At 42.5% G+C, this 124,084-nt stretch overlaps 2 pseudogenes; one reads left to right on the top strand and one right to left on the bottom strand.

The window, feature by feature from the left end:
• Positions 1–19,653: 19,653 nt before the first annotated feature.
• LOC118258696 (fatty acyl-CoA reductase 1-like) lies at positions 19,654–39,824 on the bottom strand (annotated as a pseudogene).
• A 6,540-nt stretch (positions 39,825–46,364) lies between these two features.
• On the top strand, positions 46,365–123,603 carry LOC118258695 (protein scribble homolog; annotated as a pseudogene).
• Positions 123,604–124,084: the final 481 nt, after the last annotated feature.

The following is a 124,084-nucleotide window of genomic DNA, read 5'->3' as shown; positions in this document are numbered from 1 at the left end:
TCTGGGAACTAAAAAGTTCTTTAACTAAAAAGTTCTTTTTCTTAGAGCGTGAAGATTCCTGAAAGGACAAAGCATCCTAATAAATTTTTAGCAGCGTAACAAAAGTTAAAGGGCACGGTCACCCCGTATCTCCATAGCTCCAACAGGATAGTTGCTACCACCCCTGCACAGCTTACACTCACTCCTCATCCTCCCAAGTATTAGTCAGCCCAGTATATCAAATTCCCTTAGGTACAGACGACTTTCTAAGACTTTGTGCTTTCATCATTTCCTCCCCCACTACCACTGTGCTCCCATTACAGCCTTAAGCACAACTGAAAGGGCCAGCGTTCTTGCCTCACAGAGACATTTACTTATGTTTTATTGCTTCTAATTAACTAAGGCAAGGACTCGGAGGGAGCAGTAAAACAAGAAAGGCTGGCTTTTGATAGTGTTTTTACTTTAACTTGCTACATCCTTCTAAATTCTTAAGTTGACCTGTCAAGGCACAAAACAAAGCACACAATAGCAAGAATGTTCAAATGAGTGCTTGGTGGAATAAAAACCCACAGAAGTGCCCCAAAACTTTCTTTCCTCGGAACACTTTAGTCTTTATTTCAAACTTCTGGATATGCATCAAAATCTATTTGAGTTTCCTGTGCAAAGGAAAAGTGCAACTTCAAAAGAAAACGCATTAAGCTCTTTTTCATTATGCAAAGCAAAGCAGAATAGTTGCTATACTAGCCAAAAGTGACTGGAAACCAAAAGAAACAACACCTGCTAGCATTTTCCCACTTTTCACAGTAGCTCTGTTATTCCTGCTCTCAGAACTCAGCAGTATATGAGCATCCTAGATGCACGCTCAGTTACTTGTATCTGTAATGGATAATGCCGTGAAATACATTTTCCCTCTGTAGCTAAGCCTTCTAACTGATGATGATTTTACCCTTCAGAGTAAACAAGATCAAAACCAATCAAGATGAACGACGTCAACAAATGCAAAAACACTGCAGACTATAAAAAGCATGACATGTTAAGAAAGAGGCCAAAGCTTTCCTTGGATAAAGTCCAGCCTTAGACCTAGAGCATAACTGATTAATTGGTAAAGGACAAATGAAGAAAGAGAAAGGGAACAAAATTGGGCTTAGCTTAAGTATTTGGCCAGAGTATCTCAAAACGTTTCATAAGAGAAGATGAATGCTGCCCTTTTTTAGCTGAGGAAAGACTGCCATATCTACTAAGGAAATCAGTGCTGGTCAGAAGTACCCTAGTTGCTTAGCTCCCAGACATATAGTATCTCCTCAGGAATGCATTGTTACTAATGAAATACGTAGTCCAAGAACAAGCGTAGGAACAGTAAAGCATTACTTTCATGCAACTGTACTACCGTATGCTGAGCTAACATAGTAGTTTTTACTGTTTTTTTTGGTTGGTTGGTTGGTTGGTTTCTTCCTCCTCTGCAGGCATCTAGAACTTATACTTAGCACCCTCTCACATCCAGAAGAACAAAGCCTGAAACGCAATGAACCTGAGCTCACGAGGCCTTGTACCACAGTTATTATGAGCACAAAGGGCACGGGGCATCTCCCCACTCAGCAGGCATCTCAACTACGAAAGATAAATGGTTGACACTGAAGAAACAGGCCCTCCGTTCCCACCAGCTGTCTCAGTCTGCGGTTTTGCACACATACAACAGAGCGAGGCCTAAAAGGAGAACACCTCTCATTAAATTGCACACCTCTGATTAAATTGATGCATGACAGACACATCATCCAAAATAAAGCCAACAAATAACTTGATTTTCAGAGACCATAGTGAACACACATTCTAATGTCTGATTTTAACACTTGGGAAAAGCAGTTACAGCATTACAGTGCTAAGAAATATGCTCAAAATACATGACTGTTCCATCTCAGTCAAACAGCAATTAGATAAATTCTTGCATATTTTTTCAGAAACATACTAAAGATAACTGTGTAGCACATTAGCGTGGACATGCTGCCAGTGTGATGTCTGTACTTCACATCACGTCAACATGAGGACACAAAAGGACCACACTCCATGTTCCCGTTAAGTCCAACATACTAAGTCTAAAACTCAGTATCACTGTGCAGCTGATTTCAGTGAGGGTATCACTGCTTTACCAGTGCAGAGGCGAAACCAAGTCCAAATGATATGGTATTAGAGATGAAAGATTTGTCAAAGTAGATTAAAATTCCAGGAGCAAGAAATCCTAAGGTAATCCATGTATTTGCTCTTGAGCAGTTGATGAGACAGCTTCCACTATCACAGAAAAGTGGCACATAACCATGGTCTACGTGCTCTTGACCACACTTGGTCTCTGTGGCTTAATAGCTTATTTTCAGGACCCAGTATGCAATGCAGTCAGCCCAGGAAGAAGCAGGAAGCAGGGTAACAGCCTGCAGCTACTGGTTTAGACCAAGAGGTCCAGCAAGAAAAGAAGAGAAAGGCGAAAGAAGCATGCCCAGAAAACTTTTTGTGCCAGAACTGTAGAAAGGCAGATTTTAAAATTTTAGGGGTAATTCTCAGACTGAAATCAGAGGAGGATGGTTGTTTTGTTTGTTGTTATTGGTGTTTTTTTTTTTTTTTTGGGGGGGGGGCAGTAGATTTTGTTTGTTTGTTTGTTTGGTGAAAGATGACAGAAATTACAGTCTCTACATTTAAACAGGGAAACGGAGACAGAAAAGCCAGAGAAGAAATCTGTAATGGAGCCAGCAGACAGTTCTGTTTTTATCTCACACTATCGTAGTAACACAGGAATACAGGAAGTACAAGGAAGGTCAGCCCAAGCCCACAGAGCAGGCCATTTAGTAGAGATGGGAAAAGTTAGTAAGAACACTGATAAGACAAAATATAAAATTGTTTATTTATAATTAAAACACAGCCCCTTTCAGAAGCATCTGCATTCATATTTATTGCTCTAGTTTCCACACATTAATACACACACAGTAATCTCCATTGAAACTGAAGTGGGAAGTGGTGCGTTCTGGCTTCAGCTCTGCCATAAGGTGGCAGAGCAACACCATTTCTGTCATAGGTGTAGTTGAGCTACATCTGACAGTCTGACAGTTGCTGCAAACACGCAGCTATGAAAGCATCTGTAGAAAAAAGTTGTCTCCCTCCTGTACTGCTATTGGTTGTGCAAGACCAACCTCATTTAAATCCAGTGAAATATCTAAAGTCATGTCAGACTGATCAGAAGTCTCGTTCATAATCCTCTTAACAGACTTTCAAAGAGTCAGTTCTAAACTGTTTCCATGACAGCAGAGAGAGCTTGAAGAAAACCAAGAAGCCTAAAATGCTATCTAATCAAAAGGAAAATTACTACAAATAACAGTGACACAATCAACACAGCTCTTCCTCCATGATTTTTGCATGGCTTTGCCAGTTTTGTATCTTACCCATGCTGACTGCAAGTGACAGTCATTCCTGAATCGTTTCTCCCCTTGACAAATCTTAGCAGGATTCATCCTAGCACGTGGATAATCCTGGCATGTGGATATGCACTGAAACAGCATTGTCCAAGTTTTCTGGAATTGTTTAAATTTTAGCTAGCTTAAAATTTCCTAACTGGATTAACATGCTTACTTTCCCACTTCCGTAACTAGCCCTCTGCCTCCAAGAAGCAAAGACGTGGCAAGCTGCTTCTACCACTACAACCACCTGCAGTATTTTCTGCCACAGGGCACTCACTGCTTAGGTATTATCAACCAGCAGTGGAACTACTAGTTCTCCCTTTTAGTGAAATGTGCTGCGCATGCTCTGCTGCGGTACATACCACACAGGAGGATTAAAGAGGGGAAGTACAAAACCCTTCTAACGAAGCCAAGGAGACAGATTCCCTGTCTCTGCAGTAGTAGATGTAGCTATGAGTACAAAGAAGGAAATTAGAAGTCTGTCTTACAAGGTATCAAGCGTTTTAAGTCTTTTGGATATGTAAACACAACAACTGAGGTCTTTGCAAAAAGAATTGTGGAGAGACGAGGCAAGAACAACCAGCAGCAAGAACTGGTATCTGGGATGAAGTCCAGGTCCCTGCTTTTAAAACACGCAGAGCTGAGACTTCGGGTCTGTTACACACTGGGTAAGTGTCTTAATGAATGTCTTAATGAATATCTTAATGAATTCAAGACAAACAGTGGTCTTTCTTTGGAAAGAGGAGCTTAGGGAACACTAGAAAAAGCATTTGAGTACGCCGAGGCTGCTGAACAGACAGTAAATACAGAGAGCTTCCATCAAATACTCTGGGTGCAATATGAAAGAGCTAAATACTGCAGCTACTAAAATGTTTTGTACACCACAAGTGTGATCGTGCATGCTGTGAAGAGATGACATGGATGTACAGCCATTCCATCTCAACCCTGCTTTGAAGGGGGTGAATTTCAGCTGTCTCAGCAAGATTTGGCAGATGACAGAGTTTGAGGGTGTAAATTACTGCCGTCATAACTGCAATGACAGGCCAGAACAAGCTCCAAGCAGCACATGGCAACAAAATGATCATAGGAGATTCTTAATAGCTTAAGAAAATCAACTTTAAAGGAGTTCCAGTGCTGATATGAGACCTCAGTATGATAAAAATTGAACCACATCACCGGTCAATTCTGTTAAAGCACTAGAGTCAGAAACTGAAGGCCTTTAATGAACATCACAACGCTACAAAAACCACATTATGTTCAAAGTGGCATTTGCCTTTAATCAGCAGATGTGTGATATTCCACACAATCAGCAATAGTTTACGCGGCAAAATTCTTTCTACACAGAACAACCGAAATATAGGCCACCTAAGGTTTAATGTCAACCCTGTCTTCAACTTACAATATTTCTGGAATAATGCTATGTGGCAGTAGGAGACCAGTTTGTACATTTATTACGAGCCCAAAACGATGTGAATTCAACCAATACAGAAGCAGTTTTCAATTAGAATAAGCAACTTTTATTCTTAAGTTGATCTTAAGGAAATAAAAACTAGAAGAGGAGATAGAACAAAAACACCCACAAATTCTGTACATGCTTGACTTACACTTCATTGCCACAGGGGTCTGCCACACATTTGTGAGCAGCACCATGCTGATCATGCAAGATCTCTGGCCAATTCTACAAAAAAAAAAACTAGACAGCAAATACTAACTCCTTACAGATAAACAGCTGAAAAACACTGAGTGGCAGTGTTTCTTTTACAACTTTGTGCACAATGCAACCCTTCTCACGTAAGAAAGTGCCATGTCAAGGCCCTAGAACACTGCAGCTCACAAATACTGTGGAATACTGTAGTTTTGTGCCACTACATGCTAGGTTACATTGAATTACAGTACATCACTTGCTGCACTGTTCCTTGCCCTAATGCAATATGCATAGGATTAGATCACTAATTCATGAGTCATGAACTTTCTGCCTTGTTCAGAACAGAGGTAAGCTATAGCTTTTATTTTCTCATTCAACAAAGAGTGTGTATATACATATATATATATATATATATATGTATATATATCACTCAAACTGCGTGTGTACATGTGGGAATGGATGAACGGAAATGGGATAGGCTAGATAAACCTGTAACCTGAGTAAAGCAAATTTCAGTTAAGGCACATCTTAAGCTCCAGAGTAAGCAAAACCGAAAAAGTTTCCTGACACTGAAATCATATGGAGTTGAAAACAGCTGGAGATGTACCAGGGCTGTGGGATAAACATCAGAAGACAGCCAATGGAAGCACTGCCATTGACATTCAAGTAGATATTACAAACAGACAACCCCATCAGGTTAGCAGATTTTGCATGCTTTTCTCCACCAAAACAAACAGAGCCATTTTCTTCCCACACTGTTTTGACTATTTGAGAGTTCTTCCACGCACCTAATACATTCTTTGGAGTCCTGAACTGTTGCCACGTGCAAGAAAGCAAACCAAAAGGTTTCTGTAGTTTCAGCCCCTCATCTCACCTTGCCAGAAGGATTCCAGGTTTAAGACCATGAAGAGTTAATAATTCAACTAGTGTCCAGCATTTTCATTGTTACAGGCAGTAAAGAATCATGCAAGAAACTACTGGTTACTTAACAGATGTGTTCACTGTGAGTCATTTCTAAACCCAAGATAAATCAGTGTGTTTGACACTGCTGGGCCACAGAGCCTATCCTATGCACTGGATGCAACGCTGAGAACAAGAAGCTTCCAGTTACATTCCAGTTTTCTGTGCTTTCACAGACCTTCACTTGTGAGCTGTGTTTAGCCTAGATTCTTCTACTTCCTAGAAAAAAAAAATAAGCTTGAAATGCACAAAGCAACTGTTTAAACTTCACAAATGTGCAAAAACATTGAGAACAGGATCTAGAAACACTTCAGCTTAAAGACTTCTTAAAATTGAGATTTTTATTTTTTTTTTAAGTTACCCTCCTTCATTCCTCACATACTCATGTTGAAATATCCAAGGTTTCCTGTACAAAACCCGATTATTAAAGGATACAATTAAACACAGCCAGAATTTCATCTCTCAGAATTAACTTTGCGTGAGTGGCCACTGCAAAGGTTAGAATAGCACAAATGGCTAAATTAACTTAGAATCAGAGAGAAGAAAAACCCATCAATTCAGAAACACTGTAACATCACTCTTATGTTGCACGTCATTTTACACACATTGACCATTTGATCACCCAGAAGTGTCAATATCCCAAACTCTCCAAGCTCAGAGGCTAATTATCTTGACTTCTTATCAGAACAATCAAGCCCACAGAAAGCTCCATTTTGTCACAGCTGGAATACTTTGTGTACACAAACTCCCAGCAAGCACTGCAGTCTTCACTAACATGAAGTTCTCTATAGTAGCTTATGATTCCTCGAGTCACGGAAGATACTTGCAGACTCACTGTTTGCTAGGCAAAGTCATCTGCTGCACTGTGGCTTTATTCAGCCATCAGCCTCAAACAGCATTTGAGTTGCGCTGTTTGCCTGCTTGGTCATTTTTCCTCCCCCCTCTATTGGGAAAGTTACCTTTAATCAGAACAATCCTCTTCCCCAAAAAGATGTTTAGTGTGCGCATGTGCATGCACACAAAATCTTGGAAAGGGCTGGCTTTGCCATATAAAGTATCCGTGATGCAGAATCTGTGTCAAACCTCTCAGAAGACCCTACTCCCTCTTTTGGTTCATGATCCTGCAGTTGATATCAGTGGCAGCAAAATCAGGCCTGCCCAAGTTCCACCCTGAAGGCAGGCAGCAGACCTGGAGTTTACTATAGAAACAGTTTTGTAACAACAGGGGGCTTGGAGCGACGTCGCAAAAACATAAGCAACTTGAAGCCAGACATCCGAATTTCTCATCTCTGCGGAGCAGGACATTCACAGTCATGCCAGCTGTTAACAGTGTAAGTATTACCATGTAACAAGAGATGAACAGGTATGAAGCAAAAAATTAAATACCTGTCTCAAGGTATCCAACACCAGGGAATTCTGTTACACCAGGGAAGTCAGACAACAGTCTTAATACAGCGTTCCTACTGCAGTGGCTGACTGAACCGGGCTGATTTTAACACACATTTTCAAAACAGCACGCAGTAATTGCCGTTGACATGCACTCAGTCTATTTATCACTGCTTACCTAACAGTTTGCAGTGCAACAACAGTCCACTGTATGATCCCTGTTTTAAAACCTCCTCCTCTGGCATGCTGTCTCAATTCGAATGAATTGCCAGTCCACAAACTCACTGAAGCAACAGCATCTGCAATATCATTATTGGTGTATCAGCACTTTCACTCAGCTTCTGCTTAGATGTACACTTAAATTGCTCTAAAAATTAATCATAGAATACAGCTTCTACAGAGCTGTAGGAAAAAGTAAAACTAAAATGATACACACAGACAAGGTGTGCATGTGCAGTTAGTTACAAGCTCCCAGGTTGTTTTCATTAACTGGCAGCAGGAAAAGTGCCTTTCATGGATTGCAGCTGAACTTGCTACTCTTCTCTCACCTTTCCATTTGTTGCTACCTGCTTAAGCACGTAGCAAATGTTTTTAAAATTCTGATAGCCTCCATGCAGGTTTACTTACTAGTCATCAAACATTCAAACCCAATGGTAAATAAACTAGGGCCTACATATCTTACTGCAGTCCAAAAAAAAAAGTAGTTCTTATCACTTGCAGCTTTTAATATTTCCAGGCTCTATTGATACTTTGTTATTCAAAATTCAATTGTTTTGGAGCAGAACTTACCAACATTATATGCATCACTGTCTCTATATGCAATAGCTAATAATATATCATAAAAATACAACGATATGGTCTAAACTGCATACTACATTTAATATACCTATAATGATAAACCTCTTAGTTCTGTAAAGCAGTGAAAATCCTCTCATACACCTTGCACTGCAAACATTTAAGACTTTGCTAGAGATCAACACTGAAAAGCCGTTCCTATTTGTATACACATGCTTAGAGTTCAGACAAAAATAAGGAAGTCATGTATTTTAGAGGATGATTTTTATTTGGAAATACTTAAGTTTGGGCTACTATTTTAGTCACTAATGACGTGGAAATTGTTTAATTGAATTAAAGTTAGAGCTTTCTGCCAAAACCACAGTACAGCAGGTATTGTCCATACAGTGCTAAACTTCAATTTATTTGAAAAAATACTGACTGTATAGGTGACTTATTGCAGTACTTTTAAAAACCTTGTAAGTGATGCATGTCTGCCCTTACAGTCTTCTGAAGCAAGAGTCTTTCCTAAAGAGGTTAACTGCCAGGTAAGAGAGATCTGGGATCTGTTTCTTACAGTTTCCAACAACTAATCTTCACAGTCATTCTTTTATTCTAACGGAAAAAAAGGTGAAAGAACAGGGATGTCAGAAAATCTACTGTGATAATCTTACAGTCCGAGTTCATGAAGACAATTATTGTGTGTTGCCTCCTTAGAACACTGAACATTGCTCTTCTGGTATGCTTATTAATGCACGCAGTTCAAACTGATACAGCAGTTAAATCTAAGCAGAGTGTACCAATTAACACCACACGTATGCGAGTTACTTTAGCTCCAAGCAATCCCAGCCTGTGCCCAGAAGTCTGTTGATCAAAACCGACCGTACAATCCAAATTTCAATTACAGCCTTTTAAAGTTTTATCTTCCAACAAATACCTTATTTTGGCAGAACAGAACTAAAAAGCCCAAGAAAAATCATCCAACAGCAATTTTAGTAATGAACTACGATTGAGCAAAATCAGTGTTTGAAATAACTTAGTAAGAGTATTTACTTTCAAAACAAATCTCATATTGTCCACCCTAAAAGAACAACAGTAGAAATATTTTAAGAGCTGATTCATCATCCAGCTTCCATTTTAACTCGCATTTTCCACTTCTCCTTTGGACAAGTGAAGATATTACCATGAGCTATACAAGTTGTATTAATCCAGTTGTATAAAATAACACTTTTTCTAACCACTTCCCAATTTTTTCTTTTAAGCTCCCGCGCTTCTTACTTTCAAAAGGTGGCAGGGCAGAAGGCTTTACAGGAGTCTTGGGAAGTAATTTCTGCAGTAAAGGTAAAAGGCTTCTTTCCCTTCCTTCGCTTTACATCAACATACTGGAGATACCAGGTGACAATCTGTGCTTCCCTCACACTTCAGTTCTGATGCCCCCAGTAAACTAACAGTTAAACAAACCTATTAACATTTTAACATCTATTAATTGTGTATGCTTCAAAGGCCTTCTTTAGAAGATTACTGGCAGGCACATGCTTAAGAGTATTTAATTCTACATCACAACATCAAGTCAGTAGCCCAGAAGTTTCAAGTAATGCCGTGCCCAGGCCAACTTCGTGTTTTCTCCTCAGACCAGAGGGTGCTCTTTCATACAACACAGAGAAAGCACACCAGACTACTGCAGTTTTGACACAAGCCGGGTAATCCAACGGTTCACACGAGTTACCATAGGCATTGTATAAGTAGCCTTCTAGTAAAGCAACTAGGTTTTGAAAACAATGTTTGTTTCCTCCCTTATTTCCAAAAATAGTCCCTGATAGAATAGCAAAACAGAAGCCCTGAATAAAAACAGAGCAGAGAAGAAACTGGCCATATATATGTTGTTCTTCATATGCACAGTGCATGAATATTGAGATGAGACATGCACCCATTTCACATTTTGGAAATTTAAGAAATTTCCACTCTATCACCAGTGACAGGACCCGTGGGAACGGTGTGAAGCTGACGCAGGGGAAGTTTAGGCTGGACATCAGGAAGAGGTTCTTCACTGAAAGGGTGGTTGCACACTGGAACAGGCTCCCCAGTGAAGCAGTCACTGCACCAAGCCTGTCTGAATTTAAGAAGAGATTGGACTGTGCACTTAGTCACATGGTCTAAACTTTTGGGTAGACCTGTGCAGGTGCCAGGAGTTGGACTTGATGATCCTTATGGGTCCCTTCCAACTTGGGATATTCTATGATTCTATAAATTACTATACTATGTGTGCAAATTAGTATTAGTTTCTGCATTGTAATTAACGCAGGTGAGTAATACTTCAAAGAAACAAGACAACTCAAATCTGCTCTGGATATATCTGTTCTAAATCAAGGTCTGCCAAAGACTATTTTCTGCCAAAGACTATTTCCAAGGAGTGTAAATAGAAGAGCAATAATCCAGAAGGCTGGACAACAGAAACTATATGTACTGCATGTCACATAAAACCTAACAATTAAGAAGTAGCACACTTCTTTCTGGAAGAAAGAAGTCAAAGAGTCATTTTTCAGTACACAACATTGCACGTTAAAAAAAATCTGTTTTACCTTACAGATGGCTGACTGTGCACAAGAAATCACATCAGGGTTTTTCTGGTGAACTACATCTCCACGGCCAGTCAAGCTAAGGACGCTGAAGCACTGAACTGATAAAGGACTACATAAAGGAAGTCATTTGCAGTCTATTTATTAGGACAGTTGAGAAGCTCTACAAAACCCAAAATCCATTAAATAAATTTGTATGCCAGCTAACACAATATATATTCCAACAGAAAAAAAATGCTGTCATCTCAAAAGAGCTATGCTTGCCAAAAGGCCTGCATTTGAGAACAAATGCTCTAATTATATGCAGTGAAGTAGAGGAAGCAAACAGTCATTCTGGAAGCAACTGTCTACAAGCCAGCAAGGAGGGGCGTGTCCATTATGTGGAAAAGATAGAGAGGCAGATCAGCAAGGAGTTCACCGTGGGTCAGTTCAACCAAGCTGCTATTCAGAAGAACATCTCAGCCTTTCTCTGTTCTCTCCTTGTGGAGAGACAACACTCATTTGTGCTTCTGCCTTACCTGAAAGCCTGTGTCCATCTCCAGACCAACTTCCTATGGAACCTTATGAAACTGCTGAAGAAGACAGTAAGCGAAAGCTTCCAAAAGAGCGATTGAGAAGATGCAGCAGCAAGCAACCTTGAAGATCAAGGAATGAAAGGAATGGGAAGCAAACTGTGCAGAAAGACTAACAACAGATACTTTCAGTTGAAAGCAGTGGCAGCCCATTCTGTCACCAGGACTCGAGGCCCAGGTGGGCTTCTTGTTCCATATCAGAGCCCCAGGCAGTTAATTATGTGCAATGCCTGTGCCTTGTTACAAAAACAGATGCTAAATACCTGTTCTAAACTCTCCCACCCGGGTTTCTAAGGCAGTCTGTCCTAACATAGGAGTCATCCAATGCTTTCATTGGTGGGAAGAAGAATTAAGAAAGAGATGTCCTGAAAGAGATTTCATGTTTTAAATATTATAATCGAGATGCAAGTCATCATCCTCACTTACGCTTTAACAGGTCTCAGAGCAAAACATTCAAATACAAAAACATTCATGGGTGGTAACACCACCTCAGGAGTTAGAAAGGGTATTACTTTAAGTATACGGTGACACTGCATTGACACTGGCTTTCCACTTTGCATGGCTATTCTAGGTGTTTTGTTTTTTTCTGCTCTCCCCACCACAGGTGACTGAAAGAGATGGCCTTTTCAGGCAAGCTATCTTACCATGACATCCAGCTTCATATCCAGTATACTCTACGAGATGTAAGACATAAAAAGGTTAATTACTAAACCTGCATGCCAAGCACCTGTGAAGCTACCATGAGTGAAGGGAGCACCTGTTTCAGATTCCCCATTCAGCTTAATATGCCAGCTAAAGTGATCACCGCTGGCACACAGGGTTATAACTTCTGACATTTCCACAAAAGAAAAACAAGAAGCACAAAATCTGAGTCTACAACAGAATGATTAAAATGAGAAGATTACACTTAATTCTAGAAGAAAAAAGAACAAAAAGTGTCAAGGACTGATTTCTACCCCACCCTCCAATACTTACTTTCTGGTGTTGGGTTTGTAAGGAAAAAAACTAACAAAGTAACAGTAAAGCTCTAGTTGAAAAGAAAGTTATTTGATAGGTATTGGCACCGTGTTTAAAGAGAAAAGCACCAACTGCTTACACGTTTTGCAGCTCTGAATTTTTCCAGTATTTCTCTTCTATGAAGTTGGGTTAATGAGCTAAAAATAGTTTAATTTAGACATAGCTAGTTAGTATTTCCTACTAGTGGTTTAACTCTCTCTCCATTCTAATAGTGGAGACTGATCTAAAAGTGGTATCACTTAGCATTTGTAAAAGTCAAGTGTTCTTTGCCTCTCTCTAACCCAAGGTTTTTACAAAGAAAGCCTTCATGGAATACCGTTGGAAAGACTATAAAATATTTTCAGCAGCCTACTATTCTAATTTCACGTTATTTCATACTCTTTGAATGTGTATATATAGATGCTAAGCACCTATTGGTTCTGAAATGCAGAAACTACATGGCACACAAAACAGCACTGAAGTAACTAATTCATCCAGAAACTGACTTACTAGCCTAAAAGCAGCACATTCCTATTAAAAATAAATAGGCTTGGTTTTAAATTGGAGTCAAAGAGTGGAAGTTACATTGCATGTTTTTCTTTCCAAATCAAATATTTAACAGAGGAAAAACACAGGTGTCACTGATAAGGAAAGATTAGTTGTAGCTTAAAACCACACACATGGATTGAAAAGTAGAGGGATCTGCTCTGTGACCATACAAGTGTATAATTTAGACTGATATTTGTTATCACAGAGTAACTAGAAGTCTTTCATTTGTTTCCAAGAGTCAGAATTTAATATTCTTTCTTAAAGAAACAAACTGGCCAATTTCCCAATGTGTTCAGTGCCTGGAATTAATGAAGCGTTTACAATCAAAAGCATACAATATTTTAATCTCAATAGCCCTAGCACTATGGCTAGGATCAGTCAACTGAGTGGGTGGCAAGAGCATAGGAACCAATGGTAGAACTTGAGTGGGGGAAGAAACCAAAGAAGACAATAAAAAGCACCCCCTCGGAAATGGGAGAGTAAAAATCCAAACACAGAAGCAACCTACGGGCTTGTTGTTTGTACAGTATGATACAGAGACGAGTGATAATTGTGAGTCCTAAGCTATCTACTGTTAAATAGTTGATTACAGACAAGTGCTCTGACAAACAAACAAACAATGTAGTGGGAAATGATTTTATGAGTCCTTCAACACAGCATTAGAAGAGAGGTCTTTTACTTGCAGTTTTGGAAAACATCCCATTAACAGTCAGAATAGCATATGTTGTTGATTCACAGTTTACTCTGTGAAGGCTCATCAGATTCAGAAGGATTGTGCTGTTCTGGCCTATATTAGACTTGAATCCTTTTCCTAGTTACTATGCACAAAACTCTGAAAGTATGTGCTGTGTGCTTTATGCAACAAAAAGCATCTCTCTGATGAAAATTGGGAGGGCCTGTGTGAAATTGAAAAGGTAAGATGGATTTGAAAGATACAGGCAAAGAAAAAGCTAGACTAACAACTGAATAATTATACTTACCTATTAATTTACAATTTAAAAACTGTGCGTTGAACAAGATGTCCTTGAAAGGACATGAAGCAAGAAAGCGTACAGTACAGCAAATGGATCTGGAAGTGTCCATTCTTCCTGCTAAGGACTTACAGTAGATACCAAGATGTCTTGTTCTAGCCTACACAATTTGTTCAAGATTAGTTAGCTCCTTTAAGTACATGACATTTTTTAAAGCCCATTTGAAAAGCTATTGCATAGCAGTGGTTAATGTGTGTTTGAGGAACACGCTGCTGCCTTTTATGTCATGTAAATAAACTTGCAAGAAAGTTTCTATGCCATAAATTGCAAAGATGATCTCAGCTTCCACAGACTCTGCAGGCTTCCATGCACTGTAAGCAATATTGTAAACAGGCATCTCCTTAGCTGCTGTCCCTTAACTTGGAATGACTACTGTCCTAGGAGAGTATATTAAGTGAGAACCTACTGGATGACAGACTTACTCAGACTAAGAGTTAACTTCTGCTCTCTGATTTATCTTCTTGGACAAGAAGCTTTATATACAATGCAGATTACGATCTACGTAACAACAGTGTCAATACAGCCACAACACCACATACCTATTAAAATGAGAACAAATACTGACAGTTTAATGATGGGAACAGTCTTAATACTATTTCCTTCCACTTCCAAAGGATATATTTCTCTCCACCCTGCAGTATGACTGCTTTTGAGAAGACCCTGTTTATTTTAAGCATTTGCCTTATGATTCTGAATCTTACTAAGAAAACACCTATAATAGAGGAAATCATGCCTCCTAACTTCAGATTCTTGAATTCCACCTTAGTTATGTGTCTAAAACAGTAACTATTTGTGCCTCTAGATATCTCAAAATGCTTCGTAAGAGAAGATCAATACTACCCTTTTTTAGCTAAGGAAAGACTGCCGTATCTACTAAGGAAATCAGTGCTGGTCAGAAGTACCCTAGTTGCTTAGCTCCCAGACATATAGCATCCCTTCAGGAAAGTATTGTTACTAATGAAATACGTTGTCCAAAACAGTGGAAGCTCCTCAGTGTAAACATAAAACAAATGTAGGAACACTAAAGCATTAGTTTCATGCAACTGTACTACCATATGCTGAGCTAACATACTAGTTTTACTGTTTTTTTTGGTTGGTTGGTTGGTTGGTTTTTTCCTCCTCTGCAGGCATCTAGAATTTATACTTAGCACCCTCTCACATCCAGAAGAACAAAGCCTGAAACGCAATGAACCTGTGCTCACGAGGCCTTGTACCACAGTTATTATGAGCACAAAGGGCACGGGGCATCTCCCCACTCAGCAGGCATCTCAACTACAAAAGATAAACGGTTGACACTGGAGAAACAGGCCCTCCATTCCCACCAGCTGTCTCAGTCTGCAGTTTTGCACACATACAACAGAACAAGGCCTAAAAGGAGAACATATCTCATCAAATTGCACACATCTGATTAAATTGATGCATGACAGACACATTGTCCAAAATAAAGCCAACAAATAACTTGATTTTCAGAGAACGTAATGAACACACATTCTAATGTCTGATTTTAACACTTGGGAAAAGGAGTTACAGCACTACAGTGCTAAGAAATATGCTCAAAATATATGACTGTTCTATCTCAGTCAAACAGCAATTACAGTTCTGAGATAATTTCATCAGAAATGAAGGAACAGATCAATATCCTTCATAAGGATAAAAATTTTCAGGTACGTGACACTGTCTTGAATCTGGACTAAGGGTAACATGCTACTTAAAGTTAATCGTGGCTAAGCATTAAATAATTTGCACTGAAGTGCAACTAGTAAATCAGACTTTTGTCAACAAAAAACAAGAGTACAACTACTTTCTGACCCTTCTCGTAGGAGACTGAACTGCTGTTTCTACAGTACAGATAGAACTGTCCCATATGGCCTTTGTATGCCATACCTTCTGAGCCAAGAGTAATTGAAGATTTAATCCTTTTCCTACATCCAGAAAAGGTTAATCAAGCAGTGGTTTTTAACTTTTCAGTTCCTCAAAGAACCTTATGGAAAGTTGATAATGATTCAGGATAAAAGTTCATGCTTTAATTTTCCTTGTGTCCATAAAAAAACAATTAATAGGTCTTGCTTCTACACCAGGATATTATTATTATTTTTTTTTTTGGAAGTGATTGTAACTACAGAATTATCATCCTGAAAAAATAAAAATCAATTACAATGAAATTAAAGGCTTCTGGTAATAATCGCTACACTTGTGATTAATGAATATAGCTGAATTAAGAGCGCACACATACAGAAAAGCCATTCAAAGCTGTCACTGTTCAATATTCCAGAAAAGACAATTGTATAATTACTATCACCAATTGTATAATTACTATCAGTGAGTCATAGTGGTTGCAAAGCAAAGAAAGCCAAAGTATGTATCAACTATGCACTGAAGCTCCAGGATAGCATTAGAGAAGACAACAAATACCTAAAAAGCAGCACAGGGTTAAGTTTAGGTCAAGATGACAGAAGTAGCTCAGTTTGGTTAAGTCAGTTTGGTTAAGTAGCCTTTAACTTGCAGTCATCTCCAGACAGAAAGGAAGACAAAGGTGTCTGAAGAAGCTCTTAAGAATGCTCTAGAAAAAGAAAGTAAGAAAACCTAGAATTTAAAGTAATGAGTGAGACCTGCCAACTTCAGTGTTTAAGTTTACAGTTACAGTATATATTAAAAATTGGGGTAGACAATTCACATTAGCTCCTTTGGAGCTGTTTTAAAATTTCTATGGATTTACTCAAATATACAATGAATGCCTCCAAACAAATCTCACATATGTCAGCACGGAGTTGGACAAACAGCAAAACACATTTTAATGCAACCCACATTTTTCCCGAGTAGCCCTTCTCCGGTTACTGTTTCACTTCTCTTTTTGTCTGCTCAGCAGATTGTGAAATATGTTAAAAAAAAAAAAAAAAGGTATTATGAAGAGTTATGCTTCCCAACACTGTACAGAATACTTCTCAGATTCAAGTTACCACTATCAGCCTGTACATCATTTTTGAAAATACATTATGTAATACTGTACTACACAGAAAGGGCAAAATGTTTAACAGCACAAAACATGAGGGATAGCACTTAAAGTTGTTATCCGTTAAGTTTGAGAATTCTGAGAAATTAACATTTTAAACAGAAGCCAAACAGACTGAGCCACAGCATTTAGGTAATAACAATAGTACTTTCCTCTGCCTCACCACAAAATGAAGATGCTACAACAGCCGTGGTTGCTTGCAGTTGTTGAAATGGTAATCCACAAGCTACTGCTGAACTACAGTTCTCTTTTAACTTATGTGAAAAAGCACCTACCTATTTAAGCAAAATTGAAATTGATATTACAAGTGAGATGACAGTAACAGTAAGGAGAAAACTACCTGAAGTTCAAAAAGTTTCCATGACCATGCACCACGTGTTTCGTTATCACCTCATGAAGATTTAATTTTTTACCTTTTGATTATTTTTGGGTTGATTTGGGGGGATGCTGGGAGAGAAAGGAGGTGTTGTTGGATTGCTTTTTTTTATTTTTAAATGCAATTTTAGCCATTAACTTAATTTTTCCAAGTCTCTTGTAAGGGAAAGAACATGTTCATATATATGTATATTAAGACAGAATTTATACATTTCAGTTATTTTCCACAAATTACACTAAAACCATGCAAAAATACAATAAACACTAACAACACTTTTATGGGATTTGTTTATTTTTGGTTTACAAACAAAGGCACCCAATATTTCTGTTTGTCTTATAAAAGCTCACAGATTTAGCATTTGTTTCCAAACCTGGGTTCCTATAGCAGAAAAACATTACAGGAAAAAGCAGTTTTTCCCTGGTCCCAAATTTAAATACCAGTAACTGTTAAGTGACCATGTTGTGTCTTGTTTCAACTGCTTCTCTTATTTAACCAATTAGAATACCTTCTGTAACTTGCTAGTCAGTACAGTGAATCAAACTTTCTCTGTCAAAATAAAGTTCGAGTCTGTTTCTGACCAACATCCATTACGTGCAAACACTTACGAAGAAATGCAATAAAACAGGGTCCTGATATGGAAATAAAACATTATCTTCAGATAGAAATTTCACAGACTGACCACAAAAAACAACAGATGTAATAAGTGTGACACTGAATCTACTGTCAATTAAATAGAATGACTGATGAGTTTAAGATAGCAATAGTCAACGGATAACCACAGCCTCCAAAGAGAAAGGTGGTTTTCTAAACTGCCAAGCGTTTAAAGAGTAGAGGTTAAGTATCCTTACATTTGAAGCAATCCTTTTCTTCTGTTACACGTTCAACAGAATAGATTCCTAAGTAGCATGGATCAGAAATAATCAATTAATTGGCTTCATAGTTCCGAGCATTAACAAATCAACATTTAAAGTATCACGTGTAACGGTGATAAAGAACAAAAATTCTAAGTGAACTGCTTCACAGAAATAATTTTCAGAATACGATGCATGTCTTATTGCAAACTTCAGTCACATGCCAACACGGGCAGAGGGACATCATTGGATTGTAGGCACCTCTGAAAAAAAGTCTGCAGTGCAGGAATGCTTAAGCATACTTTCAGATCTAGTAAGATGCTTGCGGAGGTAACTGAAAATGCAACATACCTAATGTATTTGTTAAAGTATAACATCTTCAGTCACAGAAGCCATAATTTATTTTCAGCCACAGTCAGGTCTCTCACATAAGGTGTGGTCCTGGACCATTTAGGCTTTCCATCGCTAGCTTCATACATATATATATATATATATATGTATATATATACACACACACACACACACACACACAGGTCATTTTAAAAAGGAATTACAGTTTAACTACTTACTACAGAATACTTAGCTTCAACAAGGAAGCCATTATCTTTTCAAAATGATATACACCTGCATGAAAGGTGTTCTCTTTAAAATAAGTTTCCACAAGAATGGCAAAGTAAGTTCTTTACATGCTTAATTCAAGTCGGACAAAAAACTACCAAGGGCAAGTATAATGTAGCTCCTGTGTAATTAAGTCATTATTTGCCTTTCCAAGCAGATTCAAGAACGTATTCACATACAGTATAAATTGATTTTAACGAACAAACACTGGACAAGGGTGCTGGTCAGTGCATCAGTAAGAGGAACATCACAGTGTTCTCAAATAGAATTCTGTGCAACCAGAGCTTCAAGGAATCTTTATGTATTGCCTTAAACTGGGACTCAGGCTTTTCTTACAACTTGTTGTTTGTCTGAGTTTTACCTACCAAAACAAATTACACAGAAAGAAAACAGTTTAAATCAGTAGGTTTAAATCTGAAGAAATCTAAGGAATAGATGAAAAACTGTTAACATGTTTCAAATTTTGAAGCAAGATGCCTCTTGCTCTGCTTGCCCAGCGAAACAAAAGGGTTTTATTGGGGCAGAGAGGAGAGAGTGTTAATGCCTTGGTCTATCCATGCATCAAATTTCATAGCTCAGAGTTTTTGAAAAGCTATTAATTCATGAAGTATTTGCTAACATTACTTAGAATTTAAGAACAGGTTTCTCTCTTAATGAAAGCCTACACTTCATCCAACTACAGTTACCAGTAATGTAAGTATCAACTAGGCATAATAAATTTTTTTAAAATACATTTAGCTTTTGAAGTCAGAAATGTAACTATCAAGTGCTGGCTCTGTATTCCCAACAAAAATCATTAAAAACGAGGACGGTCAATGACTATTTTCCCCCCTCATGGTAATGTTCCCTTTTATCTTTTCAGTGATTTTCAGTTCCCTTTTATCTTTTCAGTTCTCCTTTTGGAAAAGCAAATTGCTCATGCTGACAAACGCAAATAGAACGGGGCCAATTTTGAGCACAGAACTGAATCACTGAGTGCATTCCGAAAACCAGACAGGACAAAAGGCTTTTCCATAATGAAGAAGGGAGATTTTTTTTTCCTTTTAAAAGCAAAGTAGTCACCATTATGACCCTACTTTGAGAAGTGAAGAATCGGCAGAAGTAAAGACAAATTATAGAAGTCCTCCAGTAGTTTTTCCAGGAGATCCACCAGCATTTATATACTTCTGAAACTCAAAATCCTTTGCAGTTCTAGGATTTCAAATAAATAGGTCAATAAACTAGCAATTACTATGACAATATTTACCTTCCTCAATGTGGTGTAAAAATTAAAAGAAAAAAAATAAGGATGTTAAGGCAGATTTCAATCAAAATGTTCCAAATTGCACAGTTATGTTGGTCAGTGGTCTAAAACATTCTCTCCCCAGGTCAGTGAATTAAAGTTATTTAAATGCTTGGCTAACGCCAATTCAGACCCGCACTTGACCGTTTTATTTTCTATGTCTTCTGGAAAATATACAACTAACATTACATCTACCATACCATATATTTTGCACTCCAATTTAAGATGAAATTATGCTTTTACAAAATGTGAGATGACTATGTTACAGGCTTTGTGTAGTTAGACCACCGTATGCATCGATGCCCTAGTGCTCAATTCTCTTCTTCAGTATCTCGTAGTACTGGAGGCTCTGAAGTACGAGAGGAACTTGTAACACAGACTAACCACAAAGTACCAGATATTTCTTGCCATTTGTGATCTTGCAATAAAGATAAGCCAGATCAGGATCACAAGAACTGTATTGAATCCATAGCAGTATATTCCTTAACTTAAGTGGGGAAAGGAAAAAAAATTTAAAAGCCAAGGTACCAAGAACTACAGGGAAAAGAACATTAAAATAACTTCTAATGTAGAATTTAACTTGTTCATCTATTCATCTCAAGATACTTTATTAAAGTGGTATTAAGTTAGTGCATTAAGTAAGCTAGTAAGTTGAAGAACAAGCAGAGAAGGCCTTTTTGATTGTTCGCTGCTCAAAGAGAAACATGAAAATTCAGGAATAGAACCAGCCTTGTAGCTAACTACATATACAACTGCTTCATAGTTGCTTGGTAAAACCTTTGAATGCCAAGGTCACACACATTGGCTCACCTCAAGACAGCCACTCACCCGAAACCGGGCTAATTTCACCCTAGCTCCCTTCCAAGCATTTAAAATTATGTATTTGTAGAAACATCTATTACTGCTGACAAAAAAGTTTAAGATTTTTCCAGCCACAAAGTTCATAGTCTCCATGGAAATTATAAAATCCCTCCTTCTCAGAGAACTTCCTCCTTAATCCTTTAAGGATTAGGAAAAAGGAAGTGGGGAAAAAGGAAGTGCTGTTTTAGGGTATCTGTGATTTTTAGCAATCTTCTCATGTAAAAATGGAAGCTCCAAGATTACTTGAAACCAGAATTTGCTCAGATTTATTAAAAAGAACATGACATCTTTGGTTCAGTAAACCATAACAATTTGTATTTGAAAGGCAGCTCTTTTAAAGAAAATACTCACTGGCCTTATGTTGCTGTACAGGCATACTGGGTGTTATTACAGCCAGGCCTTCCGTTACATAGGATGACCAGATGCCATTCCAATATAAGACTATTTCTCATATTATTTTGGCATGATTCTTTGTACAAAGAATGTCACTTGTGTTCAGCGCATTTCTGAACTGCATCTAAGTCCAAAACTAGAAGGGGACACCTCTTCAGCTATGCCCACCATTATCAAAGATTACCATCTTTAAAGAGTATATTTGAGATTTTAAATTTATTCATCTTTTTTTCTTTTTTGACAAGAGCCACATCATAAGAGAATTCAGGAAAAATGTAGTCAAAGTAAACATACAAGGATATTCACTTAGTCCTCTAGATCCGTCACTTTTTTCAGTCTTTTTTTCTATCAGCATTAATTCTGTCACTGAAGTCCTAGTCAAGATTCAGAATTATTCTCTGAAAATCCAGAAAACCTTCATTCCCATTAAAAATTGCCTGCAAACGTGTAATTCAGGCTCACAACACATCTAGCTGAAACCCATAATTTCTCACAAATTCAGATTACTTTGTTGCTATACCATGTGTATATTACAAGCACGTATTACAGCTGTCTCTCTGAATATGCTATTGTAAGGTTAACACTGGCAAATCTGGCCAAAATTCTCACTGAGATTGTGCCATGCCAATCTCTTTTGAAGATGACTTAGACCACTTTCCCTCAGGTTGTCAGCATAACAGATAAGCAATATTGCAGAACAAGATAAATTGTTCTTTTTTCTTTCTTTAAAGAGAAAAATCAAAAAGACTATCAACTGTCTTTATGAATCGCCCAAGAATAACTTTACTGGAACTATGCCAGTAAAGTTCTGAATAATTACAACGCATTCAAATTGGAGGAGTTAAGCCACAGATAAGAGGCTAAGAGACTTCATCTTATAGCACCAACATCAAAGTTTCCTGCGCTGAGGTGGAAAGTCCATGCCTGTTTACTTGCCTGTTTCCAGCAGTCATGTTCTCAAAAGAAACAATTATTGTTGTACTAAACCACCGTAGTTGAACAAACCATTCTGACCCTGTATTACTGCGTACCTTTTTGATGTTCCAAAAAGGATACACAAGTAACATCAGAAACCTGGATTCCAGTATACACTAGCGATCAGAGCTATAGCCATAAACCCAGACATACTAGGATTACTAATACAGAGAATGAAGCAAGATCTACAAATGAAAGAAGATGGCATCTGACTAAAGCATTAGAAAACGCTTTAGACAACATGCCTGGAATAGAAGAACTCTGGTGGAACTAAACAAGTGCTATAAAGAACAGTAAATTATAAAACGGAAAAGCAAAACTTGACAAGGACAGAGAAACAAAAATAAGATGTACACTTACTTATTCAAGTGTTTCCAAGCTGCAGGGAGGCCAGACATTTCTTCATTCAGCACATATTTCTTTGTTCCCATGCAGTAGTTTTCCATGTATTCTGCCCAATGTAGTTGTCGAACGTCAAAATTAAAAGCCTGCATAAGATAAAAGCTTTCACTATTAACTGCCAAGAAAGTCAATAATTTCTGATAAGGATGTAAAGAAAATAACTACCTTTCTATCAGATTAATTTCATTGCAATGACTATTTTTTTTGTCCTTAATCATAAGAATGATTCACATTTAGATCCATCTGTGACCCAACCACCAGCTTCTCATACAATCAATCTCCTGCAAATTTCAACCATTCCATGCCTTATTTTTCCTCTTCAGTAATATTCTTCCCTCAGCTTCCAAGTGCACTAGTTTCACATTTCATCTGTCTGTAAAGAACTCTACTCTAGAAGTAATTATTTTCTGTTGTTTCCTTTCCAGCCAGGAAATAATTCTCACATGCTATAGAATAAGCACACTGCTCTGTACCAAGTTCACTGATAGAGATGTGGTTCGTTTAACTGTGCTTATACTTGTACCGCTATGTTTTAAAAAGAGTCATAAGAATATCTACTGCAGAAGTTACTACAGTACATTCACAACTTCAGTTTCTCACTGATGTCCGTTACTTCATCTCAAACGATACTACAGCAGCCAGTTAAGTCCCAATAAGGACAATAAAACCTCTAGGTCACAGCTTCTGAACAAAATACTTAAATGTTGCTCTGTAAGAACCTGCCTAATATGACCGTTCTATGAAATCGCAAGCTAATACAACAGCTTGTTTATTGTTTCTGCAAGTTTCACTCCTCTGTTGTTCCCAATCCCTCCTAGGTTGCATGTTCCCACTAAATGTCTTGCAGTGCTCAGAGTGATCAGCTTTGACTACGTTAAAAGAGCAGAAAAAAAATAATCCATTGAGCAGAGATGGGAAATCTGATGCTTAACTACTAAAAATACTGTATTTAATGACATTTGAACAAGCTGATAGTGAAATTTCACCAAACAGGGCAAGTCAGAAATCGATTACAGCTTATGCTATAAAATGTAGTTAGTAACAACGAATACACAGTTCCACTGTGTTTCAGAAAATAACATACCTAATTCTGGAAAAACTATCAAAATCTGGGAGGGATGGGGATAGAACAGGAGGAAGAGTAAGATATTTCCTATGAGACATTTCGTTCACTCTTACTCAGGTCCTCTGTTCAACAACAGTTTTTGTTCTTCCTCAACCACCTTCAGGACTTTTGTCATCCTGCTTCTAGGTACACTTCCCCACTGCATGGGGCAGTTTTAGTTCACAGTGAGTGAGAGAATTTGAGGAAGTGTAGCTGTATTGTCAGAGCATGAAAAGCACACACAGAAGCTGTCACTAGTTTGAAACACAAAAAGCAAACAAAAAAGCCCCTCAAAACCTACCTCCTGTTCCTCAGAAAAAGGAGATAGTGGTCAAGAAATAAAGCCTTGTTTTACTCATGATGCAGGTAAAACCACTAACAGCTTGGCTACTTGGCTGACATATAGGGCAACACCTGATCATGTACGATCAAGCCACCCTAACAACCATCTTTTGTATACAGCCTCCTTCAAGGGGTCCTGTCTTTCTTCATCTCTGATCAGATCACTGATCCGGCTTACAACACAGCCCTGTACAGACACCTTGGTACATTCAAATGGCTGTGGCAGGACTATCCAGAACTGAGTTAGTACACACTTAGTTCTGCATTGCGGTAAGCAGCATTACTGAGTCATGTCATCTTAGAACAGTAAGTTTGTATTTCACTTTCAGTCTCCATATCGCACAGCTACTTACCTTTTTGTCTTCAGGGGTTAGCTGATTCATTAGCATAGTCATATTTTCAGTATTCCAGACCCAAGAATTGCTCGTAAAATATTCTAATAACATCATGGCCTTATGAAGACATGATATTGTTTTCATCATCCTACAGTCCAAGGAATAGAATGTACACGTTACAGTGGTAAGTATTAGTTCAAACAAGTAAAACAGTAAGTTTTATAACCCCACACCTCTACTTCAACATAACCCATCCTACTCTGTATCCAAACCATGAAAAAAGTTATTAATATACAGAACTATCCTATCAGTCTAAAGCAAGATGTTACTGGACTTTAGCTGTCCAATCCTGATATGAAAACAGAGCTTACTGGACAGCCTTTTTTTTTTTTTTTTTAATTCTACTTCCCCATGGAACAGTAAGTTTCCTCTCTAAAAAGAGCGGCCAACAGAAGACAGCATTTTACCATCCTTTCTTTGTAATTTAGGACAGTGATACTTAACACTTTTCACTTCAGCATAACTGAAGCATCTAGCTGTACTGAACAATTTAACTTGATGAACGTGTTTAAAATAGAGTTTTACAGTGCAGAACACAGCAAGGAAGTAAGTTTCCCTAACCTTCTGGCACACTGTGCAAGGCCACATCTCTAAGAAAAGAAAACCCATTTATTATGGTCTGTAAGAGACCAAGGCTTAGAACCACCAGAAATATAGCTTTGCCCCATTGTCCCTACTGTTACTGCAGCAAAGAGCAGGATCTATTCAATGGGGCAGATAAACCATAGATCCTGCTAGTTGGGTGATCAGTGCCAGGCTGCTTCAAAATATGCAGAAATACCTTCCGTTATCCTTCATTACACAGGGGTGACAACTCTGTAAAAATATCACTTGGAGTACAGAGAAATTATGTTAGAAGGATCAATTTGGGCAAGTTTCCCTTTGATCAGAATACCTGAAGTAGACCCGAAAAACATGAGTTATTCACTCTTAGATGAAAGAATTTCCCTGTTGTGAAGGTGGGAACTTTGCAAGTGTTACAGAGCTACAGACGATCACTCAGCTTTAGTAAGTACTAGCTAGTACTCACATGAAATGCTATTACATTTCTGCTTATGGGGCTTGAGCTATTTCCATCTCACAGAATTGCTTCCAATTTGATCCTCACAGCAGGGCACAATGGTCATTTTAAGCAGAGCAGAGGGGCACACAGGAAAAGCAAAGAAAGCAGAACAACCCAGCAGTAACAGGAAATGGCTTTCTGAAGCTAAGTTTTGTTCAATAAAATACATAGCAACAATATAACTCCCCAATTTTTCTCTGAAAGTTGCCTTGGTACATTCATACTTGTAGGGGAGACAGCACAATCCCAGAAACTCTTCCATTACAACATATTGACTAACATTAATGACTGCTATCTCACTATCTAAGGGAATAGTGAAATTGCCTCTAAGTCTCGTGAAACGGAGTATTACAAATGGCCATGACCACTGAAAAAGCAAACTGTATTTGAAGTACAAAAAATATGAACACTTCCTTAAAACCTTCCACAGGAGCATACTTAAAGAACTGTATTCCAATTTTAGACCATCAGTTAATTTCATTTGAAAGCATCTAGGAATGTCTACTAACACCCATTTACAGTTTCTCCAGCTGGGCAAGTTGGCTATATGGGAGCTGAGTTGGAGTTCCTCTGATTCAAAAAATAATTAAGAATATAGACTGTGTCCAATACATATCCTGTGCTAACAAGGCTGAACTAAACATCCAGAAAAAAAAAGGAATGATCCTCCAGCAACTGTCTTAACAGATATAAGTCAAAAAAAGTCAGAAAAAGATAAACTCAGAAAGCAAAGAGCTCACTGGTCAGAAGAGCCAGAAAGACCACTTAGCAAAATGCCCTGGATAACTATGATGCAAAATAGGACAAGGCAGCTACATGCTTAGACTCTTCTGTGGATGCCTATCCACTGACAGTCGTAAGTTTATTTAATGTAGTTGAACTTATTGTGCCTCTCCGGTTTGTTAAGCTAAACTGGAAGAATAGCTGGATTCTAGTTAGAGTGCCTAGACTGCTTCAGTACAAGAAAACTTGCGTCCCTGCAAAAAACTAAATGGTGTAAATGAAAATCTGAGTAAATGTAGATTTGGAGCTTGCTACCGGCCCCTGACATTATTTTTAGCTCTTCTTTTTCTAAGAAGAGTCTCTAACATTTGCAGGGAATCCTGCTGTCTCTACTTATGGGTATGGTTTTAGAACACAGATAAGCTGATTTAAAAAGTAAAACAAACATATGCAAACCAAGTGGCTAAAGACAATTCTTTTACCTCAGCTGCAGATTCTGTCTCACATTGGATTTAGTGACTGGCAACAGAACCAGCTAATTGAGTTCATCATCAGAAAACAGTGTTGTTTGTTTTTCTTTTCTTTTTTTTTTTTTAGGATTAGCTTCTCATTATATCAACCAAAACAATCAAATGTCTCTACATTCTCTTAACTGCTAGATCTGACACAAAGGAAGTGAACATGTGGCTAAGGGATAGCGGATGGCAGCTTCCTCAGTGACAACTTGGTAGCCTGCACTAAATCAACATGAAACGATGTTTCCCTCTCCCACCCCCTTGGCAAAAGAAAAGGAATTATGGTGACAACCTCTTATATTCAGAGATGTCAGCAATAAGTGTCATTTACTGGACACTTATTCCGGCAGACGAAGTTTTGTTAGAGAGATTTTTCTGACTTCAATAGCACCACGTTCCTCCTGCAAATGGGAATACAGATGACAAAGGAGAATGTGAAAAGTATGTAATGAAGCTTTCTCTCTCAGCCTGAAATTGATATCTACACTTGATAGCAGTTAGCTACAATTCTTTACTACCAAAACTATATATAACCAGTCAGTGTAATATCAAACACTGCATCACACCTTCATAACCTTAGGACAGAAAAATCAGACCTGCTGATCGTAAGGAGCTGAACACTAGCTGCAGTCAGCCAGTCAGTGTGACAATATGCTAGGCTTTCACCTACACTAGGTATAATTTTGCCTCTACTAGCCAGCCCTTATTGTCATTAGCACAAAATACACACAAAACACAACCGATCAAGAAGCACATCACAGAAATTAAGTTTTAAGCAACACACTTAGACAAATCAAGTATCCATAAATCAGGTGGGCATGTTTCTGTAGCAGACAAAAAGTAACCTGGCTTAAGGTTATCACCACATTTTCAAGTCTTACACCATCTGTTTTCTCTAGGCTAAAGAGGTCTGAAGCCAATACAAGATATCCTTCAGAGGATCTGTCTCGTTAATACACAAGTCTCTGCATAAGCACTAGAGACAGTTGGAAAAAAAAAATTAAAGATTCCTCCTAAGGTGTATGATACAAGTATTCACATTTGTAAAATGGTAAGTTTTTATTTAGCTGTAAGTTTTGAAGTGTAAGACAAGAGGAATTCTTTGTTTCTAGCAGCTCTGTTGTTCCTGTAAGTGCAGAACTTTTTTTCAAAGTATTTGCAAGGGGAAAAACCACAGTCATCTACTCAATGAAAGCACACTGTTCACTCATTTCTGGTTCGTACGACAGAGACTATGTCAAGGGTGCTTCGTGTTAAGCTTTAAGAAGCTTTAACTGAAGCAATCTCTTCATGCCTCCCTGCACTCATCAGCTCTACCTCCTCTTTAGCTTTCTAAGAAGCAGTAACAGAAAATGAATTGCTGGAGAAACACGTGAATTACAGCTTCGATATTTCATGCTACTTTCTGTTACAGAATCACAGAATGGTTGAGGTTGGAAGGGACTTCTGAAGATCATCTGGTCCAACCCCCCTGCCAAGCAGGATCACCTAGAGCACATCGTGCAGGATGGCACCCAGGTAGGTTTTGAATATCTCCAGAGAAGGAGACTCCGCAACCTCTCTGGGCAACCTGTTCCAGTGCTCTGTCACCCTCACAGTAAAGAAGGGCCCTGTCATATTCAGGTAGTACTCCCTGTGCTTGTTCTTCCAGAGTAATTGGAAAGACCTGCTGGGTGTGTATTTTCAATGGCTTTAAGATTTCAAACGTACTGAGCTGCTTTTGAGAAGAGATGGTTCTGCTGTGATAAGTCCTGTGCAAAGTTACAGGCAAGAACTATGCCTTATGTTAGACAATTAATAAGCTTTGCTATGCAACTAAGTACATACAACAAGCTACTGACAACACTGTCAAACTTGTACAGTGAGAATTATCACCACTATTTATATAGAGGCACGACACTACAAAAGTCTACTTAAGTAGTTTAAAATATTAAATCCTCATTATGACGTTCGATCCTTATTGTACTTGTTCCATCTACAAAGTTCAGAAGAGTTACATGCATTATTTCTTCCTTCATTTTCCTTAACTCTTACTCAGAGAACTTGTTAATTTCAAGAATGTTTCACTAGATGCAAAAGCAGTGAAAAACAAGTTCTCCATCTCACTAAAAGTTTTATCTACTTCCACGAGTACAGTGTACCAGAACAATTTCATATTGCATAAAGATTTCAGTAGGTTACGTTTTCAAAAAATCCATACCCTTCAATAGAAGGGACTTTTTTTTGTTTGGTTGGTTTTTATAATTGTGAGCATATTCATTTAGTTCTAAAGGGTTATAAAAACCAATTAGTTCTATTTGCTAAGAATTTCTCATATAGCGACGGTACAATATCCTGACGGTATGACAATAGTGCAGTTCAACCTACGCGGCAATTTCACTGATTAGTTTTTCCTACGTTATATGCAATAAAGAGCCTAGAAATGTATTCAGATTCTTCACAGAGGGCAGGCTGTAGACCAGGTGAAGTCAAGTTAGCACAATATTTGGATTTGCCTGTGCTGATTTCATCATTTTTTACTACACTGGTCAAGTTTTTCTTGCTAAATTGTGGTGCAGAGAGGTCACATTTTAGATTAAGCTAGCCCTTCACTCAGAAGAGCATAATAACAAGCTTAAAAATCTGCAATTGTTTCCAAGGTTTTAGAAGTTTCCTAGTGCATGCTACCTGGTAATTAAAACCAGAGGTCAACCAGACAGAATGACAACAGCAACAGTAGCACACCCCTGTACTAGTGCCATCTCCAGCCCCTCAGTTAAAGTAGGTTTCAAAGTATTTTGAGCCAGACAATTAGAAAAAAGCAGAAGAATAAAGATCTGGCTCAATTTTCTGCTATTATTAAATAATGCATGAAACCCATTAGGATTTAAAACTGCATGTCTCCTTTGCATCTCTATCAGAGTTCCCTTCTACTACGCTTTAAAGAAAAAAATGCCCTCTTTTTAAAAAGGCTTAAAATTAAAGAAAAGAATCCCTACATAATGAAAGCTATATTCCTGTAAGCGTGCTGGGCATCAAACTTAAAACGTTTTAATTCCAAGCAACTGAATAAAGTGTGCTACAGTTTGCTACCTTAGCAACCGAAGAATCACTTTTTGATTTAGTTGAACCTCCCGTCTTTCCTCCAAACTTGAAATCTTGTGCATGATAGGAAACCTATCCAGTCACTACTACATAAAACTAATTAGGAATACTCATATAATTTATACTTCACAGGCCAGAAGATACACGTTTAATGTCACCTCTTGTACCAGTACTGATTAAGATTTCAATTCTGTGTTTGAACACTAAACAGGAACTCCAGAGAAAGCAAAAAACAAGACTCAATGTTTCCAATGTTATACACCTGTAAGAGTGTTCTAAACAATGTGTTTATTCTAAACAATGTGTTTATTTATAGCCTTGTGTTACTCCCATAGGTCAAATACTTAGAAGACTGGACTTCCAAAGACTGACACGACTCTGGCAGCATCATTTCCCGTCTGGAAGACAGCAGGTTGATATTTGTAGTATAATTATTTTTAGCAAGTGATGGAATCTTGACATATATCAGGGAATTTCTATCAATTTTTATTAAGAACATTTTACATTGCAAAAGAACCTAAAAAGCTAGGAATTCATGCTTAATACCTTCCTTCGATACACAGAGCTTAAATCTTTTCAATGTGGGGAGATGACTGCTCAGGCACAGATCTCTGTCCCTACTGTTGCTGTGACTGCTACGCTATTGAGTAGGCTTGGAACAATGGAACCCAAGGCAGTTTAGAAGTTTTTGCCCACGAACTACCTACGTTGCTTCCTTTTATTGATCCAGTGCCAAGCATTAAATAATTTTTCCCCTCCTTGTAAGACAGACCTAGACTACAGGACAATGAATGAATGCTCACTTGTATTAATACACTGTCACCATAGTGGAGATTTTAGAGTTTGATGATGAATACTTTTGAAAACATAATATACGCAATGAGTTAAGATCATACGGCTTGGCAAATCTGAAACAAATTGCAGTGACATCTTATATTCCTTCTATGTAATCTAGTTTGGCCTAGTTAGCAGAATTATGCAATTTTTAACACTTCAGAAGTTAGCCAGCTAGTAGCGTAATTATCATAAACTGAATGGAATGTTGAGATGATACAAAGCATACCAGATGGAGCTGTATCATCTACAGGAATAACCCACAGTTATTTACTCTGCCTCCCTTCCACTTTCAGTTTATAATAGCAACAACAATCTTAATGCCAACCACTTCCCTGAGCTTACTGACTGACTAGGATTCTGACCCGAGACACATCTTGGACAACGTTGGTGAGTCAGACATTAACCTCTTAGAAATGCAGTCAATGGATTGTTGTTGCTTATAGTTAGTAAATCTAAACAGTACCCTTGCCATGTCGTCTTCATCTCCACCACCTTATCAAAATATTTTTAGCCCTGTCCTTCTCACCATGGCTTATGACCTGTCAATCTGAGCAAAACATCGTGAAAAAATGCAGGTGATACATGGGAGACTGTGGTCCGACAGTGATGCAGAAGGGGGTTTCAACAAAGACTCATGCTACGGTGCCTTACTGCACCGCTTAACGGATTTGCTGTGTAGTTCAAATATAGGTGCTTTGCTGTAGGACAAAAATAAGGATCAACATATTTTAATTATTTATCATTCAAGAACGAACATAATTTGCTAGATCTTGTATTCTGTTTACCTTGAATACTCAACCCCCCAAACAAAATATCCAACAAAAAACGTCCTCAGTTTTGCTAGAAAGTTTAAACTCGCTTCAAATTCAATGACCTATTCTCAGAGAAAAAAAATAGAAAAGGTGAGTTTTAGTCACACAGCGTTCAGGGGAAGAAGAAATCAATATACATCACGGTGTAAGCATAGCTTTGTTGTTTAAAAGGAAGAGGAACAGAAGAGACAAAGCTAGTCACCATTACCGTGGGCTTCTTCCAGCAATCCTGAGGTAGATATCATACAGGAATGCTGGGGCCTGATGGCTTACAGCAATCCAGTAATGATACAAAAGGTGATTGGAAGTTAGATTAACATTGGGCCGTCTGAAGGCCTGTTCAAGAGGATTCCTCTTGAAAGTAGAAATTACATGGTACTCTGAGAAAGAAAAGTTGCGTAACAGCTTTGATATGTAAAGTTCATGTAAAGTTCAATAGTTTTCAAAGTACATTGCAGCGTACAATATTTACTTTAGTATGCTATTTAAGTAACCATCCTAGCTCTTCTAATAACCACAAAAACTAAAACAGCAATAAGCTTTAAACCTAAGATACTGTTAAACTGGTTCTTATCATATCGAAGCTTTTTATACCTTTATCTTCAGAATATTTTACTGTAGCTTTACTGTAGCTTCTCCTTCTGGTCCTCTTCCCTACCTTCAGTTGATTTTGAGAATTCACAGCAATTTCAGTTTATATAGCATGTAAAGCTATTTAAATATCCATCTGTATTTCATAAAGAAGGCTATTCTAATCTTTTAAATGAAGAACACTTTAAAAAAAGTAGGCTGAGGACTTTGCAAGCATCTGAAGTGCGTTTCAAATTACCCATGTTCAAGCTTTTTTAAAAAACATTGTTAGGATTGGACTCCAGGTCAAACTCTCGTTGACAACTGAAAATTCTTCACATGGCAGACATATACATCTTAAAAAACTGTATCAGAATTCACTTTATCTTTGTAGTCATCTCTTGTAACTTCATTCCATTGCTTACAGGAAGCCTTTAAATACCTCAATTAGAATCGTAATATAAATGAAGCCAGCAACTTTCCAACTTCAGCTGAAATGATAAGGCTTATAAATATAGATACATCAAACAGCAAAAGCAAGTAAAAAGTGTGAAGAAAGTAGTCAAGAGAAATAATATGGATTTAAGTATTTAAGATAAAGAAGAAAAGTAATAATCTTAACTGAGAAATTATTTCTAAAAAAACATAGAGCTAATTAACAGCTTTACCATACCAGCCAGCTTGCATTGCTATTTATTACAGAGCTCTTAAGTCTATTACAGAGCTCTTAAGATGCGGGTTACATTTTAGTCGGGATATCTAAGATGAAAAGAAGTGGCCATACTTAGAGATTACTTTTCCCTCAGCGGGAATAGAGGAAGTCTCATGTAACCATCTGAAGACTAAGAGCCACCTCAATCAACAATTAACTGAAGCTAGACACGACAAAAAAGCCTCAAGCGCAAAACTTGTCATACACCCTCAATTATGCAGCTGTATAAAGTAATCCCAATTTTGAGCTCTTTACTCATATATTTACAGGAAGGTTGGCATTAAACCCAACATTAGTACTGCTCCTCTCGGCAATGCTTTTCTCTGCACACTACCCACGCTCTACAGATTAAGTCGTTGAAGCATCAAGCAGAAAAATCAGTTCTGCCATACTTTAAAAAAATTGAATTAAAGAAACAGGAACAAAATGGAAGCGATAACTCTACAAGGAGAGAAACTTAACGGAAGAGAACAAAAAAACAAGAGGCACTGCAAAATTGAGTTATGTTATACTAATTCCAACTATAAGAATAAAATTTGACCTACAGACTATAGCCTGTGCTTTTATTACTGATCTTATTTTTCTATTAAAGCTCATAAAAAAGGAAATATGACATACCAACTTCACTCCGGCGGAAAGCGTTGGTACCACATGTTGTACAGTTGTATACCACGATATTTCTTGGTCTGGAGGGGAAAAAGACCAAAGAGCACATCAGAAGACAAAAAAACACACAAAACACATCAAAAGCCATATCTAAAGTTATCTTTGCCCTCACCATCATTTACATAAAGCAAAAGTTGTCAGCCTCACGTTAGGTTTTTTGCTTCCTGAATCCTTCCAGCATTTTAATCCCTCTTTAACTACCGTATATATGATAGTTTATAATTATAACTATGTATATATATAAAACTGTGTGTATATATACATACGTAAATGACAAAAAAACGTATGTATTTTTCCCCAGAGAAGGCTTTGCCTACATTATTCTAAGTCATACTGATTGCACTGAGGCCCAGGAAAAAAAATCAGCTATAGCTTATACAATAGTATCATAGGTGATGTCTTCCTCCTCATCGTCAAACGTTGGCCATTATCCGAAGTTACACTCTGGTGGACTAAAGCTGTTAAAACCTTAGAACCCTTTTGTCCTAGATGAATAGCAGGACACTGATTAGAAGTTCAATAGAAGACTGATTTATCAAAATGCACAGTACCATCACTTCAAAGTACTCAGTACTTTCAATTGTCACCTGCTGTACCTATTAACTCCAGAATACTAGGCTGCAGCCAGCGTCATACTGACAACAACCTCTACTGGAACAAGACCTGCTACTGCACCATTGGTAGCTCTCATTGTTCAAAGAATTCCTTTTCCTGCCTTAAAAGAGAAAAAAGACAAGACCCACCAAAAGTGTAAAACACAAGAAGCTTTGCTGTCTCCAAAAGGAAGAAACGTTTTTTTCATTACTTACAGCAATGAAGAGGCCACTAGGTCCACTGAAGTTATCAATCCATCCCTATCACAAACAGGTAGGAAGGAAAGGTTTTCGTATAGTGAAGTCAACAGTTTAAAGTGAAAATTTGACAAGTTAACCCCGCAGAGCAATACTAATTTCCATGTGTCTAAATGAAGTTCTTCCATAGTAACTTGTTATATCATCAGATTTTGCTACAGCTCAGACATGAGATCCACCTGTAGTTTCATTGGCCCCTCCAAATGAGTAGCTAGCTTGCTTATTTCTTAGTTAATAAACCGCAAAGTATTTCCTACATAAATACATCATGTTGAAAATATTTCACTAGCTTATATCAACTCACTTTAACAGTCAATAGCAAAACTGCTAATCTGTCTTTTGTGTTGTTTTGGTTTTTGTTTTTTTTTTTTTGAATTTTCACATAGACATTTTCACTCAACTTCAATGCCAGTGTTTAAACATTATATACTTAATTGAAATTTATATACTTACTGTCTGACATGTATGTACATTGTACCTACTCAAAAAGGCATGTGATGTTGATGTATTTTTAAGTGCTTAAGAAATATTCAGCGTTGAACTGGAAAAGCTGTTCCAGCACTATCTCCCATATTGGAAGAAGCATATAGCATATATACTATACGTCAATGTAACGTCAATGTAACAGAGTTCATAAAGCTTCCTGCCATCTCCTGCCTTGGCTAAAACAAGTGGAGCCCAAACATTTTTACGTCCTGCAGACCCCAGTTTCATTAATGATACTATTCAGCTATTGACACACCAAAGCACCTCGAAGAGGGAAAATAGATGAAATTACCTTTCTTACTTCAAGATTCTGTACAACTATTTTGTGTGTAAAATAGTATCTCCCATTGTGACAGATGTGTATTGTTCTATGCTTAGAAGTAATTTATCCCCTAAGCTTCCCACATACGAATGCTGTATTTGATATCTTTTGTATGAGAGTTGTTATTCAGAAGCAGTCAAGCCACAGCTTTAAGCTTAAAAGATTTTCCTCTATGAAGGTCACTACATACACAAGCTGTCAATACGTGCTGCGGTTTACAGGCATGAGTCATGTGAAAACTCAACTTACAGGAAAAGGCTCCCTCCAGCTAGCACCAACAATAGATGGCCTTATAATGGCTATGTTTATTTTTGCACCTTCTTGCTGTACTACATATTTGGCTAAGGCTTTTGCATAAGTGTAAGTGTTAGGCCTATCGCCAATCAGTTTAGGTGTAAGATCGTTCACCAGGCCATCATCCATCCACCTACAAAAACAAAATAAGAGGCAAGTGTAAGTTACCACATACTGTTCTACTGGGGAAGCGAAGAAAAAAGGATAACCAGATAAATCATATAAATCAGACAAATAGATAAATTCTGCAAGTAAAATACAATCTTTTCTTCAAAATACCACCCAGGAAAACAAACACGGAAGTATTATCATTACCTCAGTTCATTTTTAATGCTAGTGCTACTATATCTATAATAAGTAGTAAAATGTCTTCCTTACCTTGATAATTATGAAACTAAAAATGCTTACCTTACTAAAGGTAAGATTTTGTATGACATGGAGGAAGGGATAGACTGATTTAGAGATATGATTATTATTATTATTAATTACATTATATATGACTCATCTCATACTTGTCCCATGTCACTTAGGGCTTGACGGCTACTAAATAAGACAACTAGATAAGACCTCACGACAGCAAATGTACACAGACAATACAGAACAAGTAACTTTCCCCTAGTAATATCCAATTTAAGAGTAAAAATCTATAGAACACGGGTATTCAGAAAGCACCAACATTAAAGACCTAACAGAACTGCTTGTACATTTTTGTTTCTGAGCAGTTAAAAGTATTTCAGTATATCAGACTGATCTTGCAATGGCCTTAGGTGGAAGTAGTGAAGGTTGCTGCTAAAGGTGAGCTGCTGTCTTAGTTCTCTCCGTCCTTCACAGTACCAGCACCAGTACATCTGGAACAGTGCAGCTTTCTTCTGTTTGTTTTTAATAGCTCCTGATCTAGCTCCTCATACAGCCAAAGAGCCACCAGTCTCAGCACACAGGAGGCTTCAGGAATAGCCTGGAGCATCTCCCTCTTTCAGCACTGTTCCACACCTAGCTCAGCTTAAAAACGACCACGAAACCTTAGCCTACTTCCCTTACAGGAAAGGGTAGCATCAGCCATATATTAGACTAACAGAACACCATCAGCCAGTTTCTTCATCTTTGTTTCTTAATCATTGGTTGGTACTTCATTACTAGGAAGCAAGTGGTTACAGATTACTGAAGTAACTTGATAAAATAACACATACTCAAGAGAATCCATCAGTTTCTTGGGATCAACAGGAGGTGGACAAACAATTTCCTCAATGTGTTTTCGATTGCAATATGCATACGCAGTCGAAACACGTATGAATACTTCTAGACTCGTCATTTGGTGTGCCAATGAGAGGAGCTGTTTTCGTGGAAAGCACATTTAACTGAACAGCATCTCTGTTGATTAAACAGAAACTTGATTAGTAGAAAGCAAAACAAAAACAGCAAGCAAAGAGAAATAACCAGTCAATCCCCTAATTCTTTCCTAATTGCTTCAGTGGTGGCTGTTTATACAGTAATTCTAACATTCTGGACCCCTTCCTCCACCCCCCAAAAACACTATGGACATTAGTATCCTAACCTTCTACTCAGAACAACATGACACATTCCATCTAGAAATTTCTCTCTGTCTTCAGGATAATTTTCCTAAGTTTCACCTTGTTCTTATTGGCATCCTCACGCTCTGTTAGTAAACAGGCAAAGTCAGCATACCTTTGATCTGCTCAAGCTAAATTCTAATCCGGTAAGTTTTTCCTAAAATGTGATGGAACAACTGCAATAGGACACCTAGCTGCCCAGTGATATACATGCCAGTCAATTTTAACAGCAGCTTTGAGCTTCCTAGGTCAAGACCTCAGGATGAAGGTTTAGGGGGGCTAGTAAGTTGGAAGTGATTATCATCTTCATGTAAGACAGCACAAGACTCAATAGTGCAACAGGATTACAGGAAGGAAGAAAAAGTGACAGGAGGAAAAAATAAATAAATCAAGATCCACACTTTCATCCCTCCAACCTGCCTGCTTCTCATTAAAATAGAGTCCTTAAGTACACTGTAGGAGGCAAGGTATATCTCTACATTTTGCACTGTATCAGAACACAGCTTATGGCCCAACTGCTACGATGATTTTTATGTATTTCAGACCTTCTCTCCAGCCTCTAAAAACTTATTACAAGCACTAGCCTTGTTTACAATGTACAGATCAACTACGTTTTAAGAATACTGCTAAAAAAAACTTCATCAAAATCTTTGCACTGGTGTTACAGTTTAAGGCTTCTTTATCACACATCATTACTAAAACATTAGGTGGGCAATGGACAAGGAACCCCTGTCCCAAAGCAATTGAGTCTAGAAAGTGTTACCTCGGAAAAAGTTACTTTATCTAAAATAATGGTTTTTAAGTCTTCAGTGCTTCTTTCAAAGAGGTCAAAGGAAAGAGGTTCATAATCATAGCTGTAAGCATTGCTTTAAGATATAGAAACACACAGCCGATACAAATCAGGAAGGGTTCCAAAATAAGCCAAATTTTTTTGCTTTCTTGGCTTTATTCCTACCACTGACCCTGAGCTAAATACTTTGAACTTTACATCAACTAATCCCATTAATAAATATGTGAAGGCTGCTGTAAGTGATACTCAGATTTGTCAGGTTCCTCCAAAAAAAAAAAAAAAAAAAAAAAAAAAGCGCCATTCTAGCACATCTGCTATGTGCTCTGGCCTCAAATCCTTCCTAAGGAACTAATTTTCTATTTCGCTAAGCAACGTGCTAGGCCCTCCAGGAAAGTGTAAACTGCCAGAAGCTTGCCAGTATCAAGACCTTTCCACCAGTTTTTCCAATCACATTGAAGTCCCTCTAGACTTTTCACAGGTTGGCAGTTCCCTAGCATTGAAGGTCCATGAAATAGCGATAAATATGGGCTACCTTATGTCATTTCAGTATACAGTACAGCACTCTCAGAGAAGTAGTGCCAACATTTTAACAACTCAAAATATTTCTCAACTCAGATTTTCTTTACCTAGGAGTTGCTTTACATTCATAAAAATTGGAGTTATTTTTCACAAAGTCATTTCTCCAAATCGTTTATTTATTCCAGTGTTTCAACACTGAATCAGGTCATTTTTTCTAGAAAGCAAATATCTTTTCTTGCTTTTGGGAACCCTTTTTTTTATCATTTCCTTAATAAACTCTGTACAAGATGGAAGTTATTCAATTTTGAGTTTTAAGCTTTCTCCCTCCGCACCTAATTCTCCCTACACCCTCCAACTGCAAACTTGCATTCTTCTTACTGGAGGACTTTCTGAAGGCTGGGCAACATTTAATTCGCTGTTGGTTCATCAAGTAAAGAAAGCAAGTACTAGAGCTTCCGCCCCATCCCAGTTTTGGGGAAAAGTTATCCTCTGAAAAGATACACTTGCTTTCTAACAAGGGGAGCTAAAGGAATAGTTTGTGTTCTCTTACACAAAAAAAGCTCCGATATGAGTAGTGAGCACAGTACATACTGCTTCAGATTATTTATACACTCTTCAGCCATCCCGGAAATCAGAGCAACACGTGATGTTAGGAAGACTTGGAAAAGCAATATGTTCTCAAGTCTCTCTCAACAGCTTCCCTTCAAAAAGGCCTTTGAAATTCGGGTACGGGAATTCAGTAAAAACACCAAGGGGCCTATAACACAGTACAAAAATCATGTTTTGCTTCTAAGCACCAAAAATGGATGTCTTTTTGCCTAAAGCTTTAAAAAGATGTGATTTCTTTCATGTCAAATCGTGTATTCTAACTGCTGGCAAAGCAGGTTTAAATAATGTATCTTCTGTCTGTCTATGAAAAGACAATGAACACCCAATAGCGAGTTTTAGGTAGGGAGAAAAGGTTAACACCCAAGGGGGAATCCTTAAATTGACCAGACACACAAAAAACAAATGAGATTAGTAGTCAGACAGCCTGAATATTCGCAAGATTTTGCAGACACCTGATTCACCCCTTCCCTCTGAATACTATCAGCTTACCAAACTAGAGAATACAGTATTTTAAACTCACCTTAGCATTTCATTGAATCTGACTGTAGCAGTACAATGAAATATAATATTAATGCAGTCTATAAGTTTTTGTTGGATTCGGCTACTATGGTCCAGTTCAGGCTGTGTAAGTTCACTTGTAATTACTATTATTTTTTCTTTGAAGTCAGGCTGCTCCTCTCTCAACCTGTCAAAGAGCTGTCAAAAAAAAAAAACAGGACTAAAAATTCAAACTAATAGCCAGTGAAGATAAAAGACGCATGTTTTATAAGTGAAGATAAAACACATTTTCTGCCCATATATAACTATATTGCCTTATTTCTCAAAATTAGTAGTGTTAAGATAGTGTTTTAGGAGTCCTACAACACGTTACTGACTTACCATGAACATATTCAGTGATGAAGTTGTTCGTATACGTTTTAACCCAAGTGGTGAACACAGAAGTATTGCATGCATTGCACAGAAAGCAGTGAGATTTTGATGTATACTTTTAAAAAGGAGGAAGAAAACAAAGGAAAAGGGCACAAGCGGGACACAAGCAGCAAGAGGGGACCTGGGTGGACGGACAGCCAGCGGGGCAGAGGGACAGAAGAACCACCCAGGGGCACGGAGCAGGACAGGGGTGATTGACAGGGTTGGACAGAGAGCCCAACAGAGGCACAACTGTGACAGCCAGGATGACCAAGAGTAATAGCAATTTTACTCTTACTGACATCAGAGAGTGTTGGTTTGGGATGAAATCAGAGTTTTGGTTTTTGGATCAGAGATGACTCTGTTGAACAGTCTCTGCCTTTCCAGTGTGCGAAAGGAAAAGCCACAAGGATAAGCACAGAAGTATGAAGCTATTATTACCGACAGAGATACTGGAAGTAGGCTTCTCAATATCGCTTTTGGTAGTTGTGGAATAATTGCCTGAAGTAACTAGGCAAATTAAACTAATATTCACATTTTAAAGAAAATGTACAGCATTGAAGAAGCTTTCAGGGTGGAGGGTAGCTGCGCTACCTAAGCATTCCCTAGGCCTCCAACTTTACATGCTATCGCACTAGGGGAGCTTGGTGTGCCGACTCTAAGGAACAGTACAGAGCATAGAGCGGAGTGGAGACATCACGGATAGGCCCTGTGACGAGATGGGGACTCGATGCTCTTGTGCACACCGAGACCGATAAGCTGCACGTTTGCTACCCTGAGCCAACGACCTGTCATGGTTTTGACAAAACGCTGTACTCTACTGAACTTTTGCTCATTATATCACCATTATAATACCAAAACACACCTCCATCCCAAAAGCTCCATGCCTCCAAGGTGCGACCACCCCTCACTGAGCACGCGCTCTGAATTTCTCCTTTAAACAAAAGCGAGATAACTTTTTACCAATCATAACCAAGATATGCCTGACTAGAGTCACTCAAGCTCCACCTAAAAGGACAGAAAATAGTCATAGAATATCCTGAGCTGGAAGGGACCCATAAGGGTCATCAAGTCCAACTCCTGGAACCGCACAGGTCAACCCAAAAATTCAGACCTTGTGACTAAGTGCACAGTCCAAACGCTTCTTGAACTCCGACAGGCTTGGTGCAGCGACTACCGCCCTGGGGAGACTGTTCCAGTGCACGACAACCCTCTCAGTGAAGAGCCTCTTCCTGATGTCTAGCCTGAACCTCTCCTGCCGCAGCTTGACACCATTCCTGCAGGTCCTATCACTGGTCACTAAAGAGAACAGATCAGCGGACAATGTAAATTGGCTTAAGTGAGAGGGGATGTTAGGGAAGATGCCATCACGAAGGATACCTTTCTGACTTCCGGGATCAGTCGACGGGCTGAGCCTCTCTTCCCCCCGCATTGGGATGTCGTGGGGTAAGATTTGAACACTTGGTTGTAGCAGGTGTCTCCATGGAAACTTAGAAATCTCTAGAGCCTTTGTGCCTTTTAACGCATTAATAGCCAGGACGAGTACCTGTGTATTTCATGCGTGCTCGCTTGCTTTTGCAGACAGTGAATTTATCTCCAGCAGCCCAAAGAACCTGTGTCCCTGTTGCTGTAATAAACTGCCCCTGTCCCATTTTCCTAGCCCTTGTCAGTGTGCTGCTACAGAAGTTTCCTTCCTGCAGGGTACCACACACTAACATTCCGATTCTGGAAAATGGGGGTGTACTGCCAAGCACTTCCCCATGCAAGGGCTACCGCACACCTATGAGTTTACCAGATTCCCTGGTGTACTGCCAAGCACTTCCCCGTGCAAGAGCTTACCGTACACCAAATTTCCCGAGACTCTTCCTTTCTCTCCCTTATCTCCCACTTCGTCCATCTCCGGCCGTGCCCCTCGTGGAGCTACGGAACCGCAGATCAGGACTCCACACTCGTTTCGTACAAAAGTATATCTCAATCACACGTCACACAGAGTCTCACCTGACCCCCAAGGCAATACTTAATATTTCTTACCTTGGTCTGTGCACAGAGTTACCGGATCAGTTCTTAAACCCGGAGTGCCTACCTTCTTCCCTCCCCCACTACTTCATGGATCCTGCCTCTTTAATCAGCCTCGGGCCCTCTGTCAGCTCTCCGCAGAACTGCCACCGTTGATGCACAGGACCGCTGAAATCAGTGGGGCATGCCTTCCTGCTGCTGCAGCGGTGGGGCTCCCCAGTAGGTGACTGGATCCCGGACGAGCCCCCAAATCGTGAGAAACACTCCGTAGCCAATAACTTAGGCTCAGGTGAGGATCTCAGTGAAGTAGTAATTTATTCACGATTGCAATGGCGGGCGTCCCACAAGCAGGAGAGCGCACCTCCTGGTTCCAAAACACAGCTTATATACTTTTTGATGACAGGACCCTCCCGTTTCCCCACTGAGTGGGTAATCCAGGTTCACAATCTATCTGATGCTTCACAGACAATGCATGGCCTTCAGTTGCCCGCCTGTTAAATTTCAAATTTCTTTTGACTTTTTTACTGTTTGAAGTGGTAATGTTTCTTCACTTATCTGATTTGACTGAACACCATGATTTTCACCTAATTGTCCTAAGGAGTCTGGTTGTCTGCATTTTACAAGGTCACCTGCTAAGTTTTCTTACCACTGCAAGCATATCTCGATACCCCATTCCTTATCTTTAAACAATGTAACTCTGTAAAAAAAACATTTTTATTCCCACACCTACAACCCCAAGACCTCCCCCCCCAAAATAGCCCCACGATGTCCCCCCAACTCCCTACAACCATGGGAACCCCCCCCACAACCACAAGACCCCCCCCCCAGCACACCACAACCACAGGACCAATCCCAAGAACCCTCCCATAACCCCAGTATCGCCCCCCTCAATAGCCCTGGTACCTACCCCAACCTTGACACCCCCCCACGTGACTCCCCCCCTTTTTGGGGTGTCTCACGAGGCTCTGTAGGACACCCCCCCATGGGGTCGGGATTTGGTGTGATCCCCCCTTCCCCCCCCAGGACAGGCACTCCTCATCTTCCTCTTCCTCGTCCTCCTCCTCCTCTAGCTCCAGCAATGATGGGCAAGGTGAGGGGGGGGTCCTCGGGGGACCCGTGGGCACACTGCTGTCCCCCCCCCCAGCCCTGGCCCTGATGCTGCTGCTGCCGCTGCTGCTCCTCGGGGGGGTTGCCGCCGCCACCTGCCGCTGCTGCACAGGATGCAGCCCCCCGCCCGCATAAGATGTGGCACCCCCCCACCTAGGAAGCACCACCCCCACCCCCGACAAGGAGTCGCTGGTGGGCGCTGCGGCGCCCATGTGACCCGAGCCGGGATTGCTCCAAAAAGGAGGGTTTTTTCCCAAAAGGATGCTTTTTCCCCAAAAGGAGGCTTTTTCCCCAATATTGAGGCTCTTTCCCCCTAAAAGGAGGCTCTTTCCCCCCAAAATGAGGCTCCTTCCCCCCAGAAATGAGGCTCTTTCCCCCCAAAATGAGGCCCTTTGCCCCCCAAAATTAGGCTTTTTACTAAAAAAAGGCACCAGCATGCTCCCCACCAGCTGTACCCCCCTGCTGATGTTCCAGGGAAACAGGCTCCTGCTGTGGAACAGGGTGCACTCACTGACTTTGGTCCTGTCCAGCCTGCTGGGGACTCTCACTCGCTTTGTTTCCTCAGTTGTGGCAGTGGCATGGCAGTGCCACGCTGCAGCATTCATCCTTGGCGGAGCCCCGACTCCAGCCTGCTGGGGAGCCTGGCACCTGGGGCTGGGCTGGACGGGCCCAGTGGTGCCTGCGTACTTACCCAGAATCCTACTGTTATCAGAATCCTTCTGTTATTACTGGTATCAGAATCCTACTCACTGCACTTTAGAAAACAGTCTTCCTGGCAGGGGAGAAGGAACAGAGGTCTATGAAGTAGGACATGGCTAATGATGTAATTAGCAGTTTACCAAGCTAGCATTTCCCTGGGGACCAAGGCACCTCCATGGCAAACCAAGCATCTTCTGGGAGAAAGTGTGGCTCTCCAAGGAATAGGAAATTATGTCCTCACAGCACTCCAACTTGTCCTAGAGGAACCAGGGTCAGTAGAGTTATGGTCAGGGTTAGAGATAAGTTTGGAAAGAGAGGAAATGCAGATTCCCTTTTTGAGTGGATGTGGTGGTTTTACCGTGCTAGGCAGCTGAACACCACAACCGCTGTCTCACTCCCCCTCCTTAGATGAGGAGGGGAAGAAGTAAAGGAAAGAACAACTCACAGGTTGAGATAAGGATGATTTAATTAGAGGAAAAAAAGAAATAATTATTAAGGAAAGATTATTATTAATTAAACAATTTAACTAAACAATTAACAATTTAACTAAAGGGGAAGAAAAAGGAAAGGGGAAAAGGGAGGGGGAAAGGGAAAACTAAACAAAACAAGTAGAGGCTATGTGGAAGTGCAGAGGAAAGAAATTACTCTCTACTTCCCACAAATGAGTGATGCTTGACCACGTCCTTGAAGCAGGGCCTCAACGCATGTAGCCGGTGTTCGGGAGGAGGACAGACGTTTTCACAACTAGAGCCCACCCCTCCCCTCTTCCTCCTTTTTCCACCTTTTATTGCTGAGTGTGACATCATATGGTATGCAATATCCCTTTGGTTGGTTTAGGTCAGCTGCCCTGGTGATGTTTCTTTTCTCACATCTTTGCCCACCCCTAGGGGTGTTAGAGAGAGTCCTGATGCTGTGCCAGCACTGCTCAGCAGCAGACACAACACTGGTGTGATACCATTGCTGTTTTAGCTACGAGTGCAGAGCACAGCACTGTATGGGCTGCTGCAGGGAAAGTTAACATCCCAGCCCGACCCAGTACAGTGGAGTTGTGAAAATGCTGCCAAAGAAGGTTGAGGGCTATCAAAAGGTTTCTGTTGTGAGCACTATTTTATAGGAGCCCTAGGTGGGGTTGATGTTGGAAAAGGGTGCTGTCTAGGGTTAGGGTTAAGGTTTTGAGAGAGAGAAAGGTCAAACTCTCTTTGGGACGCAGGCTGTGAAAGGGCTGCCAAAGGAAGTTGAGGGCTACCAAAAGGCTTCAGATGTGAACACTTTTTCATGGGAGCACTTGCTAGGGTGAGTGTTGGACCTGGGAGCTGTCTTAGCCCTGTCTAGGGCTTATGTTTGGAAAGAAAGGAAGCACAGACTTCCCTTATGAGTGAAGTTGTGAGAGTGCTGCCAAAGCAAGTGGAGTGCTACCGAAAGATTCTGTTGCGAGCAGTTTTTCTTGGGAGCACTAGGTGAAGTGTTTCTTGGACCTAGGCAATGACTAGGGCTAGGATTAGGGTTTAGAGAGAGAGAAAGTCCAGACTCCCATTGTGAGCGGTTTCATTAAAGGGCTGCCAAAGGAAATTGAGGGCTGCTAAATAAATGGCTTCCGTTGTGAGCAGCATTTGATGGAAGTGCTGGGTGTGGTGTGTGTTGGACCTGGGCACTGTCTAGAGTTAGGCTTAGGGTTTGGAGAGAGAGAAAACACAGACTCCTGTTGTTAGTGTGACTGTGAAGGGGCTTTCAAAGGATGTGCCTTTGGGGTTGGGGACACAGCTGCACACAGCTTGTGGTTGTGAGCTGAGTGCAGACCAGAGCCAGTCCCACTATGATATGCTGGCAGGGCTCTTGGAGCCTCAGGGCGTGTGGGGCCCTGCTGTATGGGCACTGCTTTGGAATCAGTCCAAGTCCACGAATTATTTTGTTTCACAGAAAGTTCAGAGTTAGGGTTAGGGTTTGGAGACAGAGAGAGTACAGACTTCCTTTGTGAGTGAGTGTGTGAAAAGGATGCCAAAGGAAGTTGAGATATACCAAATGGCTTCTGTTGTAAATAATTTTTTGTGGGAGACCTAGGCAGAGTGGGAGTAGGACCTGTGTCACGTTGAAAGGTACCTATCAGAGTCAAACACTTGCCTGTTTAAGAGTGAAAGAGGACTTTCACTGAGACAGTTTCACAAAGTTGAAAACTGTTAATAAAGTGACAGATAGGACTGGACTAGATGATCTTAGAGGTGTTTTCCAACCTGGATGGTTCTATGAGTCTGTTCTCTATAAGAGGTTTGGAATTGCTGTTGATAAATACCCTTTCTGCAATAGCACTCATATCTGATAATAGTACTAGCAAAATGCTATTGCAGGTATTCCTCTCCAAAAGATGAAGGCGCAGAGCTTACCAAGAAGGCATCCCTGTCTTGGTGGAGAAGAAGGAGCACAGCCTTTTGACTGCCTCTTCCAGCTTTCCAATCTCTTCTTTCTCCCCCCAGCTCTTTTATGACACTCCTCTCACTTTATCTAACTAATGCTAACACCAACTCTTTTTCCTAACACTAAAACCTTTTCCTTTATATCCTAATATTATCTGTTCCCTTCCCTGGGGTGACGTTTAGCATGATTTGTGTGGAGAGTCAAATAGTAAAGACATGTATGTTTAGCATGTATTTCATTAAGATTCATTTTACAAATAATCAAATGAAAGGTTTCACTCCAGGCACCATGGCTTTCAAGATTCTCTTCTGCTGCCAGGTAAGGACCATCCTCGTACGGCAAGACACCTTCCCTCAGCAACCTCTCATACCAAGCTGATGGACATCCATCCACAACATCTGTATAAGAGAGAAGTGGAAGCAGGCTGCTCAACTGCCCCCTTGCCCAAGGCCAGTGCTTATCAGAGACACTAGCAAGTCTGACTATTCTCCGCACCTGCCTTCCATGATTCCTCTCTCCCACTCCTTTACTCAAACCATTCACCTGCCCCAAGGATAATTCTCCCACCTGCCACACTGAGGACTGGGCACCACCTGTAATACCCAAACAGGAAATACTTAAAACTGTACCACCACCACCACCTCAAATAAATAACCTGTTTCAACACGGTGGTCATCACTTAACTTGCTCAGGTGGACTTTGGTGCTGACATTCCACTTCATGCCCTGCTTTGCATCTTCCGAACAAGCAAAAACTATTATCATGTAGTCACCAACTGTAGTGCCTTCCCTCCAACACCATGCAATAGATCACCTTCACACAGCACTCCACTGCCTCCATTGCCCTGTAGCACATGCCTCATCCCTCCACATCTGCAAAAACAATATAAAAAAAGTCACCTGGATGCTGATCAACAGCTCAAGTATTCTAGAGCTATCCTTGAATGCATCGCTCACTGGAAAAAGAGATGCAAACTTCCTTGGGCTGAACAGTTATCCACATACCACTCATGAGTTTCAGCCTCATCAAAATTATGACTTTCTCAGGCTTTCTGAAAAACAAAACAAAACAAAACAAAAAACAAAAAACAAGCAAAACCAAACCAAACCAACCAACAAACCATCCAACCAAAACCAAAAGCCAAAATACATAATTAAGCAGACAACTAGATTTATAAACATTTATAAAATTCAGAATCCTTTGGGTCTGGTGCTAGCTTGGTAAACTGCTAATTACGTCATTAGCTATATTCTATTTCATAGACCTCTGTTCCTTCTCCCCTGCCGGGAAGACTGTTTTCAAAAGTGCAGTGAGTAGGATTCTGATATATAAAAAATGAATATGTTATAATTGAAGTGCAAAGGGATGATGAAAGCTAAGTAAAGTGAAAAGCAGACCGATTAGCCTGAAAAGAATTTGAAATCACTAGCAGTGAAAATCAGGGCAACAATTTTAACATAGGTGGCTGCATACTCTTTGCTTTTAACCTAGAGAAATGCTCCAATTTCTAATTAACTGGAGAAAAGCAATCCTGTAGTCATGCAGCTTCATGAACATCATATCGAGTATGGAATTGAAACTGAGTTGAATATTAAAGTTGTAAAAGTTCACATGAAATATGTTCCTTAGTCCATAAATCAGCCACCTTGACAAATTTAGAAGAAGCATGACATGTAATTTGATATTTTCTTAGGTCTCAAGAGAAATAAGTTATATAACTACTGAGTGACGTATTAACTGTTAACACGAAATACGAAATGAAGGGACCATCATTTGATGGCCTGTTATATTCACAGAGAGGTAGATATTAGTGCTATGGACTTCAGGGTGGTTGTAATATCATATGCAAACCCACAATGACTAATGTGTGACGTTTTTAGAGGGTAAGAGCCATGCTGCCAGGCTGCTGGACATCGGGCCCTGAGGCTGCTTGCCGAGGGCAGAGGCAGCCTTGCTGCTCCGCCTGCTCCTGCCTCCTTGGAAGGGCTGTGGAGCTCACTGTGGCCTGGGGGGACAGTGGGAGCCGTGGGGCTCCCATGGCGGGGTGGGAGCACAGCAGGTCTCTTCTGCTGCCCACTGTGACCAGGGAGGCCCCAGTGGCCTGGAGGCTGGCAGACGTGCCTCCAGGCAACAGGAAGGGCTGGAAGGACTTTCCAGGGAATTACAGGCCTGTCAGTCTGACGTCGGTATAAGGGCAGGTTACGGAGCAGGTAATCCTGAGTGCTGTGCCACGGCACGTGCGCGTGCCTCCAATGGAGGGATCAGGAGCAGCCGGCATGGGGTTTTGAAGGCTCGGTCCCTCCTGACTACCCTGATCAACTATGACAAGGTGACCCGCTTAGTAGAGGAGGGAGAGGCTCTGGACGTTGTCTGCCTGGCTTTTTATAAAGCGTTTCATACCGCTGCCCACAGTATTCTCCTGGAGAAACTGGCTGCTCAGGGCTTGGGCAGACATACTGTTTGCTGAGTAAAGAAGTGGCTGGATGGCTGGGCTCAAAGAGTCCTAGCAAGTGGCATTCAATCCAGGTTCAATCCAGCTGGTGGCTGGACACCAGTGGCATTCTCCAGAGCTCTGTACCAGGGCCTTTTTTGTTTAACATTTTCATCAGTGACCTGGAGGAGGGGATTGAATGCACCCTCCATCAGTAAATTTGCAGACAGATTACAAGTTAGGTAGGACAGGTTGATCGGCTTGAGGGTGGGAAAGGCTTTGCTGAGGGATCTGGATAGGTGGGTGTCCTGGTTTTGGCTAGGATAAAGTTAATTTTCCTCCTACTAGCTAGTATGGTGCTGTGTTTGGGATTTAGGATGAGAATAATGTTGATTAGTAGTACTATTATCATTATTTTCCTTTCCTTTCCTTTCCTTTCCTTTCCTTTCCTTTCCTTTCCTTTCCTTTCCTTTCCTTTCCTTTCCTTTCCTTTCCTTTCCTTTCCTTTCCTTTCCTTTCCTTTCCTTTCCTTTCCTTTCCTTTCCTTTCCTTTCCTTTCCTTTCCTTTCCTTTCCTTTCCTTTCCTTTCCTTTCCTTTCCTTTCCTTTCCTTCCCTTCCCTTCCCTTCCCTTCCCTTCCCTTCCCTTCCCTTCCCTTCCCTTCCCTTCCCTTCCCTTCCCTTCCCTTCCCTTCCCTTCCCTTCCCTTCCCTTCCCTTCCCTTCCCTTCCCTTCCCTTCCCTTCCCTTCCCTCTCCCTCCCCCCCCTCCCCCTCCCCTTCCCCTTCCCCTTCCCCTTCCCCTTCCCCTTCCCCAATACACTGTCTTTATCTCCACCCACAGGCTTTCATTTCTTTCTAATTCTCTCCTCCATCCCAGAGAGGGAGGGGGGAGGGTGAGCGAACGGCTGTGTGGTGCTTAGCTGCTGGCCAGGTTAAACCACAACAATCCTTTTGGTGCCCAACTTTTGGTGCCAACCATGCATGAAGTGTTGAGATAACGACAGATCTGAGCAAAGTGTGTTAAACCAAAACTGGTATTAGTTCTGCTTAATTGTTGCTAGTCACAATGTTGATTGCTTTGATCTCAGGTCTGCTGTGCCTGTTTTCTAAACTGAGTTATATAGCACATTACTTACTGTATGTGTTCCCTGTTGTGCTGTTTGTGCTTTCCAGGGGCTGGTTTAAGATTATGATTTTACTGTACAGTGTAACACTGGCTGATGTTAAAATGTCACGATAAAATTGCTGGTCATAAGACTAACCTGGTATTTGTACTCAGCACCGCCGTCACCTCTATACTTTGGAAAGCATATCTCATAAACTATTAACAATTACACCTATTACCTTTTTTCTTCAGGGAGTCAATCTATGGAGGGGAGAGGGGGAGATTTTTTTTTCCTTCTTGTTCACTCTCCCTTTCTCCTTCACCCCCCTTTTCTCCTCTGGGCTAGTTACAATAGCTCTTCAAGATTTTGAATATCCTTGGGATGTTCAGACCAGCACGTTGTTATTGTTAGGTCTCCCGAATGTGCTTCAGATTTTGTTTAAGGTTAAACAACTACTTAGGAATCTCATCCAGAGATCTGTCCTGAGGCAGGATAGTTATGAGTGGCAGGGAGCGTGGGAGGATATGGGCAGGCATCTAGAGCAGTGGGTACCTCCAGTGCTTTGGAAATTCACCCCTGAACAACTGCAAAATCCTAAAAAACTGGTAAAATGCTTGAAAAAGGTGTGTCATCACCCTGGTAATTCCAAAGAGACACAAATCACTTTAACATGCTGGGGCCTGGCCTATGCCTATTGAACTGCAATTGATGCTGCTATAACTCTAGTGACAGTTCTCTAGTTCCCTGTGGCCACTCCAAGTTCTGTGACAGGCCCAACGGCCACTCCAACCCCTGCAGCCACTCCAACACCTACGACGGACCGTGTGGCTGTTTGTGTTGGAAAAAACCAAATGGATGTTTTAATGTTTCTTAGGTGACGGGTCATAAAATATAGACAAGCGTTATCAAATGTATTTACATTATTAAATTTATCTATACTAAGATATTTAGGGAGTATACCAAACAGTCAAATGAATCCTTGAAAGGGACCCCTGTGAGAGAACAGGTACAACCTGACCTTTGATAAGAACCTGAAAATGCTGAAATGAGTTGAACCAGAACCAAGGAGCGGAGAGAGCACGCGTCGAGTGAGAAAGGTGAAAAATTTAACAGAGAGGAAGACTCCCTACTTCATCTGGACAACCACCTGGACGACCACCAGAGAGCACCACGCATGTGCAAATGGGAGGAGAGCTAATTGGAATGGAATGCAAGGCTGATGTTGCAAGCTGTAATGAATATGTATACCTTACGTAATATTGAATGTATAAATAACGATCGGGATGTAACGGGACTGGAAGCCAGATTTGGGCACCTGCCCCGGCTTCCAGCGCTGAATAAAGCATCTTCATATAATCACTTGGTGGTTATGTGGTTGCTATGCTAACATGGCCACTTCAACCCCTGTGGCCACTCCATCCTCTGCAGCCATTCCAGCTCCTGCGGCCACTCCAGCCCAGTACAGGCACCTGTGTGGTGCTTAGCTGCCGGCTGGGTTAAAGGATTGATGGGCCGAGTCTAATCACGTGCCACTGAACAAGGCTAAGTGCTGGGTCCTGCACTTGGTTCACAGCAACCTAATGCAGCCACATAGGCCTGGGGAAGGGTGGCTGGAAATGTGCCCTGCAGAAAATGATGTGGGGATGCTGGTTGACAGCTGGCTGAACGTGAGCCAGCAGCATGCCCAGGTGTCTAGAAAGGCCGATAGCATCCCAGCCTGCATGAGAACTAGTGTGGCCAGCAGGATTAGGGGGTGAGATCAGAGCACATGATGACACTAGTCACCCCAGGACGCTGAAAATGTGCCATTTCCAATTCCAAAGCCAAAGTCACAGGTGTTTTCTAATGTCACAGGTGTTTTCATAATTTTCTATGGGCAGGATTTTTGGATGTGCTCTAAATAGTGCTCGCTCTCTCTGTCTATTGGGTGTGTGACCAGTTTTTCAGAAGGATGGAAAATCCAATGTAGAGCCCTTCTGGAAAGCACTTCCTGGCACTGAAAGGAAACTGGCACTGAAAGGACTTTCAGAGTGAGGGAAAGGATGTAAATGTGATACGCCAAAAACTGTAGAAAGTGGGAGAGAGCATCTGTGAAAAACTCAGCGGTGTGGCCAGGGTAGTATTATCACAGAAAGGATTAATGTTAAGCAAGAGATCACCAAAGAATTGGTAAGTTTTGATACCAACAAAATAAGTTAGCTGTGATGGAAACACTTGGCAGGATACTAGGGTGCCATTTCCATATCTGCCTCCAAGCTGAAGTCTGACAGTGTTATTTACGCCTATGTGGAACTAGAGAACTTTCCAGATTCCGAAATAGCAACCAGAAGGCACCCTTGTGTGGAGATCACGTTCCTCACAGGTCAAACAACTCAAATTATAGAAGTTTCTCTGCAGTCCCTGCAGACAGGGGCTTCTCCCTGTTATAAAAGCTGTGGGGTCAGGGTAGAACAGGCAGGGAAAGTGGCCCAGAAGGTGTCCATGGAGGGCTGGAGATGGTGGTCAGCCAGCACCAGCAAAATGATTAGAGGGTTCTCCATCATGGCCATAAATCAGACCAAGAAGAAAGCCAGTAAGACAATATAATCTCCGTTTCTGGGAGGTTCCTAGTTCCTGAAACTGTGGCAGATGTTTCATTTTCTTTTCTTCTCTTTTCTGTGTGAGCTTGGAAGGAGGAAAGAAGAGATGAAGTGATTCACATATGATTTCTGTTAACCTTGAGTAAATCTTAGACAGCAACCTTTGCCAAGCATCACAGCCTAAAGGGTTACCTGGCCTGCATGTGTGCTCTCCAAACTTGTGGTTTTGATATTATATCACTCTAGTTGGAAGGATCTAAATCATGCAGCTTTGGTGAGTTTTCTGTATGTGTGTGTATGTGTGTGTTTTGGTGCTCAGAAAATCTTGAAGTTGTATGTGTTTCATCTCAATAGAGACATACAGTATGGTGCTAAATTTGTGATTTTTTTTGCCGGCTGTGTGAAACATGATTAACAGTGAGTAGAAAAAGGGATAATTACTGGTATCCAAAGAGACATTTGCTTTGGCTTTCACTCTTAGTTCCAGTAACAATCTTAAATTTAATTTGTTCTTCCAGTGTCACAAGTGATTCTGTTGTGCGGTCATGTTTTGTAAATCTGGCTGTTGGAGTTACAAGTTGAAGCATTCAGTTTCTAAAATAACGAATTGAAAATTGCATGCATCATGCTAGATCTAGCATTTGCAGTCTTCTCAGTTCTTAATTACATCATGTTGTCATGCATTACATCATACTAAATTTACAGTCTTAGTAGAGATAAGAGCAAACTTGACTGCTTGATAGTTTTCCTAAAAGCTTTGCTACTGTAAATGGGAAGTGCACTTCTGTTTCCTCCTGCAGAAAGACTCATCTCTGAACAGCAGCTGAACAACCAGCATATGTCTATTTGTTTCAGCAGTGCTCATCTCTCTACTTACGCATTTTTACTGTAATGACACGTAAGTCTGTACTACGCCAGTTATGGAATCACCAATAAGCTGTCCTGGCAAAACTCTTTGTGCTGTTAGTGAAAACAGTATTGAACAAAGCAGTCTGTAAAGGGAAAATACAGACTTGGTGCATCTGTGCTTCAGCTGCCAGCATTTCACTGACACAGTCCTGTTGGTAAGGGGTTAACAGTGAGGACTAAGTAGCTGTTACCTAACAGAATTAAAAACACGTTCTTTCTAGTCAGACTGGACATGGCAGGTCACTTGGGTCCTGTTTAACTTTCTTCTCTTGCAAATAAAAAATCTTAATTCTTGCACAAGAACACTAATTCTACACCTGTCTTTTGTGATTTCCCCTGATGACTTCTAACTAATTTGAATTTTTGTCACATCTATCTATATATATATATATATATTTTAAGTCCAGCTTAACTGACTTTTAAGGAGTGGGATGTACTACTCTGATGTTTTGGTGTTTGCTGAATGGAAATTTCTGCACATATCTGATAATAGCCTGTCAGTACTGTGACGTTTTGAGTTTATTTGGTCACCAAAAAAACAACAAAAAAAGGCTGTGTCAGGAAAAAAACACGTTGTTTAATAGGTGTAAAACAATATACAAAACAAGGTATCTTGCAATGTTGTGTTTAGTAGATGACTCTCAGAAGTGAACTTAATTGAGTGTGAAGAATTGAGATTGTCACAGCAGCCTAATTCTGAGGCTTGGTCTGCACTTAGCCTCAAAAGCATGTCTGTGTGCATGTAGGTTCTGATTATTTTCAGTAACATAGCTATGCTAGTAAAATGCCTGTTAAGCAGTTTGTTTTGTTAGATTGCGATAAACTGCACGGATACAACTGCTGTGCCAAAGAAGTGTGTTTTGTGTTTTTTTTTTTAATAAGTGCTTTTTTTTTTGATGGCCTAGCTATCAGCTCTAAAGAGAAGTCATTCACAGATAGCAGTTCCCTCCACAGACGACTATTTTTAAATCCCTACTGTGTCAGTAAATACTTCCCATATATCTTGCAGTGCAACGTATAGCATGATTTTATTTAGTAAATTCTATATTTTTTTGAAGTCTGCACATCTAATTTGAGACTGTTTAAAATCTGTAGCCAGAAACACTAGAAGTTTGGACTCTAGATGTTCCGTTCCCTTTGTTATTTTCTGACTTGCAGACTCTAGCAGGTCAACACGATGTCTTGCCCGGAATTTCCTTACATTCTAAAATTAGAGAAGGATCTAAGAAACAATAGCAAATCAAGTCTCTAAATGTCCTGCTCTGGCTTGAGGCTTTGCTGTCATTTAGACTTTCACCTACTTCCTTTTTTCTTAAACTGATTTTACATTAGATAAACTGAATTAAAAAGAGCTCATGCTGCTCAAAATCAAACTGAATTTACTCTTCTCCTGACAAAGCTTTTCATACTCACAATGTCCTAAAGCAGTACAGTATTCAGTATTGGTGCTGTTCAGCCTGAGCATTTCTTGCTCTCTGTGTGGGGAGTGATGTGGAAGCATGACAACCTCAGTGTAGCTACGGCCGTGTTGTGCAGTCCCTCAGACATGCACACGCGCCCAGCAGTCCTTCCTGGCTGAGACACCTCTATGGGAAACAGCAGAGGTTTGGGTTTACAGCACAGAAGCTTCTCAAACCAGGTGCATAGAACTCGTTAGCCCGTCTGGTGGGGTGAGTAGCTCTCTTCATTGTCTGTGTATCTTTTCACAGTCACATTTTGCATCACCTTTACTTCCTTCCCCGTCCCTTGTCTGGCTTGTGTTATTGTGTTTTGCGGTGTTATGAGTGATAGCTGTGGGTGCCCTCCCACCCCAAACTGAATGAATTTCAATACCCCCTTAGCTGTTCCTGGGGCAAGTCTGTTTCAGCAGCCTTTTATACAGATGGATTACTGGAAAGGTAACTGAGAAAGAAGTTTCAGACCTCAAATTCATGTTTGGTCCTTCTCAGTGAGGCTGTGTAGGCAGCCCTGACTCTCTGAATCTGTTTTCTGATCTGTAAATAAGTTTGGGACTGCATTTTCTCTTGCTTAGTGTAACTCCATTTCTGCCTCTGTTTTAGCACAGACAAGGTGATTACGTGGATTAGAAGTGGCTTGTCCTTGTCACTTCATAGACGTGAGTTTTTACCAAGCTTCTTTTCAATTTTCTTTTTTCATCGTGGGTTGAGTTATTACCTTTTAAGGTTTGGTCATCTAAAACTCAGAAGCTGTTAGAGATCATCTGTGATGTGGCAGAACCCAAACACATAATCAGAGTCTTGCTTCAGTGTTATTACACGTGTAACAGTCTCTGTCTTGATCTATTTGTAGGTTATGGGTAAACTGTCTCTTTCTGCATCAGGTTAATGATGTTTGTTTGTTATTCCCAGCCATTCTAAAACAATCCAGGAAACACAGCAAATGCCACAGCCTTGGTTTCCATCCTGTCCTATATCCTATGTCCAACAATAGCTAGAAGCAGCTGCAAGATTTGTCAAGTTAATAATTATAGTATGTTATGTTTAGTAAACATACTGAGAGGCTGTTTATGTCTAAAAGAGGATGATGGATGAATGTTCTAATTTACTTCTTCTAGGTAATGTAATTCACTTCTGAGAACAAGAGCAGGTGTGAAGAAGTTGGATGTTATTGGACCAGCGCACCTCTAGAGGTCCCTTTGAACCAACATTTCTATGACTGATGTTACTAGGAAGGAATTTGCTTTCGTTCTCTAATTCTTGGTTACTTGGCCCCTACAGATAGTTTGCTCACTCCTTTTCTAGTACAAGTGGCACAGATGTTTTCCCTGTTGTTGTAGGAACCTGAGACTGATGTCTTGACAAGATGTACTGTACAGCAGGAATGTTTATGACAGCAGGGACAGGACTTCAGTCTGAAAGTCCTCTTATGTTTCCCCTTTGTTGGCTTCTCTGAACCATACTCATAAGCATCGTCAGGTCTGTTCGTGAGCTACTTGATTGTGACTTCCTCATGATGGGAGTATGTGAATGCCTAGGATGGATGTTCTGTGTTTCGTGAGGTACCTGTTCATTCTGCATCCTACACAGGAAGGAGAAGTGCAGCGGGATAATAGAGATATTAAATAAATCATTAAACTAAACTCATTAAATTCAGGGTTTCACCTTTGTCTCTTGTAGACCTTAATTGGGGTTCTCATCTGTGCAGTGACTGCACTTTGGGGCCATCAGCAGGACAGAGATTGAGAGGAGATGGCATTTGTCTCCAAGGATGGATGTTCAGTTTTGCCCTGAGGTGAGATGACACATTTTCCACAGAACTGCTGCTGACCCAGTTTTGTTCTCTTCCTGTCCTAGCCTTTCTTTAGGCTTCTGAACCTGCGCAAACTGGGCCTGAGTGACAATGAAATACAAAGACTTCCCCCTGAGGTTGCCAGCGTCATGCAGCTGGTGGAACTGGACATCTCCCGTAACAGTAAGGTCAGAGCTCAGTGAGGGAATAGATGCCCCACAGTCTTGCTTCTTTGCATACTGCACTGCCCTGTGCATTTCTGTTCTGAGAGTCAGAAGTTCACAGTCCTGCAGAGTGATCTGTCATGAATCCGGAGCTATGAAAATTTGCTTGTCTTACTGTGTCTCAGGCTGCCACCAGTACCTGGTGTCCCATTTTCCACATGATAGATTCTTCTCAAGCCTCTTTTTCTTTCATGTCTTTTTTTCCAGACATTCCAGAAATTCCTGAAAGCATCAAATTCTGCAAATCCTTGGAGATTGCAGACTTCAGCGGGAATCCCCTCTCCAGGTAGGAAGGTGTATGCAACCTTTTTGTACAGCTGAGAATGAGAGTTGAAGTTCCTCGTCCTCCCTAGCTTTCTCTGGTCTTCATCTTGTAATCGTCTTCCCTTGAAGTTAAGGCCTAGGATCACCCTGCTTTTGCCAAGACCTGCAGCTGTCTGCTCTCCTGACATGTGGAACACTCAGCATAGGGGAAAGTTGGCATGGCCTCTCTCTTCTGCAGGGCCTTTGGTTTGGACTTAGGAGGCTTTATTCATACTGATGACACTGGTGTGAGAGACTTCTGTCCTCTTGGAATAAGTTTGTTACTCTTTCCCTACTCCTTCACCATGCTGCACAAAACAGAACGGATGGAGACTGGTTGTGTTATGGAGGAGTACAGAAAGCCTTGCACGCTATCCTTTGCTCTCTCAGTCCATTTTGCTCTCTGTCTTCTCACTTATAACCTAGGGTGGCCATTCTTTGAACCTGTTTGGTCAGTTTCCCTAGTAACACAATGCCCAGAACTGTGTCCAGGAACAGGGATCTGCTGTCTCTAGTATTCTCTTTCTAAAGCTCTTAATGCGTAATGATCTGGGAATTTAAGTGTGGCTTCTCTGCCTCAACGAGCTATACTTTAAGGCACTGATGTCTTATGTATTGTCTGCAAGGGTCCCTGGAGATGCCAGCCTGATGCCAGATGCCTGTTGCTCTTGTGCTCCTGGGAAAGTGCTGCCTGTCACCCTTTGAATAGATTTAACTCTCTGCTTCACTCTTGTGGTGCCAAACACTGTCAGAATGGGAGAAGCTTTTCAATCTTTCAGAATCCCCATGCCACAGGAATGAGAACCATTTCTTACCCTACAAGTTATTTGTTAGTCTTTTTGTGGCCCAGAATTCATCTCATCTCTGCTTGGACAGAAGGCAGCTTTTTTTTTTTTTTTTTTTCCATCCAATAGAGGATTTTATGCCCATTCTGCTGTCCTTATCTTTAGCAGCTGCTGAATGATGTCCTTCCTAGGCCTTACCAAAGTCCCTTGGGAAGCTGACCAAGCTGACAAACCTGAATGTGGATCGGAACTGACTAACATCCCTTCCAGCTGAGATTGGAGGCTGTGCCAATCTGAATGTGCTGTCCTTGCGAGACAATCGCCTGTCCCTCCTGCCAGCAGAGCTTGCCAACACCACCGAGCTTCACGTCCTTGATGTGGCTGGGAACAGGTTAGCAGCAAGAGGGGTAAACAGGCTTGTAGGTGTATTCCTAAGGAGGCTGCTGGGAAGAAGCACTGTGGGCTGGGCAATGGTGTGTTTTGGGAGACTCTAGATCTGTGCTGATCATGGAATCAGCAGTTCAGAGAGGTTGCTTAAAGCTCTGGAAACAGGCTGTGTCTGTCAAGCTTTTTGCCTGCAAAGCATAGGGTAGAATTGATACAGATACGTGGGGATGTTTTTCCATGTGTGAAACAAAGATCCAGGGAAATCCCTGGTCCACTGTATTCATGCCTCCAAATTTCGTAGTTGTATGTCATCAATCCTCACGTAATTGGTGTCTGAGTCTTTTGCTTTTCCCAGTTCAGTAGAAGAACACCTTCTCCTCCTCCTGCTCTCATTGACACCCCCAACTCAACATGCACAGTCTTCATCATAACACATAAGCTTTAGGGTGGCTTTTGGCTCTATCAGTTTCCTGTGCCAAGAGTGTTCTGCCTTCAGCCCCTGGCAGTGGTCTGAAGTGAGTGCTGGGCTCACTGTCAGTTCTGTGCAAATGCAAACATAATTTTATTTGCTTGATTCCATGTATCTGGGAGTGACATTGGGCACACCTGGCTCTTTTTCTTCAGGTTTTCTCTCCAGCCAGTGACAGCTCAATTTCTCCATTGTTTTGCCAATGTGGTTATGGTTTTTCCAGTGTTTTCTACGCTGTTTAGGTGTCTCAATGGGACTGTCAGCATCTACAGAGTACAATTCAGTCTGATCAGTGGACCTGTACAAAGCACAGCCTGAGCTGTGCTTTGAACCACTCAGCAATCAACTGTTTGTAGCCTACTACAGGTCTGCAGTTCATGTAGGGATGGAGACATTTTCTTTCCTGATTTGCATGTGATTCAGTGGGTGTTTCCATAATCTGACTGTGGGAAGATGAAACTTCTACCAGGTGCCATGTCACATACAGCAGTGTGATTTGGGGCTTTGCTATTTACAAAATAGAGTCTGCAGGTGGACTAGTTCAAAAACTTCCATTTAAAACAAACAAACAGGAAAAAATAACCACAGTGTGCAAACATTTGTGATCTGGTCTGACAGCTTCTGCAGATTTTAACTGCAGTTCTGTTAGCTGAGGCTGGTATTTTTGTAGCAGTTGGAAGCTGACCAGAGCTTCTGTTTGGAACATTGTCTGTACAGGAGTGCATTAAAGCAGCATCTTTTTGGTTTTCAAATCCCTCTTCAGAGTTCACCATTTTCCACATGCGAAATGATAGAGTTGTCACCTGCTAAAAACTGATCCGGGTTCCTTGTGGTCTGCGGAGACCAGTCCCTGGCTGTGGCAGAGCCGCATACAGCTTGAGCCAGCTGCTTCTGTGTGTACAGAAGAGAGGGATTCCCATAGTGGCTAGACTCTGTCCTTCTCTAATGCAGATGAGGCAGTCTGGAGCTAAGTGGAATTGCCTTCATTACTAAATAAGTTTAACCAACAGTTCTTTTCTCTTGCAGACTACAAAACTTGCTGTTTGCTTTGACAAATCTTAACCTGAAAGCCCTGTGGCTGGCAGAAAATCAGTCCCAGCCCATGCTGAAATTCCAAACAGAGAATGATGAAAAGACAAGAGAAAAAGTTCTCACTTGTTACCTGCTTCCCCAGCAGCCTTCTCCTAGCCTAGGTAAGAGACTACATTATGAATGCTGTCTGCAGTACTGTGTACTGCAGAGAGTGATGTAGGGAAGAGAATGTGAACCTTCTCTGCTTAGCTGGACTGTTCTTGGTTACTGTGGTAGCTGTAGTGCACCTAAGCTCCTGACTGACTGCTGTTGATTTCCAAGGCAGATTGCTAAAACTGACAAATTGCTTCTCTACCATGTGGTGAAAAAGCTGCAGCCTAGTCTTCAAATCTTCTGCTTATATTTACTGACCGAGGAGTTCATAGTCTGTAAGATTTGCTTCCTGTCCTGTTGATGTTTTTGTGTTAGTACTTCTGATTTGTGCCTTAATCCTACCTTTTTTGTTAGTTCTTCGGTAAGATACACTAGAGCTGAAACCTTCAGTACATTTTGTAGAGGCTGCCATGGATCTGGTAGGAGACATACAAGAGGTGACAACACCTGGAGGCTAGATCCTATGTCTTCAAAGCCTCTGCAGCTTGATGCCATGAGCAGATGAGACAAAAGTGCCCTAATGAGTTGAGAACTGTCTTTCATCCAAGACCATATCCCTGAATGTTCAGAAAGTATCTCCCAGTCTGTTATTTTTCTTCCTAGAGAATCTTTTGCAGAACAGTGTGGATGAGAGCTGGACAGACACCAATTTAAACAGAGTCAGTGTAATTCAGTTTCTGGATGAACCCAAAGTGGATGATGAAGAGGAGTCTGGAGCTGAGAGATGGGTAAGGAGTTTTCTGGTGGCTTGCTATCTTCCTATGGAAGCACAGGCACAATCTACAGTTTTTTCCTAGGACGAGGAGCAATTATGGTGTTCCCATCTCACAGCTCCTATGATATTGCTGTAGGTTTGTACTAAATTTTTGCAGTAATGAGGGCATTAGGTGTCCTGAGAAGACAAAAAGGTATAAAAGAGATTTATTTCCTTGAGAGCATTTATGCAGACTTACAGTTTGGTGGCTGTCCCATGGGAACTGAGTTATGACTGCTAAACTGCCCGCAGATCAATCAGGTAGTCTAGAGATCCTAATGGTCACAGCAGCATCAGGACTGGATTTTAGTTGGTGCCCTCCACAGGGAAAAGCTGTACAACCAAAGTTGTGCTAGGCAATCTTCTAGCCTGGAGCCAGAAGTAAGCCTGTGCTGTGGAGTGTAGTGCTACTAAGGTAGCTAAACATTATAATTGTAGACAGGCAGCCTCAAAAAATATGGCAAATCATTTTGCTTTAATTGCAGATGCAAAGGGGAGGATAGAAGTTTCACTTTTCAGCAGGTATTCTATTGGTTTAAATCTCTTGCTGAACTTCTTCCTTTTTATCTTGTAGAGAGACATTATCTAGAGATCTGAATCCTTCTAATAAAATGTAAAAAATTTATCTGTCCCTCCAGCATGGAGATAATTTTCCTGCTGGTGTTTGGAGGTTTACTGGTTAGGGTTTGGGTGTTTTTATTTTTTTTCTTCTTTCTTTTAACTCTCTTATTAATTTTATAATACTGCTTTTCTTGACTTTTAGCTTGGATGGACCTAGCTAAGCATCACAAGTTCTACTGACACACAAGCTTGTCAAGTATAGTAAGAAGCACCAGACGGATTAAGAAGAAAGTCTACCCGTGTGTTCCTTTAGGGGGATTCTGTGTCGACTGATTGGCATTTACTAAGACAAACACAATTAAAAACTTCCCATCTTTATAATTTCTTCCAGACCCTGTGTCAGATGGAGAGGAGGTTAATGTCTGTGAGATGGATCTGGTAAGTGTCATCTTCCATTTCTCTCCTCTTCCCAGCTGCACGCTGTAATAACAGAGAAGTCCAGATCAGATTCTATGACATTTAGTTCATGTCCAGCTGGGGCTCTTGTGGTCTGATAAAACGTGTCATTTGAACTGATTCAATCCTGAGGCATGACACATATTCCTCTGACTGTTAAATCTCATGTTCTGCATGCGTGCTTCTTCTCTGGTAGGGTCTACAGCGCAGAGCAACCCCTCATCCCAGTGAGATGAAGGTTATGAAGAAAGTGATAGAAGTTCGGCGCAATGAGGTACATGCTGCAAAACCTGGCACAGACCTAATTCACCTAAGTCAGAAGGGAGCGCTGTTCGCTAAGAAATGGATAACCATACAGAACATGTAGCAGATGTGGGGAATGGAGAGGCAGTGTTTGTAAGCTGGGCAGAAAGAGCTTAACTTTTGGGAAACGTGGGAATGGACTGAGCATGGATTGTCTGCATTTCATGAATTAGAACCTACCTTGTGGTGTCTGCTGGGGCCACTGAGACAGCACAAGATGCAGCAAGGATACAGAAAAGGCCATAACGGGGATTGTGTGCCTCAGTGCCACTTCTGTCACTGTTGTGGTTTAACACGGCCGGCAGCTAAACACCACACAGCCGTTTGCTCACCCTCCCCACTCCCTCTCCGGGATGGGGGAGAGAAATGGGAAAGTGAAGCCTGTGAGTTGAGATAAAGACAGTTTATTAAGACAGGGAAAATAATAATAACAATAATAATAATAATAATGATAATAGTATTACTAATAATAATGTGTACGAAACAAGTGATGCACAATGCAATTGCTCACCACCCACTGACCGATGCCCAGCCTATCCCTGAGCAGCCGGCCCCCCCACCCCGGCTAGCCACCCCTATATATTGTTTAGCATGACGTCAGATGGTATGGAATACCCCTTTGGCCAGTTTGGGTCAGCTGTCCTGGGTCTGTCCCCTCCCAGCTCCTGCTGCACCCCCAGCCTGCCCGCTGGCAGGACAGAGCGAGAAGCTGAAAAGTCCTTGGCTTGGTGAAAGCACTGCTCTGCAACAATTAAAACATCAGCATGTTATCAGCGCTCTTCTCATCCTAATCCAAAACATAGCACCCTACCAGCTACTAGGAGGAAAATTAACTCTGTCCTAACTGAAACCAGGACAGTCACAAAACAGGGAGAGGAAAAGAAGGCTCTGATATACTGAATAAAGACTGATGGGAATAGAGTACTAGGGGATGTTGCCTTGCTGCCCAGGTGTGATACTGTCAATAAATGCCCACACAGATGGTGAAACAGGGGTAGAGCTAGGAAGGTAGCGGGCAACTTGAAAAAGCTGGTTCTGTTGGCAGTGGACCATACCCCACCCTGCACCAATCAGACTATACTGATCCATTTCCTACTTTGGTTTCCATCTTGATTTTTGTAACCTATCATCTTCCCAAGAGAAAAGACTGAGTGCCACATCAAATCGCAGTGAGGACTCCCACCTTTCTAACAGCACCGGCTCTTGCTGACTTTAGGGGAGAAGAGCAGGGAGAGGAGGGACAAAGGAGCTGGCCAAATGGGCAGCTGTCTGAGATGCAGGAGCTGGAGAAGGTGGTAAAGCCAAAAGCTGAAGAGGACCATAAAAAAGCAGCTGTCCAAGAGGAGGAAGATGTAGAAGTGGAATACAATGAAGTAGGAATCTAGGAACTGCATCAGGGTCATGTTAAAAAGTGGAAGGATTTGAAAGTTTTGGAGAAATCATAAATGGATTTACAGAGTGTGATTTGGGCATTGCTGGAGGCAAGTAAAGGCCCTGGAAGCTAACTGCAAGTAGAGATTCAGGGAGCTTGGGGGAGCAGGGTCCATCAAAGACTAGGAAAGATAGCGTGGGAATGGGGCAGGGACTGTGCAAAAATCAGGGTTACAGGTCTGAGTGCCCTCAGTCCATGAAGCTGACAGATGTGTCTAGGTGAAGGAGTTGATACGGGGGATGGGGCGAAAACAAGTATGGGGAAATTTGAGTATGTATTCCTGCATCTTCTTTAATATTAAAACAGAAAAGCTGGCTTTGCGTGTGTTGGTAGTAGAGGGACAGCAGATTTATGTGCTGCCTGCAGCTATGGCTGTTATCTGAGGCTCACAGCCTTTCTGGGGCTTTTCCATTGCAGCCCACTGTACACTTTGCTGAGGACACACTAATAAGGAGTGAAGATGAGGCTGAAGACAAAGAGCGACCATTCTCAGTGGAGAAACAGAGGCTTATCTGCAAGGACACACCCCATTATAAGAAACACTTTTAGATAACTAAACTGCCCAAGCCAGAGGCAGTGGTGGCACTCCTACAGGGGCTGAACAGTGATGGAGTCCCAAAAGAGGAAGAGGAGCTGGGAAGTCGCAATAACAATATGGAGCCTGAGGATCAAGAAGAAGCATGGGATGAGGATGACAGAAAAAATGGAGCTTTATCTGCTCAGCCTCGGTGAAGGTAAGGTCTTGAGGGGAGGGGGAAAGGTCAGAGGGGTGCCAGACCACCCTTCTGCTGCTTTGAACTACCAGCCAGGTTGATGCAGTACCAGTGAAAATGTTCTCAAGAGGCTCCAGCACTTCAGGAGAAACATGCTGAGGGCAGGAGAACTGAAGTTCTTTCTGGGGCTTGTCCAAGAACAGTGCCATGTTGCTTATGTCTGACTTCTCATTCTATGTCCAAATGCTTGCATGCTTCCCTTATGTGCAATGTTGTGATCTGTGCTGCAAAAACAGTTATTTTGTCCCATCACTGATGGGTTTTTTCATTCCTTTCAAAAAATTACCTCCTTGCTTGCTGGTTGTTGCACCTCGTTTGCTACAGGTTGAGCCATGTCCCTGGATGGATCTAATCTCCTCAGGCTTATGTTCAGACCGCTTACAGTTGTTTTTCTGCCACAGTTCAGGTCCTGAAGAGGAGTAGTAGTGAGAGCAGCTAGGAGCATGCCATTCTCATTGGTTCTACCCAGTGTCTGCCCCAGCACAGGTGCAGCCTGATGAAATGTGTATAGGGACTAGAGGGAGCCTGTGTTATGGAGTTCTGCCATTGCCATGGGGCCACAATGAGCCTTTCCAGTCATGGTTAGGGCTGATGAGTTAAAAGGTCCTTGGCTCTACTCAGGTGAATCACCATGTTTCATCAGGGACATCCAAATTCTTGCTTGAGGAAGATGCTCACAATAGAATAGGAATATACTTATGAAGGACATTGCCTGAGGTCAGACCAGTTCTTACTGAAATCGGTGATGAAATTGATGATTTTGTGAGGTGTACTTAACAGGCAGGGGTTAGGATGCAGCTGAATCTACATTATATAGAGTATGACACCAGCAAATCTTATGGGAGAGATGCGGGTCTCTGAACTGGTGTAATATGCTGGAGTAAAACCTGTTCTTGCTGTTACTGCACACACTCCAGACTACTGGGATCTTTTCAACCCCATGCTGGAGTTCAGATTGCACAGGGAAAGTTCTTGCACTCAAGTTTCCGTTGGAACCTTTCCTTCAGTGGATGCTTCCCTTGATGTATCTGAGCTGATATTTGATCCCTAGGGATGAGACATGCAGTTTCCTTACCATTTGCAAAGGTCTTCAGAGTGAAAATGCATTGCTGCTGCTGCTTGTAAGAGTGTGTGAAGCCATCCTAAATCCCCTGTATCTAAGACCTGCTGTGCATGTGAAATGCCCTGACCCAAAAGGCTCCTGTCCTAACAGGGGGTGTCGTTTTATCAAGCCAATAATTTTAGTCTGGGACTCAAAGCCAAGGACACACTGACCCACTGGCAAAACCTGTGAAGACTACATAGGTGTTGAGACCATGGGTTTGGTATCGCTTTTAAAAAAAGTTGTCCTTATTAGAGGCTAAACCTTCTGCCTGGAAATCACAAAATCCTTTTCTTGGGGCTGGGTTGAACGCTTGCTCCATGAAGACAGGTTTATTAGCTTGCCTCCTGAGCTGTCTTCCAGAAGTAGGAATGTGGGGAGCACTGTCCCCACAGAGTTTCAAGTGAGGAACGCGGTATACATGCATTAAGTAAGAAGGTAGGACAAGGTCTGCAGCAGGCCAAGTCCTTAAATCAGTTGCTTGTTTCATTTTGTTTGTTTGTTTGTTTTGTTTTGTTTTTCTTTTTTCTTCTTTTTTTTTTTCCCCAAAGACAGTTGGTTTTCAATAGAAATTCTAAGATTTCCTGTATTTGGGAGCAGGATGACTGAGCATCTGACGCTTACTTTCACCGGAGGCATTTGCCTTCACAGGAGGGACCAGTGCAGTTTGATCTGGGATAGCTTCATTCCTGTGCGGCAGCTAGGTGGCACCAGAGGGCCCTTTGCAGTTTTCTTCTGTGTTGATTAATCCTTCCTCCTTCACTGGAAGACTCGGTACACAGTGGGTAAAACCAGCTAATGATGTTTAGCTTGTGAGCTTGATGGTCACAGCCTCAGTGCGTCAACACAGACAAAATATGGCCTTTAAGATGTGGATTCCAGTTAGCTAGGCCAAAGAATGCTGACACTCTGCATGTTGTGAGCCATGGTCGCAGCCCTGTCGCAGGTACTTGCTGGTAGGTGGTAATCAGCAGTGGTATGAATGGGGTCTGCTCTGGTGCTGTGTGGCCGGACCTATCAGAGTGGTGTGCGTTTGTGTGTTGGGTGGTGGTGGTAGTGGTGGTGGTTTTGGTTTATGCTCCACTAATCTGCATGCCTCTTTGCTGGTTCCTGTCTAACAGGGGGTGTCATTTGATCAAGCCAATAATCTGCTGACTGAACCTGCTCACATTGAGGAGGAAGAGGTCTGTACCACTCCTACTGTTCTCTCTCTGCCAAAAATCATTCAATCTGCTTGATTTGCTTCCCTGGCTCACTCATTGTTGTAGGGGAAACTCTGATCTGTCTGCGTCAAGTGGCTTCTGGACCTGACTGATTGTAAAAACACAATGATTGTTTCCTCCCCTGCTTTCACCTCCTTTCCCTACTTTCCATACCTGAGGTGAGAATGGCTGCTGCAGATCAGGAATGAGATGGAAGAAATGTGAAAAACCAAAGGGGGTACAGGTGGAAAGTTCCTGTTTGCTGTGCACTGAGGAAAAAGAAGGTGGAAGAAAATAAATGCATACATTCAGGAGTGGTGGTAACTCAGGAGTAGAGGCCTCAAGAATCTGCTGAATGCTGTGTATGATCCTTTGGGGTAGGGAGGATAATCAACCTCAGGACACTGCAATTGCATGAGAAAGGTGGACTGGAGCTAATGAGTCTTGCATTTCATGCAGCCCCTCATGCAAAGTCTTCACATGCAGCACTTTGGGATATCAGAAGGGAGCAGGTGGCACTAGGGGGGCTGTAAGGTCCCTGTCATATGTATGGTGTTATGCACCCAAGCTTAAAGTCCTTTGTCGTGCTGCCTTAGCTTATCCTCTGACTTTGATTAACTTCCTGAATTTGTTTACAAGTTTTCAGTAGGCTTGCCTTATCCCTTGTGTTAGTGGGCTTTCTGCAGGTGGTGTTTCCAGAGAACTCTTGGAGGCAGAGTGCTACTGCCCCTGGTAAGAGGCAGAAACTCTTGTCAGTACTAACTGCTTGCATGAAAGATACTTTCCTTGGAACAGTACATTAGTACCCATGTGAGTGCTGGCCTATTCGTCTCTGTGAACTTGCCTCTGTGCTCCTTCCTCAGGTGTGAAATGGAGGCTTTTCTTTCTTGGATTTGGAGTAAGACTTTCTGGGAAGGAGGTGGCACGTACTTCCATTGAAATGTGATCTGGCTTATACATGGTGTGTTGGTGTGCTCTGAAGATTTTTCAATCTCCTTATCTGTAGATCTTTTGAAAACACATTCACATTTCATGCATTTCTCCTTATATAACTCTTCTGTCGTCAGTAAAGAGACAAAAAACTCACTACAAGTGCTTCCTGGTCCCTCGATTAGCAACACACTGCTCTTGGTCTTCCTTTCTAGCTGCTAGACCTCGAATTCCGTATGCAGAGTCTTCTTGCTCCTCAAGGTGCAGTAGCCTTGTATTGGACACAGTCTGCCTGCCTCTTCCTTTTGGCCTGCCCACGTTCCATGTACATCTGATAAAAGTGCCTAGAACAACTTTGAGTCAACTGGGGAGGGTAGCTGGTTAGATGCCCCAAGTTGCTCTGCTGTCCCTGTAGTATCGTTTCCTTCTTTATACAGATCTGTTGCCTCACTGTAACAGATTAGTGTGGTAGTGCCATGTAGGATGTGAGATGGTGGTGCAGCTCCCAAGGACAAACATTTTAGAGATCCACAAGATGGGTGGAGGTGATGGCCAAAGTCACTCCAGAGCAGAACAGCTTTGGGAAGCAGTTGATTGTCCTACAGCTCATGGGGAGCAGTCAGCTCAGTGGATAGTTGCTGACCTCTCCAGTCAGTGATAATCTGTCATTTTAGTGGAGTCATGCTGAGCACAAATCGGGACAGCAGCCTGTATGGAAGAGTTAGTCTCCAAAAGCATCAATGAAAGCAAACTGTGGGACTCAAGCTGACAGTTCTGTGAGAGCTGGATTTGTGCACTGTACTGGTGGGACACCTCACTCATGCTCAGAGGGGTTCCCCTTGCCATCTTTTCCTAGAACATCAACTGTGAGAAGCATGTACCTCTCAAAGAGCAGGGCAACAGGAGAAATATTTAGGGCCTTAAAGACTACATAGTGTCTGAGTAGAGAATCAGCTTGGGAAGTAACTGATACCAGAAATACAATCTACTTACTGTTTCCAGGGATGATTTCGTATACTTGAGAAGAATCTGTTATAGCTAAACCAGTCTGTTATAGCTAAACCAATGGGCTATTTCCCTGAGCAAGGCCATTGCAGAGTGGAATCCCTGGTGTCTCTTGTTCAGCACAGAGTAAGTTCATAATGTTGCTATCACGTTCCTTGTATAATTTTATGCAGCTCTTAGAGAGAGGAAACTGCTGATGTTGTTTCAGGATTATGGTTTAGACTTAAAAGAACACAAAGAGTGGCCTCACCAGAGTAGAGCTGGAGACAGCTCTAGTCACAGTGTGACTTCAATCAACACTGTAACACAATAGGGAGCCTAGCGCTGTGCATGCAGCTGGTACTTCCAGAGTTCCTTTGCCTGTTAGGGTAAGTGGTACTCTACTGCAGGGGAAGAAATAACTTTGTAAAAGCACAGGGCTTATTGATATCTGGATTCTACTGCTGACTTAGTTCCCAATGTTTTGTCATAGTCTCCATCTGTACTATAGAAACGGCTGTATCTGGGTTGTAAAGGAGGCTTCTGGAAGAGAAAAATAGTATATCAAGCTCCTATTTGAAGGCATGAGTTTGCACCTGAAATCTGCTTAGTTTCAGAGAATTTTTGAAGAAATAGTCCAGAAAGAACTGCTGTGCAAATTGAAGACGACAACAATGCAAAGGAGGTCCCAAGTTCTGCTTAAGTGAGCAATGCTGCTTTGTCTGCAGTAATGGCTGGTGTCATCCTTCTGCGTTTGCCCAGTGTTAACTTGTCTTTTACAGAGCACCTGAAAATATGAGTCATGAAGTGCCCTGCATGGGCAAGCTTGTGCTGATTGAAGAGCTTTATACATTTTTGCTTCTTCTGACATGATGTTCTCACAGCTGTACAAGATTGTGCAGAGAGGATATTTTGGTAATTTCCATCCCTATGAAAAAGCTAGGCTGATCTTAGAGGTTGAAGGTTCTTGACTTCCATGCTGGAGGGTGGAAAAGATCCTGTAAGCTTCCTCTGCTCACATGCCAGATCTTGTCGCTCTGGAGTCAGAAGCAAGTCAAGTCTTCTCGTTAAAGCAGTCTTATCCTGTGGAAATTGCTCAGAAATGTTACCATTTGTGTTTGAATGCAGACTTCATGCTTGGCACAACAATTGTTGTTTGCCAGAGGCAGACTGTGACAACACAGCATGGTCCTGAAGCATCCAGTGTTAAGTGGGGTTCAACTTTGAAAAGGTCAGCCCACTTAGTTTATAGCATTGGGATGACCTGATGCTGCTGCAGTACAGCATTGATTACCTGGAGCCGTGCACCTTGGTGTTTTATTGTTGACTTGGTGAAACTACAGTACTTATCAGGATATTGTCATGCTTTGAATTTTTATGTAGCAAATCTGATTTTCCCACAGTGTGATCCCACAGTGTGATTCCCACAGTGTGTATTTTAAACCCTGAAAAGATTAATAAACCTCTTTTATATAATGCAAGAGAAGTATGTAATTTGCTCATCTGATTTGAGTAGGACATACTTTCTGAGGGAGCAGAGTTGCCTCAAAGTTACAAAAAAACACAACACTACTTTCTGTACTAGTTTTTAAAAATGTTTAATCATCCCATTGAGCAAGGAAAATGTGATGTAATTTCTGTTCAAATTTTTTTTGGCTTCTGATTTCTTGCAATACATTTTTTTTAACCTTTTCCTAGCAAGACGAAAGGTCCCTCAGTATTCTTTCTTATGCTATTGCCCTATAACAGTTTGGTTGTAGAGACTGTAGTCTTCCCCTCTTAGATGTACAATTTCTCATTCAGGTCTGTTAAGTCACAGTTTAAATATGATTCACCTACAAAATGACAGATTACTTGTCTGATTGCAGCTCATTCATCATAATATATCACTGCCAAGTGCAAATCGTATCTCCTATGGAGATTTCTTAAGGACTGAGTAGTAAACTGTAGAATGATTTCTCACTCACGTGAAGAGCTACCTGCAGTTTCCTTTTCACTCATTTAGTTCCTTTCTCAAAAAAAAAAAAAAAAAAGCAGTAAAGAAGTGGGTTTTAACAGAGAGAGAAAAGACACCTTGTTTAAACAAAACACTACACTGCAATTCTGATCCTCCCTTTTGAAACAAGAAAACAGGATGTATACAACAGATACAGATCACGTTGCTTAGGACCAGCATTACATAAAAAAACTAGGAATTTCAAAAATGTCTCTAGAAATAAATAGGGCATTTGCAAGCCTTTAAAAATTGTTCCCTACTGGAAAAACGAATTGCATTTTCTGACTGTGTCAATAGCAGAAAAGAGAACTTGTTGAATAGTTTTGAGACCTTGTAATGAAGAATGTAATCTCCAGTTTAGATCCAGGAACTGAAATGAGAAACAAATGATGATAGGTTGATGTTTTCGGAAGATACACTTTAACCAAAAACAACCTATATTCAATCCAGAAGCAATTAGCTAAATTTAAGGCTGACATAGATTTGGAAGAAATCCTGAAGTCAAGTCTCCTACCATCACTAACTAGCAGCAGAATCACAGAATGCTTGAGATTGGAAGGGACCTCTGGAGGTCATCTGGTCTATTCCCCCTGCTCAGTCAGGGTCACCTAGAGCAAGTTGCCCAGGACCATGTCCGGGTGGGTTTTGAAGGTCTCCACAGGGAACAACTCCACAGCCTCTCTGGGCAACCTGTGCCAGTGCTCTGTCACCTGCACAACAAAATGTTTCTTGACAATCAGAGGGAATCTCTCGTGTTCCAGTTTGTGCCCATTGTCTCTTGTGCTGGCAATCAGGCACCACTGGCAAGAGCATGGCTCCATCCTCTTTGCACCCTCCCTTCAGGAGTTTCTAGACATTGGTAAGATTCCCCTGAGCCTCCTCTTCTCCAGGCTCAACAGTCTCAGCTCTCTCAGGCCCTCCTCACCGGAGAGGTGCTGCTTCCTCATATTTGTAGTCTTTGCTGGACTCTCTCCAGTATGCCCATTTCTCTCTTGTACTCGGAAGCCCAGAACTGGACCCAGCACTCCAGATGTGACCTCACCAGTGCTGTGCAGAGGGGCAGGATCACCTTCCTTGACCTGCTGGCAATGCTTTGCCTAATGCAGCCAAGGATATCCTTAGTCTCTTAGTGACAAGGGCACACTGCTGGCTCCAGGGTCTTTTCTGCCAAGCTGCTTTCCATGCGGGTAGCCCCCAGCATGCCCTGGTGCCCGGGGTTCTTCCTCCCCAAGTGCCGAGTTTGCGCTTTTTGTTCAACTCCATGAGGTTCCTATCATCCCATTTCTCCAGCCTGTCGAGGTCCCTCTGGACAGCAGCAGGACCCTCTGGTGTGTCCACCACTCCTCCCAGCTTAGTGTTGTCTGCAAACTTGCTGAGGGTATATTGTGCCACATCATCTAGATCACTGAGTTTGTACTGTATTTCACAACTCCGTCAAACATTTTATTTAATATAGATTGTGTTTTCCACTTTCCCAATGCATACATGCACACTCAGGTTTCATCTGCTGGGAGGCTGTTCCAGATTTCTACTTCCTGAATGACTGGAAAACTTGATTTCAAACTAAACTTGCATTTGTTTATTCATTGTTTTCATTATATTTTTTCCTGAAAAATCCTTTCTGCTGTCTGACCCTTTGTCCTTTGTGCATTTTTATGGATGTCAGTCACAACTCCTTCCAGCCTTCATTTTACTAGAATAAAAAAATTTTCTTTTAGTCTTCTCTTCCATGATTTATTCTCTATATCTTGTCTTTCTCACTGCCCTTTCATGCACCCATTCTACTTGAACTCAAACTTGTTGACTGTTGATAAGATGACAGAGTTTATTCAGTCTTCAGTACATTATATTCCATAGTTTTTCTTCCACTTATGGTGTGGCAGATTCTGTTTATGAATAGGAATTCTCTTTAGCTACCTTGTTTTTATTCTTCCATTCAGTGTCAAGGTTCTCAGTGAGTTTTTGTTCTCCAGACTGCTAGTATATCTCTTAAGCATATCTCTGATTGTATGTTTTAAAATGAGCGATGTCAGGTTTAGTGCAAGAACTTTCCTTCTATCTCGTTGTCACTTTGGACAAATACTTTTCTAGTGTGCTGTCCTTAGCAGCACAGAATGGAAATGAAGCAATTCTTAGTGTGAGGCTAGCCAATGAAACAGTTTCATAAGAAAGAGTTTCATAAGAAGAGTTTCATAAATTTCCCAGTATTCTGTCATTTAATTACATATTGCCATTTTAATTCCATATTCCTAAAATGGACCTTTAAAACAATAAGAAATTTCTGGGCTGCAAAGGAGATTCAATGTGAAAATTTTTAGTCAGAATTATACAAAATGAATGACTATACCAATGATTTTAACACAAAAGAGCATCAATAAGAATCATAGAATCATAGAATATCCCGAGCTGGAAGGGACCCATAAGGATCATCAAGTCCAACTCCTGGCACCGCACAGGTCTACCCAAAAGTTTAGACCATGTGACTAAGTGCACAGTCCAATCACTTCTTAAATTCATACAGGCTTGGTGCAGTGACTGCTACACTGGGGAGCCTGTTCCAGTGTGCAACCACCCTCTCGGTGAAGAACCTCCTCCTCATGTCCAGCCTAAACTTCCCCTGCCTCAGCTTAACACCGTTCCCGCAGGTCCTATCAATGGTAATAACGGAGAATAGGTTACCTGCCTCTCCACTCCCCCTCGCGAGGAAGTTGTAGACTGCGATGAGGTCTCCCCTCAGCCTCCTCTTCTCCAGGCTGAACAGGCCCAGTGACCTCAGCCGCATATAGAATAGGAATAAAAATCCATTACTGCTAAAGAGAGGAAAAAATATAATGCATTTCAGTGTCACTCATTCTAACTCAATCTGCAGGATTTCCAAGTCTAGGTTTTTGTTCTAGTTCTGGGAATGGTTCAATGCTCTGTATCTTTGTACCTGGGTTGGGGTAATCCCAGATGAATACACACTGGGAGAAGAATTCACTAAGAGCAGCCCTGTGGAGAAGGACTTGGGGGTTCTGGTGGATGAAAGGCTTGACATAAGCTAGCAGTGTGTGCTTGCAGCCCAGAAGGCCAACTGTGTCCTGAGCTCCATCAAAAGAGGTGTGACCAGCAGGGGAAGGAGGTGATTGTCCACCTCTGCTCTGCCCTCATGAGGCCCCACCTGGAGTACTGCATCCAGGTTTGGGGCACCCAGCACAAGAAAGCGAGTCCAGAGGAGGGCAACAAAGATGATCAGAGGGCTGGAGCCATTCTCCTATGAAGAAAGGCTGAGAGAGCTGGGGCTGTTCAGCCTGGAGAAGAGAAGGCTCAGGAGACACCTCCTTGCAGCCTTTCAGTAATTAAAGGGGTCTTATAAAAAAGATGGAGAAGGACTCTTTGCTCAAGTAGATGATGATAGGACATGGGGGAGCGATCTTAAACTAAAAGAGGATAGATTTAGACTAGACATTAGGAGGAAATTCTTTACTTGCCCCATCCTTGGAGGTGTTCAAGCCCAGGCTGGATGGGGCCTTGGCCAACCTGATCGCCTGAGTGGGTGACTTCCCTGCCTATGGCAGGGGGTTGGAGTTAGACGATCCTTAAGGTCCCTTCCAACCCAAGCCATTCTATGCTTCTGTATTTGGCAGGGAATCAGTTGCCATTCTATGATTTTATCTTTGTCCAATACTGATTTTGTTTATCTATACAGTTGAGTGTTTTCATTTCCAGAAGGACTCTGTCCTGTTGCGTACCATGATTTAGCCAGTCCAGTTCTTTCAGGAACCTCTCTTTTGCTGTTGATGTTTCCATGGCTGTAGGAAACCTGTGTGCCTATTGTAATGAGGAGGAAGGACTAGCTCCTTAAATCCCTATTTCTGGAATTAATGGAGGAACTAACAATATCTATATGAACCCAGAGGTTTTTACTGCTCAAAAGTCATCATCAAGAGGTATATATAATATATTGCATTCTTTCCATCATCCTCACTTAATGTCATGTCATCCATTGTCTTGGAGCCTCTTTGGAAACGGGTGTCTGTAGGAGTACACCTGAGCATTTAGCATTGCAGGTCACCTGTCCTGTCTGCTCTTCATGCTACTGTCAGTCATTAGTACACTGCCATCTCTGCCTTGCCAGGTATCCATTCCCCTTATAACTAACAAAACATTATAAAGGAGGAATAAGCAAAATCAGAGCCAGAAAATCTTCAGATCTGCTCTTCTGCCAGGGCAGGATTTTTCCTTCATGTTCCTTTTTCCATTGTTCATTTTTAATTTAGTTCTCAACATCTCATGCAGCGATGTCTTACCTTCCATTTGCTCACTGATATTTTCAGCCTGTCCCTATGTCCTCATGAGTTACTGCTTACTGAAGCCAGACAGATTTAGCTCTTCTGATCTTTCCTGGTGAGTCAGTGCCTCTGGCTCCTGAACTGTTATGTGTCTCTTCTGTAACTACCTTCTATTTTGCTGGGGTGTTCCTGGAAATGGACACAGGGTTGAATGTGATATCCGTGTAAAGACACCTCTGTTGGTGGGTGTGCAGGTCTTTATTTGGGAATTATGAAGTGCAGTTTTTAGTGAGGCATTGTGATCCTTTCACTGGTATTTTCCCAGGTCCTTGTAATATGTTATTAAGGATTTCTGAACTGTTCATACCATTGTTCTAGATACAGTGGAGCTGCTGTTCATGAATTTGTCTCATCTCTCCATTCCCATTGATACACTTTTATTCTACAGTATTCACTGGCAGTAAATTGTGCAATTTAATTGTACTTTGCATTAGAATGGTTTTCTTTTAAGACTGCTGCTGAAAATTCATTAGGTATCCAATGGCAATCTGGTCTTGTGGAAGGTGTCCCAGCCCATGGCAGAGGGGTTGGAATTGGATGATCTCTTTAAGGTCCCTTCCAACCCAAGCCATTCTGTGATTCTGTGATCCCTAATTCCCTTGTTGCTACAAGCATGGAATAATCTTTTCCTATAAAGTCATTAATGTCATGAAAAAGATAAAAAAATATTTCTATCCCATCCTTTCCCGTACTGGAAGGATGCTATGCTCCTCTTAAACAGAACAATTAGCATTTTTTTCTGTCAGGGATTCAAAATAACATCAGGCCTGATAAAGATCTCTGCAGAAACCTACTTCATGGTTCTTCTTTATTTCAGTTAGTTCTTAGTTTGTATAATGTAAAACTAAACCCAGCATCCTATGATGTCAGTGAGAATGTCTTGTGGTAAGAAGTTTCATGTTTTACAAAAGCCTGCTTATTAGATTTATACTATTAATCTGTCAGCCAAGTTTAGAGTCTTGTCAAGGAATGGAATAATGGTGTAGTTTTTTTTGCTTGTTTGAAAGACCTAATTTTGATAATATTCAGCTGCTTGATATGAATGTTATTTCTGTCTGCTCGGTAAGGGACATGTATACTAGTTCTTCTGTTTCTTTTCTGGAAATAGTGCTAGGATGACTGACTGGTAGCTGTAGGCATCATCTTGTAATATCTTAATTTAACAGCACAACATAAATGCTATTTCAGGGTATCAAGTTTCCAGAATTTTATAAGTACTCTATAAGTATATTGGAGACCTTGGTCAATTGTTGGGACTCTTGGGTACAGGCTATCTAGTTGTTCTAATTTTTTAAGTTATTATTCATTTTGATGATATTTAATGGATTCTCTAGCTCCTGTTGGAGTTAAATGTGATTTACATGATATGTATGCATCATCTTATTTCTATCTAAATACAGATCAGAAGTATTTATTGAATATTTGCCTTTTCCAAGTCACTGTTGACAACCCAGTCTCATCTAAAGTTTCAAGTGGAGTAAATCCAGGGATCAGACACTGCCTCTAAATGTATAGCATGCTATAAAAAGATGTCTATGCATGCAGAAACTTGCTGCCTTCCAGAAATAAAGCCCTTAAACCCTCGCTCCTTTGGGTATGTCTGGAGGAACAACTTGGTCTTTCAGCAGGCTCTGAAGAGCAGCAGATACTTGGTCTGCTGAACCCTGTAAATGTCTAGATTTCTGCCTCTGTATCTGCTGTGCCTCTGCCAAGAACAAGTTGCAAAAATCCTTAGTTGGCATTTTGTAGGACACAGCACTAAATACTGTTCCAAGTCCGTTGGGCAATATTCAGATATCCCTGGCTGCTAGAGAAAAGTAAGCCTGACCATATGTGCAATGCTTCTAGTTTCTCTAGAAAGGTATACATTTACTCAGTGCAATTTGGAAAATCTCACAGGATCAAGAGAATCTGTTAAAAGATTGCTATACCAAAAATCGATGAAAAATAGGTTAGACTTGAACCAGTCCTTAGAATCAGAGAATATTCCGAGTTGGAAGGGACTAACAAGGATCATTGAGTCCAACTCCTAGGTTCCCAAAGGATGACCCAAAATATCTGACCATGTGTCTGAGAGCATTGCCCAAATGCCTCTTGAATTCCAGCAGGCTCGGTGCCGTGACCGCTTCCCTGGGGAGCCTGTTCCAGTGCCTGACCACCCTCTCAGTGAAGAACCTGTTTGTAACATCCAGCCTGAACCATCCCTGTCACAGCTTCAAGCCGTTTCCTTGGGTCCTCTCCAGACCCTTCACCATCTTTGTAGTCTTCCTCTGGACACTCTATAACAGTTTTATATCTTTCTTATACTGTGGCGCCCAAAAATACACACAGTACTTGAGGCGAGGCCACACCAGTGCAGAGTATAAAGGGACAATCTCTTCCCTTGACTGGCTAGCAATGCTGTGCTTGATGCATCCCAGGATACGGTTGGCCCACCTGGCTGCCAGGGCACACTGCTGGCTCATATTCAGCTTGTTGTCAACCAAAAGCCCCAGATCTCTTTCTGTGCTGTTGCTCTCCAACATCTTGTCCTCAGTCTGTATGTATAGCCAGGGCTGCCCCTTCCCAGCTGCAGGACCTGGCACTTGCTCTTATTAAACTTCATATTGTTGGTGACTGTCTAGCTCTCTAATTTGTCCAGATCGTAGATCTGGACAAACATGTAGTCACAGCACCAAGTCTGTCGGAGTTTTAGAAGTGTTTAGACTATGCTCTCAGTGATATGGTCTGAATTCTGATTTTTGGGTAGACCTATGTGGAGCCAGAAGTTGGACTCAATGATCCTTCTGGGACCCTTCCAATTCGGGATATTCTATGATTCTATGAGCTCTTTGCAAGGTCTCACCACCCTCGACGGAGTCAACAGCTCCACCCCATTTTGTATCGTCAGTGACCTTGCTCAAAAAACCTTCAAGTCCTACATCCAAATTGTTTATGAAAACATTGAAGAGGAATCGTCCTAAAATGGAGCCCTGGGGAACCCCACTACTGACAGGTTGCCATCCCAATGCAGCCTCATTTACAAGAACCCTTTGGGCCCAACGTGTCAGCCAAATGTTCACCCATCTTGTTATGCTCTTATCTAACTGTATTCTGGTTGTTTTGTCCAGAAAGACACTGTGAGAGACAGTATTGAAAGCTTTACTGAAATCCAGAAAGATTACATTGACCAGCTTCCTTTGGTCATCTGGATGAGTGATCTTTTCGTAAAAGGAAATTAATTTGTGAATTCATGTTGGCTACAACCATGGTCTGTGTTGTCCTTCAGATGTTTTTCAATAACTCCTAGAATAATCTTCTCCATGATTTTACCAGGCACTGAGTGAGACTTACAGGCCTGTAATTGCCAGGATCTTCCTTCTTGCCCTTCTTGAAAATTGGGACCACATTTTCCAGCTTCCAGTCAGTTGGGACCTCTCCAGATTCCACCATTAAAAAATAATTGAAAGAGGTCCTGCAATGACATCAGCCAGCTCTCTCAGTACCCTGGGTTTAATCCCATCAGGCCCCATGGACTTCTATGCACCCAGGTGGAGCAGTGAATCCTGCACAAGTTTGGGGTTGACTGGGAGTTTATCGTTCCCGCAGTCATGGTCCTCCCATTCAGGGCAGCTGGTGTCCCAGAGCCCATCACTGATGTTGAAGACAGAGGTGAAAAATGCATTAAACATCTCTGCTTTGTCTATGTCCCTGTTTGTTAGGTGACCATCCTCATCAAGTATCAGCCCAATGTTTGCTCTGGTCATCCTTTTTCTGTTAACATACTTAAAAAAGCCTTTTTTATTGTCCCACACACTGCTCTCCGGCTTCAATTGAGCCTTGCCTGCACAAATTCTCTCCCTACAAAGGTGAGCAGAATCCCTGTAACCCCGTAGAGGGCTGTGCTGCCATCCATACCTGGACAAGATGGAGCACTGGGCAGTAAGGGACCTCATGAAGTTCAGCAAAGGCAAATGCAGGGTCCTGCACCTTGGGCAGAATAACCCCATGCACCTGTAAAGGCTGGGAGCTGACCTGCTGGAGAGCAGCCCTGCAGAGAAGAACCTGGGAGTCCTGGTTAACCATGAGCCAACAATGTGCCCTTGTGGCCAAGAAGGCCAACAGTATCCTGGGGTGCATTAGGAAGAGTGTTGCCAGCAGGTCAAGGGAGGTGATCCTGCCTATCTACTTAGCGCTGGTGACACCTCTCCTGGAGTATTGTGTCCAGTTCTGGGCTCCCCAGTACAAGAGGGACATGGAGCTCCTGGAGTGAGTCCAGGAGGGTTACGTAGATGATTAGGGGACTGGAGCACCTATTGTATGAGGACAGGCTGAGGGAGCTGGGCCTGCTTAGCCTGGAGAACAGGAAACTGAGAAGGGGATCTGATCAATGCGTACAACTATCTGAAGGGAGCGTGTCAAGAGGATGGGGCTGGACTCTTTTCAGTGATGCCCAGTGACAAGACAAGATGCAATGGGCACAAACTGAAACACATGAAGTTCTGGCTGAATATGAGGAAACATTTCTTTACTGTAAGGGTGAACAGAGCACTGGAACAGGTTGCTCAGAAAGGTTGTGGAGTCTCCTTCGTAGGAGATATTCAAAACCCGCCTGAGTGCAATCCTGTGTAATGTGCCCTAGGTGATTGTGCTCAGCCACAGAGTTGAACTAGATGATCTCCAGAGGTCCCTTCCAACCTCAACCATTCTGTGATTCTGCATAGTTCTCCCATGTCACCCAACCTTGTTTCTGGTGACCATATGCTTTCTTTTTCTGCCTAAGCACTTGAAGAAGATCCCTGTTCAGCCAGACCAGCCTGCCCCTCCTGCTTGACTTCCAACATTTTGGAATTCCCTGTTCCTGTGCTCTTAGGAGATGGTACTTAAAAAATGACCAGTAACGTTGGACCCCAGTGTGTTTAAAAGCACTTTCCAGGGGACCTCACTAACTAGTTCCCTGAGCTGTCTGAAGTCTGCTTTCCCCAGGTCCAAGGTTGAAGTTTGGTGGCAGTTTTCCTCCTATTGCCAAAGATTTTAAACTTGGCTACTTCGTGGTCACTATGGCCAAGGTGACCACCTATTGCCACTTCACCCACAAGACCCTCCCTGTTTACAAGCAACAGGTCCTAGAGGGCACCTTTCCTAGTCAGCTCTCTTAGTACAAGTACTAAGTTATCATCAATCACAGAATCATCTAGGTTGGCAGAGACCTCCAAGATCACCTAGTCCAACCTCTGACCTAACACTAACAAGTCCTCCACTAAACCATATCACTAAGCTCTATACCTAAACATCTTTTAAAGACCTCCAGGGAGGGTGACTCAACCACTTCCCTGGGCAGCCCATTCCAATGCCTAACAACCCTTTCAGTAAAGAAGTTCTTCCTAATATCCAACCTAAACCTCCCCTGGTGCAACTTTAGCCCATCAGGGTGCTTCAGGAATCTCCTGGACCTTTTCGTCTCAGCTATGTGATATTCCCAGTTGACATCTGGCAGGTTAAAGTCCTGAAGTCCCCCATAAAGACAGGGACAGCCAATCTAGAAGTGTCTCTCAGTTCCTTAAGGAATAATTCATCAGTGTCATTGTCATCCTGGCCAGGTGGTCTGTAGTAGACTCTTGCAATGACATCTCCTTTATATTTGTTTGTCTGTTAATCCTTACCCAGAGCCTATCAACTGCATTGTTGCCAGCCGCAAGCTCTGTATGGTCCAGTGCCTCTGTTACATAGAGTGCCACCCTCCCGCTTTGCCTGCTCTGCCTATTCTTTCTGAAGAGCCTGTAACCGTCCATTGTAACACACCAGTCACAGACCTCTTCCCAACAGGTTTCACTTATGACAACGATGTCATAGCTCTGGAACTGGACCAGGGCTTCTAGCTCCTCTTGCTTGTTTCTCATGCTGCATGCATTTGTGTAGAAACATTTCAGATGTGCTTCATTGAACCCAGCCCCTTGTGCGGCAGAGTGAAGGGTCTTGCTAGCACACAGTCCCTCAATTTTTGGCAAGCAGTCCCATAGCTTATCACTGGCAGGTCCAGTTTTGTCCCTTTCCTCCTTCAAATCTAGTTTAAAGCCCTATCAATCAGCCCTACCAACTCTTGCATTTGTTTGAGTGTGTTCCCCAGAGACTTAGAGGCAGAAACAAAGATGAGACTGAGAGAGGTAGAGGAGAGGGGAGGGAAGTGTAACTGTTGTTTTTTACTTTGGTGCAATCAGTATGATAAATGTTTTTTTCCTAGTCTCCAGTTCAGGGAAATGCCAACTTCAGGCTGAAGTCTTTGCCATTTTCCCACTTTACTCCTGTCTGAGCAGCACATTTCTACTGAGGGCATGCATGCTTGCCTGTCTGGGAGGAACTAGGAAGAAATACCAGACATGTTGCCCACTTAATGAACGTTTGCCTATTCTGCTGCTGTAAGGAACCAGAACCAGATGAGCAGCATGTTTCTAGGTGGGGAATATCACAGATCTGTTGTTAAGTCTGAGATGAACCACTGTTGGGCGCTGGGTGGGTCTGTGGTTCTAAGAGCATAAATGCAAGAGAAATAAATACACAGACAAGTCATTGACAAGAGTGTGCAGGGGTGGTAACAGTACCATCCCCTGCTGTTAGGACAAATGTTTTCTTGAATGAAAGTCAAAGCAGCTCTAGGACAGTTACACTTTTAGGAAGGCATAATTTAGTATTTCAGTGCAAAAAGCAGTGTCTTAGCCATTGTATGAAATAAAGTCATAGAATATCCCAACTTAGAAAGAACCCACAAGGATCATCAAGTCCAATTCCTGGCTCTACACAGGAGCACCCAGAAGTCAGACCATATGTGTGATAGCATTGTCCAAAGGCTTCTCAAACTCCAGCAGGCTTGGGGCCATGACTATGTCCCTGGGGAACCTGTTCCAGAGCCCAATCACTCTCTCAGTTAAGAACCTGTTCCTAATATCCAGCCTGACCCTCCCCTGTCCCAGCTCCATGCCGTTCCCTCGGGTCCTGTCACTGTCACCAGAGAGCAGAGCTCAGTGCCTGCCCCTCCGCTCCCCTAGTGAGGAAGCTGCAGGCCGCCATGAGGCCTCCCCTCAGCCTCCTCTTATCTGCACTGAACAAACTAAGTGACTTCAACTGCTCTTCATACATCTTCCATTCTAGACCCTTCATCATCTTCTTAGCACTGAATGTAAAACTAAAAGACACTTATAGGCTACTGGAACCTTTTCTGTAAGGTTTCTTTTTTGTCAGGTATATATTAATTTCATAGTCTTTCCATAGACTTCAAACAAACATTCACCAGTTTTGTTTCTTACCACAATATTTTATGGGAGAACTTACTTGCTTTGGGAGTTGGAAATCTTCTTTCTAGCCTAAATATATTTATGTCCCATGCAACCCCATTTGCTGTTGTTCCAGCAGTGTCTTTAAATTTAGTTACACTTTGTTCCTCATTGGTGTTTTGTTTTTTCAATTTACATTGATAGACCTGCGGTTCTTAACCCTCAGCACAGTTGACTTTTCTGGCAGATTTCCTGATATTTTTGGTCTGGTTTCTGTGAATTTGTGAAATACGTTGTTTTGTGGTTTGTCTTTCAGTTAGTTTCAACAATCAGCTTAGCGTGAAACTGAAAGTGACTTCAACCAGTGACATCATATATTCCTTGTTGATTGTCAAAAGCAAGTCAAAAACAGCAATCTTGTCATATTCAGTCACTGAGCAAAATCGTCAGCTATCTTACTCAGAAATATCTGGATCCTGTTATTAGAATTCTCTATAATCTACATATGGGAACCAAGTCTTCTGTAGACAAATTGACAGTTTTTAATCAAATTAGATAAAAGCCTTTATAGCATTATCAAAATCCAGTGAGACTGGAGAATAAAGTGAGTATTTTCACTTAGATCCTAATAGACTTTTTCACACAAGAAGAGTTTATGTAATGTATAAGCAGTTTTAAAGTGTGCTGTCAATGATATACAATGCTATTTTATGCCCACCACATTTTTGTCTCATCTGAATAATCCATGTCTTTCAGTACTTGGATTTAACTCAGTCTCTAGGTCTCGCACTACAGACAATGTATGTATGGTCTGTCTAGAATCCAGGGTTAGCTTGTGAAGATTCTGGCACCTTTCTACTATGCCATTGACTGGGCACAAAGGAAATGGCAAAGATCCTCAGTCTGATTCTGTGTTTCCTGGGGTTTTTGATCTTAGTAGAATGTGAAGGCCCCACAAGCTGTTGCTTTTGTCACTGTAGAAAATGAAGAAACATTTGAAGGGAGGGCATTAAGGAAGGGCTCTCCTGCTTCCTTTGTTGACTGCCTTGTGGCCTGGCCAAAGCCAAGTGGATCTGATGTTGAAGCTAGAAACCTCTGCAGCAGCTACTCCCTGTTCTGGACTTTGTTTCCAGAGAAGTGACATCTGGAGGACAGTAAATTTGGTTCTCTCCAGAAGTCTGTGTACATTTCCATCACTTGCATCACCAGCTCCTTGGTCCTTGGCCCTGACAGATCCCCGAGGGAGCCCTGCCTATCCCATTCCTTTCCGTTTCCTACCACATGCTCCTTACCTTCCTTCTCATGACTTGGGGCAACACAAACAGTTCTTGCTAGTGTCCTGAATATAGGCAATTTCAGTTCAAGTTTGAGGAGAGTTTTGCTATTGGAAGGGGCCTTAATTTGGTACGTGGAAATGGGAGATAGGAAGAAGAGGCTTCTGGATTGCACAGCTACATTCCTGAGCCTGCACGTGCAGAGTGGAGAAGAGGAAGGAGCCACTGAACAAGACAGATGGCTTTTCCAGAATCACACATTGATTTCCATCAACAGAGTAAAGCCAAGTATCTGTCCCAGTGTATTCTGGAACATGTGCCATTCTTGTTACTGCATGTTATATTGGGGTGATCCTTAATCTCCCAGTAGCTGTATGGAATTGCACCTCAAAGAGAGCTATGTGGTAGATCTGGGCTGTGATATGAACACTATCCCTGTTTTCTTATCCAGTCCCATTCCACTCTTTCTCAGTTTACTTTGTGGTGGACATCTCATTCCAGTGTGTTCAATACAGGCAAACTAACTGTTGGTCTTGAGATATAGTTCAGAACTCAACTGTGAAAACTGGTTTGTATATATGTATTGCGACTTTGGTACCTTTGAAGCATCGACACCACAGCTTACACAAATACATGAGCAGATGCATGCAGATAAAGTCTATACTCTTGTGCTTATTCTCTGAAGTAGTCATCTCTTCCTCTTCAAGATGTTTTTGGCATCTTCCATGCCTGCACTGACCTGTAACCTGTGTTCATTCTGCTTCCAGTTGACACTGATTATCGTGCGGCAGACAGGGGGGCTGGGCATCAGCATCGCAGGGGGCAAGGGCTCCACCCCTTATAAGGGTGACAATGAGGTAAGACCTTGGACTGCATAATTATTGAAGCACCCATTTTTCAGGGACTAGTTCTCTGTAGATGGACGTTGGATTTCCATATGTAAGAGCTTTGTGGTGGTTGGACTGGGCTTTCACAGAGCAAGGTGGAGAGCAACCCTTGACCTGATGAGGAGCAGGGGGCTGGAGCACAACTTCTCAAACATTCAGACTACTGACCACCAAGAGCAGCAACGAGAGCAGCAGTTTCTTTCCCACTTGTGTCCTGAGGTACAGGACTCAAAAGGAGAAATGTATAGGGTTGTCTTCCACACATGATAGCATCAGCTGTGCTGTTCTCATCCTACTGGAAAAGGATTACTGTTTCCTTCCCTTTTCCTTTTCGTCACATGTGGGGTAGCCCTGGAACGGGAATTTTTTTCCCCTTTCCACCAACTCCTCAACGGAGTGATGTGGATGTCTTGTCCCCAGAGCCAGGGTATGGGATTGGCAAGGGATTTTCCCCTTTCCCTTAAGTTGAAGGGGGTGGACTACTTTCCTTCCACACTTTACATGGTTGAGGAATGGACTCCACTTCTTTTAACACAGAGTGTTTTTCCAGGGCGTCTTTATTTCCCGTGTGTCAGAAGAGGGACCTGCAGCTCGTGCAGGGGTTTGTGCTGGGGACAAGCTTCTGGAGGTAAGAACCTAGCTAATATTTCTAATGACTAGAGAGTGGATGGAGAGGTGTGGGTTGATGCATAAGTACATTGCACTAGTCTGTAAGCCAAATTAAGCATCAGGAGCTGCACAAGGAGAAAACAAAATCCCCCCTAGCTCAAAGAGTAGGTTGTTTAATTAACATTGCCATTTATCTTTTAGTTAGCTGCCTGGGGTTTGCTGCCTTGTGGGGATGGTAGAGGTGACGGGGCGGATGAGGCTTCCTGTGGAAGAGAATTCCCCTTCACCGAAAGAGCCTTTCCTGTGCTTGGCAGGGGCTACCTTGGAGATGTATTGCAGAACCATAGAAAATCCTGAGTTGGAAGGGACCCACAAGGATCATCAAGTCCAATTCCTGGGTCCACACAGGAGCACCCAAAAATCAAACCATATTTCTGAGAGCATTGTTCAAAGCTTCTTAAAATCCTGCAGGCTTGGGGCCATGACCATGTCCCTGGGGAACTGTTCCAGTGCCCAGCCACCCTCTCAGTGAAGAACCCATTCCTAATATCCAGCCTGACCCTCCCCTGTCACAGCTCCATGCCGTTCCCTCAGGTCCTGTTGCTGTCACCAGAGAGAAGAGCTCAGCACCTGCCCCTCCGCTCCCCTTGTGAGGAAGCTGCAGGCTGTGATGAGACCTCCCTCAGTCTGTTCTCGGGGCTGAACAATCCAGGTGACTTCAGCTGCTCCTCATATGTCTTCCCCTCTAGATGCATCACCCTCATTTGGACAATCTGTAATAGTTTTATGTCCTTCTTATATTGTGGCACCCAAAACTATACACAGTACTCAAGGTGATGCCGCACTACCTCAGAGTAGAGTAAGACAATCACTTCCCTCAGTTGGCTAGCAATGCCGTGCCTGATGCACCTCAGGATCAATTGGCCCTTTTGGCTGCCAGGGCACACTGTTGACTCATACTCAACTTGCTGTCAACCAGAACCCCCGGATCTATTCCTGTGGGGCTGCTCTCCAGCCTCTCATCCCCCAGCCTGTGCATATATGCAGGGCTGCCCCATCTCAGGTGCAGAATCCAGCACTTGCTTTTGCTAAATTTCTTGCAGGAGGTGACTGTCCAGCCTTCTAATTTGTCCAGATCCCACTGCAAGGCCTCTCTACCCTCAAGGGAGTCAACAGTTCCTCCTAATTCAATGTTGTCTGCAAACTTGCTTAGTATGCATTTGAGTCCTGCATTCAGATTGTTTATAAAAACATTAAAGGGATCTGGCCCTAAAATGGAGCCCTGTGGAACCCCACTAGTGACTGGCTGCCAGGATGATTTTACCCCATTCAGTACAACCCTTTGAGCCCCACCCACTAGCCATTGTATTATGTATTTAGGCAGCACATGCTTTATGAGTACAGGGAAGCTCCCTTGTGAGGTAGCAGGTGAGGTCTGTCGTGTCCCTCTTGGAACAGGGTTGCAGCGCTAGGAGATGAGCTATATTTTTGTTGGACACTGACTGCTAAGACTGGAGCTGTCTTTGTAGGCTGTTGGAAGATCTCCCCACAAAGGGAGGGTTGTGCCTGGCTCTTTTTGTCCCCAGGTGAATGGCGTATCCTTGCATTGTGCTGAGTATCATGTGGCAGTGGAAGCTCTGCGTGGATCGGGAAGCTCTGTCTCCATGACAGTCCTGCGGGAGCGGATGGTGGAGCCAGAGAATGCCATCACCATCACACCGCTTCACCCTGAGGATGACTACAGCCCTCGTGAGAGGTGAGGTGGCCTACGCTTCCCAGAGCGGCCTGAGGGGACACCTCCCACGGAGAGATACTCCACCTGCCTTATGCGCAATGAGAAGGGTCTGGGCTTCAGCATTGCTGGTGGCAAAGGTTCCACACCCTACCGGGCTGGTGACACGGTTAGTAATGATTCCTTGGGAGGGAAGATGCTCAATCCCAACTCCCGGCACATCATGAGGGAGGAGCACGGGGTCTTCCTTACATTGCTTGAGGCAGCATAGGAACTCTGCCCAGGAACTCTGAGTTGCTGAGCCAGGCAGTCTGTGTCTCACTGAGAGCCAGAATCTGCTCTTAAGTCAGGGAAAGAGAGAAGTTCAAAAGGAGGTGGGGCTGAGGCTTACAATTCCTGACAGTGACATTTAATCCTGCCAGTGTCCTCTTGACATATTCTGGGCTCTTGGCCACATGAAGTCTTTGCTGTAGGTGGCTCCAGAAGCAGAAGAGGGTTGTGCTGAGTGAGGAATGAAGGGGAAGTGCCAGGGCAGGGGAGGGCTCTGCAAAGGGGAAAGAGCTGAGACCTGCCTGGTGTCAGGGAGCGATTCTGGAAAGCAAAGCTCTGGTGAGGGGAGGTGCAAGGCCACTCTGACCTTTCTGATTGTCTTTCAGGGGATCTTTATCCCACGAATTGCAGAGGGTGGTGCAGCCCATCGGGATGGGATCCTGCATGTAGGAGACAGGGTCATCTCGGTGAGTGCGGGTATGCAGGGAAGGGCAGGAGGGTCTGGAAGGGGTCTGACTCGCTGCTCTTGGGACAGCAGGCACAAATGCAGCTCCCTGCCCTTCCTCAGACAGGAGGTGTGTTCCTGTCTTTGAAGCTGGATTTTGAGGGTCTTTTTTTCATCTCCTTGGTCTTCTGTGAGAGCGCTTAATTTTGCTGGTTCTCTCCCTGTCTTTTAGCAGTCTGTGACTGGCAGTGGGTACAGTTAATGGCTCCTTCTTTCCCTGAGTGCAGTGTGTGAGCATGTTCCCAGAGGGACAGTACGCAGTAGTCAGGGCTGTACTAGAGAGAGGTAATATGGGTGATATGACAGCACTGCCCTAGCCTGGTGTCCCTCCAGAGCCTTGTAGGACAGCCTTGGAGAGCTGTGCCAAAGCAGGATGTGTGGGAAGGGACATTCTGAGGCACAGCTGACAGCTGCTCCCTGCCAGGTGGCAGGGGTCAGTATAGGCTGAAGAGGAGGGAGGCTGCCTGATGGCAGTGTGGAGCTGGGCAGGGCACATCGGAGTGCTTCCCCCTGCTTTCATTTCAAACTCTGGCGCCGGTTTCCCTTCCTGTTTGTGCCAGTGATATGGATCTCACTGCTGCCTCTAACCTCAAGTCTGCCTAATGTGTCACCTCCTCTCCCTCCTGTGGGGGAGAGTCTGCTGAGTCTCCTGACCCTCTTCCCAAGCTTGCATGCTGCCTCCAAGTGAAAGCTCCTGCATCCTGGTGCTGGTGGTGGGTTTCTGATCCAGCTGTTGTGGTAAGAGCATGTGTTACCACAGAGCTGGTGTGAGTAAGCACTGATACAGCCTTGTCAGTGCTGGCTTCTGTCTGCTCTATCCCTAGGCTGGGGGCTGTGTTGTATTTGCTCTGGCACAAAATTTTAGTGGAGCTTTAGCCCAGGTCTGACAGGTATATCTTGACAAGAGACTTGAACACAGTACAGCATCTCTCTGTCCTTGCTAGGGCTCCCCACCCCCTCCCAGAATCAAGCATTGACCCTGACTGTTGCCAGACAGAATAGCAGAATCATAGAACGGTTTGGAAGGTTGGAAGGGACCTTAAGACCACCTAGTTCCATCCCCCTGCCATGGACAGGGTCTCCTTTCACTGGATCAGGTTGCCCAAAGCCCAGCCTTGAGCACTTCCAGGGACGGGGGCATCCACAACTTCTCTGGGCAACCTGTTCCACTACCTCACCACCCTCACTCATCGTGAAGAATTTCTTCCTAATATCTAATCCAAATACCCTCTTTTAGTTTAAAGTAGTTACCCTTTCTCCTATCATTACACTCCCTGATAAAAGACTCCCTCCCCATAGCCTAAATTATTTTGGTTTTGCTCATCTTTTGATGCTCCACTGGTACAGAGGCATGACTGGCAGGCATGATTACAGGCACACAGACCATCATGTGGTATTAATTGGCTCTACCTGTGGCAAGAAGGAAACACAAGATCTCAGAATGGAGTCAGAAGTCAAACCCCATTTACCCCTCATTAGCAGCTATATTTATATCCATGGGCATCTTCGTAGGAACGCAGATCTAATTCCCTAGTAATAGCTTGCAGTGTCTTCAGACTGCTTTGTATGAGCCCAAGGCTTACAGAACTCAGGAGCACTGTTAGATTTTGATGTGGATGAAGGTTTTGCTGTCCTTAGTCCTCTGACACACCTCACTGCAACAATATGTGCAGTGTTATTGCATAGGTAAGGAATATACCCATGAGCATGGTCTTCTGCTCTCAAGGATATTTCCTGTGCTGAACTATGTGCAGTCATAAAAGCTGTGGTGTAGAGCATCAGTTGCAGCTCAAATCTTGTGATCACTTAAGAAATCAGGTACAAATTTTTATCTTTCAGGATAATCCTTACCTAGTCTAGACTATTCACATAACTTCTGCACCTTCCAGCAAGTGTCTAACTGTAGCAACTCCAGCAGGTGTACCTCCTGGTAGCAGCTGCTATTCTGCCTTTCCTGCTTGTGGGGTTCACAGTATCCACATGGTGGTGGTAGTGTTAAATCCTGAGGCCTCTTGTATCTTCTTGGTGATAGTTGTCCTTGAGATGTTCTGCTCATTCTAAGAGACTCATGAGCAAGCTGTGTGAGTTTTGCCCTGTCTCTGGCCAAATCCGCTGCTAGGTCAGACCTGTGGAACTGTCCTGGCCCAGTGATACTGGATGTTGAAGGAGTGCCTGTTCACTTCAAAACAGTGCCCACACAGCATCACACAAATTCTGTCTTTACCACAACTCTTCTGAAGCATTGATGGCCCATTTTTATTGGAGGGCTTTTCAGGACATGATGATCCACAGGATATGCTGTGTAGGTTGCTTGTGTTCCCCTATGGGGAAAGCAAGAGGGCCCTGGTTAAGATACAGGTGGTTTCACAGGTCCAGCAGGCAGAAGCCTGTTTGCCAAAGCCATGGTCTCCTAGTCATGCTTCTGTATCACTTTGCCAAAGATTTTTTGTTTTCTTGGGAGAAGGAATACAGCACAGCTTCATATCCTTCCCCTGTGCTCTATATCATCCCAGACTTCTCTGCAGGGAAGGACCAGGATAGCTCCTTTTACATTCTTCAGGGAGCTTTGAGTACATGGATTGAAGAGCCCAGCCTAGATCTCTCTTCAAAGTTAATACCCCACAAAACTCACCGGTGATTGATTACTAACTCTCCAGCCTTCCTCATATTCTAGTGTCTCTTATGAATAGCACCCTGACACAATTGTGACAGGCATCTTGAGAGTCATCTTGGTAGTGGAAGATGGGGCAGAAAGCAAATGGGACAGGGAGCTGCATGGGGGAATGTTGGAAAGTTTGAGTCATTGGATGGGAATCTAGCAGGGAGGGTGCAGGACTGGGAGCAGTGGCTAAGGGCAGCTGTTTTGGGGGGGATAGAACTGGGAGTAGAAGGAAGAATACTTAATCTGGGGGAGACTGAGAACAGTAGTGGTACCAAGTGATATGTGAGGGTCCTAAAGAGCAGTCTGACCACTAAGAAATTTGCTAGAGATCTGTAGCTCCCTGTGGCATGGACAGATGATACTCTTTCCCTTCCTCTGTGCATTCTGATAGCTCAACTGCTCCTGTTGCCCTTGTTCTCTTGTTATGTAGAGACACAGCAATAAGGGCCACTGAAAACTTGCTATCCAAGAGCTGAGAAGGTATCATGATTGCCAGGCAACAGAGAAGCTCATGCGGAAAATGCTGTCAAGAGCTGTGGTGTATGACATACCTCTGACTCAGGGAGTTCTTGTGACCTCATTCGTTGGAGTCTGGGGAAGTACTACTGTATACTTGTGCTCTGACCATTCTCATCAGTGCTGGAAGAATAACAGAGCTCACTTTTCAGAGTGGAATGCACGAAGTCAAGAGTGCATGCTGCTACTGCAGGTCTCTCTGTGAAACATGTAGGGCCTTCATCTGGTGATAAAAGCCTAAGGGCCAAGCTGCATCTGCATGTCATCTCCATTAAAAATTGCTGCATCTCTCAGACAGGAGGATCTAAGAGGATCCTTCCTTACCAGTCCACTAGATGTGAGGCAGCTGCTTTTCCCCATTCCCAGGTCCAGCCCTACAGGCACAACTGGCCATGGATTTGCACAGACAGGAAAGGAGGAAGTACTTTTTCAGGCTTCCATATAAAGATGAATGGTTCTCATAGGGCATGAACAACACAAATGGCTTAACCCTGTTTCTACCCAATGGCTAATCAGGTTTAAGGTTTGCTTGCGGAACATACATGTGCACTCCCTCACTTAACCACCATGCAAATTCACATTTGCAGGTCTCTTCAGTTTCTGGCCCAAATATCAAGTTCTTCAAAGCTCTTTGGTCAGACCCTGAGCCTTTTATTCAGTCTCTGAGCCAGCTGCTGGGTTTTTCCAGATACTGGATTCCTACTTGCTGGCTAGTTCAGCATGAGTTTTACTAGTGGGTCTTGCGCTAGTACATATGCAGAATAAAGAACAAATTCACACAGTAAATAGGAACAGGATATGATAAAAAGGTAGAGCAGACTGTGGTGATCAGGCACAGGGCTTTCCCAGACAAGCATACTGTCAGGCAGCCTGTTCGCCTGTGATCAGCTGCTCTTGTTCTCTACCTTCTCTGTTTTCCCATACTCCTTCTCCCCCTCTCCTTGGCCCCTCCCTTTCCCTAGGTGTGATTCTTCCCCTAAACATCCCATCATAAATTTTGCACATTTGCACAATCCCTTTTAAAACTTCCTGTAGTGAGTTTGCTTTTTCCTGTGAGAGCTGTTCTGACAACCCATGATAATCTTCATTACCAAGTTTTTGGTCACACTTCTTCAATGTTACCTTTTGAATGATTTAATGATCCATCCATGAGGGTCTTGAGACTTTTCTCTGTCAACTGCTTTTCATTAGGTTTGTGCATCTCTCTGTTTAATTTATTATCTTTCCTGCTTATTGCCTTTTATGCTGAATAGCCGTTACCCAGGTACTTTTGCATCCTTCCTAGAGCCTCTTCCTGCATGTATGTGCAGGCTGGCACATCTTCACATCCTTGTTAGGCCTCTGTAGTTGGTGCCAAAGATGTCCCTTTGGAACAGATGTCTGAGTATCAGAGGACAGGCTGTGGGGCTGAGAGTTTCCTGACCATGTCACAACTAGGAGTGTAGGGCTATCTCATCTGCTTTTTATGTGATAGTCAGAAGATAACTAGTGAGCAGGGTAATATTGCTGATAGTCTGACAAAAAACCCACTGCAGGCTGAAGCCTCTGTGTCATAAGCAGAATAAGCACATTTGACTGTGGATCGGATAGTGCAGATTGGTTGAGGGTGGTGGTAGTGTTTATGAAGTTTTCTGGACAAAGCCTTGTCAGACAGTGCACAGTCAACTTTGCCCAGAAACTGCTTTCTTGAAAGGAGCCTGGGAATAGTTACAATATTTCTAGGAATTAGACAGTGAGGAATCAGGCTACAAAATCCAGTTGCTGTGGCAGTTAAAAAGTCATGTTATTATTTCATAAGTTGATCAAACTCCATCTTAACAGCTGTTATTAACAGCTGTTATAAAAACTATGGACTAGAAACCTTTTAATTTTCAATGTTAATGTTGTCATGGCAAGTTTGGTGCTTCTGGCAGCATTCTTTAACTTAGCTCTCCTCTTGATGCTCTGTCCCTTGTACAGAATAGCCTTCCTCTTGGAGAACAGTCACATCCTTCCTGTTCCTTTGATTTTCTAGTCAAGCTACTTTGTATCTTATTTTTGTAGGAAAGGCTCTCTGTTCCCCTTCTTGTCCCACAAGCATTTCTCTGTGCATTTTGATAACTTATGTTAGATTTCCTTATTTCTTTAGTGTGAAGTATGAGAATAGCATACATTTTTTCAGATGAGGTCTCTTCAGTGCTTTGTACAAATGACATTGCTGCTTCCATGTATGTACTGGAAGCATCTCTGTGTCCAGAGCATTGTCTCTTTCACCAATACCATAGCAAGACTATATTTGTATTCTTGATATTATTTGGCATAGCATATTGGATGTCTTCTTGTCCAAAGTATTTCTATTTTTCTTTTTGTGTCAGCCAGCCAGTCACTCGTGACTAGCTGAGTCTGTTTCTTTTTGCTTCCAAATCTTTTTATACCTGTGGTATACTTTTTATGGCTTAAAACTGACAACACAGGACTATCCTCCCAAGACTGCCTTAATCTTGCCCAGCATGAGGGAACAGTGGCCCAGTAGCTAGCACACATCAAGTTGTGTCCTTCAGCTCTTCAGTGCCTATGTCTGGGCTCTGAGAATGGTTGATATGGGCAAATGCCCTAGTTCAATGGTAGCTGATGCCATGGTGCATTAGTGTACTGTGACATCACTTCTGGGAATCACTGCTTTTTGCCTTTCTCCCATATTAAGATCTTTGAACCCATTCCTTTAATGCAACCTCTTGGGTTTCTTTTGTCATGGCCAAGTAAGAAAGCTGGAATGCAAAGCCAAAAAGGAGTCCTAGATACTTTCCTGATAATGAATGAACAAGGGCATAGTCTTGACAGTAGCTTTGTAGCACTCCAGGAGGTACAGCATCATCATACTTGGTGTTTGTAGTCCTCTGGAGCATCACTGATGCTGATAGGGCCTGGAGGTTTGGAAGGGAAGGTGAAAGGGGTTGGTAATCTATCTGGAAAGAGGATGGTGGTCAGCTGGGAATGAGCAGGTGCCCATGTCCTTTTGCCAGATAGGAAGAAGTGGGGTAAGTTACAGAGTGCTTTGGTTACAGACTTTTGGGAAGGGGCAGATTTTCACAGAATGGGGTCCCTTAGGGTGCTTTGCTAAGGGCTTAAAATGACAAGGTATATTCGTGTGATGGTCTGACACTGAGTTTGCAGGTTGTTCTAGATCAATGGGGTAGACATGACAGAAGCCAGGCATGATCAGGCAGTAGCGCTGCTTACCGCACCCTCCCCCACCATCGTGCTGCTGGTAGAGAAAGAGGGTGCAGAGCAGCTCAGCAAGGGAGACTCACCAGGCGTGCCACGAGTGCGCGTGCACTCCCCACCACCGCCTCCCAGCCATGGGGAGAGCCCACCTGAAGAGACACCTTCCTGCAAGGAACTGCAAAGGAACCATCTGATTAAAGCCTGGAGGATCAATATCCCATTGAGGTGAGCCTGTCTGTTAGAACATGGCATAGTGTAATCTTTGTACTTTTTCATATGAAGAAGTGGTAGTCTGATGAGGGCTGGCTCACTGGGTTGTTGGAGCACTGAAAAGTAATGGGTAACCCTCTTGTCCTGTGGGAGATTACTTTGTGCTCACTCACACAGAACATCCCTGACTCCATGTTTTTCAGTGTTTGTGGTCCTTATGCGATATCCTTTATTCTTTGTGAGTCTACCTCTTGTTCCTTCAAGGAAATACACCTTGTAAAAGCAGGTGGTCCCCTGGGACTCAGTATCATAGGAGGCAGTGACCATTCAAGCCATCCATTTGGGATTCATGAACCAGGTGTCTTCATTTCAAAGGTAAAGTCCTTTGTGGGCAGCCTAGCAGTGAATGATCCTGGGTTATTTAATTATTGAGGTTAAGATGAAGGATTTTGATGTGAGAGTATTAGAACTCTTAGCCAACAAACGCTACCTATCCATGTGCTTGCAGATTTCACTCTTTCTTGACTCTATAATTTTACAAGGAATAGAAGTTAGGTTTGTTGGTCTGTAGCTCTCAAGATACCCTCTAGAATACTTCTTTGTAGACTTGAGTTGTACTGACACTGTCAGTCCTGGTACAGTAAATGGTAGTGATGTCTACCATTGGTAGACGATGCACTAATGGTAGATGATGCACTTTTGACAATAGTACTGCAGTTAAACATTTGAGTTCTTTCAAAATTCCTGTGAGGAAGTTATTTCCTGTTTAGTCTGGCATCAGACAGAGCAAAATAATGAAAAGATGACAAAGGTTTTACTCAGGTTAAAAAGCTTACATGAGACCATAACACATTGAATGACATTTTAGAGCAAATCTTACTTCATTTTGTGCCAGTGTTAAATTTTTCATTGGTGAAGTAGCTTGATATTTGTTGTGGGTTTTTGAGATAGAAGCAGTTTAATGAAAGAAAAGCAAAGTCTGTGCACAAATGCAAAAGGAAAAAAGATTATTCTCTATTTCCCATCAGCAAGCAATGCTCAGCCACTTCCTGGAAAGCAGGGACTCAATACATGTATTAGTTGCTCCAGAAGACAAATGCTTTCATAGTGAGAGTCCCCCCCATTAGTCCCCTTTCATCCCCCTCAGCTTTTATTGCTGAGCATGACGTCATATGCTATGGAATATTCCTTTGGTCGATTTAGGTCTGCTGTCCTGGCAATGTCCCCTTCCCACCTCTTGCCCACCCCAAAGGCTACTGGCCTTTGGAGTCGGGTTGGAGACAGTCTTAATGCTGTGCCAGCACTGCTCAGCAATAGCCAAAGCATTGTTGTGGTATCAGTGCTGCTCTAGCTACAAGTGCAAAGCACACTGCTGTAATGGGCTGATGTGGGGAAAGTTAACTCCATCCCAGCCAGAGTTAGTACAATATTAAAAAAAAAAAAAGTCCTACAAGATGATTACTATATTATCACCTAATTGAAAGTTAGCACCATGTAATAACATTACAGAACACATTAATGGACTCCAAACTGGGTGGCAGTTTTCAAGAGGTAGGATGTCAGTGAATGGGAGGGCTCCCAGATGGATTTTACAAGGATTTATACCAGACCTGATGCTATTCAGCCTGAGCAACTGTGTGAACATAAATCTCAAATTGCAGCCAAGAAACTGAACAAAAATATACTGCAATTGTAATTCATAATGAGGAGGAAAGATGGAAGTCGATCACTTTTTCTTTTTCAAATAAATACACTTTAATGTAACTAAGCATGAGGTTTTGCATTTAGATATAGTTGGTGTAGACCAGTTTTCCCTTTTACACTATTTTTTTCTGGAAAGCAATAACTTTGAAAAGCATAAGAGCATCATAGTAAATGAACTGTAATGTGAGTTCCCACTGTAAAACAGTCATCCAAGTGATACTCGGTCATATAATAAGGGACAGTAAAGGGAACCAAAACTCATCTGAAGGCAGTGCTGGCTAAGCCAAAACCAAAATCCATAGTCAGTCAAAATACCTGCAATTTCAAAAGATTTTAGATGGAGAAGAGGAAATAAAAGTGACAAAGATTATTCAAAGCTACAAAGATTTTTCAAAACTGGAAAAAAAGTCATATAATGGAGGAAATTGTGAAGTACCGAGGGGTGCTTTTCCCTAATGAAAAAGAACTAAACAGTACCTTGGGGAAAAAAAAAAAAAAAAAAAAAAAAAAAGGTCAGACAATATTGGGCTGAAAGCTGAGGAGAGGTTTGAAGTAGCAAGAAAAATTATTCACTGGGAAATTTTTCGAAGATGGTCATAGTTTCTGCAGCCCTGAACACCTTCAAATTGAGGTTAGATATTCATCTGGGATATAACTGTTAAAACACAGTTTTCTTCTGAGCAGAAGGCAGTGGTGCATAATGACCTGTGATAATCATCCAGTGGGTTAGTTGACTACTTCTGGCCTTAACAACAAAAGTGGAAATGCCATTTGAACATTGTCCAGTAGCAAATAAATGGTACTATAAGCAGTACCAGTTGTATCAAGTTTTGCCAGATGACTGAAAATCTGTGTCCTGTCTGCTTGTGTCACAGCCTCCCTGCTGTCTTGATGTATGTACAATTTTCAAGGCATTTGCTCAATCTTTGCAACATCAGCTCAACTTTTATGACATTAAGGCTGAGATTGTATCTCTTTGGCTGCTGTCTTGCCTTCCAAGGTACTGGTGATTTAGCACTTTTTTCCAATGCTTCAGAAGTCTCCAAATGAGAAAGAGTTTGAGTGGGAGCACATGTACATGCATGTACACTGCGCTTAGAGGATAGAACTGACCTTTTTATGGAGGCTTTCTGAAAGTCAGTAACACAGTAATGCACCTGAGCAGCTTCTTCACAGATATAATACCTCTTGGGGAACTTTATCTGTGGAAGTCAAAACGTGCCTCAAGATGTTGGGGGATAGCATAGGGACATGATAAAAATTGGCCCTTACAGCTTCCTCCTGCTGAAGTCGTAACACTTACTTGCTGTTCATCTGTTTTTCAAGTGTGTCTACAGGCTTTATCAGTGTATCTCCAAGGAGAGATGGAATTTTCTTTTCTAGTTGTAACATTAATGATTCTTTGTAGATCATTCCCTGTGGGTTGGCATCTGGCAGTGGACTCCGTGTAGGGGACAGGATTCTGGAAGGCAACAGTATTGACCTGCGCCATGCTACCCACCAGGAAGCAGTGAATGCCCTACTCTCCAACACCCAGGAGCTGGCTGTGTTAGTAAGAAGAGATCCACCACCATCTGGTATGCAGGTAGGTTCTGAGTAATAGCACTGGGGTAAACTGCACTCTCTTCTTGATGGAAGGCTCAACTCTGAAGGCAATTTCTTATCTAGTTGGAAGTCTGGGTCTAGGATACAGCCAAACTTCTGGCTAAAGTTTCTGGATCCAGGGAAAGGCTGCAAGGATGATCAGAAGGCTGGAACACCTTTCATATGAAGATAGGCTGATGGAGTTGGGATTGTTCAGCCTGGAGAAGAGAGGCTCTGGGGAGACCTTATAACAATCTTCCAGTACTTAAAGGGGGCCTACAGAAAAGAAGAGGAGGGACTCTTTCATCAGAGAGTGTAGTGATAGGACAAGGGATAACTGTTTAAAACTAAAATAGGGTAGATTTAGATTAGATGTTAGGAAGAAATTTTTCATGGTGAGGGTGATGAGGCACTGGAACAGGTTGTCCAGAGAAGTTGTGGATGCCCCATCCCTGGAAGTGTTCAATGCCAGGCCGGATGAGCAATCTGATCTAGTGGAAAGTGTCCCTGTTCATGGCAGGGGGGTTGGAACTAGGTGGTATTTAATGTCTCTTCCAACCTAAATCATTCTATGATTCTGTAATTCCTTTGTGGAGGAATCCATTCTCATGTAAGTACATACACAGTTGAGGGCTGTGGAGGGTCTCTTGCCAGGACCATGACATGTTGTCCGTAGGTTTGTGCCCGGTGTGGCACACCAATAAGTACACAGAATCGGAAACCACACAAAGGCCTTTTAATTAAATAATTAATTATATAACTCTGCAGAGTCAGGTGCTTGGCAATCTTTTGCAAAGCAAGTACACCTTTGACTTGAATCACTGTAATTTATACACAGCAAACTTGTGAAAACTCTATCTTTGGCTACTTTTGATTGGCTATTACAGCTCACCTAACTTATCTCCACTGAGTTTGCACATTACAGAGGAACAGTGGGGGGGGGGCACACCAAATCCCACATTAGCATACATTAGCATTTTGATATATGTGATTTTAATATGCTAATGACCCTTAATGAGCAAAAGATTACTAAAGGTCAGTCTGGGGCTGTTTTTCTCCTTCTTGTTTTTTACCTTTTATCGCTTATCTTCCTTGCTTCTGCTAGCTCGAGGCTACCTGTCTCTTTCTTTCGGCTAAAAGACTACACAAGCTATAGAAAGACTACACAAGCTACAGGCCTTCCTATTTTCTTCAAGGTTTCTTGTTTTTTTCCCAGCTTTGGGACTACATTAGCATGGCTTATAGTTGCACAGAATTTCTAGAATTCTCAGTTACACAGGTTTTTCAGTCATCTGCATGGACCCTGTTACCAATCAGTGTGTGATACAGTCATAGTCTATCGGATAGTTATTGACGGTTTTTGGATATCCTCATCTTCATCTTCCTGTTCCTCTGATGGCCCAGCCTTGTCTTCTTCACAGAAGAAGGCAGGTACTGATCTCTTTTCTCTGGTGACCAGTGATAGGACCCAAGGGAATCAAGTTGCAACAGGGGAGGTTCAGGCTGGATATGAGGAAAAGGTTCTTCACCAAGAGGGTTGTCACACACCGGAACAGGCTCCCCAGAGGTATAGTCATGGCACTAAGCCTGTTTAAGTTTAAGTGGTGTTTGGACAATGCTTTTAGTCATATGGTCTGAATTCTAATTTTTGGGTAGACCTGTATGGAGCCAGGAGATGGACTCGATCATCCTTGTGGGTCCCTTCCAACTGAGGATATTCTGTGATTCTATGATTCTTCCTGATGGTCTCCATGCTTACTTAATCTTAACTCTAGATGTAAAATCTTGATTCTGCCCATTCCTTGTAGGTGAGCTCCTCTGGGGCTGCTGCTCGGGATGGCCGTCTGAAGGTGGGAATGCGGATCCTGGAGGTGAATCATCAGAGTTTGCTGGGAATGACACATACAGAAGCAGTACAGGATACTGCGAAGTATGGGTTACACACTCTTGGTGCTGGTGTGTGATGGCTTTGATCCCAAGGCTGCAGCTGCCATTGAGGTAAAGAGTGAAATGCAGGGTGCCCTTGTAGTGACCAGTGCTGTAAGGATCCCACCTATTCTGCAAAGAAGATTGCTAGATTTTCCAGCCTTTTGCAGTAGATTTTTTTTTGAGTTCCCAGATTTCAAAGTTTGGTCTCCTGCTGTATGAACTGGAAGTGGTTGCTGGTTCATAAATCAGTAGTCTGCCAAGGCTGTATATCTTCAGCTGATTACAGAGCTGTTTCACTATATCACTGCACTGACTAGAAATGTAGTTTTCAAACTAATTGTGTCTGGTATATTTTATGCCCATTTTTTCTTGTACTGACTGATGTTACTTTTAAAGTAAATTTCTGTCTGTCTATTGGAGATCACTTTTCCTCACAGGAAAACACCCATAGCAAGCCTGTGCCTTATCAAATTTTTGAGGCTTAGCAAGTAAGCTTTTTTTTAATCTTTCACTAGATTATGTGCTCAGTTCTTGGTAACCTTACCCCCTTCAGTACCTGTTTCAATTCAGATTCTTCTTTCTTAGCCCTCAATTTCCTTGTATAACTGACCATTGAAATAAGGTTTTAAGTTGTGAAACAGTTTTGGCTTGCCTAGGAGCATCTTAGTACTCTACATCTGGTAGCCCAGGATATAGAATTTTTTTGTATGGTATACTATGGGCTTTCACCATGCTTATTCCCTTTTTGCTTTTGTCCTGGTTTCAGGTAGGACAGAGTTAATTTTCCTCCTAGTAGCTGGCAGGGTGTTATGTTTTGGATTAGGATGAGAAGAGCGCTGATAACATGCTGATGTTTTAAGTGTTGTAGAGCAATGCTTACACCAAGCCAAGGACTTTTCAGCTTCTCGCTCTGTCCTGCTAGCGAGCAGGCTGGGGGTGCAGCAGGAGCTGGGAGGGGACAGACCCAGGACAGCTGACCCAAACTGGCCAAAGGGGTATTCCATACCATCTGACGTCATGCTAAACAATATATAGGGGTGGCTAGCCGGGGTGGGGGGGCCGGCTGCTCGGGGATAGGCTGGGCATCGGTCAACGGGTGGTGAGCAATTGCATTGTGCATCACTTATTTTGTACACATTATTACTATTATTATTATTATTATTATTATTATTGTTATTAATTTTCCTGTCTTAATAAACTGTCTTTATCTCAACTCACAGGCTTCACTTTCCCGTTTCTCTCCCCCATCCCGGAGAGGGAGGGGGGAGGGTGAGCGAACGGCTGTGTGGTGTTTGGCTGCCAGCCGGGCTAAACCACAACAGCTTTGTAGATGTCTCCAGGAATTATTGCAAACCCTTTTGCTGCTGGTATTGGGCGGAAGAATAGCCTAGAAAGTATCTTGTCTATTGATCCTGATTTAAGCCCTGAAGAACTGGAGATGCTACAAAAGGTGAGTATTCTGGCTACAGCTGGGAGAATGATGTAGAGTGGAAAAAGTTTCCAAAAATTTCAAGTATCTTCCTCAGTGCGTGGAATCCGCAGTATAATGGATAATGGACTTCCTTTTTATGGGATCAGCAGTTCCCAGCACTTTTATCAGGAATGCACTAGGTCTTGACTCTGAAATCTTCATGAGGCTGCAGGTGCTCCATGTGAGGAGAGAGCACTGGGTGAAGTGGCTCTAATTTTGGTCTCTCCTAAGAGATGGAAATGGTGAGAGAAGCAACTCAGTGGGAGAGAGAAGAAATGGAGAAAGTGGTGAGACTTTTCACGTAGTGGAATCTGTTCTTGACAGCAGTTCTGCTAAGTCTGTGAGTCCTAAGGAAAATGTCACAGATTACCTCTACCTAAATGTGATTGCCGTGGGGAACTTTGGGCCACCTCTCTCCATAGTGCACCTCTCAGTTATTGGAGTTGCTTTTTGGCTTTGCCATACCTTCCTATGTACTTCTTTGATGGTACTTACTGTTATTTGTGGAGTTTGTCTTTGTTACCTGCAGGTACTTTCTGAACAAAGTTTTCTCAAAGCTGCAACTTTGAGGAAAATGGCCTGTTATCTTGGAAGTCCCACTTTAATCAGTTCTGTGTATACAGCACTCCATGATCTGACAGAGCTTTTCTGAGCAAAGATGAGAACACACAGCTCAAAGTTGCACTGAGCTTGAAGAATTGACCCTGTTAATCAATCAGAAGTTTGTGCTCCTCAGTTTACATGGCCATTTTTCTGGTTGGTCATGAGAATTTTGTATTTCTACCCACTATTTCAGTCTTTCACAGAAATAGACTAGTAGAGACAAGCCCCTCAAGTACTTACGTTTTCTAGTTATCCTTCTTAAAACTGTAATTTAATCAGTCAGATCGTTTTGGAAAATTAAATTCTTCAGTACTGTCAGATGTAAATCTGTTCTCCTGGCAGATTAATGTGTGTACATGTTGCAGGCATTTTTTCAGGTTTCCAATTTAGATCTACTTTAATATTTCTGTAGGTTCTATCTGTAGTTGTAATTCCTCAGCTGGATGTACTTCACTAAACCTGTTTTTTTGTGTGTGTGGCTTTTGTTTTTGTTTTTACATTTGCTACACCCCAAGAGTGCAGTTTTGTTGGCAGTTCTGGATGGAGATTATCTTTCTAGTTCAGTTAACACTTGAGATTTTATTTTTTTATTTTTTGGAAAAAACAATAATGGGCACAGGCTGTAATAGTACGGAACAATGAACAAGAAAACAGCCTTATGACCCTTCAGTCATGCAGTGTGTAATCATTAAATATATGTATTTTATATTTATATAATCCTACCATGTCTTCTGGTCCATGATTGGTATGGGCTATGCAGGAATATGACTTTATGAAAGACTGGAGTAAAGAGACAAAAGGGGTTCAGCATGTTACAGATTCCCTTTTGAAACTTTTTTCATCTTTGATGGCATAAAGGTTGGTTAGATTGACATCACCATATACAAGAGTTGGACAAGGGTTGTCTGTCTTCAGGATCTGCAAAGTGTTCTGATGGTGTTTGAGACCTATACGTATAGGGGAAGTCTTCCAGTGGACCATATAGCATTATAGAGTAATTCAGGCAGAAAGGGACCTCTGCAGGTCTTTTGGTTCAGCTCTCTGCTCAGAGCAGAGCCAACTTAGACAAGATTTATTTTTTTCTTATAAAATTCTCCTTCCTTGCCTAGGAAGGAAAGTACAGTGGTATGTTGTGATTTCAGAAAACCTATTTTTGTAGTGTTACTGTTGCAGCAAAGAATATTCCTACCAATTTTAAATTGGTAGCATATGGATCTGAAAGCTCTCTAATAACCTTCAGATGTTAGAAGTCATTACCCACATTTCTAAAACCTCTGGATAAACCAAGAGCCAGTCCTGCTTCAAAACCATGTGGCTCTGTCTAAGCAGGTTGCGTTAGTTCAGTCTTAGGTAGGTAAAGGCTTTTCCAAAATTTTTGGTGAGATTACTTAAAAATACACCCAGAAACAGTCAAGACAAACAAACAAACAAATAACCACCAAAAGACAGAAAAGCTTTTATGACTGAGTGGGTAGCCTTGTCTGTCTCTCATTTTAAAAAGTGCTGATGGTATTATGATTGCTTTTTCTGAAAAATTTGAACTTGAAAGGTTACTGTCAGTTTGAATATCCAGTTTCACAGTTAATACTTGTCCAAAATATGCGTAACCAGCTCTAGTGTAGACTTCAGCATAAGTATCCCTAAATATCCCATTGGGTCCTGTGATCCACCAGAGCATTATTGTCTTCTCATGTCTCTCATTATTGTCTGGAGATTGGGGGTGTGATACGGGGCATTGATTATTTGCTAGTGGTAATGCACAGAGGTTTTTGAAGAGGCGAGCTAGGTGCATATCAGAATTTTGAGGTGGCTCCCTCTGCATTTCTCAGATGTATTTCCAGCCTTGGGATTTCTGGACCATCTGGGTGCTGCTGTTTGGGAGCAGTCGAGAGGGTCAGAATACACAATAGAATGGACAAATTATGCTCCTTTTGTCCACAGCCCTCACTCTGCAGCATAGGTTCTGGGGGAAAAGTCACAAAATGCACAGATATCATTCTTCTATTATGACAAATAACACATGTTATTACCTTCTTCTTGCAACTTTGAGGCAAGGCTGTAGTAGGGTGTGTGAGATTAGTCACTGGTGACTCTTCCATGATATTCCTGTGCTGTGCTAACCAGCTGGTTTTAAGCACTGCCTACAATTTCTGTCTTTCTATAGCCTTTCGGTTGTGATGCTATTAACAAGCACGTGATTTTTTTAGGTCTTTTCCCTTGACGGAAGGAAAGGCCTGTGCTCTTTAGATTTGTTTTTCCATTCCCTCCAAGCTTCCCCAGTCTGTGCTCTGTCAAGATGTCTCTTCTAGCAATAAGCAGTCTTCTCCTATCCCTCAGTGATGGTGCGATTTGTGCTGTGTGGGCAGCTTTAGCTCCCTTTCCTTTTCCCCAGGATTGGCCCTGCTGAGGATCTTAGAGACATCGGCCCTCTTCCCCTCCTCTGGTGACACCCTGGCTTGTATTATGTGAGGTGTCTGTTCCCATCCATTTTGCTGGCAATAACTCAGCTCACACAGAATGCCAACTTCTCTTTCCCTGGGCCCAGCTCATGTGCTGGATTTCTGCTCATCCCATCCTGGTGCCAGCCCTGCTCTGTTCATGCCTCTCTGTTCTCCCCTCAAATTATTGCCCAACATGGTGCTAACCTCTTTCCCTCTCTCTTTGCTTGCACTGCTTGGATGCTGCTCTGACTCTGTCCTGTCTCATGGAAGGAGTGGATGCACAGGGAGCGGTAGGCAGCCACACAGCAACTTGAGGAGGAGGCGGCAGAGGTGAGGAGCATTGTGGGAGGGTTGGAGAGTCACAGAAAAATGCCACAACTGGATTAAAAGGCTAGAAAAATATCTAAAAGTAGAAGCACCTCTCAATTTGTGTTCTCCCCTCACCCCTAACCCTCCAAAAAGACTTGACTTCAGGATATAAGAGAAGATACCAGGAATGAAGAAGTCTTTAATGTGATTGAGAAAGTAATGCTGAAAAACAGTGGCTAAAATTTGAAAGCCAAACAAATTCAACTGAAAAGTAAAATCAAACAAAAGTAAACAATGAGTTTGAGTTAAGGTAGAGAAAAAATACCACTTTCTCAAATATCTCCATCTCCAGACTGGAAGTCTTTCTGGATGCTATCTAAAAAAAAAAAAAAAAAAACCACAAACAAACAAAAAACTGGTGTGTATATAATATGCTTTTCTCCTCCTTGTAAGGGAACGGCTGTGTGCACACTGGGGCAGGAGAAATGGTCTGTGCACCAGTGGATGACCAAAGGCCCATTGTGGCATGATTTCTGCAGTTTTTCTCAAGGCCAGCATCTATCATGTTTCCCTATGGTTGTGTTTGGAACACTTCCAGGTTCACTTCCAAGCATAGGAACTTCCTGCATAGTTTGGAAATAAGGCCTTGGTTATTACTAGGGGTGGTTTCCTTTCAATTGCTCTCTATAGTGGATTTAGTTGACTTTTGGCCTGATCTCTTCCTGGTGTTTGTGTTGTTTTTGTTTGTTTGTTTTTGCTCCCCTCTTTGCCCCTCTCCAGAATATCATGAGTGAACCTTTGAGACTGGACTATTGGACCCTGGCTGCTTTGCCCAGCAGTGGCTTACAGAGAGTCAATTGCACTGTAAGTGATGGAGCATGGGAGAAGCTGTGATCATCCCCTTACCTGCCCTCACCTTGTGCACTGGTGTGAGAGATGGTGGTACTCTCAGCAGAACTGTAGTAGACTTCCAACACTGAAACAGGAGGGAGCCATAACAGAAAGATTAGAATGAGCAAAAGAGGAGAGCAGAGAAATGGATTGCTTTCTATTTTGGAAAGGGAAGCAGCCTCTGTAGTTGCTGAGACACAGAAGAAGGTGTCTCAAACAAGGCAGAAAGAACAGCTCAACAGGAGAAAATATGTATGAATGGGGGTGTGTGGGGAGTTGTCATACAAGGAGGCAAGTACTGAAAGCTGCAGAATAGGGAGGGGAAGATTATGCTGGACACGGAGGATGACAGTATTGTGTGCAGAGAAAAAAAGGGATGCAGGGTACTGATAGCAAATGTATTAAAGCAAAGTCAAAACCCATCTAGAACTGCAAAAGGCAAAGTAGAAGTGATTGCATTATCACAGCCTTGGATACTTCCACCTCTCTGCATTTCAGTCCCTGGTATACAGTGGCAATTCAGCAAAGAGAAAATTCAAATTTCACAGATTTCACAAATTACTGTCATCCATCTTTCCTGTGTTGTTCAAAGTCTCAACTCACCTCTCCATCGCTGTTTCCTTTGCTCTTGTGTTGTCCTCCCTGTATCATACCTATTCTACTGTGTTTCTGCCTGCTCCTTCAGAGACACATCCTCAGTCTTAACCTCTATTCCTTTCCTCCTGTTGCAGCAAGACCACCCCTTTGCTGGTATCATCAGAGGCTAAGTATCTCTTGTCCTTCCACTGCCACCAGACCTGACGTTTTCTGTGTTCCCATTCCACTGTTTCAGGATCATCTCTTTTACATTTGCTTGTCTCCATTACATTCCATCCAGACAGGTCTTCTCTCCTATTCATCTGTCCTCTTGTTGATTTCAGGCCCTCTTGCTTTTCTACTTTCACACTGATTAGAGATCTTCTTTGCCACCAGCTTTGACTCATTTTGTTCCACCCCATGCCCCCCAGCTTTGAGTTTTCTCTCCTGGCTGTTCAGACAGAAAACTTTTAACAGGAAAAGGTTTAAAGTCTTTGTAGCATCTCTTAATGTAACTTAGTAGCTGGAAGCATGGAGATAGCCAGCCTCATGCAAGCAGCTGCCTCTTGCTGAACAACCTGTGTCTTCCAGAGCAGAGCAGCATTTGGGAGCTTGTGCCTTAGCAGTGTGAGTCAGCCCAGGAATGCTGGGCACTGGAATGTGCAGCTGGACACATTGGAATGCCAGGGTTTAAGGGCGGCATCTATAAATGTCCCATCTCAGGGGAAGGGCCAATTAGTGCTTATGTTTATCTTCTTCCAGCTGTCTTTTGCACAGCCTTGTCTTTGCTTTGTTTGAAAAAAAAAAATATGTCTGCTCAGACTGTGAGATATGGGCTTCAAGGCCAGTAAGGTTCTGGCTTTCCTTCAGTAACTGCACCTAGCCTATTTGATGACTGACTGGAAGATTCAAGCATGGATCAGTCCAGCCAGCAGAAATCCCTGCAGTTCAGTTATCAGGTTGTCTGTCTGCAGATAGCCTGCCTGGATTAAGAGAGCTAATACTATTGCCCGATTCCCATGGTATGTTTCTTTTTCTTCCTATACTTAGCCCACCTCTCTCACCAAATACTATTTCCTAAACAGTGTCTTACATATCTTCTGTTGCTGTATAATGCCCTGCAAGGGAGTGCAGGGCCTGCTGTTCTTCACACTGTTGAGCATTAGTAGGTGCAGACCTCTGCCATATCTTTGCTGTAGTTTGCAGGTGGAATTTCTCATGGGGATGTCCCAAGAACTGTGCTTAAAGAAAGAGCAGATGGTTGTCTATCTTGGATTAGTCCTTATTGCTGTGTATTGGTCATTTTGCGACTAAGAGTTACAAAGGCTTACTGTGCTGAATGCCTTTTGTGTTTGTATGGCTTTAAAATCCCAACTACAAATGTTCAGTTGAAAGCTGCATAAGAATATTCTTCTCTGTGATGCCCTCTGGCCATGCCAGCTTCTCAGTAACTCGGTGTCTTGCAGAGGACCCAGTGCACTAGAAATTCAGGATAATACCATCACATTAATAAAGGAGCTGTTGTAGTCTCTCATTTTTCTGCATATTACAGGCATGAAAACTATACCAATGAAAGATTGTGTCTAGCCACAACAAAACATTTAAACTCTTATTTTGCTTTCTGGACTAAAAGAAATGGAGAAGACTTTACATCTCTCAGTAACAGGTCACCATTGTTATTTAATTAATAATCTGTACTATGTAGTCTGAATCTCTTCAATTTCTAGTCATTGATTCTTTCTCTGTAACAGTGAGATTTCAGGTTAGGGCAAAGTGATAGATCAGAACTGCAAATGCATTTTCTATGGAGGATGCATGGTAAAACATTATTGTCCTCTCTGCTGGACTGTGGAGTGGCAGAGGCAAGGCTGGGAAAAGCACACTGCATTGCTAAAATCTTTGCTTACCCAAAACAGAGATTGTTACTTGTTTGATAAAAATAGTCCACTGGGGAGAGGAGGGAGCAAGGCATCCTGCAGTAGAATACAATGCTGCAGCAGTAGTGCTGGAGATTAAAGGAGGAATGTGTGAAGCTCAGTTCCAGTCATGTCAGTGAACAAAACAGGGCTTTGAGGTCTAACAGACCTCATGCAGTCTTGGTGAGATGACCACCTCCACAGTGCCATAAAAGTGTCATTTATCTTTTTTCCCTTTGTGTGAGCAAGGTAGGCCTTGGTGATTGTGGGATTCACCTGGAATACACGTTGGTCAGTATTTATACTCTCCTGTTTGGCAAGGGAAAGTGGCAGTAGTGCCTGAGTGGTCTGTCTGTAGGACCAGCAAACCCACCTTGCAGTGGTGGATTGCTAGCAGTGTTTTCTTTACTGCATCTACAAGCAAACAAATAAGCAATGTTCCTGAAAATACTTTTTGCCTGGTGTAACTTTGTGTGTACTACAGCTCTGCTATTGTAGATTATGGCACTTTGGGAAAATAAGGTTGGATTTTTGGTTGGGGGTGTGTGGTTTTTTTGACAGCAGTCTTCCATTGGAAAGTGACATAGCTACAATAACAGTATTTCTAAGGGTAGCACAGGCTTCATTATCTGAAGTATTGTGATATGAGCCAGGGCTCTGCCATCTACTGCATTAGGTTGAGTTGGGACTGAGGGGCTGGGGGAGGGCTTCAGAAATTCCTGAGCCTCTCAGCTGCCATTGTAGTCACCAGCCCACTCAGCCCTTGAGAGCTATTTTTGTGACCGCTGCCATGACACAGGAACTGGAGAATATGTTCTAAGCAGAAGGGGTCTTTCTGCTCCACAGCAGGCAGTTGGATAGAAGGAGCTTGGAACATTGTTCTGTGATTATCTCTGCTTCCCTGAAGAAGGCTTTGGCTGGGGTAACAAGCACTCTTTTATAGTATTAGAAGAGGAAAGGTCAGTGCTTCATCTTGGATGGGTACAGTTGATCCTTGGTAGAACTGTAACTCTGTTTCAGTTCTGCCTTCAATAAGAGTGCTGAAAGAGATCCGTGCTCTGTTAACTATTATTTAGCTCTCTGGTACTAGCAGTTGATATGCATATTGATGTAATGGGACCATAAAAGAATGATTGTTCATGCAGATATGATGAATCTGCATGGGATGAGCAATATGGTGTTATTGTGTGACTGTATGGAAGTGCACTGGAGCAAGATGCGAGATGTTATTCCGTAAGATAGTGCTGGGGCTACTTGAAAGTGTGCTGGGGTGAGACAGGTGATGTTTGGCTATGTAATGGTGGAGCTGAGAATGTGCTGTGGTGAGGTGGAAGACTGTGCTTGTACAGATTTTGGCGGTCACTTTAGCTAAGGAGCAGCAGTGTTATTGTTGAGCTGCTGAAATGCAAGCTGGAATATGTATGAGAGCTGGAAAAATGCAGGGAGTATGCATGTGCCTGTTGATTACTTGGTGTATGTATTGCATGCTGTGAGAACAAGTCCTCTCTTGGAAATTGTATTAAGGATCACAAGATCGGTGATAGAGCAGAAGAGAGGGAGGGGATGGTAGTATGGGAAGTAGTAGTGAAATTCTTCTCTCCCCTATCCTTCAGCATCAGCAGCTGCTCTCTATTTTCTGCCTCCTCTCCTTTATTCTCTTCATGTCTTTCTGATCATTTTGTTTCCTCGCAGCTTATTCAGTATAATAGGGCCAGCTCCAGAATGGAGGGCGACTGCGCTATGCTCTCTCCGCCAGTGGCCCAGGATAGCTGGGACTCCTCCCCAGAAACAGCTGCAGGCCTGATCAACAGACGTGTGCCTGGCCTTCCCCAGGACCCTGCATCACCCAACCAGGGTGCAAGTGGGGCAGAAAAGCCCCAGCTAGACCAGCAGGATCCCATGGGTTGCCCCCTGTCCCAGGACCAGATGCCAAAGATGCCAGAGCAAGAGTGTATGACTGACTCTCAGCCAATCCTCTTCAGTGAGAACCCATTTGTGGTGGCTAACCGAAAGGGGAAAGCAGCAGGCAAGGCTTGTCTGGGGGGCCCACCCCTGGGCTATGGCAGGGAGGGAGTGCTGAAGACCAACCTTTACTTCAAGGCAAGCAGTCCCATGGCATGCTGTGTGTGGCACGCAATCACACAGTTAAAGCCACCTGCCTCCTACTAAACCACTGCACATGCACTGGGCACCAGATGCCAGGTAGCACGGGGCCTGTGCAGGGGCTGGTCCCATCTAACACACATGCTTCTGTGTGCAGTGGCAGTCATTCACTGACAGTCAGTGAATTGTCCTCCAGCCACTAATGAACCCCAGTTATTGCCAAGTATGCATTCTGCTAAGCCCCTCTTTGTGAGGAGGCAGTGATGTAAGGACTGGGGAGGACCTTCTCTTCCTTCCTCCCTCCCCAACTCCACCAGTGTCTCTATGGGCAGGCAAAAATGAAGAACAGTGGTGTTCCTTGTCTACAGTAGTTGTGAGAGCAGGAAGTTGGCAGAGCTTGTAGAAGAAGGGTAATGGTGTCACACATTTGTATCTGGGCCTGAACAAACACAGACATTTTTAGACCCCTTTAAGCTAAGAGGCAGCGCAGCTGACATAGTTTATCTACAGCCCAGGAGCATGCTGTTCCTTGAAGTGACATGTTTCAATATATCTAGGCTTTCAGTTTTCAAGGGAGAGCTTTGCTTTTCACTGTGGAAAATCTGGATTTAGCTTCTTCACTGCTGCACAGCAAATGAATAGCTGAGCAAGGAGGACTAGGTCCAAAAACTTGCATGCTCCAGATTAGCACCACACCCACTTCACTTCTTCCTTTCTGAGCCTTTTGGGAGATCCGAAGAGCAAGAGAAGCAAAAGAACACTAGGCAAACACCATACCCCACCCAATACACACACACACGCAGAGAAGGAAACAAAACAAAACAACACCTAGCTATAGTTTTCTTAGATGTTTATAGCCTAGTTCCTTGGTGACAATTTGTCCTTGGTGACAAATATGTTCACATATGTGTAGGCATTTTAAGAATAGGACAAGGCATGCAGTGGAATTTCTGTAACCTTTCAGTATATTCAAAGTCTGTGGTATGGACATAATAGAGATATATCCACCTTCAGAGTTAATGATTCAAAAAAGCAGGGGTTACAGAGCACTGGCCCTTTCTGAAGGCAGGTTTTATGCCAGATCAGCTATCATCAGTCTGGAGGTGAGTGTCACAGTTAGCTTGAGCTAATCTAATTCCACATTGCTGTTGAAAGGGATTGATTCCCCTTGTCTGTATGTTCTCCTCCTGTGTGCTGACACCAGAATTGTGTGTCAGCTGCATTAGGCAGCTTAAGTATTTTCTTTGCAGAATTAGTTCTTCATAGAACAGCTCCCTCCTTGATGGATTGGTAGGTTGTGTGATGTCACACAAGGGAAGGGTTGGACAGAGGTACTAAGAAGCAGGGTGAGTGAGAGTGTAGCAGTGGCATGGAAGTAGATGTGTTGAGACTGCCACATCTCTGTCACTAGAGTGCTAAGAAGAATCAGATGTTTTCTCTTCTTCAATGTAGACCTCAGATTACATCTCCTGGCTTGGTCAGTAGAAATACAGTTGCCCAAGGCTGACCTGAATCCAGTTAACAGGATTCACTAGTACATGAGTATGGCAAAATCCTAAATTTACTTAAACAATTCTCTAAATCCCAAACAACTTGTTTCCATCCTTAGGCATCTAAAATACTTTTCAAATCATGCTCTTTATTCATGTGCACAGTATGGTAATTATCGGGGGCTCTGCTGTCTTGTTGCAGCTGTTGGGGCTGGCTGTAGGCTTGCTCTCAGCCAGAGCATTGCTGGTCACAGGCTCCTGCAGAAGGGGTGAGAGCCCTGTCTTTCCTGTGCTCATCTGCTCATAAAGGGTCTACAATGGATGTAGCTGGAGATGAATCTTGTCTCCTTTCAGTTGGGAGTGGCTTTTGTTGCTTGGTGTCTATACAACACAATGTGTGTCTAAACTGTGGTCCAGCCTGTTGAGGTCTAACAGGAAGTTAGGGAGAGAAGATTCCAGGAATGTCTTACAAGGCAGAAGGCTTCAACCTAATTCAGTTGGCCTTGCAAGGCATTTTGATGTGATCTGAGTTCTAATGTTCAATGTAATTCTCTTGCTATTTCTAGTACTTTTTGCAAGTTTCTGCCACGTAACAGCTGTCATTGGACCAATGCTAACTCTGGTTTCTTGCAGTGAAGTGGCCAATAGCTGGCATCAGGCTGGATATCAGTGTTCTCCCTTGCCTCCTGATGTCACTGCAAAGGGAGATACATGGATGTTGCTGCTGTACAGTAACTATCTAGCTTTGTCTTCTCTCTTGCAGGCTCCTGCGAGCAAGTCTGGGACAGGAATTTCCTGGAGGGAAACCCCCTATTCTCCTAGTAACCAGCAGGTGTGACTGTGCCCAGGACTGGCAATGTGGGGAAGGGCAGGATGGCATGTCTCCAGGTGAAGACAGCACTAGGGCAGAAAGGCAAAAGAAGCCAAGGTTAATTTCTGTGTTTCAGAGTGATACCTGTGTGGTGGTGAAATATCCACCACAGGAGGCATCTAGAGAGCTAGGGAAAGAGCTCTGCTCTTTCAAAATATCTCAGAGACCTAGGAATATAATTAACTAGTCATAAACTCAGTGGAGAGTTATCGCTCTGAGGGTTAATTTAATTCTCAGGATAATGAGCCGGGGGAGTACCTAGAGTGACTACAAAATGATAGTTGTCTGCCTTTTTTGAGAATGGCCTCACCAATGCTTTACATGAGACTGTATTAAATTATGTCAATTGGTACTTCAGAAGTAATGGAGAAGTCAGGATTTGGAGAATCATCTCATGTCTGTAAACCATTGCTACTTGGTCTCCCAGACTTATCCCTAGATTTGTCTGTGACTGCTGGCAACCCACATCATCTCTTCAGAAGAAAATCAAATCTGCAGCAGACAATTATAGGTTAGCCTACCTTTAGGGAATGATTTTCTAAAACACTTTGGTTAGAGGCTAGTTTTCAATCTGAAATGTGGGGTGTTTTTTTTTTTTTTTGGTCTTAATTTCATGCAACTTTTGATGTTTGACAGCATTATTTATCCTCTCAAACTCTTCTCACCCATATCAGCTATGATCTTTTCTTTTAAATCTTTCAGTCTTTGATTTCACTTTTCATCCTGTGACAGTAACCTGTGACAGGTTTCACAAGTTAAGCCTTTTGAAATGAGACCACTCTTTTTGAAAGTGGATTTTGAAATTTTCCCTTTACAGGCATTATGTGTAACTGTATTTTGTATTAAGAGGTTGTGGTGGTTTTACTCAGCTGGGCAGCTGAGCTCCACCACAACTGTTCTCTCACTCCCCCTTTTCAAAGGGAAAGGGGGAGAAAATACAGTAGAAAGGTCTCAAGGGCTGAGATAAGGACAGGGAAGTCAACAGTTATCTCACAGGCAAAACAGTCAGCATAGGGACATTAATGAAATGCATTACCTATTACTAGCAAGCTAGAGCAGTGAGAAACAAACAAACAAACAAAACTACAAACACCTTCCCCCCATACACCCTCTTTTACATCATCCCCCTGAGTGGCACAGGGGAACAGGGAATCGGGGACTGTGGTCAGTCCATAACACTTTGTCTCCAACGCTCCTTCACAGTCACTCTCTTCCCCTGCTCCAGCTTGGGGTTCCTCCCACGGGATGCTGTCCTTCCTGAACTGATCCTGCATGGACTTCCCACAGGCAGCAGCTCTTCAAGAACTGCTCTGATATGGGTCTGCACCATGGGCTCCATCCATCAGGAGCAAAATACTCCAACATGGGTCCCCCATGGGCAACATTTCCCCCTAGATCGCCTCCTCCTGCGTGGTCTCCTCTCCACGGGCTGCAGCTCTGGCCCAGGGCCTGTTCCGACAGGGGATCGCCACAGGCCACAGCCTCCTCCAGGCCACAGCCACCTGCTCCACCGGGGGCTCCTCCATGGGCTGCAGCATGGAGATCTGCTCCATGTAGGATCCATGGGCTGCACGGGGACAGCCTGCTCCACCAGGGGCCTCTCCACAGGCCGCAGGGGAACTGCTGCTCCCTGACTGGAGCACATTCTCCCCCTCCTTCTTCACTGACCTTGGTGTCTGCAGGGTTGGTTCTTACTCCTGCTGTTGTGCAGCAGTTTCTTCTGTTTCTTAAATCTACTCTTACACAGGCGCAAACAGCATTGCTTACTGGCTCAGCTCTGGCTAGCAGCGGGTCCCTTTGGAGCTGGCTGAAATTGGCCCTTATCTAACATGGAGCAGCTTCTGGATTCTTCTCACAGAGGTCGCTCCTGCAGCCCCCTGCTACCAAAATCTTACCATGTAAATCCAATACAGAGCTGTAATGAGTTGAAAATGGTACTGTGTACTCTGTTCTTACTCATTTTGCATCTGTTGCATTCCTTTTGGAGTATGACTGCACTCCTATTCAGACCCAGCAGCTACCAGATCTTTGGCTCAGTCATACTGAGAGAGGGAATTAGGAGAATCTTATCAGGTAGAGATAGAGCGTTGACGGCATTAAACTAGGATGCTACTTAGTGTCTTTGCTAACTATTGTGCATTGTGCAAATTAACTAAAGCAAGAAGCCTTGGGCCCCTTACCAAGGTCAGTCACTTAATAAGAGTGTGAGCCTACCTTAAGAAACTGGTAGAAACTGGTCCTGCAGGTGGACAAGAGCCAAGGAGCAACTGAGTCTGCACAAAGACAAGAGGTCAACTAGTGGTGACGAGGAAGAGTCATCAACCTTCATCCCCACGACCCCTGACGACCACCACCAGGAGACACTGCGCAAGCGCAGATGGGAGGAGTTTATGGAAATGACTCCTTGGAACTAATTTTAATATGAAGCGGGGACAGGTTATGAAGATGTATAGGCGTATTGTGAAATTTCGTGCATATGTAACTCTTTGCTGCATATAACCATGGTACGTTGCCGCGTCAGGTGCACACGACTTTGGTGGGACTACCCCCTGTGCTGCCCAGTGCTGAATAAACATACCTACTTTACAATCTTACTGATTGTGGAGTCCATTTTCTGCAAGTCAATATCAGCAACCTGAGCTTGACAAAAGCTATCTGCTTTTTTGCTTTGTTAATTTTTACCCCGCTCAATGAGGTGAATCACATCATCTTGGGGTGAGGTGACCATTAACACTGACAAAGGAGAAGGGTCAGGACCACATGGCTGGGGGTAGTGAATACAACTGTGGAGCTGTAGTGAGCAACAGCTCACTCCATCTTCTATTGCTTCCTTAGCCTATCTTGCATATTCCTTGATTCTTAGATCCTTTGATATCAAGTGAGCACCAGATACACAGTAAGATTGGGAGAAGATACTATTCATTAAAGTAATGGTATTTCAATGCATTCTGTTTCAGCTCCATACATTTATTTATTTGCTTTTTTGACAGCAGATCCTCAGAGGTGTATTTCGGGCTGTTTACCTGCCAGTTTTCTTTGAGATTAAGGTCTTTTTATCAAGAAGCATTCTTGGGGTGAAGATGATACTCCTCGTTCTACATTGGAAAGAAATCTAGATATTGCCAGCAATGTGCACTCGCAGCCCAGAAAGCCAACCATATCCTGGGCTACATCAAAAGAGGTGTGACCAGCAGGGGAGGGAGGTGATTGTCCACCTCTACTCTGCTTTTTTGAGACCCCATATGGAGTACTGTGTTCAGCTCTGGGACCCCAACACAAGAAGGACATGGACATATTGGAACGAGTCCAGAGATGATCAGAGGACTAGAGCACTTCTCATATGAAGAAAGGCTGAGAGAGCTGGCGATGTTCAGCCCGGAGAACAGAAGGCTCCGGGGACACCCCCTTGCAGCCTTTCAATAGTTAAAGGGGGTCTTATAAAAAAGATGGAGAAGGACTCTTTGCTCAAGTAGATAATGATAGGACACGGGGGAACGATCTTAAACTAAAAGAGGATAGATTTAGACGAGACATTAGAAGTAAAGTCTTCACTGTAAGGTAGTGAGGCATGGGAGCAGGTTGCCAGGAGAAGTTGTGGATTCCCCATCCCTGGAGGTGTTCAAGGCCAGGCTGGACGGGGCCTTGGCCAACCTGATCACCTGAGTGGGTGACTTCCCTGCCTATGGCAGGGGGCTTGGAGTTAGATGATCCTTAAGGTCCCTTCCAACCCAACCCATTCTATGATTCTGTGATATTAATTTACTCTGAATTTAAAGAACATCAGCTCTCAGTTAAAAAACAAGCACGGGTCTCAAAGGGTGGCCCTGTATCTGCTCACAGAGTGATTTAGGGTGGAAGGGACCTCTGGACTAAGACTCTGCTTGGAATAGACCCAATTAGATCAGGTTACTGAGGTCCATGTCCACTCAAATTCTGAACACCTTCAGAGATGGACAGTCCACATCTTTCTTGACACCATTTCCAATGTTTCAATGTTTGAGTACCGTCACTGCGAGTTTGTTGTTTTGGGTGTTTTGGGTTTTTTTGGTTTGGTTTGGTTTGATTTGTTTGGTTTTTTTTTTTAATTAAACTAGCATTTGGCTAGAATGTCCCTAGTTCCAACGTGTCATGGGCAGCTTTTGTGATACCCCTGATGCTTTTTGTTACGAATTAGTGACTTGAGTTCTTGAAGATGCTTTAGTGTCACAGTTAGTGAAGCACTAGTCTTGCTAGTGGTATTCTCCATCCGTGTCATGTACACGAGCTTTCTGACACAATTACATGATTTAATACTTTTTGAATCAAAGCCTTGTACAGCAGTCTCCTGCATGTCAGGTAAGATTATATCTGGTAGATTTAGTTCTCTTTGGACAGTGAATGTTACACAAAATGGAACAGGTCCCCCAGATGATACTGAAAGACATAAGGCAATTACTAGCCTTGGGGCTTGCACGTTTTCTGGGATTTCAGGAGACTGGCCTTCAGGTTATTGCTCCAAAGTCGAAATTCCAAGAAATGGCATCTCTAATTCTTAGTCTCCATCTATTTTTAATATGAATTCATTGTTTTTGACATCTTGTAGTCAAACCAGAATTTACAGGTTTATTTCAGAGCTCAGAGAATTATTCAGAGAAGTCAAGTCCTTTGTCCAGAGGCTGGTGTCGTGATGGTATTGCCTGGCCTTGAGTTCTGCCATCTTCCGATGGGGAGCAAGCAAGCTGGGGGGAGGAAGGATCTGTTTGTGGTGGGGTTGGGCGTACGTACAGGGGACGGCAGTGGGGCTTCCTTCATGGCAGGCAGCAAGGACCTCTGACAGAGCACTGACCGCTCTGGGTAATTGCAGTCTCTGTGCTGAGAAAGGTGCTTGTCTAAGCCTCTCATGCAGGAACCCTGGTCTCTTCATTTTCTCTCCATTTTCTCCCCTGGCGATCCTCTGGCGTTACCTCCCTCCAGACACCTGCAGCTACTTGGCCTGCTCACCTGTCAGGCAGGGAGACCCGCTTTGTAAGTGCCTGTTGGTGTGCAGTGCATGCTGCTGCTCTGTGCTGCTCTCACCCAGCACCGCTGCTCGTCTCATCTTCCACCAGCTCTGTGCTCCCCAGCTCTTGGTCTTGGTGTGCACCGTGGGCTCAATGCAGAGAGCAGTGCCCAGAGCAGCCAGCCAAGGCATGAGAGGCTGGACTAGACACTGTCTAGTGACTACTCTAGTCACTGTCTGTGTCTGTGACTAGACACTGATGAGATGGCATCTGGGAGTGTTTTCTGGCAGAGAAGCTGTGGCGCTGATGGCTTTGCTCGAGTGCAGTAGCAAGCGCAGAGTGCAGGGGATGTAATCAAGGGCCAGGATCAGCTGAGCTGGAGCAGAAAAGGAGCAGGTGGGTGTCAATGCATGGAGATGCACAGAGAGCTGTGAGTGCTTTCTCACATCACAGAGGAACTAGGAGCAGTTCCTCTTGTGGGTGGGCTCTGAACATGGGCTCCCCACCTGAAGAAGGTATTTCAGGGGTTGATATGGGACTTAAGATTTTTTTCTGGTACAGGGGAGAGGGGTGTGGGTAAAGATTTTTGTATCCTTTAATTTGTATGGAGCAGGGTTAGCTAAAGGGTTCTGGCTTGGTCTTCACATTTACACCTTTATTTCTGTTTTCAGGCTTCCATTAATTTCATTGCATCACAGGATGATAGTAAATCAGTAAGTACTTCTGTTATGAGACTGTTGTAATGTCCCTATGCATTCTGCAGTGCATAGAGCTTACCTGTTCCTTCTGTGTGTGCTTACTTTCAGCCCTGTAAGTTTCAGTGTTGGCTTCTGTACTCTCCTTCAGTCCCCCATTATACGTCAAGTTTGTACAAATGCACTTAAATATTCCTAATTTGATAACTTGATGCAAATGTTCTTGCAGTTTTTATTCCTGTTTACACTTGCAGCTTTCACTCATGCTTTTTTCTGGCTTATTCAAGTTCTGCTCCTAATCTCTTTAGTATGTGATGTTTTGTTCACTTCCACACAACAACCAGCAGTGATGGCATCTAGGTCAAATCTCAGACTTTTATGTCCGCTCTTTGCTCCTATCTGTGCCTGCATTTCTAATTGGAGGCCTAGCTGGTTCTCTGTTCATTTGCACCTCTGCCTTTTGTCAGTACCCATTTATCACTGATGTTTCCCCACTGTATCTCCCATTCATGATGCATACGTTCTCCCAGCTCCGACATACTTGTGCCGTACCCCTCTGACCATTGTAGCTGCCACTTTTATGGCAGATTCTTCCTTGGGACCTGGGCTTTTTCTTTGTTGTTTCTGTTATCACCTTGACTTGTCTGATTCTCTTTGCCTGTACAAAGTATTTGTACCAGAGGCATTGCTTGGTGTTTGGTGTTTGCTTCAGTAGCTCAATTGAGTTGAACTACTTGAATTGAGTAGAATTGAGCTCAGGTGCATGGATTTGTCTTATTCACTTGCATGTCAGAGACACCTTGCTCCCCTAACTTCTCACCTCTCTTCTCTCTCTATTCCTCTGCTTTTTCCCCTATTATGCGATATTGACACAAGCAGACCAAACCAGGTGTCATTCAGCCTCTTTCTCGAGTGCGTCAAAATGCTGCCTCACATAATTCGGAGGACAGGGACAGCCCCAATCCCTTCCAGCAACCTGAGCCCTGCTCCAGTGTCCAGAACTCTGTAAGTGGCCTGCAGTTCTTTCTTGCTAAGCTTGTCCTAGGCTGCTCTAGTGCCACTTTTTCTGGTGGGTAGGCTGAACACAGCCTCCCAGTGGTGTCTTTGTAGTTTACAGGTCATATGCCTTAGCCAAAGCTGGTTTTGAATTTGCATCAGACTGGATGCCCTGATTAAGAACCCGTACTCTACAAGTAGAGTTATAGTCAATGTGTCCTGTTCAGTTTTCTAACATAAAAGAGCCTCACCAGCCTGCCTTGTGTCTTCACTTACCCATTCAAAAATCTTGCATTGTTGAAACTGAATAGTGGCTGAAATCCTCACAGCAGTTAGTTTTAAATCCTTATTTATGAACTGTTGCATTCTGTTGAGGCATAAATCATTCAGAACCCTTTTCTGTCAATGTCTTGAATCTTGGAACAAAAGCCAATATCATCTCACTGATAGTAAGTTTTTTGATTTGCAAAATAATTGTTTTTTCAAAGATTATTTTTATCTGTGATGTATGTTGATGGGAGAGAAAGATTAGGTATTTTGGTTTTTGCCTTGGTAAGAATTGTCATGACTTGTGCACCTGTAATATACCTCTTCCCTTTTATTAAAACCTATATGAAATTATAGCAAATTACAGACATTTCTCTGAATAAGTGAAGGGAAGATTTGAGATCAAAGTCTATTCTTCTCCAGATTATTGACCCCTGAGTGGGTTGCCACTGGTTTAGGAGACTATGACCATTAGCCTTGAAGTGTGCAGAACTATGGACTGGTCATTTTAGAAACAGAAGCACAAGAGCCACTGGGGGAAAAAAAAATTAGAATGAGACTGATAGATCCCTTCCCACAAGGAAGGCTCATTTAGTCATGTGAGAGAAATCTCAAATAATTTTCTTCAGATAGGATCTTCTGTGAAGCTTATTTTATTCACGATTGCAATGGCGGGCAACCTGTCAATCAGGAGCGCATTTTAGTAGACAAATCATAACCTTTTATTCCCTATTACCTGATGCCTGATCACCTCCCCTGTTTCCTCATTGCCTGAGTACTACAGGTTCACGAGCTACCCGACACTCCTCTCTATACCATATATGTACAATTTTTCTTTTTTTTCAACCCTTTAATTTCTCCTTTCTTATGTTTTGAGAACTTGTGATCTTTGTTTTACTGTTCTCACACTGCTCATTCTGTTTTTCTCAAGCTTCTACCTTATTTTGGAATAGTGAGGCCTTCTACTGTCCACTTACCTACTTAGCATTTCTCCTTATTATGACTACACAGCTACCTTTGAATACAGAAAATTAGTTCTCTGCTGCAAAAACACAACTTAGTTTCTCACAGTCAGAAGTACTAGATAAAGCCAGGGCTTACCTTCCATTTTCTAGCAGACTAAAATTGGCTAATCAGTTCTAAATAAGGGTCAGTCAACTGTATATCTGCTGTATTCCAGCGTCCAAAGCCCATTGCTTCAAATAAGTGCATTCTAGTTGAATTGGTTGGAAATCCTTAAGGATCAAGACAGCAGTCTGGCACCTTGGCCAAGAGATCAGTCACAAAATTCTGGTGAAGTCAGTGTGGATCTATACCACCAGAAGTATCAGTCCTCCACAATCCAGGAAATAAAATGGGGCTACGTTACATGTGCTGCTGTATATAGTGTCCACTGCTCACCTTTCTGTATAAGGCTGCAGTAGCTGTCCCTTCTGTATTCCAGGCTTTGCAGGCTGAGGATTTTGCAGTTTCCCTCATTTTCTGTTTTTGTTGTTGTTGTTGTTGTTTTTTCTATAAATCTGTGATTCTTTTTATATTCTGTATTTGTCCCTTTAGCCAAAGCCACCTTCACCACCCTCTCCTGACAAGACTCCCATCAATGTCAAGCAAGCATACAAGACCTTTGCAGCAGTACCCTTGTCACACCCTCTGCTCGAGACACAGGTAACTGGTGCTGACTGGGGGAAATGTTGCCCAAACAGTGGAACACACAGAAGATAAAACGTTGCAAGTGAGCTCGGGAGGTGTGAGGGTAGGAAGGAGGTAGCAACTTGTTTACCCCAAAGAAATATGCTGTGTGTGATGTTGAGGATGAACTAGGTTCATGAGTTAGATGTCGTGACTCATCTTGTATACGGATGATTTCTCAAGTTCTAGCTGCTGTATCATGGTTTAGGAAGCAATTATTGATCCTGAAGTAGCTCACCTTGTATTTTGTACTATTAAATTCAATTCTTTTCATCCTCCTCAAAGCAACCTATCGTTCCCGGACGCTATTCCAAACGTTTTGAATTTTAACAGTGCTTATCTCCATTCTGTGGAGTGGATGAATGAAATAAAGTGCAGAGACCTTTGACAACTCTGCATTTCTGCAAATCTGTTTTCTGGTCTTCTTTGTCATTCATCAACTTTTTTCATACCTCCTTGGTTTCTGATTCAAATTTGGCAATGCAAATGTTAACCAAGATTGGTCACAAACCTGATCTTTGTAGTCTCAAGACTACAGATCTTTGCAGTTCTTTGTTTAAGAAAATATATTATCAAATGAGGGTATGAGATTAATCTTCATTGCACCTGTTCCACTGTGCTTTTTTCCTTTTATTTTCATGTTGTATTTTCATCCTTGAATGTTTGTCCTAGAGCTTTTTACAATGCTTATATTAGACTAATGACTCTGCTTCTCAAATTGTTTTTGCCTGCTTCTTGATTCTGACAAGATATTAGCTATCTTTTAGACATAAATGTCCACCTAGTCAAACAAGTCAATTAAAAAAAGATCCTTGTTGGACTTTGAGTTCCTTGGGTCTTTTTATTCAGAATTCTTGAACAGTGATCTGCAGGGGCGAGATTTTTAATAACTTCCGGCAGTTCTCATTTTACCCTTACAGTTTCTGATTTCTGGTTCACGGATGGATTTTGTGGATCAATTTCTTCTTTTCCCTGTAATTCTACTCTTCCAATATTCTGTTATTTTATTCTGCTAAATAAGATTTTTTTTCTTCCTGATAGTGAAATTTCCACTTCTTAGAAGTAAATTTTACGTAGTTATATCTTTGATTTAAAGAAAATCTAAACCTCTGTCTTAAGCTAAGCCCTCTGCTCCTGTTTGGTTCACTGATTTCCCTGTAAGTTTCAGTTTCTGCCCTTTTAAAATCGAAAACTTTTGTCACCATCTGTTTCTGTTTAACCCTCAATTAACTTAAATCCTCTTTGCCCACTACTCACAATTGCTAAGTCTGAAGCAGCCTTGCCTTTTGTTAATTCTGTGACTGTTCTGTGAACCAGTCCATCAGCTGATGCCCCTGACTGCTGCTGTTTTATATTGCATCATTGACACTTAGTTGTGGGAGAGGAGCGATGGTAGAAAACCCTCTTTTTAGAGTGTGCCCACTTCTCTGTATCCTTAGGAATTGCTTGGTCAGACCAGCACAGAGAAACCTAAAACTGCCCTAGAGGTGAGTTCTGGTGGCTGGAGCAGGAACTAGGACAGGGACTTAAAGAGGATTCAGGCTTTCAGGACTGTGGATGTGGAGACAGGATCCCAGTGTGGGCACACACTAAAGGGCTGGGAAGGAGGAGGAGGGTGTGGGTATGGAGCATGTGAGTGGGGTGGGCATGCATTCAGGGTGGTATGGGAAGAGAGTCTTGGCTTGGTCACTCTGTGGACAATGCTGGTCCATCTCCCACAGGTGCCAATGCCAAGTGGACTGCACAGCCCCGAACAGCGATCTTTCCGCAAGAGGCAGAAGTATTTTGAAGTTGAGGTTAAGCAGCAGCAGATGGATAAGCCTCCCAAGCGTGTCTCCTTGGTAGGAGAGGATGACTCAAAGAAAATGAAGGAAGAAGAAGGTATGCTTCAATCTGTGCAGGGAAATTTGGCCTGTTAAGTGAGTCCTACCTCTATGGGAGGCATGAGATAGCACACACACCAGGAATCCAAGACCTGCAAAAGTGTGTGGGTGGTTGTTAAAAAGGCCTGGTAACTGCTTGACATATGTGAACTTTAATGAGTTTATTGGCTGCTCCACTGTTACTGTGTAAAACACAACTTCTAATCAGGACAACTCTGAGTACAAGAATTAAAAAAAAAAAAAAATCTGGGGAAGAGAAATCTCACAGTGAAGATTGTCCAGATAATAAATGAAATTTTAGCTTACTCAAGATGAAATATCCCAGTAAAATACTTCAAAATCATAAGTTACATCCTCTGGATCTCTGCAATTCTAGCAGTTACCCAAAGATTTCTGCTGTTTTGTGCTCCCACTGCCAGCAAACTACAGCTTTAGAAATTTCTAAATCTTGTCATAAAGATCCCTAGTCATGTTTTGAATTGGGCACACTTACTTGCACAAGTGTTCCACTTGCATTTTCTTATTTTAAAAGCATTTAATGAAAGAGGCCAAGCATTGTTATTACTTTGCAGTTACAGTAGATTGGTCAGAACGCCTGCCTGCAGAGAGTAGCCTATTCACAGGCCCCTTTTGTCCCTGTTTCTCCTGGGTCCTGTGCAGCTATCTGCCTGCCTAATGGTTCCCTTTGACTATGTGCCAGGAGGAGGGGGTTCCTCAGCACTCCAGTCCTGGTTTTGGCTGAGATAGTTATTTTTCTTCGTAGTAGCTAGTACGGTGCTGTGTTTTGGATTTAGGATGAGAATAATGCTTCAACATATTAATATTGTAGTTGCCATAGAGCAGTGCTTACACTTAGTAAGGGACTTTTCAGCTTCTCATGCTGCCGTGCCAGTGAGGAGGATGGAGGTGCACAAGAAGCAGAGAGGGGATGGAGCCAGGGCAGCTGGCCCAAACTGACCAAAGGGATATCCCATATGATGTCATGTGGAACAATAAAATGGGGGGGAGGGGGTTATTGCTGCTCAGGGAGTGTCTGGGCATCAGTCAGTGGGTGGTTCTGCATCACTTTTTTTGTACATTCTAGTATTCTCTCTCATCTCACTGTGTGGGGCGGGTGAGTGAATGGCTGTGTGGTGATTAGCTGCCTGCTGGGTTAAACTACAATAAGCCTCTAGGAGTGGAGGCTTATTGACTAGGGAGGGCAGAACTAAGGGAATGTAGTAGAGCTCATTACATCTGAAACATCAGTGGAGTGGAGGAGAAACAAAGGAAATGGTGAAGAGCACAGACTTGAAGGGATGATGAGCATAAGTTCCTGCCCAGAGGCTTCATCCCTGTGGGGTTTTAGTGAGTGCCTTGTGGTGTAAGATGAGTCTGTATTATTTTGACAGCTCAAAAGCTGCAGCAGAAACGTACCCTTCTGTTGGAAGAAGAAGTGGAAGAGGATGAGATGATAAAATGAGTGCCTGAGGTGAGCATGCAGTCCAGCGTCATCATTGAAGGAGCTGAGTTCAAGATTGAGAGGCTAAATGGAAGGAGCATCCAGCCTCCAGGAACTCGTTAAGACAAGACTGCTTGCTCAGTGCTACCTACGTGTGTCAGAGGTGTCTCAGCATCAGTAGTTTTTCAGGGAAGAGGGCTGGACATTATCTCAGCTTCAACATAAAACCACACAGTATGGGGTTTTGTTTTTCCCGCTCTTTCTTTTCAGAAGAATACCTTCTTCAGCTCTGTGCTTTGGTATGTAGAGCGATTGATTTTTGGTGATAGCTAACTTGTGATAAGCCTTGGTGCTGGACCTGGCTTTGATTTTTTAGGGTATTGATTCCTGGTTCTCCTGGAAGGAATACAGGGATGCTGTTCATGTTTGTAGGGAGAAAATTTGTGTGGCCAAAGCCCAACTAGAGTTGAAGCTGGCCATGTCTATGGGAGACAATAAATAAGGTTTTTTTAGATATGTGAGCAGAAAAATATGAGAACCAAAGAAAACATAGGTCCGCTACTTGATGGGGAAGGTCTCCTCACAGACAATGACACAGGCAAAG

Source organism: Cygnus atratus, chromosome Z (assembly GCF_013377495.2).
Source record: "Cygnus atratus isolate AKBS03 ecotype Queensland, Australia chromosome Z, CAtr_DNAZoo_HiC_assembly, whole genome shotgun sequence".
NCBI classification, from domain to species: Eukaryota; Metazoa; Chordata; class Aves; order Anseriformes; family Anatidae; genus Cygnus; species Cygnus atratus.
This window is presented reverse-complemented; position numbering and strand designations above follow the sequence as displayed.